This window comes from Python bivittatus, unplaced genomic scaffold, assembly GCF_059951505.1.
Source record: "Python bivittatus isolate LINGU-HERP-01145 unplaced genomic scaffold, Pbiv_v1 ctg000410_np1212, whole genome shotgun sequence".
In the NCBI taxonomy this organism is placed as follows: Eukaryota; Metazoa; Chordata; class Lepidosauria; order Squamata; family Pythonidae; genus Python; species Python bivittatus.
This window is the reverse complement of record NW_028277067.1, coordinates 15,861,983-15,989,211: the sequence shown is the minus strand read 5'-3', so window position 1 is coordinate 15,989,211 and position 127,229 is coordinate 15,861,983. Positions and strand designations below refer to the sequence as shown.

The 127,229-nt window shown below is 40.4% G+C and overlaps 6 protein-coding genes and 1 long non-coding RNA gene across 10 annotated transcripts; 2 read left to right on the top strand and 5 right to left on the bottom strand.

Annotated features, from left to right (window-relative positions):
- Positions 1 to 10,307: 10,307 nt before the first annotated feature.
- Positions 10,308 to 20,762, bottom strand: LOC148215470 (natterin-3-like). The gene is made up of 2 exons (XM_088143600.1): positions 20,581 to 20,762; positions 10,308 to 12,685 (listed from the first exon to the last, which is right to left on the bottom strand). The coding sequence occupies exons 1-2, from the start codon at positions 20,639 to 20,641 to the stop codon at positions 11,691 to 11,693; spliced, it is 1,056 nt and encodes a 351-aa protein (XP_087999726.1). The 5' UTR covers positions 20,642 to 20,762; the 3' UTR covers positions 10,308 to 11,690.
- Positions 20,763 to 33,061: 12,299 nt separating this feature from the next.
- Positions 33,062 to 40,379, bottom strand: LOC103053900 (natterin-3-like). The gene is made up of 2 exons (XM_088143599.1): positions 40,198 to 40,379; positions 33,062 to 35,409 (listed from the first exon to the last, which is right to left on the bottom strand). Exons 1-2 carry the CDS (start codon positions 40,256 to 40,258, stop codon positions 34,415 to 34,417), a joined length of 1,056 nt encoding a protein of 351 aa, XP_087999725.1. The 5' UTR covers positions 40,259 to 40,379; the 3' UTR covers positions 33,062 to 34,414.
- A 17,192-nt stretch (positions 40,380 to 57,571) lies between these two features.
- On the bottom strand, positions 57,572 to 94,279 carry LOC103048240 (uncharacterized). The gene is made up of 18 exons (XM_088143292.1): positions 94,257 to 94,279; positions 88,681 to 88,766; positions 86,807 to 86,965; positions 82,462 to 82,629; positions 81,484 to 81,648; positions 80,549 to 80,713; positions 78,901 to 79,062; positions 77,346 to 77,510; positions 76,141 to 76,305; positions 74,516 to 74,683; positions 73,529 to 73,693; positions 72,192 to 72,356; positions 71,826 to 71,978; positions 69,040 to 69,177; positions 61,210 to 61,356; positions 60,131 to 60,295; positions 59,439 to 59,599; positions 57,572 to 57,622 (listed from the first exon to the last, which is right to left on the bottom strand). The coding sequence occupies exons 1-18, from the start codon at positions 94,277 to 94,279 to the stop codon at positions 57,572 to 57,574; spliced, it is 2,571 nt and encodes an 856-aa protein (XP_087999418.1).
- Positions 94,280 to 98,970: 4,691 nt separating this feature from the next.
- On the top strand, positions 98,971 to 104,948 carry LOC103048930 (natterin-3-like). The gene is made up of 3 exons (XM_007431974.3): positions 98,971 to 99,078; positions 101,544 to 101,670; positions 102,630 to 104,948. The coding sequence occupies exons 1-3, from the start codon at positions 99,067 to 99,069 to the stop codon at positions 103,667 to 103,669; spliced, it is 1,179 nt and encodes a 392-aa protein (XP_007432036.3). The 5' UTR covers positions 98,971 to 99,066; the 3' UTR covers positions 103,670 to 104,948.
- Positions 104,949 to 106,429: 1,481 nt separating this feature from the next.
- Positions 106,430 to 110,852, bottom strand: LOC112541093 (uncharacterized). The gene is made up of 3 exons (XM_025169023.2): positions 110,778 to 110,852; positions 108,217 to 108,335; positions 106,430 to 107,221 (listed from the first exon to the last, which is right to left on the bottom strand). The coding sequence occupies exons 1-3, from the start codon at positions 110,850 to 110,852 to the stop codon at positions 106,645 to 106,647; spliced, it is 771 nt and encodes a 256-aa protein (XP_025024791.2). The 3' UTR covers positions 106,430 to 106,644.
- Positions 110,853 to 117,066: 6,214 nt separating this feature from the next.
- On the bottom strand, positions 117,067 to 126,572 carry LOC112541092 (uncharacterized). Of its 3 annotated transcripts, none has more exons than XR_003085126.2 (4): positions 126,475 to 126,572; positions 120,693 to 120,960; positions 119,363 to 119,416; positions 117,067 to 118,854 (listed from the first exon to the last, which is right to left on the bottom strand). It is a non-coding gene; the product is annotated as an uncharacterized LOC112541092 (long non-coding RNA). The 3 variants fall into 3 exon arrangements; XR_003085127.2 differs by having other exon boundaries at positions 120,693 to 120,965; positions 126,475 to 126,549; XR_015796651.1 differs by lacking the exon at positions 126,475 to 126,572 and adding an exon at positions 126,095 to 126,450 and having other exon boundaries at positions 120,693 to 120,965.
- LOC112541091 (natterin-3-like) lies at positions 117,434 to 123,845 on the top strand. 2 transcript variants are annotated; one of them, XM_025169021.2, is made up of 3 exons: positions 117,434 to 117,522; positions 118,492 to 118,618; positions 121,828 to 123,845. In XM_025169021.2, the coding sequence occupies exons 2-3, from the start codon at positions 118,492 to 118,494 to the stop codon at positions 122,877 to 122,879; spliced, it is 1,179 nt and encodes a 392-aa protein (XP_025024789.2). In that variant the 5' UTR covers positions 117,434 to 117,522; the 3' UTR covers positions 122,880 to 123,845. The 2 variants fall into 2 exon arrangements, with proteins under 2 accessions (XP_025024789.2, XP_025024790.2); XM_025169022.2 differs by lacking the exon at positions 117,434 to 117,522 and adding an exon at positions 118,007 to 118,098.
- Positions 126,573 to 127,229: the final 657 nt, after the last annotated feature.

Here is a 127,229-nt window from a genome sequence, read left to right as displayed (position 1 = left end):
CCCCTCTGATTCCCCTAATCAATGCTTAACTTTAATATATCCTATTTGGTACATCAATGAAATATTGTGTCATTGCATCTTTCTCAATATTTCCTGTTTTGCTTGCCTATTCCCATTGAGCAATAGTATTCCTCCCCCCCCCCCGCCAAATAAATCACACTCACAATTTCACATGTCCAGCATTAACTAATCACACAGTGGAAAACAAACACACACAAGCAGGCATATTCCAGCTGCCCTTGGCCTTCCTTAACCATTACTGGAAAACAGGACTATTGAGGTGGTTTCATAATACTTCAGTACATATAACTGTGCCTGAACTTACTTTTTTTCCTCCTCCTTTTCCATCTCTTTTTTTCTTGTGTGACATGTCTTTTTAGAATGCTGTTCCTGGAGCTGAAATACTTGCCCTACTAGTTTTTCTAAGCCACTCTTGGAGCCTTTTTGCCTGAACAGATAAGGCTAAAATATTTTACATAAATGTATAAAAGAAAATATCTTAATTATCATACTCTGTTCTTAAGAACAGCATTTTTATTTACCATGTGATCTTTGCAATCTGTACTCTGTTTTCTTCAGTCCTAATCCAATTGCTCCATAGCTCCTTTTAATTTTCTCTCCCTTACTTGGAAACATGTTGGCCCAGTTCTTCAAAATATACCTTGACTCTAATAATTTTTTTCCACAGGCTTTCCCTAAATCCAAACAGTAGCATTTCCAAAGCTAAATCAATCGCAGCTCTGCCACTTAGGAGTCATTATTCTAGTTTAAGAATTACAGAATAATAAATAAATAGCTAGAATCCAACTAATATGTTTCTAAATTATGCCAAGAACTGGGAGAGGAAAGACCCAATCCTACCTCTCTTTCTGATTAATTGATCAGCTAAACAGGATGATACATGGCGCATTCAGAGGTGACATTTCGAGGAAAGAATTACCCAATAATGTTTCCCTATGAATCCTACTTTTTGTGCCTTATCCCTATTGCTTAAGGCATACATAAATATGATTGATTCAGTTCCTGTTCTGAGCCCCCAGTTTGGAACTGCAAACCTTGGAAAACTAAAATACATCTTTCATTGGATCAGTGATACTTAAAAATGTGGAGAATTTCACAGGCTGAAAAATTAATACAAAAAAAGAGAGTCTTCATTTGATACAAGATTTGTAGTTATCCAGATAGAGATTTTCAGAATTGTTCTTCTGCGTATATAAATTGGATTGAGTGTGGAGGTTATTTGCTTACATACATACAAAAAGTGAATTGCCCCTGGAAATCTGTTATTTCAATTCTGTCATCTGTTATTTCAATTATATCATCTAATTAAGTTGTTCTAATTGCATTCTAATGCTGTAATGAAATGTTCCCTTGATACCTGGAGGCAGAACTAAATGTGACCATCCCTGCTGCACATGTGGAGTTTCCCCTGCCTTAAGATTCACAGGTCTCTGTTTGCCTGGAGCTCATATGTGTAATTAATAACTGCAGGAAATTAAAGGCATTGTCCACCTAAACAGATTCATTAAACAAACAAAAGAAATTCAAAGAAGATAAATTATACAAGAAGTGCATTAGAAATCCCAGCTACATTGGCTTTCTGTTAAATATGCTAAACTGTATGGAAGTCGATTATTTCTTAAATTTTCCTCATCTTTTGGTCAGCATGATAGACTGTCAACATTCTCACTGACATAAAAAACACTCACCAAAACAAATACTTCAAACCGATTTTTTTAACCCAGTTTACCAAACAAATTCCCCAAAACGTTGTCCTTAATCTATTTTGGTGGATATAAAGGATAAAAGCCTTTACAGTGGTACCTCGGGTTACGAACGCCTCTGCTAACGAACTTTTCGGGTTGCGATCAGCTCCAGCCGCAAAAATTTACCTCGGGTTACGAACCGGATCCGTGGCCATTTTCCGCCCGTTCCACGTGGTCCACGGCCCTTTTTCCGCCCGTGCCGTGTGGTCCGCGCCCGTTTTTCCACCTGTGCCGCGTGGTCCACGGCCGTTTTTCCGCCCTGTCGCATGGTCCGCACCCGTTTTTCCGCCCCTGATGCGTGGTCCGCGGACACCGGAACGGATTAACGGTAATTACATTGAACCTTATGGGAAAATTTGCTTCGGGGTGCGACCAATTCGGGGTGCGACCAGAGTCACGGAACGAATTAAATTCGTAACCCGAGGTACCACTATATATTATAAAATAGACAGAACCTGAATCTTGATTTAAAGGAAGGGAAAGTAAGATGAAAGTATAGGAGAAAAAACTTATGGAATGGAAACAGAAAATGCAGAGAAATCTTTGTTAACAACTCCATTATACTGGTGGACTCAAGTCTGGAAAACACGCTCTCCCACCCTAAATTTGATGTTGGCATTGCCCCTTCTTACAACAGACCAATTAAGAGCCAACTAAAGTCATCTCCGAGATGCACATTCCTCAAAGAATTGTATACAATCCTTAGCTGCAGCTCCCTGAAGAGATAGCTTGAAAAACATCTCCTGTCATTAGTGAGATGGTTTCATTAGGACAAGATAACCAAAGTGGTCCAACCTGGATGACCTCCAAGTTCAATGTCATGACATCTTTTTAAGAAACAGCCATTAAAGAAGACATGCCAATGTTGTTACCTGATCAAGCTGGAGAGAAGAAAAGGGTCAGGATTGAGGAGGGGGAAGGGGAGAGGGAGGAGGAGGAGGAGGAGGAGGAGGAGGAGGAGGAGGAGGAGGAGGAGGAGAGAGCACCCAGAGGAAAAGGAGAAGGAGAGAAACTGGAAGTAGAGTTTCCAACAGCACAGACGGGATCTAACAGCAAATTGCCCAGGCTCCTTCAGCCTCTAAAACCCCTACCTCATTGTTTACCTTTGCCAGCTGAGAGGACTGGTAGAAGATTGCAGGCAAATATAAGGCAAAGCAGGCAGGCAACCATATTTTCTTGTCCAACCAGTAAGGTGAAGTAAAAGATAAAAAGGCTTCCTCCACTATATAACTTCTGCTGTCTTCTCTACATGGAGTCAAAACCATGGTTTTGGGACTTTATGCTCCAAATGAAGATAAAGGAACTTTTTATAAATGACTTATGGAACAATTGACAGACTTTTGCTATGAAAATTGGTGCTTGATGGGAGACTGGAATGGAGTGGTCTGTCCACAACTAGATAGAACATCAAAGAAGAAATTAAAAATACTCAAGGTCAATTACCAAAGCATTTTTTTTTTTATTTGATAGATAATTTAGCTTTAGTGCATGTATGGAGGCAGAAAAATGGCAACTCTAGAGAATATAGTTATTTTTCAGAAAGACATAGATCATTTTCAAGAATAGAAATGACTTGGACCTTAAATTTTTTGGCTATTAAGACTTTTAAAGCTGAGATTTTACCAAAGGCTTTTTCTGACCATAACCCTGTATATTGGACTTTTAAAAGGAATTCTACATCCTTTACATGGAGATTAAATGAATTTGTAATATAAAAAGAGTTGATAGTGAAAGACTGCAAAAATAAATTAATAAAATTCTTTTGAAACAACTTAAATAAAGGTACTGATCTAAAAATGGTTTGGGATACAAACAAAGCTTTTATCAGAGGGTATTTCGTACAGCATAATACTGAATTTAAAAAGAAGACTCGAGAAAATGCAAGCTATTTTGGATGAGATAAAAAGAAAGGAGAAAGAATTAAAGAAATTGCCAAAAAAAAATAAGCATCTCACATCAAATAAACTTTTACAGCAACAGCTATCTATGTTAATAGTAAGAGAAATGGAAACCAATATGAATTGTGCTAAGCAAAAGAATTTTGAATTCGCAAATAAATCTCTATAAAAATTACAATTGCCATTGCTGGGGAGAATTTCTGTGATTAAGATTAATGCTTTATTTGGAATGTTATTTTTGTTTCAGACAATACTTCTTTTGACAACTGATATACCATTTAAGCAATGGCAGAAAAACATATCTAAATTTGTGTGGCAAGGTAAAAAATCACGAGTTAAGCACAAGATATTACAAGATGCTAAAGAAAGAGGAGGTTTAGGTCTACCTGATTTGAAATTGTATTTTGCAGTTTGTTGTTTAATTTGGATGAAAGATTGGGTGACACTGAGAAACAGAAGGTTACTGAAATTAGAAGTGCATAATTTGAGATCTGGATGGCATGGCTGTTTATGGTATGACAAAGCTAAGGTTAATGTAGATTTTAAAAATCTTTTTATTAGATGTGTCATACTGAGAATATGGAATACATATAAATCTAGGTTGTGTCTGAAAATACCTTTACAGCTGTCACCACAAGAAGCATATTCTGAAGAGAAATGATAACTAAGCATAAATGGTTAACTTATGGTGATATATTAGAAATTTTCCAGGGAGATCTTAAAATAAAATCAAGAGAGGATTTGATATCAGAAAGATATATTCGTCAATGGTTTTCCTATGTACAATTACCAGAAGGGTTTAAAGTAGATAAAAGGACTTTGGGTTTTGAACATGGTAAGACTGAATTTGAAACAGAATTATGTACAAATGATGAACATGTTATTGCTAAAATATAGAAATTTTACTGAAATTTGAAACAGAAGATGAACAATTGAAAGAATGTATGATTAAATGGGCTAAAAACTTTGGCTATAATATACAAAGGGAACAATGGGAAAATGTGTGGATGAAATTCACATTGTGTTATAATCTTAAAGAGAATTTTTATAAAATGATGTACCATTGGTATTTGTCACTGGAAAAATTGTTTAAAACGTCTAAAGGTATTTCAACTGTATGTTGGGAATGTGAACCACAAGAGGGGACTTTTTATCATGCTTGGTGGATGTGTAAAAAAGCTCAAACATTTTTGACTTAAATACATACATTAATTGAGAAGATCTTAAAGACTAATATACAATTGAAACCAAAGATATTTCTTTTGGGATTGATGGACAAACAGGTGGAAAAGAACTCAGGGATTTTGTTTCTATACATGATAACAGCAGCAAGACTTTTATATGCACAATGGTGGAAGGTTTGACATTGCCTACAATGGAAGAATGGATGGTGAAGTTGATGGAACTGGCTGAGATGGTGAAATTGACAGCTTTGATTAGAGAAAAGACACTGATTAATTTTAATGCTGACTAGAAACCCCCGCTGGACCTTTTGCGTGAAACAGAAAAAAATGAAATTATGACATATGGATTTGATGATTAGAAACAACAGTGGACGACAGAAAAAATGAAAGTTATGTTGAAAACTTAGAGCAAATTTAGTGCAAATTTATACTTATACTTGTAAAAGAAAGTCAGAAGTCACTCCTTTGTAGTTCTTTTTTCTTCTTTTTTCTGCACCTTTGACTTTGTCATCTTTCTCATTTATTTTTTTTCTCTCCTATATTTTCTATCTTAATTATTAGTTTTTGTTAGTTTTCATCTCTGTACTTTAAAAATCTAATAAAGTTATTTAAAAAGAAAAAATGTTTACTGATTAAATCTTACTTTAAGAGTAAGCGTTTCTTTTAAAGTATATCAGACTATCTCTCCATCTGATAGATAATTAGCCTTCCAAAAAATATTTTTTTAAAAACCTATCAACACCAACAGATGTAACATTTACATCATTTTGTGGGTTTTATTATCATTTTTAGAGCTGGTTTGGGAGGTTTGGGGTATAGGGCATATAATCCTTTGTAGATTGAATCTTCTAAAGCTCTGAAATGAACTCCTTGGCGAAAGTCAGAAATTAACCTTTGGGGATCCTTGTTTATTTTTCCATGTATTATATTATTTTAAATATATTATTTTCATGATCGTATACCTCGTTTGGTGCTTGAAAAGGGAACTTTTTTAAAAAATTAGCAGGTGGTAACAGTTAAAATGAAAGCATACATTAGAAAACAAGAAATTAAAATCAAGACCATTAAAATCAGTTAACAGGTAAAAACTTGGCAAATTAGATCATTTTTTCACTTTACTAAACCATGAAAGAGAAGGGTCCAGATGTACTTCCCTGGAGACAGCAGTCCATGTCTTGAGAGCCATAGAGAAGACGCTCTCCAGGTTACCAGACGGTGGAGCTTCCGGCAATAAGAGCATCTTCAAAAGATCTCTTCTGCTGATTTAAGTAACCAAGGCAGTTTCATGCAGGGGGAGAGAGTCTTTCAGAGCCCTTCTGACACTTAACTGCTGAAAATTATCAATAAAGTTTCCCAACATTTTGAGATAAAATGAAAAAAAGTATAAATCCACATTAGGCATTCACAGTTTAAAAAGGAAAAGAAAATACACCAATTACCCTCACATCACTGCAAACAGGAAGAAAATCCCATTTGCATGCAAATTGTATCATCACCTCACCTACTGAACCCCTCCCTCCAAAAATGTTAAGCATAACACTCAGCCATAAGAGGCTACCCACCTTTTCCCCAGTCCTGTGTTTCAGCTTCTGAACATAGAGACCCGCAACTCTAAACCACATCCCTCATTCCTCCTTTGAATGGAGACATGAACAGTAAATGTACTTTAGTCAGACTAAAGAAGTTTTGTACATGACAATGGCTTGAAAACCAGTGCCCCAGCTGATGGGTATATTTCTAAAGAAGAAATTGCTGAGGAATAACTCCTCCAATGACAACATCAACTGGCTTGCAATTGCTCTGCATTACACATCTTATGCCTTTCAAACATCCTCTAATGGTAATCACCATCGCCCTCATTATAAGGATATTACCAGGGCTATCACTCACTCTAGCCCAAGGCCTGAAAAAAGCCCTCTTTCACAGACCAGTGCCATCTTGTGGTCTGCCCAGGGTCTACAAATTTACTCTATATTTTTTTCTATTGAAGATTCTTTTAAGTCTGTATTCATGATTTGTATATTTCTCCATTTTATCTCCTTGGCTATGGAATTTTGATAGGGTAAAAAGGGATTTTTACATTTTCCTCTTATCCTTCTTATGAATAAACTTTGATCTGGGATATCTCTTGTGAAATTGGTCAGTTTCCCAGGAAGGGGGAGACAGGACTCGATTTATTTATTTTATTCTGCAAATTGATATGGCTGCCCATTTTAATCAAATAACTCTGGGTGGCTGAAAAAGCATAAAAACAAGACCATATATATAAAAACAGTAAAATGACCAATAAAAGATGACACGGAAAATAATCATCTCCTCAATCAATGCAGAGCAAATACACAAGCCTAGATGCATACCTCAATGCTATATGGCAAGAAGGTAGTACTACCCAAATTATTTCATTTTCGCCATGTAATCTCCACAGTTTACATGTAATCACACAGCACAGCTTGGGAAAACCCTCACTCTCTCACACACTGGGGCTGGAAGTACACCAGGTAAGGCACCTCCCAAAAGAAGCAGTAGGTGCTGGCAGCAGAAATTACCCTAATGGAGGAGGCAGGGCCGGAGTATGTAGACCCAGCGGGCTTCTAGAAGAAAACTTTTGAAACTCTCAGATTTCAAAATGGTCTCAACCATTCCACAACAACTGAGTTGGGCCCATGTTTAGACAGTAAGGTCAGGTCTCCACGTGTTTGTGGACAGACGGCTGTGAAGTCCCAAAGGAAAATAAGCTAGCTTTGCTTTATGTATAGATGACAGTTCTTCCCACAATGGCTTCTGGTTATACTGTATGCTCTGAAAAGAAGCTATAGCCAAGCAGCCAAAATCTGATTGTACTGCAGCTAAAAAGTGATGGAATGGAATTATGAAAGCCAAACTCAAGGAGATAAGCATTTTCTTAGCTCACCGGAACCGTATGCGAGGAACAAGAGGATGAGACTGGCACCTCCCTGAGGAATTCACACTGTTGTGGCTGGAGGACTTTGGGAACTGGGGTTTTAGTCTGGGAACATTCTTGCTAGAGGTTGTAGCTAATAAAAATAGCTGGACTGAATTTACATGGTTCCTTGGCTTAGGCCTGACATAAAATTATAAATAGGAATTTGGTGGGCCCTTGATGTTTTTGCTACGTTTTCTTTTGCTTTGCTTTGCTTTGCTTTGCTTTGCTTTGCTTTGCTTTGCTTTGCTTTGCTTTGCTTTGCTTTGCTTTGCTTTGCTTTGCTTTGCTTTGCTTTTGAAGGGCATTATTTTGATACACAATTTTATATTCTATATATATATATGCTTCACATAATGTATAACCATACCTGTAACAGTGCACTCTATTTTATTTCTAAAGGGTTAACTTGCTTTTGCTTTGTAAAGAGCACTGGTTTCTTCCCCCCCCCCCCTTATCTCTTTGCTGAATGCCCGATTGTCTTCGAATAAGCAATTAGCCGATTACAAGCTGTTTGTTGTACCAAGTTTGCAACAGTTGTGGGGCCCTACATTCTAGAGATAAGAAAAATCTTGTATGCCATTCTCTTGGTAACCAGAAGAAAAAGTTACAGTTAAGTTTACCTTCCTAAGAACCACCTTTCACTTGCTCAGACCGTTCCAAAAATCCCTTGTATGGGTATGAGGGGATGTACTATCTGATTACAGATTTAAATGTCTATAAAGCCTCTGATGTTTGTTTTGTGAGGTGTGGTTCCATCAACATCTCTTGTTAATGTGTTGATTGGGGCCACCCAGCTGTGTCTTGATCAAAATACATCTGCTATTCATCAGAAGTCTCATCTCAAGTCTTCTTATTGGCATTTTATTGAAACTTGGGAAATAAAAGTGCCATACACTTTCACCACTGTTGAGTGCATCATTCAGATCCAAAGAACTGAGGTCTAGCTATAATTATACCTGATGTTCCAAAAAGGGTAAAAGAGAAGATCTGGTAAATTAGTGGTAATGGTATTTATTTTTATCTTATTTATTTATTTTATTAATTGTATAAGCCCCCAGTTCCATTACAGTTCTGAGCAGCATATAGTATACAAAATTTAAAATAAAACAAGTCACCCAATACCAAAAAGAATGTCTGAAGAAAAGGACCACCGACACACGTCAGAAACCCACAGGGGAACTAGCACTCACCCTAGCCCAAGGCCTGAAAAAAGTGCCGGGTCTTAAGGGTAGTCTAAATAAGGTCAGGATGGGGGTTATACGAATCTTGGGGGGGGGGGTATCATTGCAGAGGACAGCTGTGACAGCTCTTCTGTCGGTTTTTCACAATGAGGTGACTAAGGACCTCTGTCTCCAGCTCAGAAAGGGCATATGGGTGACACCGTGGGATTGCTATTTCCAGAACTAAGCAATTGCACAATTATAGGGGCAAAACGAGAGAGGGTGATCAGCTTCCTTCTTGTCCAATATGTCTTGTAATGCTGAGTACTTAGCTGGCAACTGGCCCAATTATGGTTTGCACCAGCACGGGATTTGCAGTTGGGCACACAACGATTTTGTCCTGGCTAGCCAAGGCTGCATTTATGAAGTGGCTGGAGCCCCCAGAAAAAGTATGGAATTTATTCAGCAGGAGCTTCATCCCAGAATCTCCATCTCTACAGGAATTTGGAGGTAAGCAGATCCAGCAGAGGATGAGTCAGGCTTCAGCAACTCATCCCCAGCCTCGTTGCCTGAAACCGGGAAGGCTTATGCTATTTCCCACCTGCTGTCCTTTGGTCTGTTTCTCCAGGCTTTTGTGGGCAGAGTGATCTGCTAGTTGCAGAATAAGCAGAGGTCCTGTTGCCATTGCATTCTCCAGAAAATTGGATGCTGGGTGAATACGCCCCCCTGGAAGTGTCTTGCTGCCTGGACGTGCATCTTGCTTTTAAGTTAACAGAAGGAAGTCTCAAAGGAAAATAACGAAGGGAGAGCAGCCACTCATTTTTTACTGATTTATTTTTCACAAGCAGTGGTCCTCTCTCGTAGTCACTGTCTCTATGATGCAATATAACTGATCCCACTTCAAGACAGGCAGAAATCTCAAGCTAAATTAGAAAAAGGCAAACCCACTAAAAAAAAAGCCAACCAGACGTAAAACTGGAAAACTTGGCAGTTGGCTTCCGGGTCGTTGATGGCATTCATTCCAGTGCATGAGTTTCCCAGAGACAACAACTCTGGGCGAGGATGAGTTGATAGTGGCATCGGCAAGTTTCATAAAGTGAATAGGTAAAATCAGCACAGAATACTGGAAAGTTCTCTCAGTTCCTATGGAAACAAATGCTTCTAATGTGATGCCCAGTGCTCTTGCAAGCCTCTGCTTTCCCATTTTCTTTTTTATTGTGTGGCCAGAGCTAAAGCTGTAAAGTAAATCAGTCTGATTTTTACACTTTTCAAACTATCACAACAAACTGCAAGAAAGAATGAGGAAAACTTGGTAGTTTTTTTAAAAAGATACCAAAATAATTGTCAGACAAAAATAACGGAAGAACATCCATTTATTTTTAAAAAGCATGGTTCATTTTTAATATTAATTTCCAAGCCAAAATACAATAGATTCTATCACTTCTATATAAGACTCCTATATTATTATAATTTAAGAACAGGAAAATTTACAGCAGGATTAGGAAGAAAGGATAAATCTAAAAGGAAAAAGCCAACTGTGTATCAAGATAGAAATGGACTTAGGTAATTGAAGTCTGATCCATATTTACTTTTACGGAGTTAAATAACAATAACTCCAATGAAGCTTCTTTCTCATGAGGCCCTGGACAATAATGATTTGATAGTGCTATTTGTTTAATGGCAAAAGTCAGTTTCACAAAACAGCATGAAATATAGTTGGAAGGTGATGAGTATCTTCTGGTCAAGCATCGTTTCCAAGACAATAGTGCTCAAGTAAATATTTCTGATATCCAGGTAGCACCCTTCCTCTTGGTAGCACCACTCTCTTCCATGGAGATTGCTTTGCCTTGAACAAAGAAGCATGTTTTGCGTATATACTGAATTGGCACATGTAGAACTAAAGCCTGAGAACAGTTCCTAAGAACTGCTTCCTAGCAAGCTCAGTTCAAAGGGACTCAAGGCTAATTGGTTTCTCGCTGATATCTGTAAGGCAAAAGGTCAGCTCCCTTAGCCTGGTGCAAGTCCCTATCTTTGGATTTCACATAATATGGCCTGCTTGGCACCTTACAGCCTTGACCAAAAAAAAAAAAGATTAGAGCTTTAAATAAATGCATCTCTTCAGGCAGCGGGCTCATCTTCTGAGGGGATAGGAGATAGGAAAAAGAAGACTTTCCTGTCTAATCCAGAAGTCTAATGCAGAAGACCTTTGGGGTGTAGGTGTAGGGAGTAAGGAAGAAGACACTGATGGAAATATCCAAGAACCACTGCCTAGACCAGTGTTTCTCAACCTTGGTGGCTTTCAGATGGGTGGACTTCAACTCCCAGAATTCCCCAGCCAGCATGGCTGGCTGGGGAATTCTGGGAGTTGAAGTCCACCCATCTGAAAGTCGCCAAGGTTGAGAAACACTGTCCTAGACAAAAGGGGCTGAAGCATTTTTTAAGTCCAGAGCAACACATAACATTCAGAAGCAGCTCAGACAGACGCCTCCCTAATTCACTGGAGTTAAGGAGGAGGAGGAGGTAGAGCACAATCAGGCTTGCAAGATTCCATCATTATAGCCTATCTCAATCAAAGTAGTCTTAGCCTCCCTGTGGGGTTGATTTCCAGGTCTGGTCTATCTAGCAGGGCTGACAAAAACCTCAATGTATCCTTTATTAATTTAATGATCCTTAATTAAGTTCTTTTGTATTCTTGCTGCATTCTAATATAGCTAGAAAATCATTTTAGGGAGCCCAATCTATGTATTACATGGGTGAGCATTTGGGATGGGGACACAGCGCTCAACCTGTGACTCTCTTCTTACCCCAACCATATTGTGGCTGACACCTTGGATGGTGGCACTTCGGCTGCTTCCATTGCGGTAATAACGGGTGGCTGTGGCAGTGAAGGGAACCTGTCCTCTTATTTTCGTGCCAGTCACTACCAACTCACAGATGTGGTTAGCAGGGACTTCAACCTCGAGTGTCTCGGAAAATGTGGTCGATTGGCTGTATTTATAACCCTTATTCCAGGTGAAGGTTTTCCCTAATGAAATGCTCCACGATCCTCCTAAGACCCCAGGTATCCCTGCTGTCATGCTAAAGCTCATGTCCTGAGAGATGGACATGCCAACATCCCAGGTATGTTCAGAAGTCACTGTTCCCGACAAAGTGGTGGTCTTCTTCACTGCCCTACAATCTTTATTGGTGAGTTTGCTGAAGGCTAATCTCATGTCTGACTCACTGTAGGATCCCTGGTTTAGCCTGTACCTGACATTGGATATGCTCTGAGAGTGATAGTCTTTCTTAATGGTCAGGACATCATATCTTTTATACCAGTACTCCTTGCCATTATAACCGAGGAAGAAGGCTTGATTTTTACTGTCTACCTTCCCTAATCCATACCTATTTTTACCCACATATAATTTTACATCTGTGCAGGTGTTGATGGAGTTGGATGGGACTCTACCCCATGAACCTCCCTTCCAGATCAGTGATTCAAAGTCCTGTCCATTCACCAAAATCCAAAACTGAGTGGTGGAGCGTTCTTTGTTTCCATATGGGTAATAGCAGTAAGAACCACGGTTGGGACTGTAGAAACCAGCTGCACAGCCTGAAACCTTGCAGGGATATTCCGTCCTACTAGCATAGCTGTTCCAGTAAGCCACAGCTCCGCTGGGGACATAGCCTGGGAACCAAGTCCAGCTCATGGTTGTTCCATGGAAAACACCAGGGCTGCTGCCTTTTGCTTTCCCTGGGAGAAAAAAATGAAAGAGAAATAAAGGAAATCAGCTTTGAAGAAATATGGTTATTTTCTATATCTGACATAGCTGTTCCAATGACACACAGCTACGTTGGGGACAGATCCCACAAACCAAGTCCAGCTCATAGTAGTTTCATAGAAAACACTAACATTTCTACTAGAATGTTAGATATTGTCGTTTTCACTTTAGCACTATTGCTTTCATCTGAAAAGAGAAAAATATATCAATTACATTTTATGAAGTAGATAGATAGATAGATAGATAGATAGATAGATAGATAGATAGATAGATAGATAGATAGATAGATGATCGATAGAGGTATGGAGTGGCTAGATAGTGTAGTGGTTAGAGCACTGACCTTTGACACGGGAGACTGGGGTTTGAATCCCAGCTGGTACCTACCTTACCAGTAGGGGTCCTTGGGCAAAGACCCCCAAACCTTCACCTGCCTACCTCGAATATGAGAGTGACACAAACTAAGAGAGTCATGCCAGCTTAGATGTTGTCCAGATTAACAAGGTCTGTGCCAGATGTTGGGGAACCAGGATAATCTGACAATAAGTGGTCTACTGGAACAAACCATACATGGACGAGACAAGAGAACCTGGAATTGATGGAATGTTACTACAACAGTAGACCTAATGAGAGGGGATATATGAAACGTATGAGGGAACTGTGGATGGACAGAAGACCTACATCCACACTCACTGAGAAACAGCTAGTTACCCAATCCTTCAATATCGTGAAGAGGAACCTGCTCTCACAACTTGAAATAGACCAACTACACATTACATCTTGGACTCAAGAAGACCCAGAAGAACAACTGGATGTGTAGCCAACACCTGAAGTCACTGCCATCCCCTCCATTACGGACCACAGAGCTGATATGAGTCATAAAGTCATGGATAAACAGGCTATGGTCAACCCTCGAGACCTATTACCAAGGCTCAGTGGAGAAGTACCATCAGATAGTATACTAGAAGATGCTAATAGAGCCCTCACAACAATCCCTACTAGCACCATAAGTCAAACCAATGAACTGGTATATGCTACAGCCACTGTAATCCTGGAAATGCCTGGCTACACGATCAAGAACAGCAGTACATACCCCCCCCTCCCCTGGAAAATGAGGTTGGAGGCTAAGATCAAGGCAACTCAGAGATAAGTTAGTCAGCTGGTGGAACACAGAAGGGTGTGGAAATTAAGGATAGGACTCGGCTACTGAAAAAATACAGGGGCCCGATTCCATCTGAAGCCCTGAAGACTGCTAAACAAAGGCTCATAGCACTGGCTACCAGGCTAAGGAGATACACTAGAGAAGCAGAGGTCAAGAAGATAAATGCCCTGTTCTCCAAAGAACCATCCAAGGTGTACTCCAACTGTAGTGCAACAACACAGTAACAGCAGAACAACTAGCAGCAGAAACTGAACAGTACTGGAAGAACACATGGAAGAAAGTTAAGAACATAGCAGCAGGCTCCCACCCAGACTGACTAATACAAAGAAGGATGGTACTAATTATGAAAGATCCCCTACAACTACGATCCAACTACCAGCCAATAATCTGACTCCCTATAACATGGAAAGTCCTATCAGGCATCCTAGCCACCAAGCTACAGGACCATGTGGGCCAGTACATGAGCACAGCTCAGAAAGGCATTGGGAACAACACCAGAGGCTCAAAACACCAGTTGCTCATAGATCGAGCAGTCGCCTGAGACTCAGGGTCTAGGCAGACCAATCTGAGCACAACCTGAATTGACTCCAGGAAAGCCTACGACCCAATGCCATACACATGGATCTGTGAAGGTCTGGCACTATACAAAGTCACAGGACACTAAGGACCTTCCTCAAGAACTCAGTGGGACTGTGGAAGACAACACTGAGGTCAACTCAAGACAGCTCGCACAACTGGCCATCAAGTGCGGCATGTATCAAGATGATGCACTGTCCCCACTGCTGTTCTGCATAGGCTTGAACCCCCTCAGTGAGATAATCACAAGGACTGAATATGGATACAAGTTCAAGAGTGGAACTACCATCAGCCACCTCCTCTACTTGGATGACATCAAGCTGTGTGCTAAGAGTGAATGAGACATCGACTTGTTGATCCACCTGACATGGAACTACAGTGAGGACATTGGGATGTCATTCAGACTGGAGAAGTATGGCCAGATGGTAGTAAAAAGAGGGAAGGTAGTTAAGACTGATGGGGTGAAACTACCAGTAGGCAACATAGCAGACATACAGCTATGTTCAGCTACAAGTACTTTGGTATCCCACAGTCACATGGGAACCACAATGAGGAGGCAAGGAAGACAGCAACATCCAAGTACCACCAAAGGATAAGACAGGTCCTGAAGATCCAGCTCAATGGGAAGAACAAGATCCATGCCATCAACATGTATGTCCTGCCAGTCATCAGATACCCTGCTGGTATAGTGAGCTGGCCAAAGGAGTACATGGAGGCTGCTGATGTGAAGACCCGGAAGCTTCTTACAAATTACGGAGGTTTCCAACCCAAGTCCAACACCCAGAGACTGTATACCAGCCGGAAAGAAGGTGGGTGGAGTCTGGTGACTGTCAAGACCACTGTCCTAGATGAAACACAGAGCATCCAGGAGTACGTTAGTAAGATGGCACCCAAAGGTGAGCTGCTGAGAGAATGCCTGAGGCAGCAGCAGACATGGGAGGAAGTTCAAACAGAGGAAGTGCCATGGCAAGACAAAACCCTGCATGGGATATACCATCAACAGATAGCTGAGGCGCCTGACACTGGGAAATCCTACCAGTGGTTGGAAAGGGCTGGACTAAAAGACAGCACTGAGGCATTGATGATAGCAGCACAAGAACGGGCACTAAGCACCAGATCCATAGAAACAGGGGCCTACCACACTAGACAGGACCCAAGCTGCAGGTTGTGCTAAGAGGCCTCAGAGACAGTCCAACACATAATGGCAGGGTGTAAGATGCAGACACGAACACCATACACTGAACGGCACAGCCAAGTAGCTGGCATTGTGTACAGGAACATCTGCACAGTATATGGGCTACACCTTCCCAAGTCCAGATGGGAGATTCCACAGAAGGTCATGGAGAATAACAGGACTAGATCCTGTGGGACTCCAGATCCAGATGGACAGGCAGGTACTAGCTAACCAACCAGACATCGTGGTGGTAGACAAGGACCAGAAGACAGCAGTGGTGAGAGATGTGGCAGTGACAAGTGGCAGCAACATCAGGAAGAAGGAGTATGAGAAGATGGAGGGCCTGAAGGAGGAACTAGAGAAGATGTGGAAAGTAAAGACCAAAGTGGTCCCAGTGGTGGTAGGAACACTCAGGGCTGTGACTCCTAAGCTGGGAGAGCGGCTCCAACAGATGCCAGGAACAACATCAGAGTTCTCTGTCCAGAAAAGTGCAGTGCTATGAACACTAAGACACTGTGCAGAACCCTCAAACTCCCAGGCCTCTGGTAGAGGGCCCGAGATTGAGGAAGACACATACCACTCATAGGGGTGAGAAGGGAATTTTTTTATAGGAAATTTATTCAGACATAATAAATCTGTAATGACAAAGTTTTCTGGACAACAGTCCACTTCATCAGATACAACAAATATTATACCCAGAAAAATTATCTACACAATGTATGGATAAAATTTGAGTCAAATAAATAAGAATTCAGAATAAAAGAATTCATTAATGAGATTAAGTACATATAGTAGAAATATCAGAAGAAAATTCAAAAATACATCAAGGAGGTACAAATACTTAGCACAGCAGCAGAAGTATAATAGGATTATATGGTCTTTCGGTCATTCCCTGTAATATAACTTTTCTTAGATAATTATAATAAATATACGTTATATAATTCGTCCTCTGTATTGTGTCTACTTTAGAATCTCTGCCCTGCACGTTTCCCTTCATTTACAATGGGAAATCCTACTCTGCCTGTACAAAGGATGGTGCCTCTGATGGCCAACTATGGTGTGCCACAACTGCTGACTATGAAAGGACAGTAAATGGAAAGCATGTGCTCTTCAAGGTGGGAAATCTGGTGCTGGTCATTTGTAGGAGGAATTTTGTTTAGGGTGGCGCAAGTGTGTGCACTTCCTATCAACCTGGGAGGAAGAAGAAAGATTTCTGCAAGAGGTTTTAGGGCTGGTTGACTAAGTGAGGATCCTACCCCTACAAACCAATCAACAAACAAGCAAACAAACCAATATATCAGCTATCTTTTAAATAACAACATACATTCCACTGAAAAATTGTATGTGAGTATCGAGGGCTGTGTGCAGATCTATATAAAAGTTAAACCCACCTCTTCACTTGCTCTTGTTGCGTCCGCTGAGCAAAAGCGCGCCAAAAGTTGTTTTTCATACTTCACCCCCCATCGCGCCAGTGACTGTGCTATAGAGATTGAGCCTGGGGCTAAATTTCCAAGGAAGAAAATGTATGCTATGACACCCAAAGAGTTGGAAGCCTTGCGGGAGTTCATTGATAAGAATCTAAAGAGTGGCTTTGACTGCACCGAGGAAGATGTCGCCCAAGCAAATGAGATGGGCACAATATTTTCACCAATTTAACTTCTCCCTGAAGTACATTCCTGGAGGAAAAAATTTTCTGGTGGAAGCCCTGTCTCGACTGTCTCAACATAACAGCAAGCGGGAGGAGGTGGTCGCTCCTGTAATTCCATGTGCCCAAGCAGCCCTAAGAGTGGTCACTAGAGCTCAGAGGAAAAGGGGTGAAGAACAACCAGAAGGAGAGTTGTTGAAAAAATTAAATGCCCGGATTGCTCAGGATGATTGGTTTAAAAACAACAGCAAATTGCTAGTGAACAAACAAGGGGCATGGGGGTGGCAAGATAAGATGTATGTCCCTGCAGATGCTAGAAAGTGGGTCTTGCAAAGAAGTCATGACAGCAAAACAGCTGGGCACTTTGGTTTTGTGAAAACATTACATCTACTCAGGCGTCAATTTTGCTGGCCAACAATGAGGAAAGATGTAGGGGAATATGTAGCTACATGCCCCACGTGTGCAATGGCCAAAAGGAGGGGGGGGCAAACCAATGGGGCTTCTACAGACAGTAGCAAACCCAGGCGTTCCTTGGAAGCAAATTTCCATGGACTTTATTGTAGACCTGCCTGAAAGCAACAAAAAGACAGTCATTTGGGTAGTTACAGACCTTTTTTCCAAACAAGCACATTTTGTGGCATGCCAATCCCTTCCATCAGCCCCCAAACCTGGCTAAGTTATTTATACAGCATGTCTACCGAGCTCATGGTGTCCCAGAACGAGTAATTTCGGATCGCGGGGTCCAGTTTACCGCCAAGTTCTGGAGGGCATTCCTAAAACTACTGGGGGCATCGCAAGGCTTGAGTTCGGGGTTCCACCCCCAAACGGCGGGATCCTGTAAACGTCTGAACTCAGTGCTAGAACAATATTTGAGATGTTTCATTAACTACCAACAAGACAATTGGGATGAGCTGTTACCTTTTGCTGAAGTAGCTTTAATAATGCATTGCACCAAACCACTGGCCTCACCCCTTTTAAAATAGCTACAGGACAGGACTTTGTACCTATCCCAGAACTACCTAAACAGTCCACTCAAGTCACTTCCATTGATGAATGGGTCCAACAAATGACACAAGTGTGGCCTCAGATTACTGCATCATTGAAGGAGGCCAGAGCAACGTACAAGAAATTTGCAGATGCTAAGAGAACCTCAGAAAAGACTGGAAAGTAGGCGATAAGGTTCTTTTATCTACCAAGCATCTTAAATCATTACAACCTTCCAGAAAGCTCACTCCAAAGTTCGTAGGTCCATTTGTTATTGATAAAGTAATTAATCCAATTTCACTACGATTACAGATGCCTGCTACATTTAAAAGAATCCATCCAGTGTCCCACTGCGACCTGCTTAAACCCTACAAAGAGTCGTCTCAATGGCATCCCTCCCCTGGGCCTCCTAAGCCAATGATGGTTGAAGGAGAACAACATTTTGAAGTTAAAGAAATACTGGACAGTAGAAAACATAGAGGGGGGGTTCAATTTTTAATTCAGTGGAAACATTTTCCTAAATCAATGGCTGAATGGGTTGACAAGAAACATGTAAAGGCTCCGCATTTAGTTAAAATTTTTTATAAAGTTTATCCTACAAAGCCTTAACAATTAGAATTGTTATTGTGTTATGTTTCTCTTTGTTTTTCATTTTTTAGAGTGAAGAAGAGGAATCATCTGACTGACATCCTCACTTGTGGAGGGGCAGCATGTCAGAATCCTCGCAAGATTTTATAATAGATTGTTATATGGCTAGTTTAGAAATTGCTTAGCTAGTTTAGAAATTGCTTTTTACATGCTGTGGTTCTGCCATTGTAAAAGGGGGAGAGAAAGAATGAGAAACCGTTAAAACCAGATGGCTCCTTATCACAGGCACTGGAATGTGCAAGGTCGTACCAGCGAGGGAATCAGAAGACCAAGAACTAAGGGTGGTGAAGGGTTGGGTAAAGTAAGAAAAACAACTTTTGGCACGCTTTTGCTCAGTCTTAGCAATGCTTTGGAAATGTACACTTATTCTCAATAAATGAACTTTCTTTTGAATCAATATTGGTTGCAAGGAAAGTTACTGGATTTGGGATCAACAGGTGGCTGCTCGTTACACTGGTCTTTTTAGTCACATTGTAGTAGATCTTTTTTTGTATTTTTTATATCTTTTCTTTCTTTATATGTATCTTGGATTTATGTTAATGTACTGTAGTTTCCTGATATTGCTTGAAATAAAAAAGAAAAAGAAAAACGAAAAAAAATATTTAAAATCCTCTTATTCACTGTATGTATTTGAGCCCAAAGTCATGGAGAAAATCTATGTGGCTGCTAGGAGTTGAAAATGACCTGATGATGGCACATAATCAATCAATCAATCAATCAAACATTGACTTTGTATGTTCACTCTCTGGCATTTGTCCAATCTCAGCCTGACATTTCAGAGAGCTTCTTCCGTAACACAGAAGCCATAGGATCAGGTTTGAGTAGGTTGGATAGAGAGTGGTTTCCTATATATACAACTTCTCAAGCGCTGTTTAGCCAATCATTCAAATTAAAAGAAAGAAAAGGGCAGGGATTATCAAGTCCACTGGCCTTACCGCCACACCGTCCCTAGCACTGTGGGCAGCCTTCATGGGTACAGCTGAACACAGACAGGCTCCCACCTGAATTATTTGTACCTGCCATCGTAGACTCACACAGAGAAGGCAAGACAATTATTTTGCCATGGAAAACAAACATCACCGCTTTTGTGAGACATTTACAAAGATGGGGAAGTTGAGTTCATGTGAATCTTTGCAAACAGTCTGAAGGAACAGACCCCTTCTTGCTCTTGATTGCAAAGATGACTCAAATTTCATTTCACATTCCACTCAAATCAACAACCAGGAGAGTCCTCTTCTGCCAGCTCTAACCCTGCACTGCTTATTGCATCTCCGTTCCTGCAGCCTTTGATTTCTGGAGACGGTATGGATTTGGACAGCTCAAAAGTGATAGGCAATTTTTGTCCAATTTCCAACCTTCTCTTTTTAGCTTAGGCTGTTGTGAAGGTGGGCAGATTGCAGATTTAGAGGACTCCAAAAACATATTTGCGGGCAGCACTTTAGCTATGAGCCTGTATATTCTAGTCTTTTTATTTGTAAAAGGGCTGAATCCTTGTGATACAAGCTATCTCCACATTCTTCGTTCTAGAAGCCTTGATTATATCCTTCTTAAGTTGCCTTTTCCCCCTTTTGGCACAAATAAAATTCTATGTTCAGTTGGAAGTCCGTTCAGGATATAAATGAGTGATATCCTACGAGCACAAGTTAAAGAAAGCTGAAATAATACAGGAAATGTTACTTACCCTCATTGGTTATTAGCAAAGGTAGTTGAGCACAGAACAGGAAGATAAGTAGAGAAGCCATCTTTTCCTCCTTAATGCAGACCAACTGGTGGATGAATGCACAGTTCACTTCTTCCTCTCTCCAACCTTTGATTTTTACGCAGAAACCAGGGACTGAGTAGATAGCAAGGTAACTTTGTACCTATCTAGGATGATACAAATTATCACTTGATTGCCAAGAGTTTGTACTACTGAGTAATATAGCCACCACGCCTTCGCCTTTGTGATAATAAAGATAAGAAGAGTTACAGCAATACTTTTTCCAGGGGCAACATAAGGCTATGAAAGCTGAATACTGAGAAACAGCAAAATAAGTACTTAAAAATTATGGATTTGGAGGGGGTTGAAGATTGGGTATTAGAATTGTCAATCAGAACTTGGTAATGAAGGGAACTTGCATGGAGCTTTCGACCTTCAGTTTGCCCTGAAGATAAATATGCTTAAGCTGATGCACCAAGCAAAGTCTGGGAAAGGAGGGCACTCCCCCACTGCACCCTTAACTTGCCCCTGTCCTATGCTGATGCCAGCTGGGCCCTAAGCCAGTTTAAGAAAACTCTCTGCAGATTGGTGAGCTTTGGCACAGCTGCCAGCTGTTTAGTCTAGATTGCCCACTACCACAGACTGCCACTGGACAATTGACCTGCATGCTGGGAATGCAACTGCCAATTTTTTTATCTGGGTGGGTCTTATTCAACATATATACTTTTTGAAAAACATAATACTCCCTGCAAATTTAAAGCATTAGAATGCACACCTATGCACACACAGTAACTGGCTTTAAAGGAAAGGTTTCTTTCTTGCGTGTTCCCAGCTCTGGGTCCCTAATCTCTGTGCAACTATTCCTCCAGAAGCACTGCAGTAACACGATAGCTAGAACATTTGCTTGGCATGCTACAGATTGCTCAATCTCACAAGTGAGCAGAGGCACCTTTTTAACAACTGCTATTCTGATTTCCTTCAGCTGTTTTCTTAAACAGTGGCAATTACTTGGCCATCCTTGCCTGCAAGCTAAGCAGGGTCAGATGTCATTGGTATTGGGTGGGAGACCACCAGGAAATTAGAAGGCTGTAGACTAGACTGTGAAGTAAAACACACGCAGATCCCCAAAGAAGGCAATGACATTCAACTGCATGCAATATATTGTTGCCAAGAAAATTGCATGTCTTTTATCCCACTTTGACTTTGCTCAGTTCCACATGGCAACCTAATTGCAAACCTAATGCTCCCACCTCCTGTTTTCCCCACAACAACCCTGTGATGTGAGTGGGCTGACCGAGAGTGACTGGACCACAGTCACCTACTGGCTTTCATGCCTAAGGGAGGACTGGAACTCACAGCCTCCTGGTTTCTAGCCCAGCTCCTTAGCAACCACACCAGTTGAAATGTGGCCACTGAAAAGCAGTAATCATTGTTCAGGTCATGAGGCTGCATGTCATTAAACATTACGAGCATTTGGAAACATAAAGGAAAAGTCTTCAGAACAAACACTGAAAAGTGAAAGAGGAGAAGATGGCAATCATCCACAGCTTAGGGCTTCTTGGTTTTTTCATGTGGACCCTCACAGCTACATGCTCAGCTTCACACCAAAGATATGCACGTCATGGCCTCATCCAGTGCTCAATAACTTGCACAGTTCCCTTATATGAAAGTTTCCTACAGTGGAGCTACTGAAATGTGCTTGACCTTTTAAAAAATCAGATTCCATTTCATGTGTAATGATAGTCCATATCCTATCCAATGAGAGGGAGGGAGGAAGAATACTGTATAAAATCCATGGAGATTCAGGTCTTGCCAAGATGAACATATGTAGAAAAATGCTTAAAAGCCTTAGTGAGGAGAGACAAGGAAATTCTATTCAAGACTCAGGGGGAAGGGAGGAATAACCGAGATGAATAGGCAATATTCCACGAGCAGCATCTAGTTCATTGCTAGAAATCGAAGATGGATTAGAAATCGAAATTCTACTATTGTGTGATTTTCTAATGGGAACCAATTGCTGTAGAAGTGTTGGGGCAAAAGCTCTGCAGTTAGCTTAACTGGACTCTTTGCTCGTGTTTTGCTTTGTGTTTACAACTAGTAGCTACTACGCTTTGTTCTTTGGAATAGAGATGGGATAGGAGAAACAAGTCTGACTTTGGCAAGTACCAAAATGTTAGTGTTGAACAATTCGTTCTTGGGGGTTGAATACTATTTTAAAAATTGCTACTGCCTGCCTCTGTATCTATATACTCTTTTCAGTTATCCCCAAGGACTGATATATTAAAAGCTGGAACTTAGTGTGGCAGGAAACAGGGAGCATTATGGAAAATATTCATTGCTTTTTTAAAAAAAAAAAATTACAGGTATTTAAAAAGCTGTGTACATTTTAAAAAGGCTGGAAAAGATTTCTGACTACTGTTATGGATGGAAGTTGTTGTTCAGTCGTTAAATCATGTCCGACTCTTCGTGACCCCATGAACCATATCACGCCAGGCCTTCCTGTCCTTCACTGCCTCCTTGAGTTTGCTCAGTTTCATGCTCATTGCTTCAGTGATGCTCTCTAACCATCTCATCCTCTGCCGTCCCCTTCTCCTTTTGCCTTCAATCTTTCCCAGCATCAGGGTCTTTTCCAAAGAGTCCTCTCTTCGCATTAGGTGACCAAAGTATCTGAGCTTGAGCTTCACTATCAATCCTTCCAATAAGCAGTCAGGGTTGATTTCCTTTAAGATTGACTGGTTGGACCTCCTAGCAGTCCAGGGCACTCTTAAGAGTCTTCTCCAGCACCACAGTTCAAAGGCATCAATTCTTCGGCGCTCAGCCTTCTTTATGGTCCAGCTCTCACAGCCATACATTACTACTGGAAAAACCATAGCTTTGATTATGCGGATCTTTGTCAGCAAGGTGATGTCTCTGTTTTTTAATATGCTGTCTAGGTTTGCCATAGCTTTCCTCCCAAGGAGCAAGTAACCAAGGCAGTTTCATACAGGGTGAGAGAGTCCTTCAGAGCCCTTCTGACACTAACTGCTGAAAATTATCAATAAAGTTTCCCAACATTTTGAGATAAAATGAAAAAAAGTATAAATCCACATTAGGCATCCGCAGTTTAAAAAGGAAAAGAAAACACACCAATTACCCCACACACACACACTGCAAACAGGAAGAAAATCCCATTTGCATGCAAGTTGTATCATCACCCCACCTACCGAACCCCTCCCTCCAAAATAGTTAAGCATAACACTCAGCCATAAGAGGCTCCCCACCTCTACCCCAGTCCTGTGTTTCAGCTTCTGAACATAGAGGCCTGCAACTCCAAACCACATCCCTCGTTGCTCTTTTGAATGGAGACGTGAACAGTAAACGTAGTTTAGTCAGACTAAGGAAGTTTTGTATATGACAATGGCTTGAAAACCAGTGCCCCAGCTGATGGGTATATTGCTAAAGAAGAAATTGCTGAGGAATCACTCCTCCAATGATAACATCAACTGGCTTGCAATTGCTCTGCGTTACACATCTTATGCCTTTCAAACGTCCTGTAATGGTAATCACCATCGCCCTCATTATAAGGATATTACCAGGGCTATCACTCACTCTAGCCCAAGGCCTGAAAAAAGCCCTCTTTCACAGACCAGTGCCATCTTGTGGCCTGCCCAGGGTCTACAAATTTACTCTTTATATTTTTCTGTTGAAGATTCTTTTAAGTCTGTATTCATGATTTGTATATTTCTCCATTTTATCTCCTTGGCTATGGAATTTTGATAGGGTAAAAAGGGATTTTTACATTTTCCTCTTATCCTTCTTATGAATAAACTTTGATCTGGGATATCTCTTGTGAAATTGGTCAGTTTCCCAGGAAGGGGGAGACAGGACTCGATTTATTTATTTTATTCTGCAAATTGATATGGCTGCCCATTTTAATCAAATAACTCTGGGTGGCTGAAAAAGCATAAAAACAAGACCATATATATAAAAACAGTAAAATGACCAATAAAAGATGACACGGAAAATAATCATCTCCTCAATCAATGCAGAGCAAATACACAAGCCTAGATGCATACCTCAATGCTATATGGCAAGAAGGTAGTACTACCCAAATTATTTCATTTTCGCCATGTAATCTCCACAGTTTACATGTAATCACACAGCACAGCTTGGGAAAACCCTCACTCTCTCACACACTGGGGCTGGAAGTACACCAGGTAAGGCACCTCCCAAAAGATGCAGTAGGTGCTGGCAGCAGAAATTACCCTAATGGAGGAGGCAGGGCCGGAGTATGTAGACCCAGCGGGCTTCTAGAAGAAAACTTTTGAAACTCTCAGATTTCAAAATGGTCTCAACCATTCCACAACAACTGAGTTGGGCCCATGTTTAGACAGTAAGGTCTGGTCTCCAAGTGTTTGTGGACAGACGGCTGTGAAGTCCCAAAGGAAAATAAGCTAGCTTTGCTTTATGTATAGATGACAGTTCTTCCCACAATGGCTTCTGGTTATACTGTATGCTCTGAAAAGAAGCTATAGCCAAGCAGCCAAAATCTGATTGTACTGCAGCTAAAATGTGATGGGATGGAATTATGAAAGCCAAACTCAAGGAGATAAGCATTTTCTTAGCTCACCAGAACCGTATGCGAGGAACAAGAGGATGAGTAAAGGTCATCTGGTAAATTAGTGGTAATGGTATTTATTTTTATCTTATTTATTTATTTTATTAATTGTATAAGCCCCCAGTTCCATTACAGTGCTGAGTAGCATATAGTATACAAATTTTAAATAAAACAAGTCACCCAATACAAAAAAGAATGTCTGAAGAAAAGGACCACCGACACACGCCAGAAACCCACAGGGGACCTATCACTCACCCTAGCCCAAGGCCTGAGAAAAGTGCCGGGTCTTAAGGGTAGTCTAAATAAGGTCAGGATGGGGATTATACGAATCTTGGGGGAGGGGGGTATCATTGCAGAGGACAGGTGTGACAGCCCTTCTGTAGGTTGTTCACAATCAGGTGACTAAGGGCCTCTGTCTCCAGCCCAGAAAGGACATATGGGTGACCCCTTGGGATTGCTACTTCCAGAACTAAGCGATTGCACAATTGTAGAGGAAAAACGAGAGAGGGTGACCAGCTTCCTTCTTGTCTAATATGTCTTTTTTTTTTTTTTATATATATTTTTTATTTTTTACAACAAACACATACAAACAATAACATAAAAAACATTAAAAAAAACCATCTTCCATTTTAAACCGTGTGTCAGCCAGTTACCAATCATTTGTGCCATCCTTTCATAGTCTTCACTCATCATTTATATAAAATCTCATGTCATCTATCTAACATATATTTATATATTTATCAATTATCAATTATTATTCATTTGTTACTAGTCTATAACATCAGCTTTCATAATAAGATTTATATCATTTTTATCCATTGATTATATATATATATATATATAGTAATTTATATCAGTTTGTCAAGTTTCTATTATATAATTTGCTGATCTATTACATTACTATATCTTTTCATCCAACCATTGATAAAACAGATCCCATATCATATAGAATTGTTTATCTTCTTGCTCTCTAATTTCAAATGTTAATTTACTCATCTCTGCACATTCCATAATTTTCTTAATAACTTCCTCCTGCATAGGTACTTTTTCATTTTTCCAGTTTTTAGCAAATACAATTCTAGCCGCTGTCAAAACATTTACAATCAAATATTTCAGTTCTTTACTATATGTTTCAGGTATAATTCCTAATAGAAATGTCTCTGGTTTAAAGTCTATATGTTGTTTTGTCATTTTTCCAACCATGTGTGGATTTTAATCCAATATCTTTTAGCTTCTGGACATGTCCACCACATATGGTAATATGTACCGGGCTTCTGATGACACTTCCAACATTTATCAGACTTGTTCTTATACATTCTCGCAATCCTTGCTGGAGGTAAATGCCACCTATAAAACATCTTATACAAGTTTTCTTTATATGCAGTTGACATTGTCATTTTATAGTTTTGAGACCATAGTTTTTGCCACTTCTCTAAATCAATTCCATATCCAAAATTTTTCCCCCATGCAATCATTGTATCTTTAACCTGTTCTTCCTCCATCTTAAATTCTAGTAAATGTCCATAAAGTTTTTTAATCACCTTTTCATCAGTGCCCATCAAAATTTTATCTAAAACAGTCAGCTCATCATAGATACCTTCTGTTTTAAAATCTTTATCAAATCTAGATTGTATTTGCAAATATGAAAACCAGTTCATTTTTATACCTTGTTCTTCTAACGCTTGCATAGTTTTAAGTTCACCCTTTTCATTCAATATCTCAGTATATCTAACTGTTTGTTCCTTTTTATATGTTATTGGATAAGAAAAAGCTTCAATAGTGGATATCCATCGTGGAACTTTTAAATAATATTGTCTTCTTATCTTCTCCCAGTTTAAAAACAATGCCTCTCGAATATAGTGCCTTCTAAAGTAGCCCTGTGTTTTCGTTCCCTTATACCATAAGAAAGCATGCCAGCCCAACAACAGGTCATGTCCCTCTAAAGTCAATAGTCTATTATTTCTTAAAGTTATCCAGTCCTTTACCCACATCAGATTTGTCGCCTGATAGTATAATTCCCAGTTAGGCAAGGCAAACCCACCTCTTACTCTTGCATCTTGTAGTAATTTAAGCTTTATTCTTGCTTTTTTGCCCTGCCAGATATATTTCAATACAATTTTATTTAAATCATCAAAAAACTCTTTCCCTAAACGAATTGGAATTGTCTGGAATAAATATAATATCCTAGGCAATATATTCATCTTAATAGTGGATATTCTCCCAGTCATTGATAATTGTAAATTCTCCCATTTTGTCAGATCTATTACAATCTGTCGTTTAAGTTTAAGATAATTATCCTCCTTCAATGTACTACATCTTGGTGTAATGTATATCCCTAGGTATTTAACCCTGTTTGTAACCTGTATTTCCAAGACTTCTTCCAATTCTTTCTTTTGCCTTGCTAGCATATTCTTTGTTAATATCTTTGTTTTGTCTTTATTTATTTTTAGTCCTGCTACTTTTCCATATTCTTCTATCTTTTCAACTAATTTAGGTGCTGTTTCCAGTGGGTCCTCTAGTATAAATACTAGGTCATCTGCAAAAGCTTGCAATTTGTACTCTTCCTTTTTAATCTTCATTCCTTTTATTTCTTTCTCTTCTCTTATATTCCTGTTCAACACTTCTAGTGTTAAGACAAACAACAAGGGCGATAGTGGACAACCTTGTCTCGTCCCTTTTGTTATGTCTATCTGTTCTGTTAAATCTCCATTTATCATGATTTTTGCAGTCTGTTTATGATATATTGTTTCAATGGCTTGGGTAAATTTTCTACCAAAGCCCATTTGTTCCAGTTGCAGTAGCATAAATCGCCAATTCACGTTGTCAAAGGCTTTTTGTGCGTCTAAAAATATCAGGGCCATTTGCTTTTCAGGGTGTGCCTCATAGTATTCCAGTGTGTCCAGAATTACTCTCATGTTGTCTTTAATTTGTCTCTTTGGCAAAAATCCGTTTTGATCGGCATGGATAAAATTATTTAAATATCTTTTTAGTCTTTCTGCCAATATTGAAGCAAAAATTTTATAATCTGAATTTAGTAGAGATATAGGTCTATAATTTTTAACCTGTTGTGGGTCAGTGTCCTCCTTTGGTATAAGTGTAATATATGCTTCAGTCCATGTTTGGGGTATCCTCTTCTTTGTCATAACTTCATTCATAACTTCCAATAGTTGAAGGCTCAATATGTCCTGGAAGGTTTTGTAAAATTCCACTGGCAGCCCATCTGGACCCGGGGCTTTCCCGACATTCTGCTTTTTAGAGCTTCTGTTAGTTCCATCATAGTTATATTCCCCTCTAACATTATTTCAATGTCTTTAGGTATCTGAGGTAATTTCGCTTTCTGTAAATGTTGTCTTACTTCTTCTTCTTGTACATTCTCTTGATAGTACAATTTTCCATAGTAATCTTGTATAATTTTTTTCTTGTCCTCATTACCAAAGCAGATCTGTCCTTCTTCATTTATCAATTGATTAATCCTTTTTGATTCTCTCTCTTTTCTCAGTTTATAAGCTAACCATCTACCTGGTTTATTTGCATCTTCAAAATAATTCTGTTTAGCACTTCTAATTTTTTGTGCCAGCTCCTCCTTTTCCATTAATCCCATTTTATGTTTAATTAAATCCATTTTAGCTTTAATATCTTTTTTGCGGGGATTTCTGTAACTCTTCTTCCAATTTTTTATGGTCATCCTCCAATAGTTTAAAAGTCTTTTTCTGCGTTATGTTTCTTTTCCTTGTATAATCTATTATTAAACCTCTTGTATAAGCCTTCATTGTATCCCAAAGATTCTGTAATGATGTATCCTCTTTTTTATTTACATTAAAAAAGAAGGTAAGTTCTTTCTCTATTTTTTGTTTGAAATCTTTTTCTTTTAGTATCCTGTTATTTAAAGTCCATCTAGATCTCTTCCGTTGTCCTTTCCAAATAACTACCATTGAGTTGTGGTCGGCCCAAATACTTGTTTGTATTTCAATTTCTCGAATGTTAGCAAATAAATCCGCTGACATCCATATCATGTCAATTCTAGACCAAGATGCATGTCTGTCTGAATAAAAAGTATATTGTTTGTTTGCTGGGTTTCTTTCTCTCCAAGCATCTTTCAAGTCTATTTCTTCTGTCATTCGAAGGAAGGATTTTGGCAATGTCTTCCTAGTTCTCTTTGTCAATTTCTGTGTTTTATAGTCTAATTGATCATTCATTATTCCATTAAAATCTCCCATCATACAAATATTAACATAATCCAATTCAGCTATTTTCATATGTAATTTCCTATAAAATTTTTCTTGATTGTCATTAGGCGCATAAATTGCAATTAAAAGAGTTTTAACATTATTATCTATTATTTCAACCATCAAAATCCTTCCATCATCATCCGCATAGATTTGTTCTGCTGGCATTGTATCTCTAATATATAGGACCACACCTCTTTTTTTACATTGTGGCAAGGAAGTGAATAATTTACCCAGGTTTTTTTGCTGCAACAAATATTCGTGTTGTTTTTTGATATGTACTTCTTGCAGACAAATTATATCAAACTTTAACTTCTCTAATTTATGAAATACTTTCCTTCTTTTAATAGCCAAATTAAGTCCATTTATATTGATCGTAATCAATTTTCTTTCCTCCATGTTAGGCTTTATACGAGGGTTTAATTGCTCTAGTAGATCTTACTTCTCGTTGTTCTCTAGGAGCACCATCTCCCCCACTTTCTTCTTTTTCTTTTCCAGTTGCTGCTGCACCTTCTTCTTGAAACTCAATTAACGACTCTTCCTTTTGTGTGTCTTCTTCTTTTCCTTTAAAAAATTCTGAATAGAATAGCTCTGCTTTTTGGACTGTATCAACTCTTTGTCTTTGCTCCTGCCAAGTGAACTGAAGACCTTCTGGAATCAGCCATCTGTAGTTTACTCCTCTTCTAAGTAGCTCTTTAGTCAGGAATGAATATTGCCTTCTTATATCTCTTACTTTTCTTGGCACCTGCTTCAGGACTACAATTTCTTTATCTTTGTACTTTAGTGTTTTCTCTCTTGCCACCTGGAGTATCTGTGCCTTAATAGTTTTTTAGTAAATCTTATGTGTACTTCTCTTGGTAGTTTATTTCTCATTGCATATCTCGTATATACACGAAAGATTTCATCCATCCCATCCGACATCTTCTCTGTGGTTATCTCCAATGCTTCTGCCAGTATTTCTGTCATTATTTCCGCAAGGTTTTCACCTTTTCCTTCCTCTATGTTTTGAAATCTCAAATAGTATTCTGATTTATCAATTTCCCATCCTAGCAAGTCACTCCTGGCTTTTTCGACTTCACTCAGTCGAGTATCAATATCTCCAATTTTCTTATCTCTTTGTGTGTCTTCATCTTCAATTTTCTTAAATCTCTCCTCATATTTTGTCATCATCTGTTGTATACTTTCATCTGTCTTTTCAATTCTATGCTCAATATTCTCCGTCCTCTTTCCAATCTTCTGAATTTCTTGCATAATTGCCTGTAATGTCACTTCCTTCTCTTTTTCATATTGTATCATTGTCTGAATTGAACGTTGTCTCCCAGGAGGTGAAGAGGAAGCTACTGACGTTGATGGGATTGGGGCTGTTATTTTCTTGCTCATCTTGATGCTTAAAGCTGCAGAAAAACGAAAAAAGGGAGAGAACAAGGCAAGAACCACAGATACTATTCCACAAAGTGGAAATGAAAAACAATAAAAAGGAGATAAAAATAAACCTGGAAATAAAAGGGAATGGAAAAGGAAAAACCTTCAGGCACTTGTCCGCCTTAATCCAATAGTATACAGTTAAAAAAAATTAAAGGAAGGGGAAAAGAAAGCTAAATTTCTTTTCCTTTAAAAATAAAAAAAAAAAAGAAAAAGAAAAAAAAAAAACCAAGGCTCTAGCAAGAAGTACGCTACTGCCACTAAATGTCCAAGGCTCTTGTGACTAAATCAGGCTTTCCACCTTAAACATTTTCAGAATCCACTCTCCGCTATCTTGTTTATAAATATTCAGGTGGCACCTATATAAACAGTTTATGATGCACTTCGCTATCTTTTTAAGAGTCCTTGAGTATGAGTAAAACAAGTCACAGTAGAAAAAACAATATATATATATATATCCAAGCCTCTAGGTGGCAGTGCTACTTTCTTTCATTAGCTTTCACTTCGCTTTTCCTCTTTCCCAGCCAGAGAGAAAGGAGAGAAAAAAAAAAGGGAAAAGAAGAGAAAAAGAAATATGCTTCTTAAAACACTAAAAAAAAATCTTAGTCCTAATGCTTGAAATCAGAAATTATTGAGTATCAAACAGAAAAGCCAGTCCAGTTGAGTTTAAAAATGGAATAAACCACACTGTGCCAGATTCAAGTCCATAAAAAGGGAAAGTTAAATAACTAAAAAGAATTTTCCCAAAGGCTTAATCTCGCCGCTTAGTCCCACTTTTCTTCACTTTTAAAAATTCACTTTGAATTACTTAGGGTGTTCTCTAAGCAAAATTGAATAACAAAGGTCCATCTCACCCGGTTGGCACACTTTCTTCTTCCGTTTGGAGCTGTCCCGGCTTTTGCAGTCTCAATGGCTGCCACTCCGTCGCTGGTTTCAGGGCTTCTCCCGGATCAACCAGAGATTTTGCGATATCCCTGGGATCAACAGGACGTGCCCTATCTAGTCGCCGTCTCTACGGGACGGCTTAGGTCCTTCGGGACCGTCCAGCATCGGAGATATCAGCTGCGATCTTGGGATCTCCAGATCGCACACCGTACCGCCGCGACGCCAGCTCCGCCTCTCCTTGTCCAATATGTCTTGTAATGCTGAGTACTTAGCTGGCAACTGGCCCAATTATGGTTTGCACCAGCACGGGATTTGCAGTTGGGCACACAAGGATTTTGTCCTGGCTAGCCAAGGCTGCATTTATGAAGTGGCTGGAGCCCCCAGAAAAAGTATGGAATTTATTCAGCAGGAGCTTCATCCCAGAATCTCCATCTCTACAGGAATTTGGAGGTAAGCAGATCCAGCAGGGGATGAGTCAGGCTTCAGCAACTCATCCCCAGCCTCGTTGCCTGAAACAGGGAAGGGTTATGCTACTTCCCATCTGCTGTCCTTTGGTCTGTTTCTCCAGGCTTTTGTGGGCAGAGTGATGAGAAACTATCCTTTCCTTCAGAAACAGAGGCAGACAGATGGATGGAGTACAGGCCACCCGGGAAAACTATTATAAGATAAGTGGTAACTTGCCATAAAACCCAAGCCAGTGACACGCCCACACCATAGCAACAGGTATCGCTGAATTGTCTTTTCCTATTGCAGCCAGAAAGCATGGACAACTAATCATTGGTTTTATTTATTTATTTATTTGTCAGATTTATATGGCCGCCCATGTCACCCAAAGTGACTCTGGGTGGCATATAATAAAACCAAGAATTAAAGCATTTTGCAAACCCATTAAACAATAAGCATGGATAAAACCAGACCATGAGTGAGAAGTTGTTTACATACTCTATAACCAGGGTACAGGCTGAAATCAGTAACAACCCCAGAGATGTAAAATGGATTGAAGCACTTGCTGGAAATGGTCACCTCTCTTCCCTGTGGCTACAAGTTTCATAAAGTGAATAGGCAAAATCAGCACAGAATACTGGAAAGTTCTATCAGTTCCTATTGAAACAAATGTGTCTAATGTGATGCCCAGTGCTCTTGCAAGCCTCTGCTTTCCCATTTTCTTTTTTATTGTGTGGGCAGAGCTAAAGCTGTAAAGTAAATCAGTCTGATTTTTACACTTTTCAAACTATTATAACAAACTGCAAGAAAGAATGAGGAAAACTTGGTAGTTTTTTAAAAAAGATACCAAAATAATTATCAGATAAAAATAACGGAAGAACAGCATCCATTTATTTTTTAAAAGCATGGTTCATTTTTAATATTAATTTCCAAGCTACAATACAATAGTTTACATCACTTCTATATAAGAGTCCTATATTATTATAATTTAAGAACAGGAAAATTTACAGCAGGATTAGGAAGAAAGGATAAATCTAAAAGGAAAAACCAACTGTGTATCAAGATAGAAATGGACTTAGGTAATTGAAGTCTGATCCATATTTACTTTTACGGAGTTAAATAACAATAACTCCAATGAAGCTTCTTTCTCATGAGGCCCTGGACAATAATGATTTGATAGTGCTATTTGTTTAATGGCAAAAGCCAGTTTCACAAAACAGCATGAAATATAGTGGGAAGGTGATAGTATCTTCCGGTCAAGCATCATTTCCAAGACAATAGTGCTCAAGTAAATATTTCTGATATCCAGGTAGCACCCTTCCTCTTGGTAGCACCACTCTCTTCCATGGAGATTGCTTTGCCTTGAACAAAGAAGCATGTTTTGCGTATATACTGAATTGGCACATGTAGAACTAAAGTCTGAGAACAGTTCCTAAGAACTGCTTCCTAGCAAGCTCAGTTCAAAGGAACTCAAGGCTAATTGGTTTCTCGCTGATATCTGTAAGGCAAAAGGTCAGCTCCCTTAGCCTGGTGCAAATCCCTATCTTTGGATTTCACATAATATGGCCTGCTTGGCACCTTACAGCCTTGACCAAAAAAAGATTAAAGCTTTAAATTAATGCATCTCTTCAGGCAGCGGGCTCATCTTCTGAAGGGATAGGAGATAGGAAAAAGAAGACTTTCCCGTCTAATCCAGAAGTCTAATGCAGAAGACCTTTGGGGTGTAGGTGTAGGGAAGAAGACACTGATGGAAATATCCAAGAACCACTGCCTAGACCAGTGTTTCTCAACCTTGGTGGCTTTCAGATGGGTGGACTTCAACTCCCAGAATTCCCCAGCCAGCATGGCTGGCTGGGGAATTCTGGGAGTTGAAGTCCACCCATCTGAAAGTCGCCAAGGTTGAGAAACACTGTCCTAGACAAAAGGGGCTGAAGCATTTTTTAAGTCCAGAGCAACACATAACATTCAGAAGCCAGCTCAGACAGACGCCTCCCTAATTTACTGGAGTTAAGGAGGAGGAGGAGGTAGAGCACAATCAGGCTTGCAAGATTCCATCATTATAGCCTATCTCAATCAAAGTAGTCTTAGCCTTCCTGTGGGGTTGATTTCCAGGTCTGGCCTATCTAGCAGGGCTGACAAAAACCTCAATGTATCCTTTATTAATTTAATGATCCTTAATTAAGTTCTTTTGTATTCTTGCTGCATTCTAATATAGCTAGAAAATCATTTTAGGGAGCCCAATCTATGTATTACATGGGTGAGCATTTGGGATGGGGACACAGCGCTCAACCTGTGACTCTCTTCTTACCCCAACCATATTGTGGCTGACACCTTGGATGGTGGCACTTCGGCTGCTTCCATTGCGGTAATAACGGGTGGCTGTGGCAGTGAAGGGAACCTGTCCTCTTATTTTCGTGCCAGTCACTACCAACTCACAGATGTGGTTAGCAGGGACTTCAACCTCGAGTGTCTCGGAAAATGTGGTCGATTGGCTGTATTTATAACCCTTATTCCAGGTGAAGGTTTTCCCTAATGAAATGCTCCACGATCCTCCTAAGACCCCAGGTATCCCTGCTGTCATGCTAAAGCTCATGTCCTGAGAGATGGACATGCCAACATCCCAGGTATGTTCAGAAGTCACTGTTCCCGACAAAGTGGTGGTCTTCTTCACTGCCCTACAATCTTTATTGGTGAGTTTGCTGAAGGCTAATCTCATGTCTGACTCACTGTAGGATCCCTGGTTTAGCCTGTACCTGACATTGGATATGCTCTGAGAGTGATAGTCTTTCTTAATGGTCAGGACATCATATCTTTTATACCAGTACTCCTTGCCATTATAACCGAGGAAGAAGGCTTGATTTTTACTGTCTACCTTCCCTAATCCATACCTATTTTTACCCACATATAATTTTACATCTGTGCAGGTGTTGATGGAGTTGGATGGGACTCTACCCCATGAACCTCCCTTCCAGATCAGTGATTCAAAGTCCTGTCCATTCACCAAAATCCAAAACTGAGTGGTGGAGCGTTCTTTGTTTCCATATGGGTAATAGCAGTAAGAACCACGGTTGGGACTGTAGAAACCAGCTGCACAGCCTGAAACCTTGCAGGGATATTCCGTCCTACTAGCATAGCTGTTCCAGTAAGCCACAGCTCCGCTGGGGACATAGCCTGGGAACCAAGTCCAGCTCATGGTTGTTCCATGGAAAACACCAGGGCTGCTGCCTTTTGCTTTCCCTGGGAGAAAAAAATGAAAGAGAAATAAAGGAAATCAGCTTTGAAGAAATATGGTTATTTTCTATATCTGACATAGCTGTTCCAATGACACACAGCTATGTTGGGGACAGATCCCACAAACCAAGTCCAGCTCATAGTAGTTTCATAGAAAACACTAACATTTCTACTAGAATGTTAGATATTGTCATTTTCACTTTAGCACTGTTGCTTTCATCTGCATAGAGAAAAATATATCAATCAATTACATTTTATGAAGTAGATAGATAGATAGATAGATAGATAGATAGATAGATAGATAGATAGATAGATAGATGATCGATAGAGGTATGGAGTGGCTAGATAGTGTAGTGGTTAGAGCACTGACCTTTGACACGGGAGACTGGGGTTTGAATCCCAGCTGGTACCTACCTTACCAGTAGGGGTCCTTGGGCAAAGACCCCCAAACCTTCACCTGCCTACCTCGAATATGAGAGTGACACAAACTAAGAGAGTCATGCCAGCTTAGATGTTGTCCAGATTAACAAGGTCTGTGCCAGATGTTGGGGAACCAGGATAATCTGACAATAAGTGGTCTACTGGAACAAACCATACATGGACGAGACAAGAGAACCTGGAATTGATGGAATGTTACTACAACAGTAGACCTAATGAGAGGGGATATATGAAACGTATGAGGGAACTGTGGATGGACAGAAGACCTACATCCACACTCACTGAGAAACAGCTAGTTACCCAATCCTTCAATATCGTGAAGAGGAACCTGCTCTCACAACTTGAAATAGACCAACTACACATTACATCTTGGACTCAAGAAGACCCAGAAGAACAACTGGATGTGTAGCCAACACCTGAAGTCACTGCCATCCCCTCCATTACAGACCACAGAGCTGATATGAGTCATAAAGTCATGGATAAACAACCCTCGAGACCTATTACCAAGGCTCAGTGGAGAAGTACCATCAGATAGTATACTAGAAGATGCTAATAGAGCCCTCACAACAATCCCTACTAGCACCATAAGTCAAACCAATGAACTGGTATATGCTACAGCCACTGTAATCCTGGAAATGCCTGGCTACACGATCAAGAACAGCAGTACATACCCCCCCCCCTCCCCTGGAAAATGAGGTTGGAGGCTAAGATCAAGGCAACTCAGAGATAAGTTAGTCAGCTGGTGGAACACAGAAGGGTGTGGAAATTAAGGATAGGACTCGGCTACTGAAAAAATACAGGGGCCCGATTCCATCTGAAGCCCTGAAGACTGCTAAACAAAGGCTCATAGCACTGGCTACCAGGCTAAGGAGATACACTAGAGAAGCAGAGGTCAAGAAGATAAATGCCCTGTTCTCCAAAGAACCATCCAAGGTGTACTCCAACTGTAGTGCAACAACACAGTAACAGCAGAACAACTAGCAGCAGAAACTGAACAGTACTGGAAGAACACATGGAAGAAAGTTAAGAACATAGCAGCAGGCTCCCACCCAGACTGACTAATACAAAGAAGGATGGTACTAATTATGAAAGATCCCCTACAACTACGATCCAACTACCAGCCAATAATCTGACTCCCTATAACATGGAAAGTCCTATCAGGCATCCTAGCCACCAAGCTACAGGACCATGTGGGCCAGTACATGAGCACAGCTCAGAAAGGCATTGGGAACAACACCAGAGGCTCAAAACACCAGTTGCTCATAGATCGAGCAGTCGCCTGAGACTCAGGGTCTAGGCAGACCAATCTGAGCACAACCTGAATTGACTACAGGAAAGCCTACAACCCAATGCCATACACATGGATCTGTGAAGGTCTGGCACTATACAAAGTCACAGGACACTTTGGTTTTGTGAAAACATTACATCTACTCAGGCGTCAATTTTGCTGGCCAACAATGAGGAAAGATGTAGGGGAATATGTAGCTACATGCCCCACGTGTGCAATGGCCAAAAGGAGGGGGGGGCAAACCAATGGGGCTTCTACAGACAGTAGCAAACCCAGGCGTTCCTTGGAAGCAAATTTCCATGGACTTTATTGTAGACCTGCCTGAAAGCAACAAAAAGACAGTCATTTGGGTAGTTACAGACCTTTTTTCCAAACAAGCACATTTTGTGGCATGCCAATCCCTTCCATCAGCCCCCAAACCTGGCTAAGTTATTTATACAGCATGTCTACCGAGCTCATGGTGTCCCAGAACGAGTAATTTCGGATCGCGGGGTCCAGTTTACCGCCAAGTTCTGGAGGGCATTCCTAAAACTACTGGGGGCATCGCAAGGCTTGAGTTCGGGGTTCCACCCCCAAACGGCGGGATCCTGTAAACGTCTGAACTCAGTGCTAGAACAATATTTGAGATGTTTCATTAACTACCAACAAGACAATTGGGATGAGCTGTTACCTTTTGCTGAAGTAGCTTTAATAATGCATTGCACCAAACCACTGGCCTCACCCCTTTTAAAATAGCTACAGGACAGGACTTTGTACCTATCCCAGAACTACCTAAACAGTCCACTCAAGTCACTTCCATTGATGAATGGGTCCAACAAATGACACAAGTGTGGCCTCAGATTACTGCATCATTGAAGGAGGCCAGAGCAACGTACAAGAAATTTGCAGATGCTAAGAGAACCTCAGAAAAAGACTGGAAAGTAGGCGATAAGGTTCTTTTATCTACCAAGCATCTTAAATCATTACAACCTTCCAGAAAGCTCACTCCAAAGTTCGTAGGTCCATTTGTTATTGATAAAGTAATTAATCCAATTTCACTACGATTACAGATGCCTGCTACATTTAAAAGAATCCATCCAGTGTCCCACTGCGACCTGCTTAAACCCTACAAAGAGTCGTCTCAATGGCATCCCTCCCCTGGGCCTCCTAAGCCAATGATGGTTGAAGGAGAACAACATTTTGAAGTTAAAGAAATACTGGACAGTAGAAAACATAGAGGGGGGGTTCAATTTTTAATTCAGTGGAAACATTTTCCTAAATCAATGGCTGAATGGGTTGACAAGAAACATGTAAAGGCTCCGCATTTAGTTAAAATTTTTTATAAAGTTTATCCTACAAAGCCTTAACAATTAGAATTGTTATTGTGTTATGTTTCTCTTTGTTTTTCATTTTTTAGAGTGAAGAAGAGGAATCATCTGACTGACATCCTCACTTGTGGAGGGGCAGCATGTCAGAATCCTCGCAAGATTTTATAATAGATTGTTATATGGCTAGTTTAGAAATTGCTTAGCTAGTTTAGAAATTGCTTTTTACATGCTGTGGTTCTGCCATTGTAAAAGGGGGGGGGAGAGAAAGAATGAGAAACCGTTAAAACCAGATGGCTCCTTATCACAGGCACTGGAATGTGCAAGGTCGTACCAGCGAGGGAATCAGAAGACCAAGAACTAAGGGTGGTGAAGGGTTGGGTAAAGTAAGAAAAACAACTTTTGGCACGCTTTTGCTCAGTCTTAGCAATGCTTTGGAAATGTACACTTATTCTCAATAAATGAACTTTCTTTTGAATCAATATTGGTTGCAAGGAAAGTTACTGGATTTGGGATCAACAGGTGGCTGCTCGTTACACTGGTCTTTTTAGTCACATTGTAGTAGATCTTTTTTGTATTTTTTATATCTTTTCTTTCTTTATATGTATCTTGGATTTATGTTAATGTACTGTAGTTTCCTGATATTGCTTGAAATAAAAAAGAAAAAGAAAAACGAAAAAAAATATTTAAAATCCTCTTATTCACTGTATGTATTTGAGCCCAAAGTCATGGAGAAAATCTATGTGGCTGCTAGGAGTTGAAAATGACCTGATGATGGCACATAATCAATCAATCAATCAATCAAACATTGACTTTGTATGTTCACTCTCTGGCATTTGTCCAATCTCAGCCTGACATTTCAGAGAGCTTCTTCCGTAACACAGAAGCCATAGGATCAGGTTTGAGTAGGTTGGATAGAGAGTGGTTTCCTATATATACAACTTCTCAAGCGCTGTTTAGCCAATCATTCAAATTAAAAGAAAGAAAAGGGCAGGGATTATCAAGTCCACTGGCCTTACCGCCACACCGTCCCTAGCACTGTGGGCAGCCTTCATGGGTACAGCTGAACACAGACAGGCTCCCACCTGAATTATTTGTACCTGCCATCGTAGACTCACACAGAGAAGGCAAGACAATTATTTTGCCATGGAAAACAAACATCACCGCTTTTGTGAGACATTTACAAAGATGGGGAAGTTGAGTTCATGTGAATCTTTGCAAACAGTCTGAAGGAACAGACCCCTTCTTGCTCTTGATTGCAAAGATGACTCAAATTTCATTTCACATTCCACTCAAATCAACAACCAGGAGAGTCCTCTTCTGCCAGCTCTAACCCTGCACTGCTTATTGCATCTCCGTTCCTGCAGCCTTTGATTTCTGGAGACGGTATGGATTTGGACAGCTCAAAAGTGATAGGCAATTTTTGTCCAATTTCCAACCTTCTCTTTTAGCTTAGGCTGTTGTGAAGGTGGGCAGATTGCAGATTTAGAGGACTCCAAAAACATATTTGCGGGCAGCACTTTAGCTATGAGCCTGTATATTCTAGTCTTTTTATTTGTAAAAGGGCTGAATCCTTGTGATACAAGCTATCTCCACATTCTTCGTTCTAGAAGCCTTGATTATATCCTTCTTAAGTTGCCTTTTCCCCCTTTTGGCACAAATAAAATTCTATGTTCAGTTGGAAGTCCGTTCAGGATATAAATGAGTGATATCCTACGAGCACAAGTTAAAGAAAGCTGAAATAATACAGGAAATGTTACTTACCCTCATTGGTTATTAGCAAAGGTAGTTGAGCACAGAACAGGAAGATAAGTAGAGAAGCCATCTTTTCCTCCTTAATGCAGACCAACTGGTGGATGAATGCACAGTTCACTTCTTCCTCTCTCCAACCTTTGATTTTTACGCAGAAACCAGGGACTGAGTAGATAGCAAGGTAACTTTGTACCTATCTAGGATGATACAAATTATCACTTGATTGCCAAGAGTTTGTACTACTGAGTAATATAGCCACCACGCCTTCGCCTTTGTGATAATAAAGATAAGAAGAGTTACAGCAATACTTTTTCCAGGGGCAACATAAGGCTATGAAAGCTGAATACTGAGAAACAGCAAAATAAGTACTTAAAAATTATGGATTTGGAGGGGGTTGAAGATTGGGTATTAGAATTGTCAATCAGAACTTGGTAATGAAGGGAACTTGCATGGAGCTTTCGACCTTCAGTTTGCCCTGAAGATAAATATGCTTAAGCTGATGCACCAAGCAAAGTCTGGGAAAGGAGGGCACTCCCCCACTGCACCCTTAACTTGCCCCTGTCCTATGCTGATGCCAGCTGGGCCCTAAGCCAGTTTAAGAAAACTCTCTGCAGATTGGTGAGCTTTGGCACAGCTGCCAGCTGTTTAGTCTAGATTGCCCACTACCACAGACTGCCACTGGACAATTGACCTGCATGCTGGGAATGCAACTGCCAATTTTTTTATCTGGGTGGGTCTTATTCAACATATATACTTTTTGAAAAACATAATACTCCCTGCAAATTTAAAGCATTAGAATGCACACCTATGCACACACAGTAACTGGCTTTAAAGGAAAGGTTTCTTTCTTGCGTGTTCCCAGCTCTGGGTCCCTAATCTCTGTGCAACTATTCCTCCAGAAGCACTGCAGTAACACGATAGCTAGAACATTTGCTTGGCATGCTACAGATTGCTCAATCTCACAAGTGAGCAGAGGCACCTTTTTAACAACTGCTATTCTGATTTCCTTCAGCTGTTTTCTTAAACAGTGGCAATTACTTGGCCATCCTTGCCTGCAAGCTAAGCAGGGTCAGATGTCATTGGTATTGGGTGGGAGACCACCAGGAAATTAGAAGGCTGTAGACTAGACTGTGAAGTAAAACACACGCAGATCCCCAAAGAAGGCAATGACATTCAACTGCATGCAATATATTGTTGCCAAGAAAATTGCATGTCTTTTATCCCACTTTGACTTTGCTCAGTTCCACATGGCAACCTAATTGCAAACCTAATGCTCCCACCTCCTGTTTTCCCCACAACAACCCTGTGATGTGAGTGGGCTGACCGAGAGTGACTGGACCACAGTCACCTACTGGCTTTCATGCCTAAGGGAGGACTGGAACTCACAGCCTCCTGGTTTCTAGCCCAGCTCCTTAGCAACCACACCAGTTGAAATGTGGCCACTGAAAAGCAGTAATCATTGTTCAGGTCATGAGGCTGCATGTCATTAAACATTACGAGCATTTGGAAACATAAAGGAAAAGTCTTCAGAACAAACACTGAAAAGTGAAAGAGGAGAAGATGGCAATCATCCACAGCTTAGGGCTTCTTGGTTTTTTCATGTGGACCCTCACAGCTACATGCTCAGCTTCACACCAAAGATATGCACGTCATGGCCTCATCCAGTGCTCAATAACTTGCACAGTTCCCTTATATGAAAGTTTCCTACAGTGGAGCTACTGAAATGTGCTTGACCTTTTAAAAAATCAGATTCCATTTCATGTGTAATGATAGTCCATATCCTATCCAATGAGAGGGAGGGAGGAAGAATACTGTATAAAATCCATGGAGATTCAGGTCTTGCCAAGATGAACATATGTAGAAAAATGCTTAAAAGCCTTAGTGAGGAGAGACAAGGAAATTCTATTCAAGACTCAGGGGGAAGGGAGGAATAACCGAGATGAATAGGCAATATTCCACGAGCAGCATCTAGTTCATTGCTAGAAATCGAAGATGGATTAGAAATCGAAATTCTACTATTGTGTGATTTTCTAATGGGAACCAATTGCTGTAGAAGTGTTGGGGCAAAAGCTCTGCAGTTAGCTTAACTGGACTCTTTCCTCGTGTTTTGCTTTGTGTTTACAACTAGTAGCTACTACGCTTTGTTCTTTGGAATAGAGATGGGATAGGAGAAACAAGTCTGACTTTGGCAAGTACCAAAATGTTAGTGTTGTACAATTCGTTTTTGGGGGTTGAATACTATTTTAAAAATTGCTACTGCCTGCCTCTGTATCTATATACTCTTTTCAGTTATCCCCAAGGACTGATATATTAAAAGCTGGAACTTAGTGTGGCAGGAAACAGGAAGCATTATGGAAAATGTTCATTGCTTTTTTTTTTTAAGAAATTACAGATATTTAAAAAGCTGTGTACATTTTACAAAGGCTTGAAAAGATTTCTGTTATGGAGGGAAGTTGTTCAGTCGTTAAGTCGTGTCCGACTCTTCGTGACCCCATGAACCATATCACGCCAGGCCTTCCTGTCCTTCACTGCCTCCTTGAGTTTGCTCAGTTTCATGCTCATTGCTTCAGTGATGCTCTCTAACCATCTCATCCTCTGCCGTCCCCTTCTCCTTTTGCCTTCAATCTTTCCCAGCATCAGGGTCTTTTCCAAAGAGTCCTCTCTTCGCATTAGGTGACCAAAGTATCTGAGCTTGAGCTTCACTATCAATCCTTCCAATAAGCAGTCAGGGTTGATTTCCTTTAAGATTGATTGGTTGGACCTCCTAGCAGTCCAGGGGACTCTCAAGAGTCTTCTCCAGCACCACAGTTCAAAGGCATCAATTCTTCGGCGCTCGGCCTTCTTTATGGTCCAGCTCTCACAGCCATACATTACTACTGGAAAAACCATAGCTTTGATTATGCGGATCTTTGTCAGCAAGGTGATGTCTCTGTTTTTTAATATGCTGTCTAGGTTTGCCATAGCTTTCCTCCCAAGGAGCAAGTAACCAAGGCAGTTTCATACAGGGTGAGAGAGTCCTTCAGAGCCCTTCTGACACTAACTGCTGAAAATTATCAATAAAGTTTCCCAACATTTTGAGATAAAATGAAAAAAAGTATAAATCCACATTAGGCATCCGCAGTTTAAAAAGGAAAAGAAAACACACCAATTACCCCCCACACACACACTGCAAACAGGAAGAAAATCCCATTTGCATGCAAGTTGTATCATCACCCCACCTACTGAACCCCTCCCTCCAAAATAGTTAAGCATAACACTCAGCCATAAGAGGCTCCCCACCTCTACCCCAGTCCTGTGTTTCAGCTTCTGAACATAGAGGCCTGCAACTCCAAACCACATCCCTCGTTGCTCTTTTGAATGGAGACGTGAACAGTAAACGTAGTTTAGTCAGACTAAGGAAGTTTTGTATATGACAATGGCTTGAAAACCAGTGCCCCAGCTGATGGGTATATTGCTAAAGAAGAAATTGCTGAGGAATCACTCCTCCAATGATAACATCAACTGGCTTGCAATTGCTCTGCATTACACATCTTATGCCTTTCAAACGTCCTGTAATGGTAATCACCATCGCCCTCATTATAAGGATATTACCAGGGCTATCACTCACTCTAGCCCAAGGCCTGAAAAAAGCCCTCTTTCACAGACCAGTGCCATCTTGTGGCCTGCCCAGGGTCTACAAATTTACTCTTTATATTTTTCTATTGAAGATTCTTTTAAGTCTGTATTCATGATTTGTATATTTCTCCATTTTATCTCCTTGGCTATGGAATTTTGATAGGGTTAAAAAGGGATTTTTACATTTTCCTCTTATCCTTCTTATGAATAAACTTTGATCTGGGATATCTCTTGTGAAATTGGTCAGTTTCCCAGGAAGGGGGAGACAGGACTCGATTTATTTATTTTATTCTGCAAATTGATATGGCTGCCCATTTTAATCAAATAACTCTGGGTGGCTGAAAAAGCATAAAAACAAGACCATATATATAAAAACAGTAAAATGACCAATAAAAGATGACACGGAAAATAATCATCTCCTCAATCAATGCAGAGCAAATACACAAGCCTAGATGCATACCTCAATGCTATATGGCAAGAAGGTAGTACTACCCAAATTATTTCATTTTCGCCATGTAATCTCCACAGTTTACATGTAATCACACAGCACAGCTTGGGAAAACCCTCACTCTCTCACACACTGGGGCTGGAAGTACACCAGGTAAGGCACCTCCCAAAAGAAGCAGTAGGTGCTGGCAGCAGAAATTACCCTAATGGAGGAGGCAGGGCCGGAGTATGTAGACCCAGCGGGCTTCTAGAAGAAAACTTTTGAAACTCTCAGATTTCAAAATGGTCTCAACCATTCCACAACAACTGAGTTGGGCCCATGTTTAGACAGTAAGGTCAGGTCTCCACGTGTTTGTGGACAGACGGCTGTGAAGTCCCAAAGGAAAATAAGCTAGCTTTGCTTTATGTATAGATGACAGTTCTTCCCACAATGGCTTCTGGTTATACTGTATGCTCTGAAAAGAAGCTATAGCCAAGCAGCCAAAATCTGATTGTACTGCAGCTAAAAAGTGATGGAATGGAATTATGAAAGCCAAACTCAAGGAGATAAGCATTTTCTTAGCTCACCGGAACCACGTGGGAGGAACAAGAGGATGAGACTGTCACCTCCCTGAGGAATTCACACTCTTGTGGCTGGAAGACTTTGGGAACTGGGGTTTTAGTCTGGGAACATTCTTGCTAGAGGTTGTAGCTAATAAAAATAGCTGGACTGAATTTACATGGTTCCTTGGCTTAGGCCTGACATAAAATTATAAATAGGAATTTGGTGGGCCCTTGATGTTTTTGCGACGTTTTCTTTTGCTTTGCTTTGCTTTGCTTTGCTTTGCTTTTGCTTTTGCTTTTGCTTTTGCTTTTGCTTTTTTGCTTTTGCTTTTGCTTTTGCTTTTGCTTTTGCTTTTGCTTTCTTTTCACCACTATTGAGTCCATCATTCAGATCCAAAGAACTGAGGTCTAGCTATAATTATACCTGATGTTCCAAAAAGGGTAAAAGAGAAGATCTGGTAAATCTTACCCCATGAACCTCCCTTCCAGCTCAGTGATTCAAAGTCCTGTCCATTCACCAAAATTCAAAACTGAGTGGTGGAGCATTCTTTGTTTCCATATGGGTAATAGCAGTAAGAACCACAGTTGGGAGCATAGAAACCAGCTTCACAGCCTGAAACCTTGCAAGGATATTCCGTCCTACTAGCATAGCTGTTCCAGTAAGCCACAGCTCCACTGGGGACATAGCCTGGGAACCAAGTCCAGCTCATGGTCGTTCCATGGAAAACACCAGGGCTTCTTCTGGAAGATTGTTCATCTTCTCCCTCCCACAATGCTGCACTGCTGCCTTTTGCTTTCCCTGGGAGAAAAAAATGAAAGAGAAATAAAGGAAATCAGCTTTGAAGAAATATGGTTATTTTCTATATCTGACATAGCTGTTCCAATGACACACAGCTATGTTGGGGACAGATCAAACCAAGTCCAGCTCATAGTAGTTTCATAGAAAACACTAACATTTCTACTGGAATGTTGGATATTGTCGTTTTCACTTTAGCACTATTGCTTTCATCTGAAAAGAGAAAAATATATCAATTACATTTTATGAGATAGATAGATAGATAGATAGATAGATAGATAGATAGATAGATAGATAGATAGATAGATAGAGATATGGAGTGGCTAGATAGTGTAGTGGTTATAGCACCGACCTTTGAGACAGGAGGTTGGGGTTTGAATCCCAGCTGGTACCTACTTTACCAGTAGGGGTCCTTGGGCAAAGACCCCCTAACCCAGGGGTTCTCAAACTACGGCCCGCGGGCCGGATACAACCCGCTAGGGTCATTTATCCAGCCTGCCCGCCTGATTGGCCACCACTGCTTTCTCTCAGAAGTCGAAGTGTCGAGGCTGTATCGGGAGCTGCAGGCGAGGCACGAGGAGGGAAATCACAGAGCTGGACTCTTCTATATTACAGGTATACCAGGCCATCTGGCGGCTCTCTTCCTACTCTGCAGGAGGGATCCTCCATGCAGGGTGATCGGTGTGTTGTTCTCCAAGCTGCTTGTGTCATTCTTTCTCCCAATTGCCCACCCTGTTCTTGCAATCCCTCAGAAACCATCTGGGCTTCCCCAGCTCTCAGGAGTACAGGCGCCCTATTTGGAGAACGGCAGGAGCCCCGTTCTCATGGGGCTTCACGTTTGCATTTTATGTTCCTTCCTCTTTCACCCACACAATGGATTTCATTGGGAATGTCATTAAAATATTACCAATAACCTGCTGCCGTGACTAGGGTTTAGTCAACAGAAGGCACTATCAGTGTGTTAGGCACTAGCCTTTATTTATTTGTTTACCCAAGTTCAGAGAACCAAATAAACTTGAGATGAGGCTTATAGCTAACAGAAGTTTTATTGGCTAAGAAACATTCTGGATGGGTCATTCAACACCGTGGCAAAGTGTTGAAAAGAACCACACCTTGCAAAGCAAGCAACAAAGATTTTATAGGCATTTACAAATGTAATCAGATGGTACATCCCCTCATCCCCATATAAGGAAATGCAGGGATGGTCTGGGGGAAGGTGGATCTCAGAAGGAGAAAGTGAGCTCAACTCTCTTCTCCTGTTCCCAAGGGAATAGCCCATGTCGGTCCTTATCTCTTCTGGCTTTCTTTGTAACTTCTTTGGAATTCAGTGTCTCTGCCTGCCCGGTACAAATCTAATTTATAGCTTACTTGTTCAGTCAGGCATCTGGCTAATTGCTTCTAAAGGAAATGGGGTGGGGGAATGCTGTGCTCTTTTGGAAGGCAAAAGCAAGTTAACCCTTTATAAGTAAGATAGACTGCACTGTCACATGCATGCCCACACACTACGTGAAATATATATATATAGAATATTAAATCATATATTAAAACAATGCCCTTCATTTCCTCCCTTTGCTTTTGAACATAAGATGCTTCTTATGTATGTGATTTTACTTATACATTTTCAGAAGAAAGCGAAGGATCATAAGTTTGGCAGATGCTTGGGCTTGACTTCTGGGGGCTGCAATTATAGTTAAACCATCAATCGTGGAAACAACAACATTTTGTATAAGGGGAATTAAGCAAGGTAAAAACAGGAATCCAACAAAAGCCAATAAAATCATTAACCATATATGTTTCCAGTCAGAAAAGCAATCACCAAACCATCCAAGATTTAGCCCTCCTGTCCAGTTCTGAACTGGAACATGGGCAATTTTACACACCTGGTCTGTAATTTTCTCATCTATTTGGAGACAACAATAAATAAAATTAAATTTATCACGTACATCTTTTCCTTTCCTTTCCTTTCCTTTCCTTTCCTTTCCTTTCCTTTCCTTTCCTTTCCTTTCCTTTCCTTTCCTTTCCTTTCCTTTCCTTTCCTTTCCTTTCCTTTCCTTTCCTTTTTCTACACACACATATATACACTCTATGGCAATTAGCAGTCCACAGCCATTGCTCATCACACATCGTGTTGCCCGTACCTGCTCGCTCACTCGCTCTCTTTACCTTTATATTCATAAACCTTTTCCTGTGAGCTTTCACTAAACCTCCCAGTGAAAGTCTCAGTCAAATACCTTGACTGCCTCCTGGCAGTGAAGGGTTCACAGAATATGAGGAGTCTTTCTATTGTCTCTCTTGGGACCTTTGGGGAATAGGGAAAACAATTTTTTTTCTTGCTTTTTAAGAGCCAAGGGGGGAGATCAAACTGGGCATAGACATGTTTATCCAGACACCAGTTCTCTCTCACTTTTCTTTGCACAATAGTTACTCTGGATCCTCTAGTTAAATATACATCTTTGATCTGTTTTGTAGGTGCATACATAGCTTTCATCATCGTGAGGATATGATTACAAACCATCAAAACCACTATAGAACAAACATTCACATCAATTCTTCTCAATTCTACTCGTTTCTTAGGTTCATGAGGATCATGTCACTGAACACATATTGGTGTTTTTATCCAGCATTTTTACTCCAAGAGCAACAGGCCCATTCCCAGTATCATCCTCTTAAGTGTATGAAAATAAGCTTGAGCAATTCCACTCTGGGGTCTTTCTACAGTGAAAACCAACTTTGGTCTTGATTTTGTACCACCGTTCTGCTGGGACAGGAAGGGCTTAGTGAATCCCTGGGGCTATAGGTAAACATCCTTTGCTATTTTGGGGCTGCCTTCCTGCAGCAGAGTTTGGGACAAAATCACAGTATGTATTATACATATATGTCTTATTAGGCTATAAACGGGACACAAACTTTTCTGAATCCTTTTTACATATTACCTTGTAAGTTGGTGCAAAAGGAGGTGGTTTCCAACCTCCATACCTTTGGATATGAGCATCAATATTGTCAACCAAAAGAAACACTTCAATTATCAATAGGCTTATGATCAAATTCTTCAGACAAACACTCTTTGATCTGTCTCTGGGCATCCAGGGCATGAAGACATCTCCCTCTAATAAATAATAATTAACCCCATCATTATCTCTTCCCCAAAAGGTGCAGAGAAACCTACAACAAATGAAAAGTATTCCAAAACAAACAATCAACATAATGAAAACAATATCAGTTTCACAACTTGTTTCATAACCAAGCCAGCACATCTAAGGATTGTGTGGCTGGTAAAGTTTATGGTTTCAAATCTTCTGGTTGTTCTTGAATTAGGTCACTACCGGTGGACCTAATTAGTCCTTGAAAAGATCTGCTAGTGAAGCTAGAGAATGCCGCAATTTTAATTTGAGTCCATCGACCGAGGAAACTTGCCAAATGTCTGGGGGTTCCTTCACCTGCTTGATCCTGGATCCGTGCACCCAAGCTTTGATGTCCTCACAGCAGTTAGGACTTGCTTCGGCTCGGACCACTTCAGATCAGTGCAGGATGGGAACAGCTCCTTCACTCTGACCCACTGGCCTGGCTGGGCGATGGGTGGTACGTCAGGAGTGACTGGCAAGGCATCTCGGACCTGCAGGGGAATAGAGGATAGAACGTGCGCCAGCTTCTGCAAGTATTGAAGAATGTTCTTTTCACCAGTCCATGAAGTTTGTACTTCATGAGATACAAATGGTCTCCCATAAAGCATTTCAAAGGGGGACAGCAATCTGGACAAAGTTTTGCAAGCTGAGCTTTTAAAGTACAATCCATGTGATCCATGCCTTCAGCCCCCATCCATGTCTTCAGCCCTGGCTGAAGCCTGAGGCCTGTAATTAGAATGTGAATACCGAGGAATGTCCAGGAATTTACTGACTTGCTGAGTGACTTCAGAGGTGAAGTTATCTGTTATCTGATTTAACCCTTTAGGGACTGAGAATCTTGGAATGATGTACTCCACTAGGGCCCTAATCATTTTTCCTGCACATTGAGATGAAGCAAGGAAGGCTTCAGGCCATCCGGAGAACAAATCCACAAAGACCAAAAGATGATTTTGGGTCCCTTTTTTTGAGAAGTTCAGTAAAGTCCACTTGCCAGGCTTCCCCTGGGTATTGAGCAATACAGAGGTGGCCTGGAGGTGTAGGTTTACCACTCTTTGGGTTATTTCTGTGGCAAATAGTGCATTGAGCCACAGCTGATTGGCAAGGGTGCCTCAGCTTCTTGTTGCTGTATCTTTGAAAAAGCCACTTAAAGAGGTTTGGGGCCACAGTGGGCCATGGCTTTTGACAACCATCCACAGGATTTGAAGAGGCAGTTAAATACGGTTGTCAACAATCCACCACCCATCCTTCCACTTTCCTTGTGGATCAAGATAGAGAGGGGAAGTGGGTGATCAGGCTCTACAGGAATGAGGGGCAAAAGTTGTTGAGTTTCTGCAGGCATGACATCACCCCCACAAGCAGCTTGTTTTGCCCAGTAATCAGCAGCACGATTGCCTCTGGAGATTCCACCTCGATCAGTCTGGTGGCCTCTGCAATAAACTATTGCTAATTGGTAGGTAAACAGACAGCAATAGCTAGTTCTTCAAGGAGAGGTTTCATTTTTAGGGTTTTTCCATTCCACATTTCCTCGGGCCTTCCAAAGAGCAGCATGTGTATGAGTGGCTAAAAAAGCCTAGGGCTGTCAGTAAAAATGTTGGCTGTTTGCTCTTTGGCAAGGTAGCAAGCTTCTATAAGGGCTAACAGTTCAGCTGCTTGGGCTGACCAGTGGGAAGGCAATTTACATAGTAAAATAGGTCCATCAGTGGTGACCACAGCCAAACCTGTCTGCCGGACCCCATTTTCAACCAAAAAGGAACCATCAGTCCAAAACTGACATTCTGCCAAGTTAAAAGGTTCAACTTGGAAGTCAGGGCGAATTCCAACAATAGTCTCTAAAACCTGATGGCAGTCATGGGGGCCTTCTGATGGGCCAGCCCCCTCTGATGGTCAAGGCAGAAGGGTGGCTGGGTTGAGCCGTTCACAACAAAACAGTTTAACTGAATCATAAGCTGGCATATTTAGTCAATAAGGCTGAAGTAGCCCACGCAGGAAGTTTTTGTTCCAGCAATGTTTGAACAGAGTGGGGGGTGTAGACATCTTTTCTGTCTCTTGAATTAAAAGTGCTGTAGCTGCAATTAAACAAAGACAGGAAGGCCAGCCTTTTACCACAGCATCTATGATTTTGGATAGATAAGCAACAGGAATCCTTTTCAGGTCTTAATTTCTGGGTAAAGACTCCTAGTGTGCATCCTTGTTTTTCAGTAACAACCAAATCAAAGCCTTTAAACTGATCAGGAAGGGCAAGGTCCACAGCTCTAGCAAGAGAGTCTTTTAGGTCCTGCCAAACAGATTGATGTTCTCTAGTCCATTTCCAAGCCATATCCTTCTGAGTGAGTTGGTAAAGAGGCTTGGCAAAGAGGGAATACCCAGGAATATCCCTTAACAGCAAGGTGATTGAGGAAAAATACAGAGGTGGTTTCTGTGGCTTCTTTAGTCTTTCCAGCCAAAAGGAAATCATCAACATAAAGAAGCAGAGAATTCCCATTGGGGGAAAAGTCCTTTAAATCTTGGGACAAAGCAGCAGCAAATGCTGTAAGGCTGTTTCTATACCCCTGGGGGAGCCTTGTCCAGGAAAGCTGACATTTCTGTCCTGTAGTGGGATCCTCCCACTCAAAAGCAAAATATTGCTGGCACTCCTTAGCCAAAGGAATGCAGAAAAAGGCATCCTTGAAATCAATAACTGTGTACCATACTTGGTCACTAAACAAGGTGGTCAATTAATAATTTAATTCCCCAGTGTGCTTCCCATCTGATAGGATATTGCTTGATCGAGATGGGTTGTGCCTCAGGGAACAACTAGGCCATGTGAGGCTTGACAAACTGAGCAAACCCTGGTTTCCCTTGATACCACACCCGTGGGTCAATCTGGGTGTTATCAAGTGGGCTGGCTTCAGTTGGCTTGGATAAAAACAAAAATAAGCCTGTTCTGGGGGAATGTGAAGACTCAAGCCTTGATCATTGAATTGAATGGTAGCTCTTAATTTTCCTAATAGGTCCCGACCAAAGAGGTCGATGGGACAATGTGCCATGAGCAAAAAGAATGATCCAGTTGAGGTCCCTGGGAGCAACAACTGAAAAAGGTTGGCTGATTGGTGCCATTTCCATAACTCCTGTTACACCAATTACAGGAGCAGAGGAAGTGGTCAGGCAAGGGATATTTTTGTCATTTAAAACACTATAAGTTGCACCTGTATCAATGAAAAAATGATAGGCTGGCAGAGGATCGAGGGGAAAACAAAAGTCCTCTGGAGTCCCTTCAATATGAATTGTTCTCAGGGTAAAATTTAGAGGCTTGAGCACTTAAAAAAGAAAAAACGGGGGTCCAGACCTCTGCTGGGAGTTTTGAGGTCTGCTTCTCTGTGGTTCTTGGCCTTGCAGTTTTGGTCTTTTTCAGCCTCTGTTGGCCCTTGAAGGTTGGGCATCAGGCTTGGCATTCCACAAACATTCATTTCTCCAGTGGCCAATTTGCTCACATTTTGCACATTGATCTTTCTATATGAGTCTCTGAGAGGGAGGATTCCTGCCTCCCTTTGCTTTGTGGGCAAATGGCCAGTGCAAGAAGAGATGCTTGTTTATGCATTCTCTTATCTTCATTCTTTTCATCTTCGGGCTCTGAGAACAAACAGTGAAAGCCATCTGGATAAGAGTTTCAAAATTTTGGGTTGATGGGGCAGGTAACTTCTGGAGTTTTTTCCTAATATCTGGAGCACTTTGGCCAACAAAAGCAGCTTTCATCATAACTTCATTGGCAGGGGCCTCAGGGTCAAGATCAGTGAAGCAGCAGTGGCCATCTTTAAGGTGTGTCAGGAATTCCATAGCGGATTCTTTAGGTTCCTGAACAATTTGATGGACACAATGAAAATTCACTGTCTTTGGCACACCCAATCGCAGTCCCTGAAGGAAAGCAGTTCTAACCCTTTCCAAAACAAGTGCTCCATCTGGGGTATTGGGGTTAGCCTCATAACTGGGCACCAGGACATCCTAGGCAGCTGGCCAGGCACTCAGTGGGCGGCCAGCCTGTGCATCCAAATTTCTTTTGCAGCTGTGTAAGCGTCAGTAGCTGCTTTAAGCACTTGGCATTTTTCTTCTGGTGATAAGAAGTCTCACATCAAAATAAAAGAGTACAAAATCTTGCCACTTTTTTTTTCTTTTCTTTTCTTTTTCTATTTTTTTCTTTTCTTTTTCTCCTAAGCCTTTCTGTCGGCTTGGGTTTTTGGCGTGACCTAGAGGATTTCTCGGGTTTTTCCTTCAACTCAGGATCTCTGTGAACTGCACCTGGAGAATTTCTCGGGCTCTTTACTTTCCTCCCTGTCAGTCTTTCCCTCGACGCAGGGTTCAGCTCAGGATTTCTGGGGATTTCTCGGGCCAGTTTCTCTTTTATCGGCTCGGGGTCTGGCCAATCACCCTCCCCAATCTGAAATCCTTCTCCATGAAACGGTGGGTTCACCTAATGTGAAATCCTCCTTTAGAACAATATATTCCAACAAGCACACATACCACACTCACTTCGTGGGCAAGCCCCTAGTGGAATTTCCCACGTCTCACTCACGCACTCACAAGGCGGCTCTCCCCACCTAATGAAAACATACTCACCCTTTCTGGTTTTCCCAAATCCACTTTATACAACAGATATAAGAAAAGCCTCGATTTTGAGCGTTCAGGCTCAGCTGGAGCGGAGTCTGTCGACGGTGGCCAGCACAAGGTCACTGGAAAACGTTCCAGGCGCGCGTTTGACGTTGATAAATGGTCCCCGTCGATTTTCTCCATCCGTTGTAGTGAAGGCAATGCAGAGGGGGTCTAAAAGCAGCCTCCCCAAGGAATCCCTGCCTTCGGGACTCCTGGCTGGCTTGCCAAAAATGTTAGGCACTAGCCTTTATTTATTTGTTTACCCAGGTTCAGAGAACCAAATAAACTTGAGACGAGGCTTATAGCTAACAGAAGTTTTATTGGCCAAGAAACATTCTGGATCAGTCATTCAACACCGTGGCAAAGTGTTGAAAAGAACCACACTTTGCAAAGCAAGCAACAAAGATTTTATAGGCATTTACAAATGTAATCAGATCGTACATCCCCTCATCCCCATATAAGGAAATGCAGGGATGGTCTAAGGGGGGGAGAAAGGTGGATCCCAGATGGAGAAAGTGAGCTCAACTCTCTTCTCCTGTTACCAAGGGAATAGCCCATGTGGGTCCTTATCTTTTCTGGCTTTCTTTGTAACTTCTTCGGAATTTGGTGTCTCTGCCTGCCTGGTACAAATCTAATTTATAGCTTACTTGTTCAGTCAGGCATCTAGCTAATTGCTTCTAAAGGAAATGGGGTGGGGGAATGCTGTGCTCTTTTGGAAGGCAAAAGCAAGTTAACCCTTTATAAGTAAGATAGACTGCACTGTCACATGCATGCCCACACACGTGAAATATATATATATATAGAATAAAAAATCATATATTAAAACAATGCCCTTCAAGTCCCTGAAATGTATTTCCAAGATTAAATTCCAGTTTTACAGGGACACTCCTGATTCTGGGGAAGGCATCCTCCAACTAATGGGAGGGCTCAAGGTAGAGCAGGCAGAACAGTATGGCAACAAGTAGCCAAAGAAATGATGTCTTTCATTTCAAGTCTTCGGGTACCTTATGGTGGAAGGAAACATGGGAATGAAGCTATTCCATTATCCATTTTACTGCCTGATTGATTAGCACTAGTCTGCAGAAATCCAGAAGAAGAAGCAAAGTTAGCGTTTCCTGGATCTCTTTGCTGACAACTAATGGATTTTTGCAGATCAGGTCTGATAGCCTTATGATGGAGAGAGTGGTCAATTGATTGTTAGTCATTTATTAAATTAATTTGGCCTAGAAATGATTTTTCACAGAGTGTAATAGTACAACAGGGAACAGGAATATTTGGAACTACTTAAAGTTGCTTCATTCCAGATAAGCTCTTCTAAACATCTTTGTGTCCTTTTTTTTCTGGTAATTTTTGCCTGTGACTTTGGGGAAATTGACTTGTAGATTTGTATACATGTATGCATTTTTTAATATTCGTATATCCAAGTTTTTATTTTTGGAAATCAGGACAGCCTACTTCTTTGCAAATTATCAGGACTGCAGAAAACATTGTACTCAGTTTCTGTTTCACTTTCTCTTCTCTTCTGTTCCTTGCATTTATATCCATACTCCTCTTCCTTGCCCAGACCTGTTTCATCATCTCAAATTCTTTGTACAGGCAGTCATCGCTTAACAACCATTCATTTAGTAGTTATGCTCAGTCCCCAAAGTTACAGCTATTGCAGCAGCCCTGCGGTCACATGATCAAAATTCAGGCACTTGGCAGCCCGTCCACACTTACAACCACAGGGGCACTTCAACTCATACTTCCTCATACTCCGCGGGAGGGATCCTCTGTGCAGGGTGATTGGTGGGGTCCAGGGCACCCTATTACTTTCTCCACTTGGGCTGTGTGGTTACCCCTCAAGTAGGAGAATGGCCACTCCTACTTGACAAGGAATGACCACGAATATTAAAAAATGCATACATGTATACAAATCTACAAGTCAATTTCCCCAAAGTCACAGGCAAAAATTACCAGAAAAAAAAGGACACAAAGATGTTTAGAAGAGCTTCTCTGGAATGAAGCAACTTTAAGTAGTTCCAAACATTCCTGTTCCCTCTTGTGGTTTTACACTCTGTGAAAAATCATTTCCAGGCAAAATTAATTTAATAAATGACTAACAATCACTTGACCACTCTCTCCATCATAAGGCTATCAGACCTGATCTGCAAAAATCCATTAGTTGTCAGCAAAGAGATACAGGAAACACTAACTTTGCTTCTTCTTCTGGATTTCTGCAGACTAGTGCTAATCAATCAGGCAGTAAAATGGATAATGGAATAGCTTCATTCCCATGTTCCCTTCCACCATAAGGTACCCCGAGACTTGATGAGTAATGGAAAGACATCATTTCTTTGGCTACTTGCTGCCATACTGTTCTGCCTGCTCTAGCTTGAGCCCTCCCATTAGTTGGAGGATGCCTTCCCCAAAATCAGGAGTGTCCCTGTAAAACTGGAATTGAATCTTGGGAATACGTTTCAGGCACTGCTAGTGCCTTCTGTTGACTAAACACTAGTCGTGGCAGCAGGTTATTGGTAATATTTTAATGACATTCCCAATGAAATCCATTGATGGGGTAAAAGAGGAAGGGACATAAAATGCAAACATGAAGCCCCATGAGAAACGTGGGGCTCCTGCCGTTTTCCAAATAGGGTGCCTGTACTCCTGAGAGCTGGGGAAGCCCAGACGGTTTCGGAGGGGTTGCAAGAATGGGGTGGGCAATTGGGAGAAAGAATGACACAAATCGCTTGGAGAATGACACACCGATCATCCTGCAGGGAGGCTCCCTCCCACGGATGACCTGGTATACCTGTAATGTAGAAGAGTCCAGCTCTGCGATCTCCCTCCTCGTGCCTCTCCTGCAACTCCCGATACAGCCCCGACGCTTCAACTTCTGAGAGACAGCAACGGTGGCTAATCAGGTGGGCGGGCTGGATAAATGACCCTAGCGGGCCATATCCAGCCCACGGGCCGTAGTTTGAGAACCCCTGGGCTAGACCTTCCCAAGTCCAGATGGGAGATTCCACAGAAGGTCATGGAGAATAACAGGACTAGATCCTGTGGGACTCCAGATCCAGATGGACAGGCAGGTACTGGTTAACCAACCAGACATCGTGGTAGTAGACAAGGACCAGAAGACAGCAGTGGTGATAGATGTGGCAGTGCAAAGTGACAGCAACGTCAGGAAAAAGGAGTCTGAGAAGCTGGAGAAGTACCAGGGCCTGAAGGAGGAACTAGAGAGGATGTGGAAAGTAAAGACCAAAGTGGTCCCAGTGGTGGTAGAAGCCCTCAGGGCTGTGACTCCAAAGCTGGGAGAGTGGCTCCAACAGATGCCAGGAACATCAGAGTTCTCTGTCCAGAAAAGTACAGTGCTATGAACACTAAGACACTGTGCAGAACCCTCAAACTCCCAGGCCTCTGGTAGAGGACCCGAGATTGAGGAAGACACATACCACTCATAGGGGTGAGAAGGGAATTTTTTATAGGAAATTTATTCAAACATAATAAATCTGTAATGACAAAGTTTTCTGGACAACAGTCCACTTCATCAGATACAACAAATATTATACCCAGAAAAATTATCTACAATGTGTATATAAAATTTGAGTCAAATAAATAATAATTCAAAATAAAATAATTCATTAATGAGATTAATTACATATAGTAGAAATATCAGAAGAAAATCCAAAAATATATCAAGGAGGTACAAATACTTAGCACAGCAGCTGAAGCATAATAGGATTACATGGTCTTTCAGTCATTCCCTGTAATATAAATTTTCTTAGATAATTATAATAAATATACATTATATAATTCGTCCTCTGTATTGGGTCTACTTTAGAATCTCTGCCCTGCATGTTTCCCTTCATTTACAATGGGAAATCCTACTCTGCTTGTACAGAAGATGGTGCCTCTGATGGCCACCGGTGGTGTGCCACAACTGCTGACTATGACAAGGACAGTAAATGGAAAGCATGTGCTCTTCAAGGTGGGAAATCTGGTGCTGGTCATTTGTAGGAGGAATTTTGTTTAGGGTGGCACAAGTGTGTGCACTTCCTATCAACCTGGGAGGAAGAAGAAAGATTTCTGCAAGAGATTTTATGGCTAGTTGACTAAGTGAGGATCCTACCCCTACAAACCAATCAACAAACAAGCAAACAAATAAACCAATATATCAGCTATCTTTTGAATAACAACATACATTCCACTGAAAGTTAATATGTGAGTATCGAGGGCTGTGTGCAGATCTATATAAAAGTTAAACCCGCCTCTTCACTTGCTCTTGTTGTGTCCGTTGGGACCAACAGTCCTGTAAGGGAATTCGAAAAGAGCAAAAAGTAGAAACTGCCATCTCCCCTTACTTTTGTGGCCAATAACTTGGCTGTGGACCACTCATAGCGGCCTTAAAAAATGAAAGTATACGAGGCCTCAGAACACTCACACCAAGTATACTGGAAGTGATCCAACCCCAAGATTGGAACTGCCTGTTTTGAGGTCAGATCACTTCTTTTTTTAAATAATAGCTTTATTAATTCTTAAAAGAACAATAAAAATGAACCAAAACTAATACGAAGAATAAAAAATAAGAAAGAAAAAAATTGAAAAAAGAAAAAATAGTAAAAAGCAAACGTGCAGAAAAAACAAAACAAAAAAGGATTGACTTCTAAGCCACCCCACCACAGGTAGAAGTAAAAATATACATCAAACTCTTGCTCTAAATTTACTACATAGCTTCCATTATTTCTATTAACCCATATTACTGAGGTCAGACCACTTCTGTACAAATGCCCTCTTAGGAAGCCAGGCTACTTTCAGCATCTGCTGAATGAGATTGGACTACTCCTAACAGATTTGGAATGGCCTGTTCCAAGGTTCATATATTTACATCTTGAAACATTTTGCACATCTTTAATCTAAAGCAGCCACCTGAGAAGAACAATAGGCCTCTCGGGCTAACTCGTTTCTATCTCAGCTAGTCAGTGTATGAATAATGGCACCTCATTTGCAACTTTGCAAATACAGAGGATGAATTATATAACGCATATTTATTATAATTATCTAAGAAAAGTTATATTACAGGGAATGACCGAAAGACCATGTAATCCTATTATACTTCTGCTGCTGTGCTAAGTATTTGTACCTCCTTGATGTATTTTTGGATTTCTTCTGATATTTCTATTACATGTAATTAATCTCATTAATGAATTATTTTATTCTGAATTCTTATTTGACTCAAATTTTATCTACAAATTGTATTTTGGGCCAGTCTGAGAAAACTATTAGTTTGCCTTCCACAATCTGCTGCCTTTTAAGTATATCTGCAAAATTCTGAAAGTTGTAACCCCAACAGAACTAGAAAGCCCTAGGTTGGAAGAGTCCATATTAGCTATATGGTAAGTAGCTTAGAAATTAATTCATATAGTTAAAAAGCCTTTTGAATTATTGAGCCATATTTAAAGACAGATGATCACACTCTACGGGCCTCTATTTAAATCCTACATCGCTCTAGCCATTCTTTGCATCTGATGAAGTAAGTGGTAGCTCACAAAGGTTTACGCCTTTTAATAAAATGTTGTAGTCAGAAAAGGTGCCACCAGACTCCTGATTTTTTGCCACCATAGACTAACATGGTTCTCCTCCTATAATGTCTACAGACCTCCCAGTGCATTATGTACATTCTTCCCATACGTCCTCACAAATGTAGCATACCACAAGGAGATTCTTAGATCAAAGCAAGCCGATTGCCATTCCTCCACACCATATGGATATGTATTATGGGGGGAAAAAAACAGATTTCATTTTGTCTGGGAAGAATAGCATGGAAAATTATGCTGGAAATACGGATACTGAATATTACAGCCTAGTTGTTCTGTTTTGTTTTTATTTAATTATTTATTTGATCATGCTTGGGATTGGGGGAGGACAAATTCTAGTAGGCTTGAGGCATGTATATGGAGTTCTTCTGTAAATCTGTAATTCTGAATAGACCCCAAAGAAAAACCTTTCTAGTGCATCATGCTAAAAAAATTATATCCCATAGTCCAGCACTTTCTTCTCATATGTTACTATTTCTAAGCACATCCTAGAAAAAGGATGTTTCCTGGTCCTCTGTTTTTATTTCGTACCTGAAGGATCACAATATGCCTCTTGGGCTCTACATCATAGTTGCTGGTGAGAGAGCACCAGAGCCTCCCTCTAGCTTCCCCATCTGTTGTACATGATGAGTATGTTTCACCATTGTAGATTAAAGGAAAGATACAGGGACCCTGAGCATTTGCAGCTAATCCTGCATAGAGAGAAGAGAGAGACAAAAGGGGGGAAAAAATAGCCATTTCTCCTGGCAGATGCATCCCTGATCCAATATGCGAGATGCATGCTGAGGTCTCCACACATCTTTTTACAAGTAGCTGAATGTAGTCTGCATCAGGGGAAGTTTAAAACTGTGGTACTTGGAGAGAGGTGGTGGCAGCTGAGTGTTTTAATATAGTCCCCTTGCCATTTTATCTATAATCCTCTCCTCCAAGCCTATTAATAGCCTAAATGAAAATAAACAATGCCCATAATATAATGTGTTAATATAGATTCAAGAATAGACTCTTGGATCTGGGATAGGTAAAGTAGGCATTCCATCAGTAAACTCTGCCCTCTCCATGTCCTCCTGCCTACAAGACTTCCACTATACATTTCGTACATTTGCACAATTGTCCATTCCATACTTTAATCCATACTGTAACTTCTCCCTCTGTTTCAGTACTAGTGTTCCAAGGAATTGCCATATCAACATAACCACATTTCTTAAATCCAAGGATTAACCTACTGATGTCAGCACAGTAGCTCCACTTCATGTCCTTATCATAGCTTCCTGTTGTGGCACACCAGAACCTCCCAAAGAGAGCATCTTCATTGGTGCAGGTATAGAACGTTCGACTCTTATAGGTGAAGGGGAAGACACAGACATGCTCACCAGAATTGCCTCCATACTCTATACAGGCAGAGAGCATTGGAAGTCACATTCTGATCCATGTTAGTAGAAACATGCTTTGTTTGCTTGTTTAGCAAATTTATATAGCCACCCATGGGCCACCCAACCAATGGGCAGTGAACAAAAGTAAAAACAAACCAACTACACAGATCCATTAAAAAGAAACAGGATACAGTATCAAACAAATCATATCCACGCAAGAGCTCTATCAACATCCTAGTCCCAACGCCTGGGAGAAAAGCCAGGTCTTCACAGCCTTCTGGAAGGCCAGGAGGTCAAGACTCTCCATATCGTAGGGGAGGCTGTTCCACAAGATAGGTACCATGACAGAGAAGGCATGCTTCCTGGTAATTATTTTTAACAGCAATAAATTACCATAAATAATACAGTAATAAATTACAGTAATAATTACCTACAAATGTTAGGTCAATATATTCCCCTTGAACCTTCTCTGTTGTAGGGCTTATCCCCTAGAACACCATCTCCCCAGAGATCCATATGTCTCCCACCCTGATGACATTCTGAGAATCTTTGAAGACCTGGCTATTCTCCCAGTCTTCAGGGCAGGGTGGGTGGTGAGCCCCTGTTGGTTGTTTCTGTTACACTGTAAGTTTCCTATATGTGTGTGGTTCCTTTTTCAATAGTAATAATAATCCAAAACATCTGGAGTACCACTTGAACACCATCAGCATTGAGAAAATCACCATCAGTCAATTGCAAAAGGCAGCTTTACTTGGAAAAGCTTACATCCTGCGATGATACTTTTAACACCATCAAACAACAACATCTGCCTATCCCAGGTCCTTGGGAAGGACTTGATAGGTGGACAAAAATGCCAAATCCAGTCTAAATCTCTGGCTGATTGTGCAACCAACCATAAGAATAAGAATAATTTATTTTCCTGCAGATCTCACCATAGAGAGCACATGGTTTCCATTTGCGGTCCTTGTCGTAGTTAGAGGTTGTGGCATACCATAGTTGCAAATCAGCAGCACCATCTTTTGTGCATGAGGTGTAGGACTTCTGCTTGTAAACAAATGGGAATACACAGGGAGAAGGAACTGGAGAGAAAGCAGTAAACCATGCTCTAAGAACATGAGGTACACTATCTACTCTTACGTAATTGCTGTAAAATTATTGGATCATTAATTACACTGTGACCAGTACTGAAGGTCATCTTCACAAAGGATCATATGAGCAGAGCTGCCGTTTTTTCCCTCCAAGCTATCTTTGTTGAAGTTGAATATTGTATATTTCTAATGTTTCAGCAGCCAAACTGGGGGACAAATCCAACTCAGCAAACCATACTGAGTTTCAGGAGAGCACAAGACTGGGCTGTTCCATCCAGCACAGGAGGAGAGCAGGTGGTGAGGGACAATTTGATTATGGCAAACACATGTTTTTGTAGATTTTTTTTCCTTTTTGTATGATGTTTGATACCAATAATTGTATGATGTTTGATAATGTGTAAAGGAATTGGGGGGATTTGATACTTTATTTGTGTAAAGGAATAAGTTTGATACTTTATTTGTATAAAGGAATTGGAGAAGGTATGAGAGAAGGGAGGGAGGGAAGGAGGGGCTCTTAAGGGGGGATTACAGAAGATACTACACTGTCCTGAGAAAGAGGAAAACATGAGAAAGAAACTCACAAACCCTACCTTGATTTTGTTCAGTATAAGATAGGATGGAGAAAAACCTGGGCAGGCTTTCCAGATTCTGTTATTTTACCTTATTACAATAAAGAGCATTTCTGGAATTCCTACCATGCCTGTTTCTTGACCTGGCCTGTCTCAAAGAGCTGACAATTTATTATATGGGAGTTATTAATTATTTTTTAGGGAGAGAGGGCCTTGGGATTTATTTTAATTGTTAGCCACCCAGAGCTTCAGAAATGAGTGGCATACACGCATAAATGGCTGGCATGCAAATGTAAATAAACAATAACATCATTTCAGCCTGTCTATAATTGAAAGATCAAGCACTGCCACCATGCTCCCCACCCTCCATCTCCAATCCTCAGACAGTGGCCTTAAAAAATATTGTCCCATCTGTTAAGAAATCTCTTGGAAGCAGAGATAGATAGATGATAGATAGATAGATAGATAGATAGATAGATAGATAGATAGATAGATAGATAGATAGATAGTATAAAAGAACGAGAACTGTCCAACAACTGTGGATTGTTTCTTACCTTGACAAACTGCAAGCCAAGATAGAAGAGCCCAGCTGTACAGAATCAATGCACTGACAGGGCCCATCTCCTCCGTGAGATAACTGAGAAGGTTTGAGAATGGATCTTTTTTAAATCCCGCTTGACCACACCTTCCTCCCACAAGTACACAAGTTTTGAAATCTGTACTGTCATCTGCAACTCAGTCAACACGACCATCCCTGGTTAATAATAGTTACGCGATGCTTCCTCATTAGGGGCTAATGGTTATGATGTGTTAGTGTTTTTGAATGAGAAATCCATTCAGGTTTAAAGAATGTGACCCTGTCTAGCTGAGAAGAGATGGTAGATATATAAAGCAGAAAATACAGGAATTGGCAGTTTTGCAAGAACTGGGAAGGATCGTTTTTAAAAAAACTGACACAAGCTTAAGCAGGGAAGCAAGGACAGTCTAAATTACCCTTTGGTGGAGCTACTGTTTTATACAAATGCTTCTTGCATTCCATTCATATTTGGATTGTCTATTTCTAATTACATCAAAGGTTACGTAGATACCTGGATACTTAGAGCACTGTTTTCCCAAGGAAGATAAAGTACTGCAGGCAGACGTCCAGTGGAAGAATTGGGGAACCTAGTCTACTCTTTTTCATCACACAGCACCAATATTCTAGGGCCGTCCAGCATGCATGATTGCCCTCCCCCTTACAGTGGACTTTTTATTTTGTTTGCATTTGTTTGTGGTCTATGGGTTGTTTTTCACTGTTATTTGCTTGTTACTTTGGAAACCTGAGTGTTTTACTCATAAGACTGCTGGTCTTAGTTATGCCATTTCAGCTACTGAAGAATCAGCATTCAGAGAATGAGTTTGCTGTTGGAGCATGGGATAATCCCTCAAATATGATTACTTTTCTCTTTTATTCTAAAGTACTTGTTTTTTGAAAGTGTGAAAGGATGCTAAAAATACCCACAGTTTCCTCCCTCAGGATCACTTGGCCCAAACAGTAGACATTTTCCCTTCAGACTGCAGGTAGCAGATACTGTTTCCAAGGTTCCCTCTCTTTAAAATTCCCCATCGACATAAAAGCACTAAAGCAAAACCTGAACTAGAAACCCCTTCTCTCTAATAGGGGTATTTGCAGGATTCAGTGATGGGTTTTTGTGGGTTTGTTTCTGGCCCTTTAACATAAGTCAGAATTCCCATGAGGCTTTTGCAGTCCAATTTGCAGTCCTTTTGCAGTCCAAATCAACCAGTTCAGTCCATTCCATTCCATTCCATTCCATCTCATTTCATATGTATATCCTGCCTTTCTTTCTAGAATTAAAATGGCATATGTAGCATTCCCTCCTCTCATTTTTCTCCAGGTTGGACAAGAGAGAGTGACTAGCCCAAAGGTACTCGGTGAGCTTTTATGGTTTAGGCAGCCATGTCAGGGTTTAGCTACAAAGTTGCGCATATGGCAAATGTGTATGCTTTTTTTCATGCCAAGGACCCTGCTTGGTTTTGAGTGGCATGCAAAGAGTTGTTTTCCAAAAAGTGGGCAGGGCCGGGACAAAGTATAATTATGACTGGATTTAATCTCACTATATACCATTAATATGAATTCTCCCTATCTTATTTATATTTGTAAATGTAAAAACTACAACTTGGGGAGGTCCTTTGGGGACCCACAGTCAACATTTTGGAAATGCTTACACAGTCCTGTGGCTGCAAGTTGTGCATCCTTTTGTGCAACTGACCTTCAGCGATTTCTTTTCATAGCTGGGGGTTGTGATTAATATCACTACACGCTATAGAGAAAGAAGGAGCTAACTTTGAAAAAGGAATGCAAGATTAGTTAGGTAAACATCGACTTAGCCCTGAGAAGGAAGAGGAAATGAGAAAGAAACTCGATATAACCCACCTTGATTCTCTTTAGTATAAGAAGAGACAGCAGGAAACTGTCAGGCTTTCAAGATTCTGCTATTGTACCCTATAACAACAGAGTTCCCAAGTAGTCCTTGTGGTGTCTGTTTTCTGATCTGGTCTATCTGGAAGGGCTGATGCACATTAATCAGGGAATTCATAAGTTTCCCTGCTACCACCATGTGGGAGTTACAAACAAAAAATAATAATAATTGCTACAGAGAGTTAGAGAATTCTTTTATTCCCAGATCTAGAATTCATCAAAATAAGGAAAAGTCAGCTGTCCTTGGTCTATTTCTTTAGTTTATTCATTTGATGCCATCTGGCTGTTGAGCAGTTTCAGCAAGGCCTGATGATTGACTGGTCTACCTGTGAGGTCATGAGCTAGAAAGAGAACCAAAAAATACAAAGGGATGTACAATCAGTCTGTGTGTCTATGTAATGTGTCAAATCTATACAAAGTTCACTCTGGAAGACAGCTGATTGGCTAATTCAGGAGAGACCAGGAGGGATAAGATACGATTCTTTGACATTTTATATATAAGACAAAATACAGCCTTTTCATGTGAAATGCAGTGTAGGGTTGTATTACCAAGCCTCAGGAGCATAAGGTATGGTTCCACCTGGAAGTTGTCAGATGTAATTCTTAGCATTTTCAACGAAAGAATCCAAAACAGTTCAACTCAGCCAGGATACTTTTTGACTGGGGGGTTTCTGCTCATAACTTTGGATTATTATGGTCAGACTACTCATGGACTAACAATATGACTAAAGCAATTGCATACACTCATGGAGTTTTTCATATAGTTCCTTTGCTGCATTAAATTTGATTAATGTCTTAATTAAGTCTCTCTTTACCTACTTTTCAGAAGGAAGGTCTATAAAAGGAAGGGAGAAGATAAAGACCAAAAGCCACAATCAGTGTGTCACAAGCATAGTGGAATGGAACACTTCCAGCCTGGTCAGTCCTCACAGGTGGGCTGGAGGAAGGATGGAAGGAGTCAAGGTTGTTCAGACATGAGAATTAGCCAATCAGCCAATGAAGGCTGAGGGCAGAGGAAGCATAAAATAGACTCGAAGTTTTTCTGCTACTCTAGCATGTCAAGGGAAATGCTCTTGTTGCATGTTCAAACAGGTTCAAAAGGCATGCCAAGAAATCTTTCTGTACTCTTTAACCAAAGCAATCCATTAAAAAAAAAGTTGTCACCCTAAAAGCGTACAATTGTGACAATGATATAATTGCGTTTTCTTTGAAATTTTCTGACTTTTGGAAATCTATGTGATGTCCTTAGCAAGGATGTATTTTCACATAACCTTTTATCTTAATATGAAGCAATCTTCTTTTAAATGGGCCCTTATTTGTAAATGATCCAGTTTCTTGGTGAGATAAGACCATATCTGGCCTTACATGCATGTTGGGAAAACTGCTTGTGGACTGTTACTCTCCCTACTTTCTCAGGATTCACATATCTGCTTAAGTCTGCTACCTAATTGCTATTGTGTGGTTCAGGTAAAATGATTGTTCTCTCCTGTGTCTCATAGAGCTCAGCTCCTTTCTCCTGTGGCCTTCCAGACTGATCATAATACTACTTAATACCCAGACTAATTTCATAAATGCCAGACAGCTCGTTCTCTATCTGTGCAAATTTATGACAAGGAAGCAGCTGGATGGTACAAATGTTAAAAATTCATTATGACAAATGATTTTTCGTCAAGATTCTGAGTTAAAAAGGGTATTTGAACATTCATGGAGCATAAAGTTAGCAATGGCTACTAGTCATGATGGGTCTACGCAGCATCCTGGGCCAGAGGAGCATTATGCCATACAGAGAGAGAGTAAAGGTAGCCTACATGTCTCGTTGGAGATCTTACAGCTAGTCTACATATCTTGCTGGAGATAGGAATCAAAGAGGAATGAGGACTCTGTTCTCCTCCAAATTTCTTTCTTCTTTTGACATCTGTACTTCCCTTTTCTTTCCATTGAAGGAAAAGAATATTGCTGGGTTCCTGCTGCCCATGACAGCAGAAATTAAGTCATCTTAACCCAGAAAATGCCAACTTTGTACTGCATTAGGAACAGTGCTAAAATTTGATGACAAGAGGGCTGTAGGCTCAGGAAGTGCTCCATGTTTTCCACGGGAACTACGTGCAGCCTCGGGAGCATTGTTTCTGCAATCTACTCTAATCTTAAAAACAAGAACAAAAAAAATTGCATGAGAAAGCTGATTTCAAAACCATAAGTGCTATCCAGATGAATGGTGCCTTTATTTCCCACTACAGAGCTATATCAAACCCACTAGCATAGCAGGATGTTCACAGATAAAAAGTGCAACATCTCCAGCAGGTAGAAGGTCAGTTGACAACAGAAGAGCAATGAATGGGTAATATTAGAAACTGTCCACCTAAGGGAACTTTGCTTCCAAACGTGTCCATCCCCACCTGAAATTCTTCAGTCCAAGTCAGCATAGAAGCCAACTATGATTGACATCAGCATTGTTGGTGAGGGAACACCACTGTTTGTTATCAGCACGCCCATCACTGGTGCAGTTGTCATATGACTGGCCACGAAAAATAAAGGGAAAGACACAGTCTGTTTCTAAATGGGAAGAAGAATAAAAGATGGAAGACTTTTTTTTAATTTTCTTGATCAATATACCATCTTCCTGTGCAAAATGAACATTCAAATAGCTTACCGTTTAAAACTACCCCCAAAATGTAGAATGTACAAACTCGAAAATAAAAGTCAGTATAATTCAGTTTTCCTTCAGACTTCTTACTTCTACCCACCTGTACTGGCAGTCAATGCAAATCACAAAAGATTCACTATAAGATCATATTTAAAAACAGAACGTTCACTTCAACTCCAAAAAATGAATTTAAGGAAGTTAAGGAGAAATGTCTTACATTTAATGCATGCGAGCAATACAAATTCTGTATTTTTAAATATATATATATATATTGCATGTGAAATTAAAGGAAAAGGGAAGAATGTAATAAATCTGGATGAAAATGGTCTGATCGTGTGGAAAGGAGATGAAGAATACATGCAGGAAAGTAAAGATATAGATTTAATTGTGATTGAAAGCGCTAAAATGTATGAATTAGTGTCACTTATTTTGTGAGTGTACATGAAAATAGGAATACATAAATTGGTGATACTTATGTTTATGTTATAGTGAATGGTGTTAATGGAAGAACCAGGAATGAGTTTGGGGGAAGATTGTCCAACATTCTAAATGAATGCAATGATGGAAGGGTAGCAAGACATTCTGAACAGACAATTATTTGATAGTGTCCAAAGGGGATCTTGGGAAAAAGTTAAGATGGAAGGAGGAAGAGGAGGGGGAGGAGAAGGAGATAGTGGAAGTTAATGAAAGTAGAAGGGAAGTGGAGAAATATGCAAGAAAAATAAGTATGAGACCTATATGTAGTAATATTAGAACAGAGATTAATGCCCCAGCAGAATGAATAGATGTAAAAAAGAGCATATAGAAGTTGCTTATAACAGTTTTATGTTGCAGTATCCCACAAAAGTATGTGGAGGTAGAATAATGAAAGAGGCTGTGGATGAGAAAAAATGCATATAGACAACTGATTGGTATAAAATGAGAAAAATACATGTTATAAACTGTATATAGAGAAAATGACAGTTGCAAAGACTGTAGTCAAAGCAGGAAAGAACAGATAAAACGGAGAAAAAAATAAAGTGATTTTGATTAAAATAAAAAATGCATATGATAAAGTGAATAAGCTTGAATAATAGAATGTTTTGCACCAAAATGGAGTTGAAGATTGTTTGCTGAATGCAATACAAGCACTGTACGATAGAAGTAAACTCTGCATGAAAATAAATGAATTACTTACAAATGGTTCAACCCTGATAAGGGAGTAAAGCAATGATGTGATGATAATGATATCCCCTGATTATCTAATGTATTTATGGATAAATACATAAGGAATGTCTGTGGTGATTTTAGAGGTGCTGTGGACAAGAATGTCCATGTACGCAGACAATGTCATGTTACCAGATGAGCATTCAAATGAATTTCAGTGATTATTAGATAAATTGTATGATGCAGGAAGGAGTATCAGTGTGAAAATTAATGTCAGCTAATTTTAATATGTTTGGCAGAGAAAATGTACTTAATAATTGTAAATTACACAAAAATGGCAAAACACTAGAACAAGTTGCTGAATTTGTATCCTGAGGGGAATATGTATTAAAGATGGAAAAATGGAAGAAAATTTTTTAAGATATGAAATACTGGTGGAATGGGTAATTGGGTAATATGTAGTCTGTTCAGAAAAATATACATTTTTATTAAAAATAAAAGCAAAAGGTAGTCCCCAGGTTAAGAACGCCTGGTTTAAGGATGACCCATAATTAAGAACGGAGCCTATTGTAGCAAAATTTGAGTTAAATACACAATGGTTTGAGTTCATTACACAATACTATTGATATAGCATTATACAATAATACTGTTCTGGCCTACATATAAATTCAGCTTAAGGATAGATCTTGGAAACGGAACTAGTTCGTAAACTGGGGACTACCTGAATATAAAAGTGTGCTTTTACCACTTTATTACTGTATATGGAAGTAACAGTTGGATATGACAAGAGAAACATAAAAATAAGTTTCCACCATAACCGCTGCCCTTTGGCTCACCATTGCATAATCTCCACTTCAGACCACTTTTGTAGTCCGGAGTGGTGGCACACCAAGCTTTTCCTTCATTGTTAGCCACGGTGGTACAGCTTTCATGTGATTTTCCTTTATATGTGAAAGGAAAGACACAGCCTGTTTCTGAATGTTTTGAAAAAGGACAAGAGAAGAGAAGGGGCAATCAGTATTTATTTGAATTCAATCTTCACTTAAATAAATCTGGTAAATTCTGCCTAAATGCAGTTTGGGGAATGAATTCTGATTAATTTTCTGAACTCTTTACAGAAAGTCCTGTTTTAGTCCAGGGTTGAGGATCCGCAAAATGATGCCAGGTGAATAGGCTTCACACCAGTGTAAGTGTAGAGATGGAGGGATTTTAATGTCTCTTTTATTCCATAACTTTCAAATGCTTATTTTGAGATGAAATATATATATTGTGCTTCTATTTTTAGCCAGTTGCTCTGGAACTTCCAAGAAGTATGAAGACTGCAAATCACTTAAGTTTCCATCTAAATATTAATTTGTGACATGTGTAGATTACATCATTTCATACATTGATTTACAGAGTTGGGGAGGTTACTTGTGGGAAGTGAGAAACTGAAAAGCCACTGTTGAAAGTTTTCCATCATGCCTCAAGATCATGCACAACTGAGTGTTTAGGGCATTGTGGTAAATGTAAATCCACAGCTTCCCATAACAAGTCTCCTGGTGCTGATGAATCTTATTGAGGTGCTGGGACTCCTAATGAAGCTGATGATCCTAGCACTGGACTTATTTTCTCTGTCACTGAATTTCAGTTTCTTGAAGAAGCCATTCAATTAGATCAAGATTTAAAAAAAAAAAAAATCATTTACCACAAGGTGGCATCAGAGAACACAAATTAGTAAAGAAGATAGAAACAAAGAAACACCCACGTGTGTCTATATTAAAGAAATTGTTCATCCATTCATTTTATTCATTCATTTGGCAAATATTAGAGGATGAGTAATTATCTCCTCCTAAAGGAGTATCTGCAGACTTCATATTCAGCAAGCCCATTCCTGAAGAATCTCTGTTCCATTATAGATAAGAGACTTGCCTGGAATCAAGAAATCTCTCTTCCAACCTCATGGAGGTGATGAATATATTAGGTAAGATGAGACAAGGTTTTTCAACCTGGTCCCCTTTAGTTCTGTCAGGTTACAATACCTAGAATTCCAAGTCAGCACAGCCCAAGCGGGCAGCAGTTCTGGCAACTGTAGATCGCTATATATGGATGCCAATAGAGGCGAATATGTGTAGCTCAGGGTTGAACTTGGAACCCCAAGGGGGGTTCTCTGAGCTTGGTTCTTTTCTTACAAATGTTTCGTTACCCGGCTAGGTAGCATCTTCAGTGCTAGAATGGGATGGGGTTTGCTCTCTATTTACGTGCTGTGGCCTGCCTTGCCAGTGCTGGTGGGGGTGGGGGTTTTGTTTTGCTCCTCTGATAGTTCTTTGATTGGCATATGTTTCCTGCTTGATTGTGTGCCTGGTGGTAACCTTTGCTTATTTGGGTGATGATTGCCGGGGAGGCGATCTTCTGGTCTTTTGTCTCTTTTGAATAGTATGTAGATGCTGTTTATCTCTATGTGTCTGTTAATTGCTGCCTTGTCTGAATACCAGGCTTCCAAGAATTCTCTTGCATATTTGGATTTAGCTTGGTCTAAAATGCTGAGCAAAACAAAACTCCCACCCCCACCAGCACTGGCAAGGCAGGCCACAGCACATAAATAGAGAGCAAACCCCATCCCATTTTAGCACTTGTTACCTAGCCGTGTAATGAAACGTTTGCAAGAAAAGAACCAAGCTCAGAGAACCCCAAGGACTCCACTATATATGGATGGCTTGAGGTTGGGAAAGTTATCTTACAACTACCACTTTTTCTCGGCTTCAGTCTCCCTTCCCTGCCCATCATCTGCTGTATGGTGGGAATAGTCCTAGACTTCATTACAGGATAATTAGAAAGGTCATAGAAGCTCTTGAGTAACCTAAAATATTAATCAATGTATTAACGAACTTACTAGACCTAGTTCTTCCTGCCAATGTGAAATGATTGATGCAGTCAAAGTACAGGTTGCTCTTCTTTCTCTTCATTCATGCCATACTAGGAAATTGCTGAGTGAAATGTGCTTTTCTCATCCCCATTGCCACTGACAGTTTACTTTTCTCAGCCAAAGCCACCACACTGCAGGTGTCAGAATTTCATAAATAAAAGAGGTTTTGCATTAGGTTTGTTACAGATTTGTGGTAAGATATTGAGTGAGCCAACTGGAGCAACCCTCTCCCTCTCCTGAGCACAGCAGAGACAGTACAGGTCCTTATGAGGAATGATCACAAATGGAGAGAAAAAGAAAAGCAAGAGACTCCATTTCCATAATAATGGGAGGAATCATGATGAACAGTTCATCAAATGCATTGCTTTACTAAACACACTTCACAAATTATAGCTGGAGTATTTGGTAAAGTTGAGATAATGTGATTTTATCCCATGTATTTTCATTGTGAATAGGTAGCAGTGGAGCATGCAAGCATTGGCCATCCCCATCACAGAAAGGAAAATTGGATTTCTTTTAGCATGGAGAGAAAAAAAATTACATATCACTTCACAAATGACACAAGCAAGAAGGGTAATCACTGTATGAAAACAAAATTACACAATCCTAAACCAATTCTCAATGTTTATGACTGAATATGAATTTAGAATTTTCATGGGTGAAAATCAATCAATGGAAAATGTTGCTTTTCTCCACTGTTCTCTTCCATTCTCTTACTTGTGGTGGTACAAAAAGTCAGTTTCTTATCTACGTCGTAGTTGTTGGTGATTGCACACCAGAGCTTCCCATCTCTCCGTCCATCTCTTGTACAGCTGTTGTACTTCTTACCATTATAGGTGAATGGAAAGACACATTTGGGAAAGTCTGGCCCTGCATTGAGGAAAAACAAAATGGAAAGAGTAGGAAGAAAAAGAAAGGTGAAGAAGCAAAATTCAAGAGAGAGATGTGCAAAGTGTAGAACTAATGAAAATAAAAGTGTGTTTGTTGTGTAGAAGTGCCTTCCATCTGTTAGCTCTAGAACCTTTACTACTCAGATTTTTCAAAGATGGGCCAACCAAAACATAATCATTGCTCTTTTCATACCTGTGTCATTGCAGCACACCCATTTTTTATCCTCGTCATAGTTGCTAGTAGTGGCACACCACTTCTTCCCATCCCTCATGCCATCACTGATGCATGTGTTGTAGGAATTGCCATTGTAAATGAATGGGAAAACACAAGTTGGACCCTCTATCTTTGGATCTGGTGCTAGATTTTAAAATAAAAAGACAACAGCTGAAAAAAATACTCACTAGATTTGAAGGAGTAACATAAAATTGTGAATGTCATGTAGGGAAAATATCAAGCAATCAAAAACCCAAACAAATTCTGAAGGAGAGATGACACCTAATGTTGCTGCAATTTCAACTGTCTGATAGTTGGGCCAGAAATACATTGATTTCAGCTTTCCAACACTGTTAGTATCTTTGGAACAGAGATGTTTCCTAAGGGATCAGAATCCTTGAATGGCAGTGCTTCTAGTCTCCCCTTACATTTCCCAAACAAAATGCATGCATTTTGGAGAAGAAGTAAAAGGTAAGAGTCAACAAAGAAAGTTCTCATCAGGAGAAACCCTGTAGGCCTCTCTTGCAAAGAGGTTCAGAAAGTTATTTCTCACTTAGAATCATGAAGTGTATATTTTGCTAATTAGAGAATCAGCCCTTCATCCTAAATTAGCTGTCCCATCCTGTACCTTCTAATATGTTGGGGTTCCACTCAAATAATTCACTTTGACTTTCTTGAAGATTTTGTGAGTTAAAAACAAGAACATTAGAAATGCACTATATTTGTTAGTTTTGCCTCTTTATCCCAACCTTTTTGTTCCTCCCCACTCATCCACAAGGGCTGTTACTACCAATTATCCTGTGAGAAGGTTCTCTGAAGAGAGAGAAATCAGGTAAAGACTACCCCAAAACCTGCTTTAATTGGATTCTTAAGTATTTAATAAAGGTATATCCTGCTTTCACTTAGCAGCTCAAAGCATGTATGTAGCACTCCCGCCACTTATTTTTCTCCACAACAATCCTATAAGACTTTGGGTGAGTCATTCTCTTTCAGTCCAGCCTAAGTCACCCAGGGAAGTTCCATGGCTGATGATGATCTAGAACATAGTCTCCCTACTCCTAGCCCAACATTTTAACCACTACACTCACTGGCTCTTAAAACACAAACCCAGGGTCATTGCCACCAACTGTCCTAAGGGATAGATTCAAGAAGTTATTTTTTAATTATTTTAAAAGTATGATTGCATTTCTATTTATGATAGTTGATGTTGCCCACAAGTTGGTGTTATACAGTTTGTATCCAGATAACTGGTTGTTGTTGTTGTTGTTAGTAGTAGTAGTATTTTACTGATGATGATGATGATGCTGTTGTCCTACCTGTGATATTACAGTATTTCCATTTCTTATCTACATCATAGTTGCTAGTGGTTGCACACCAGCATCTTCCATCACTCATGCCATCTGCAGTACATGTTGTATATAATTTCTCTTTGTAGATGAATGGGAAGATACATGTTGGATCTTCAACATTTGGATCTGGCCCTGATGAAAAAAGTTCATAAAAATATTTGAAACACAAACAAAGGATACCCTTGTTTTATTATATTCCTCATACAAAGGACATGGCCGCAGACTATACGCATGCCTTTCTTGAAGGGAAATAGACATAACCCCCAACTGGAATGTACCCCATCACTCGCAAAAATGGCTTGCTTTGATGGCCATCTAGGCCTGCCCTATTGTTCTCCTATCTGGTCTTCAAAAACACCACAGTATGTTCCAGAATACCATTATCTAGGAAGGAAGTAGGTTTCAAAGGAACCCTAGCCCAGGAAACTTATCCATTTTCCTTGGAAAAACAAAACAAAACATGTCTTCCTTTCTCAAACTCAGCTAATGGGTGAATAGGAAGGGGAAAACTGCATCATATTTGTTAACAGAATAATACATAGACACAAACAGCATTTATACAGACATCCTTCTAAACCAGGGGTAAGCTAGCTGACATCCTCCAGACATTCTGGGTTCCAGTTCGCACAATCTCTTACTATTAGTCATTAATCAAGGTGTGAGAATGATGGTAGGTGAAATCCAAAATATTTGGAGGACATCAGGTTGCCTACTCCTACCTTAAGCCCTATCATGTGAAACAGATATGGTTATAGTTCCTGTATACTGCCCTAACATTTCTTTCTCCATTTCCTATACCCCAAAAATACCAGAATCTTTCCAAGAGGAATCTACGGAATCAGAGACTAGAATTTCTTTGGCAAAATCTCACCTAGTGAGGGAGAAGCTTGACCTATACACACCCTGCCACTTTTGCCAGTGGAATGAAATTTAATCCATTTCGCTTGAGATTACCTGATTCCTCTGGACAGAACCTCCATATTTTGTCAATATCATAGTTACTGCTGGTGGCGCACCAGAACCTTCCATCACTCCGGCCATTTGTGGTGCAGCTGATGTAAACCTGATTCTTGAAGATAAATGGAAAGACACAAGGTAGACTTTCCACATTCTCATCAGGCCCTGATAGTAGGAAAGAAGAATTCTTAATTATTACAAAACTCCCTCCAACTTAATATTTGCTTTTTCTCAGAGGTTACTTAACTCTTCTTCTTTTAGAGTTTTAATTACAGTTGCTTTACCCAACATGGTACCCTACAGAAACTGGACTAGATCAAGGTCATGCAACTTCCCTCAGCTCAAGGCCCACACTTGTACAGCGTATTAAGAACTGCACTCCAAAGAAGGACAAAGCCAGAGCCTATTATGTGAGGGGACTTCAGATACATAAGTATTTGTAATACTGTAAATATCTGCAAAGTTTAAGACACCCAGTTTATCCATTAGAACCTCCTATATGCAAAACACAACCATAAAATAGGTGCTGCTGAGTGCATTTTTTGCATTCCTGCCCAGACAGTAATTTAGCTAATCACATGAGGAAATTATGTGTTCTCCTAGAAAGAAGGATTGCAAAGGATTACGATGTTGCACTTCTGAATGCTAATATCCCTGTTACACAGGAAGCCTGAGCAATTTAGTATAGTATATAGTATTCAGACATCCTAGATTAACATACAAGTTAGTGCTGATTTTTGTACTTTTTGAATATTCCAACGCATTTTTACTTTAAAAAAATCAAAATGTTCTTTCAAAATGCATATTCGAAAGAAAAATTGTATCAACTGCATTTTGAAGTAAAAACTTCTGTTCTAAAATGCACTTTTAAATATTTATTTATTTATTTATTTATTTATTTATTTATTTATTTATTTATTTATTTAAAGCATGTATATAGCCACCCATTGTATATCAAACTCTGGGCAGCTCCCAACCAACACTTAAAACAACATCAGTAATAAAACAGCATAATACATATATCTATTAAAAATCATAACAATTAAAAACCTGGCACCAAAGTTAAGCTTCCACATGCAGTCCATCATAAAAATCCTCTCATCCACCTCACCCAATCCCAGCACCTGGGGAAAAGCCAGGTCTTAAGTGCTCTTCAGAAAGCTGGGAGGGCGGGGGCCTGCCAAACTTCAAGGGGAAGGGTACATCTGGCATGTGAGTGAACACACACAAAAGTGTCCTTGACAAGAATAGATTTATTTGTCCTTTCCTACCCCATAGAAGCATAGCACAAAACTCTGGGAAGTCTACATGAGAAGAAAACCACAAGATCTATCTTTCTTTCTTGACCGTGCACAGGGGAGAATTAAAAAAGAAGACAAGATGATGGATGCATCCATACCCTCAAAGTCCTGCGGGTTTTTTTTTTTACTCATGAATGCATTGCACACACTCTTGACTTTTTTGATGCTCCCGACATATGCTCCACTCTCTATATCTGATCCTTTTCAGAGCTCCTTTTATTCTCCTTAACAACTGTAAGAATTAATCTTGTTTAATCACTCTCCAACCTTTAGATCATATTTGAACTTGTCTTGTAAAGTAATTTGATGTTCTTTTCCTACCTGTGTCATTGCAATATACCCATTTTTTATCTACATCATAGTTGGTGGTGGTGGCACACCAGAATTCCCCATCACGCATGCCTTCGCTAGTGCATGTACTGTAGAACTTTTCCTTGAAGATGAATGGGAAGACACATGATGGACTTTCTATCATTGGGTCTGGCCCTGGATTTTAAACAAAAAAGCAAGTGAGTACAAGGATACATGATCCATTCTTATCAGTAGTGAATGTCAACTTAGATTTTATAAAGAATCATAAAGAAAACCACAACTGAAATGGTCTGCTCACATGCTTTCAAACTTTAAAACAGATATTATCAGAATGCTACGTACCTTCCCTTAAGCTCTCAGAGCAGATATATATATATATATATATATATATGTGTGTGTGTGTGTGTGTGTGTGTGTGTGCATATGCATATGCATATATGTATGTATGTTACATTATGTCATGCCCCCATGTACAGAGTTTTAAATGATTTCCACACATCCCTCCTGGGGAGGGGGGGAAATTTCTCTATTTTTATCCAGTGCATATCCTGTGTGATATTTTCAGCTACATTGACCATCAGGAGGCACCATGTTACCTGTTTCATCCTTATTGGGAATCATCAGAAGTGGGTAGCCAGATGTTATTCTATAACTCCCTCTTGGGGTTGAAACTGGCTCCCCATCCTTAGCCCAAAGTGACATTCTGATGGAGCCATTGGGACATTTCCTATTGCCCTATTTGCCATCTAGCTACCTTTGGGGCTCAGTGACATTCAAATTCCTTCCATTCTGTTTGGTTGACAAAGTATTCTATGTACAGTATGTAGGTGTCTTTCCACATGTAAAATTCAACAGAGACCCATGCCCTCAAAGTTACATCTCTGTCTCTCTCTCCCACCACATTCCTATGGACATCCACAAAGGGATAATTGAATATGAGCAAGCCCTTATCAGAACGTGCTTCAGATACTTAAGAACTCTCACCTGCAGAAAGACCCTGATCATGGTGAGCATCAACCCAAAAGCAGTTGCTCATATTCAGTTATCTCTTGGCAGACAGGTACAGCATCAAGGACATGACTCCATTTCCTGGTTTACATGTAGAATGTGCAAAACCATGCTTCAAAGATCCCCTTATCATTCAGTTCAAACAGATTCCCTCATATTCTATTGTGGCTCCTCTATTTTCTTCTTGTAACATTTAACATCTTTACCTAAATCTTGGCAGAGTTTCAGTTTCTTATCAACATCATAATTCTGGGTCGTCGCACACCAGAACTTCCCATCTCTCCGCCCATCTGCAGTACAATTTCTGTAAAGCTTTTCCTGATAGATGAATGGGAAAATGCATGGTGGACTTTCCATGATCTCACCAGGCCCTTATATTTAATTGTACAAAAGAAATATATGTCAAAGAGGAAGGAAATTACACAGAATTATCCTTGCAGCAAAGTAACAGCTGACCCAAGCATTCAACCATCTGAAGGAAGAAGAATGTATACTGAAGCACACAGTTATTACTTCCATCCAGTGTATTTATTCAGTGCCTGGAAGAGAGATCACACACAGTTATCCTGCTTGGACTTATTTCCGTTTATTGAAAGGTTCGGATAGTTGTTTGAATGCTTAGTTCACATGTTAGAGATCCTATACTGTACATATAGAGAGGAATAACTATTTGTTAGACCTTTGCTGAGCAATAGGCAGAATCTCTATCCCACACACTCAATAAATACATCACGCATGTGTGAACAGGGGTTCAGTTAGTCCTACTGTGTGCTTCTCTCTCTCCAATCCCTATAATGTCTCGTTTAATATAAGATTTGTTCAGTATCTTTTTGCCTGATATTTCCTCAGTTCTATCTAACATAATTCACTTTTTGGTTATTGTGAAATTCACAGCAAGCAGGTGATAGCCCAATCATTATTACACAACACAATATTCTGGAACAACAGTATCCATAACATACCAGGAAGTTGTAAAAATGACTACACATGAGAAATAAAAATTATATAAGTCACAATATCTGATGTAAGGATGCAACTCATGACACTGACATGATGGTAATATTACACATGTGTTGTCATCCCCCCTCCACTATACAAATGTTGATGTCCTGAAATAATGGAAGAAGGATCATGAAGTGCCACCAAGTTTATATTTCATGTACTAATTCCTTTTTGAGCAACACAAAAATGATTGGAGTTATTTCCCATGAGTATTTCTGAATATTTCATTGTGCACATTCTCCATTGCTTGCAGAACATGCTTTGTGCTGTGAAGAAAAGGAAGATACACACCTACAAGTTTTTTTTTAAATGTCTCTTTTCCCTAGAGAATATTCAGTAAAATGGCCATTTTCATTCTGCACTACAAATTCTCCAGTGATGGTCAGAAAATAGCTCGTCAGTTCGTAAAATCTGAGTTATCTCAGAACATTCTAGAAGTTTAAACAATCCCTCAGAAATAGTATTATGAAGGTAATATCTGATTTTAATAGAAAAATGGTGTGTGTGTGTATGCAGACTATTCTGTAATTTATGTCCAATATCACACATGCACTCAGTTGGGGAAAAAGTGTTTACCTCTGAGGATATATTGGGGTGTTCAGTATTGTTGCATTGGACATTAAAATTGGACATGACCTTGCTATAAAACTGGGGCATCTTCATATTTCAGCACAGGGAAATGCTAACATCAGTGTTTAATTTGACCCTCCTGAAATTCATCTGCAGAAAAGGTCCTACATCTGCAGCCATTCCTCCTACCTGAAAGCTCACAGTATGTCCATTGCAGGTCTGAATTATAGTTTTGGGTGAGGGAGCACCAGGGTGACTTGCCAAACATCCCATCTGTTGTGCACATGAAGTAGAACTTTTGGTTGTACAAAAAAGGAAAGACACACATTTCTTTGGGATCTGCATCTAGTCCTGAGCAGAATATATGAGATAAAGTTCATAAGACCCAGGTCATTAGGTTCAACTGATGTCTTTTTTCCCAAAATGATTTACATTGTGTACATGGTTAATTTTATGTTTATGGATTCAAACCTCACATTTGAACTGCATTAGAAATGTTTTGATAGCTGAGTTGTACATTGTGAAGATAAACTTTAAATAAGAAAGCAAAGCAGCCATTCATGTACAAGGGGAGGAGTCAGCAACTGTATATGTTCCTAGCTGCTATGATGTTAACTGAGCTAAATGTGTTGAGTATATGTAGAAATAACTACAGGTATGGCATCTGAATCTACTGCAAGTTACCAGATACCAGTTATGTTCTTTTTCTCCAAGGATAACCTCACAGGGCAATGGTAAAGGCTCAAAGTATACACTGGGACCTAGTAGTCTTAAAGCAAGCATGTGGTTGCCAAGCATTACGGTGGATTCCCCAGATCTTGGTAGATCTGTTTCAGCCAAAAGCATCAATTTGAAGGCAGGGCCAGCCCTATCGTTAAGCAGTATGAAATAGTTGTCTTGGGGGCAAATGTTCAGTAGTATGTAAGGAACAACAGCAATGAACTTTAGCCATACCCCTTCTTTGGAAGACAGAGCTGTTTATCCCAGGTTATCTGCCCTGTAAGTCCTACATGAGGGATGGACATATGAAATCCCATAGCCAAAGGTGGGCCTCAAGTCCCTTGTTTGTGACTATTCAGACCCAACTCTGATTATAGGTGCTAAAAATTGATGGCATCATTTCCTACCATTTGTAGGTAGTATGATTCAAAACCTTTAGTACAACCCCTAAAATAGACTTAAAATCACTATTAAAAAGCTAAGACATTCATAAATTCCCCATCATAAAAGGAAGAAGACTAGAAAAACCTGGCCTTACCTAGTTTGCACCCTTATCATATCCATTGCTGTTCATGGCCACCTAATAAGTTTGTGGTCAGCCCTAGGACATCAAAAGGATATCCATACTTGCCCTAAGCTGTTCTACTGTCCTCAGCTAAGAAACAGATGATTTCTCTTCACCACTGGTAAAATGTGAACTAGTGCTGCTGCTGCCAGGACTCAAAGAGCCTTCAGCAATATATTTTCTTGGGGGCCATAATGCATACAGACATACATAATTGGGGTACTCTTCCCTGGTTTCTCTGTCCTACTCCCATTCACCCTAGAGAAAAAAAAGCATGGTTTAACTCAAGAAATACTGCAATATAATTTTGCAATTCAAAGCAAAATGATGTCATTTCATTCATTATTATATAAGAAATCCTAGGAAAAGTTCCTATAAAAGTATCATGTTCATTGACATATACTAGATTAAAGAGAGGCTTCTGCCGGGGGTGGACCACATACAGAATGCCACAAACTATTTCTGTTTAAGAGGGTGAAAATGTAGCCCTGGACCTGCAGGCTGGGCACTTCTGTCCCTGCAATGCAAATATTTTATCTGTTTTAATCCTACCTGTGATATTACAGGACACCCATGAATTATCCAAATCAAAGTTGCTTGTGGTAGCACACCACAGCTTCCCATCACTCATGCCCTCTGCTGTACATATGCTATAGGAGATGCCTCTGTAGATGAATGGGAATACACAAAGTGGATTCTCTACCACTAGATCAGGTTCTGGATCTTAAAAGAAAAATGTGAGAGGAAGTGGGTACCTTTCACAGGTAAGTTATGTTCAGAGTGGTAAATACATGTGAAAATAAAACAGAATAGAAAGTATTGATTTGCTTACATCCTCACAATGATGTTGAGCATATAACAAAACAGTCAGGATCTATCTTCTGCAGTTTCCCTCCTAAATGAATTTGTGACAAAAGGTCAATTTGCCTTTACAGAACCTACAGGATCTATACACTTCTTATAGATCTATAGATTTCCTAGGACCTATAGATTTCCAGACATGCTAGCACAGCTAAGGCTCCATCAAACTTCGATAAGTCCTCTGTTTCAGCTAATACCACCTTTTCCCACAGTCCATGGAACAGTCTTCACATAATACTGCTCGATTATTCTGCACAATTCTGTATTAGTTAAACCATCTTCAGTTATAAAAACAAGTTTTTGTTAAATACTGCATTGTTTGTCCATATTACAACTTTTATGGCCCTATATTTCAAAGTGAAGGACTAGTTTATATAAAAATTAACATGCACTCATTTCTTATCTCTGCATATTTGTCATGAGGGTTGTATACTACAAATAAGAAACAAATGCACATTGACAATGCCATACTGTCCGCATACACACACACCAAGTTCCTGTCAAGCAGTTTCTATTTCATTTAATACTTGGTAGGATACTTTTTTAAAGACCAGCCTTCATTCCCTGATCTACCTGGGCCCGCACCTTGAAAATCAACAAAACAAAGTATTCATTTTTCTTCCTACCTGTGACATCACAATATTGCCATTTCTTATCTTTGTCATAGTTGCTACTTGTGGCACACCAGAGTTTCCCATTATCCATGCCCTCATCAATACATGCACTGTAAGACTTGCCCTCGAAGATGAATGGGAAGACACAAGTTGGACCATCTAGCTGTAGATCTGCTCCTGAATGTTAAAATAAAAAGCAAATGGAGAAAGATATATGGACTTCCCAGAAGAGAAGCAGATGTTATTGTACTTGGCCATCAAATGCCAAAGTATGGTATATTTTGATGGCAAAATATGGCATTTGCAGACATCCAGCCATACACAACATCTTGGGAAGGTGATTTGGGGGATGGGACAGTGGTGTCCAAACTTTTCTTTGTCAGGAGCAGTTCAACAGAACCTATCACCCAGGATTCACTACTGCTTCTATTCTGGGAACTTCAAATATACGTCTGAATTCAAGAACCATTAAGGAGGCAGTGACAGGGGCAAATGAGACCTTCTCACTCTGTCAATGCCTCTTTAAATCAAATGTATATTGTTCTGGAACCACACAGCTATTGGAACACATGACTATCATATGAGACCAGGAAAAGGTGCAGCTTCTTTTAAGAACTGCTAACAGATGTGGCAAGCATGCCCACATCCTCTCTGAAGCACCTTTTCCATTTCAGATCTGAATACAAGAGCCCCCATCAATTTCCTTCTGGCAGGCCTGAGCCCCTGCATCAGAGTACCATCAACAGGTCTTCATGTTATCACCACCTCTTTCCTTACTGAGCAGGTAGCAGTAAGCATGTCTCTGTCATTGGAGCCAAGCAAGCTGGCAGCATATTCCTGCATTAAATCTAATAAGTTAAAATATCTCCCTGAGCAAGCAGATGTCACCCATATTGTTTTATTATTTACCGGTTCAAGACAACTTCTTTCCTCAAAGGCTATTTGAGGAAAGGGTTCTATTTATTTCCCCTCTCCCTTTTACTCTTTTACCCGATTCCTCTGGACAGAACTTCCATTTCTTGTCAAGATCATAGTTGACAGCGGTGGCCCACCAGTGTTTCCCATCACTCCGCCCCTCTGCAGTGCAGCGGAAATAAAGCTTGCCATCATGGACAAATGGGAAGACACAAGGTAGATCCTCCACCTTCTCTTTAGGCTCTGATGTTTAATAGTTAAAAGAGGGGAAAATATGGAGAAGAGCAGTTGCCCAAGGATAACTTTGCAACAGAAAATCTACCACCTAAATTGATGCACACTGAAGCCAGAACTTCAAGAAGTTGCTTTCAGTTCTTGTCATTTTCTTTCCTTTGAGTGCAGTATAACTGAATGTGTAAAGTAATATCTTGATACTGAATCTTCACACATGGTTCCATCTGACTGGTAGAGAAAAATGCTCTGAGCAAGGAGATAATTGTCAGAAGAAAGGATGAAAGGAATATGGAATAACCACTATAGTACATTGTATATAAAGGCTTTGCAGAAATTCTCACCACCCTTCTTTTGCCAGATGCTAGCTAGGTGGTAATAGATTGGATGGATGGATGGATGGATGGATGGATGGATGGATGGATGGATGGATGGATGATAGATCATAGATAGATAGATAGATAGATAGATAGATAGATAGATAGATAGATAGATAGATAGATAGACAGACAGACAGACAGACAGACAGATAGATAGATAGATAGATAGATAGATAGATAGATAGATAGATAGATAGATAGATAGATGTAGAGATAGGTTGAGACAGGTTGAGATAGAGAGATGATAGAGAGATAGAAATAGAAATAGATAGATTTATGTTCTGTATAGCAGGGAGAATCTTATTTATTTCAGTTCACACCCAATCTCTCCTAGGTTTTGTGATTAATCTAGCCCCAGGGTATAAGCGGACCCTAGACCCCAGTGGCTAATTTCTCTCCAGTTGTGAGAGTGTTCAGGCACTGAGCTCTCTGCCCAGAGTGCAGCAACTGAGGGTGGGCTGCAGAAAGGAAAGAAGAGGGTCACATAGCCACTTCTGTCCCACCATTACCACAGCAGCAACAGGGCTTAGCCCTGCATAAGTCTCCCCTCCCTTAGCTAACAGTCAAACTATTTCTTCTCCCCTTCTGCTCAACCAGAATGATTGAATGGGCATAACAGTATCTGTAATACATTGTTAGACTCAGCGGAAACTTCCTTTCTCTCTCCCATTCAAAATACAGCCACAAACGGCACCCAGCGCTCATGGCCCCTCCCTTTGGACAACCTCCAACTCAGCTTCCTGAAAGTTTTTCTCTTATACCATTAGCTAGGCTGAAACATTGAAACTACCATAAGGTGCTAGAGTTTTCTGATCCTCTGTGCTGCCAGCTAGTTGCCACTCAAATGTTTGCAGCTCAAAGATGGCATGCCTATCCTCTCTCCCTTTATCCCTTTCACAAAGAGGAGGGAGGAGAAAAGTGTCCAGCAGTGATTGTCAGCAAAGCTGCCAGACTTCAAAGAGCTCTATTTCCAGTGCATGCAGATGCAACAACGGCCCTGGAACAGCAGCAGAGGAAACAGAGGATAGCAGTGGTGGCAACTCTTCCCTAACTTGATCTCTCCATCCTTCCCATTGGAACCTCATGCTTGGATGACCATATTTGGGCTGCAAAAATCAGGACAATATAGTAGCAAGAGATACCAACAACTCTAATTGGTTGCTGCCATCTAGTAGTTACCAGGTTTTTCCAGCTCCGATACGGTAACTTACTCCACACAGTCAAGTTTGGTGAAGGCTGGGGACAAACTGTGGGCCTCAAGGAGGAGGCTAGGAGGTCCCCTTTGCCTACAGTGGTTACCTCCCCTATCTTCACTATGTTTATATCACTAACTAGTTCTTTTTTCTAGTTGAGTATCTTTCTCCCTGTCCTTAGGCTTTGAGCTAAACAAGGCATTCTCTCTTTCCCACTGTACTCCCATCCTTACTTATAACTAGAGGAAACAAATGCTCATATAGGCAGTCCTTGCTTAACAACCACTATTGAGACTGCCAACTCCACCACTAAGTGACATGGTCATTAAGGAAAACATCATCTGGACTTACGATGTCACTTCCACTGCAGTTGTTAAGCAAATCACTTGCGGTCATTAAGCAAGACATCATGTGACCATGACTTGTGATTTTACTGCCAGCTTCTCCATTGATTCTGCTTGTCAGAAGCCAACTGTGAGGTGCGCAAATGGCAATCACATGACCACTGGGATGCTGTGATGGTCATAAATGTGATGACCAGTAGTAAAGTTATTTTTTCAGCACCATCATAACTTTGAACGGTCACTAAACAGGGCAGTTGTTAAGTGAGGTCTACCTGTATAGCACCTGTAGCTGAAGAATTCACAGGACTTGCTCTATAGGGGCATGGAAGAGTTAGTTTTATTCACATAAAACCTGATACTCACTTCAAATAGTTACTGGCCATCCAACTATGGGAAATATTTAAGACAAAAGTCAACATAAGAATCAATGTTGCAAACACCACATAAATAGCAAGCCTGTTTTCTCATGGTCCTTTGTCCAAAGTAACCATTCATAATTATTTCCCGATATCAAATTTAAAAAATCTGTCTGGTACAGAAAGGTATGACTGCTTCAGACTACTTATTTTTTTTTAGATCCTGTCTTAATACCCTCCTCGTGCTCCAGCCCCCACCATCTGCCATTCTATATTCTTTTAAATAACCTTTCCCTCTCACTCTACACAAGGAAAAGGACCATAAATCCTTTGCATGCCACCATCCTACCTGAAGGTTCACAATAGGTCCATTGCAAGTCAACATCATAGTTCTTAGTAAGGGAACACCATGGCTTCTTGTTAGAAATTCCATCTGTTGTGCATGATGAATAAGATGTACGGTTGAAGATGAAAGGAAAAACACAGGGCCCTTTAGGATTGGCATCTAATCCTGTGCAGAAATGAAGATTAGTTTCCTCTTACAAGCATAGATGGACAAAGACAAGAAAATGTCCTCTTTCTTTTAAAGGGGAGTGCAAATTTCATCTAGCCGGTGTTCCTTAATTTATTTTTAAAATATATGTTTTAAAAGAAAAAAATATTTTAAAACATTTTAAAGCATACACATTGTTTTCCCCTTCCACCACAAAAAAAGGAATTCAAGGCAGTTAAAATATTCTTTCCAAAAAGAAATATATATTGCATCTACCCTTTCTAAAAGAGATCAAATAATGCCCAATATTAACATTGAAAACAGCAGCAACAAAGAGTTTCTGGAGAAAGGACTGGAAACTGGAAGAGAATTAACCCAGTTAATTAATTAATTAACAAATGAGCATTCAATCAAAACCTTTTGCGAATAGTCACGCTTTCCCACAGTGTTATGGCTTGACAAATTTCATTGGGCAAAGTATTCCACGAGGTAGGCATCACCATAAAAAATAAAATCCCCCCCCCCCCAAGTTTACAACAGTGTTTCTCAGCCTTGGCAGCTTGAAGATGTGTGGACTTCAACTCCCACAATTCCCCAGCCAGCATGGAATTCTGGGAGTTGAAGTCCACATATCTTCAAGTTGCCATGGTTGAGAAACACTGGTCTTCACAGAAGGAAGGAGAGAAAGCTCAGGGCTGCATATGAACTTGAAACATGAGTTGCCCTCCTTTGCTTTAAAGGTTTACATCAGCACTGGAATTAAAGCTACAGTTAAATCTGGTAACCAGTGCAGATTATGCAAAAAAAAATACCATAGGGCACCATTTCCCAAACTGCAATTTACTATGCTATCAGAAAATTTCTTATATGAGTTAGAAATATGACTGTGAAAATTGGGCCACAACCATTCATTTGTTTTCACCTTCAAAACTCGATGGCTAAGCAAGCCCCCTTCCCCCTGCCATTGTCTTGTACCCTTCCCTGCAACTTTCACACATCGAAACTGTTCTGCCTTCAAACACCTGAAAAGTTTCTAGTCCCTTAATAATTTCTTTGTTATTCTCTGTGTCCTTCAAATCTAAACCTAAAACCAGCCTCTTTCTTCCTTCAGATCCCTTCCCCAACTAAACTAAGCCTTGCAACTGAAATACTCTCTTAAATCTTTCGCTTTCCAGGTTATACTGTACTCATTTTTAGTCACACTCCTTTAGCTCGACAGCAGATGAATTTTCACGCATTGCTAGATGTTTCCTAGCATGTTGTTTGTCCCTCTTGGTACTCTCTTACTCTTGAAGAAACACTGTGTCTCCCAGGCCTGAATTAATAATAAAAAGAAGGTTTTGAAACTGTTGGCTTGGAGATCTTGACCTCTTCTATGCTTCTGTAAGACAAATAATTACAGCAGTCAATATCTTGCTCTTACTGGTGTCAGCACAGTAGCTCCACTCAAGATCCTTGTCATAATTTCTTGTGGTAGCACACCAGAATCTCCCCCTATCCTCTTCAGTACATGTGTAGAATGTCTGGTTTTTGTAAACAAAGGGAAACACGCAGGATCTGCCTCCAGAATTGCCTCCGTGCTCTGAAAATATGGAGTATGTGGATTTGGATGGAAAGAGAGGTGAAAAAGAAATAGCTAAGAACTGCACTCGCTTATATACATCCTGTAACACTCTTTCAGTTCTTTCTCCTGTCTTTTCTATTCATCATTGTCAACTGAGTGACCTAAAAGCAAGCAAATGGTTTTAGATTTATGTAAGGGATGCTCTTTTTTTGCCTTTGAATTTTTAAAACTTTTCTGCAATGATCAGGCTCAATGATGCAATACATATGAATGGCTATGTTTTTAGTAGGATTTGTTGTTGGTCATTTGGAATGAGTAATAATAACAACAACAATAACTGGTGGAAATATATAATTGAAAAAGTAGTCAAAAATGAGTAGGTTAAAATATTGAGGGATTTCCGAATACATACTGATAAAGTCTTTGTGCATAGCACACTAGATTTAACTGTGGTTGACAAGAAGAAAGTGTGAATAATTGATATGAAAATACCAGGGCTTAGGAGAATAGAAGACAAAGCATTGGACAAGATCACAAACTATCAAGATCTGAAAACTGAAGTTGAAAGATTATGGCACAAACTGGCTGTGGTGGTCCCAGTAGTTATCGGCATAGTGGTTGTCGTACAAAAACCCTTGGACAGCACTTAGAAAATCTGCACATTGACAACATTTCCATCTGCCAGTTACAAAAGGCTTGGATCCACACATACTGTATACTACGCGATGCATTGCAACATCCTATGTTCTTGGGAAGAACTTGATGCGAATGAAGGCCAACACCAGCTAAAGAACTGGCAACTGTGATTTCACATTGTTGTGTATATATAATAATAATGTTATTAATGTTAAGTCTGTCTGGAAGCTTCTATACTTTGGGATTTTTGTACTTTTTTTTTATATTACTTCTCCTGTACCAAACAATGAGAAATTATGCTTCTGTGATTTGGCAGTTTACTGAATGTTGCCAGTGAAATCTCTGGGGTTCAAGAGGCTGTTAAAAATGGTTATACTATAAGTGGCCCACACCTGTTTCAGACAGATCATTCCACAATAAGGAAAAGAACCAAGCTTCTCAGGCTGAGAATCAGGACAGGATCAGAAGCTTTTTAAGGCCAAATCATCCTTTGTGCCTCCTGATCTCTGCTGGGTTTGGGAATTACGTGAGCCGACCATCTTTTGAGGGATGGTCTGACACATTTTACTACCTGAGATAAAACAATGGTGCTGCCTCTCCATTTATTTATAGAAGTATTACATTCCAGCAGATAATTTCTCACTTGAGTGCTGCCAGTTGAGCAACATTTTCTACCACCTCTGAGAACAGCAGACTAGCTTAGGGAACAGAGAACAGACCCCCGGCACATACTATCCCATTTTCCAACAATTTACGATGCCGCTGCTCCCTAAACCCAGCATCCACTGTCAGAGGAAGCTACTTCTATCAAACGACAGTGTTACTGCTGTTCTCTCCAGGCACGTATCACAATGGCATTTCAGCATAGCAGGGATTAGGCCAACCTGATAGAGCCAGGGGATGAGAGGCTTATAACTGTGACAAACAGTAGCCCTATCTTGGTTCTGATGTTAATTCTATTAACATGGTTAACACGTCCTGCTTAGAACCCATGAGCCAATTGTTAAAAGGTTACATATCAAGCCATTGCCCAGAAAAGAAGACATTTCTAACCGAGTTCTGGATTACTCATTTCTGATGGGTTCTGGGTTACCTACCTTGAATAATGCAGTGCTTCCACTGGCCATCGGTGTCATAGTTTGCTGTGGTGCTGCACCACAGCTGCTCATCAATAGACCCATCTCTAGTGCAAGAGGAATACAACGTCCCATTAAAAACGAAAGGGAAGACACATGAGGAAAACCCTGGGAAGAAGAAAAAAATGATGATTGAAATGGGGGGACAATGTATTCTAGCCTAAGAATCACAGAACTAATATGTTTCTAAATTACGTCAAGAACTGGGAGAGGAAAGACCCAATCCTACCTCTCTTTCTGATTAATCCATTGTTGTCCAAACTTGGCCACTTTAAGATGAGTGGAGTTCAACTCCAAGAACTCCCCAGCCAGCCATGCTGACTGGGGAATTCTGGGAGTTGAAGTCCACTCATCTTAAAGTGGCCAAGTTTGGACAACACTGGATTAATCGATCAGCTAAACAGGATTATACATGTGCATTCAGAGGTGACATTTCAAGGAAAGAATTACCCAATAATGTTTTCCTATGAATCCTACTGTTTGTGCCTTATCCTTCTTTCTTAAGGCATACATATATATGCACCCTAAGGGATTGATTCAGTTCCTGTTGTGAGTCCCCAGTTTGGAACTGCAAACTCTGGAAAACTAAAGTACATCTTTCATTAGATCAGTGATACTTAAAAATGTGGGGAATTTCACTTGCTGAAAAATTAATACAATAAAAGAGAGTCTCCATTTGATACAAGATTTGTAGTTATCCAAGTAGGGATTTTCAGAATTGTTCTTCTGCGTATATGAATTGAATTGAGTGTGGAGGTTATTTGCTTACATACATACAAAAAGTGAATCGCCCCTGGAAATCTGTTATTTCAATTCTGTCATCTGTTATTTCAATTATATCATCTAATTAAGTTGTTCTAACTGCATCCTAATGCTATAATGAAATGTTCCCTTGATACCTGGAGGCAGAACTAAATGTGGCCATCCCTGCTGCACATGTGGAGTTTCCCCTGCCTTAAGATTCACAGGTCTCTGTTTGCCTGGAGATCATAACTGCAAGAAATTAAGGGCATTGCCCACCTAAACAGGTTCATTAAACAAACAAAAGAAATTCAAAGAAGAGAAATTATATAAGAAATGTGCATTAGAAATCCCAGCTACATTGGCTTTCTGTTAAATATGCTAAACTGTATGGAAGTAGATTATTTCTTAAATTTTCCTCATCTTTTAGTCAGCATGATAGACTGTCAACATTCTCACTGACATAAAAAACACTCACCCAAACAAATACTTCAACCCCATTTTTTTAATCCAATTTACCAAACAAATTTCCGAAAACATTTTCCTCAATCTATTTTGGCGCATATAAAGGATAAGCCTTTATATTATAAAGTAGAAGCTGAATCTTGATTTAAAGGAAAGGAAAGTAAGATGAAAGTATAGGAGAAAAACCTTATGGAATGGAAAAAGAAAATGCAGAGAGATCTTTGTTAACAACTCCATCTATACTGGTGGACTCAAGTCTGGAAAACACCCTCTCCCATCCTAAATTTGATGTTGGCATTGCCCCTTCTTACAACAGACCAATTAAGAGCCAACTAAAGTCATCTCCGAGATGCACATTCCTCAAAGAATTGTATACAATCCTTAGCTGCAGCTCCCTGAAGAGATAGCTTGAAAAACATCTCCTGTCATTAGTGAGATGGTTTCATTAGGACAAGATGACTAGAGTGGTCCAACCTGGATGACCTCTAAGTTCAATGTCATAGCATCTTTTTTAAAAAAAAACAGCCATTAAAGAAGACATGCCAATGTTGTTACCTGATCAATCTGGAGAGAAGAAAAGGGTCAGAGATGACCAGGACTGAGAGGGGAGAAGAGGAAGAGAAAGAGAAAAGAAGGAGGAGGAGAGAAACTGGAAGTAGAGTTTCCAACAGCACATAGGGATCTAACAGCAAATTGCCCTGGCTCCTTCAACCTCTAAAACCCCTTTCTCAGTGTTACCTTTGCCAGCCAAGAGTACTGGCAGAAGATTGTAGGCAAATATAAGGCAAAGCAGGCAGGCAACCATCTCTTCTTGTCCACCCAGTAAGCTGAAGTGAAAGATAAAAAGGCTTCCTCCACTATATAACTTCTGCTGGCTTCTCTCCCACACTGTCCTAACCAAAGTAAAACATTTCTTCCCTTTTTTCCCTCTCTTCCTCCCCTGCAAAGCAGCTGTGGCTGTTTGCCATTATCTCCTGGACCTTTCAGATCACCATGCACTGATGATTACAGGTGAAATAATGACATGGATTGTGATTCCAGAATTTCCCACTAGCTATAATGTGCCATTTTCTCTAGCCAGTTATTCCCAGGGCAGGGCTTCTAAAGATTGGGATATAGGAGGTGATGGGATATTTAATCCGGCAACATCCAAAGTCCCCAAATTGCTGTGGACAGGTTTTGATTCTAGGGTTGTATTAAGATCCATTTAAGGAGTGTTGAAAAAGCCATGTGAGAATGCCTCAGGCTCCTGTAAGGCTCAAGATACTGTGTTTCCAAAAACTAATCAATAGATCATCCATTCAAAAGGGGAGCTGTACAGAGAACAAAACAAAAGGTCATCTCAGCTTCAGGTACCAAGTCAACCGGATCTCCATTCAGCAGGCCAAAGTGATAAATGATCTTCTGGAATTCTACTTTCTTCCCTCCACTCCTAAGGGCTCCTATTGTTTCTTAGATTCACAGCTGGCTCTGGGGCTTAATGCTCCATGGAATACTTGGAAGCCTCAGAACTGTGGTCTCTACATAATGCTGGCTAACATATTAGATACTAGTGATCAGATGTCTTCCCAGACCCCTGCTTTTCCATAATAGACCTTTAGAGAAGGAGAGATAAAATTTAAAACTATACAACAGATTAGGCGGCCAGGACAATACTTCTGAAGCAAATGTTGGTCAATCTTTGCCCTATTGCAGATCTTCCTTGTCTCTACTTTTTCATTGTGCTTCTATGGATCTGTATGGAGAAAGCTATATCCTGTAACACTGACTACCTCATTTCTACATTGCAGGTAGCTTGGTAGGTGCTTGATAGGTGAATGTTTAATAAATGGTGAAATGAAAACAGCCCTCCAATGACCAGAGTACTGACCATGACTTTGTTCCAGATTAGATTGTATATCACACATATACACATACATGCACACACACATGTTTCTATTACATGGGTAATAGGCACACTCTAGAAAATGTTTGCTGATTAAATCTTACTTTAATTAAGAGTAAGGCTTTTTTATGTGTATCAGATTATCTATCCATCTGATGGATAATTGGCCTCCCACAAAATATTTTTTTTAAAGAATCTATCAACACCAAGAGATGTAACACTTACAGCATTTTTTTGGTTTTATTATCATCATTTTCATAGCTGTTTGGGAAGTTTCAGGTATAGGGCATATATCCCTTTGTAGACTGAATGCTCATATCAGCTGTGCATCCAAGGCTCTGGCATGAACTCCTTGTCTTATGTTATTTTAAATATATTATTTTCACGATCGTATACCTGGTTTGACGCTTGATGGAAAATATCAATAAAAACATGCTGATATCAATCTGGTAATTGTGATTGCTCTTTCCATATCTTTCCTAAGTATTAGATATTGTTACATATACACCCTCTATCAAACTACTGATACATTTCACAGGGGCAAGATTTCACGGGACCCAGTTTTCTTTTAAGAAGGTACCCGAAAGTCTTGGTATTTGTATCATGTTTGTTTAGTCATAGGATGAGGTATTCACAGAATGAAGGTCCAAATAGATCCTTGCTCCCCATTTAGTTTTCAGGGAAACCCCCAGCTTGCCCAGGGATGGCCATCAGAATAAAGTCATGTCAATTGGTTGCCCTTTGCTGGTTGTAAAATGCCCACCACAGGGCACCCACACTGATAGCTCAGCTTAGAGATATCATAGAGGTTCTGATTAAGAAGAAGGATCCTTTAATATTATCTTATCCCACTCCCTATATTCTAAAATGAGCCAAATTGGTGTAGTGATTAAGAAATCAGGCTAGAAACCGGAAGATCGTGAGTTCTAGTCCTGCCTTATGCACAAAGCCAGCTGGGTGACTTTGGGCAGTCTCTTTCTCAGTCCTAGAAAGCAAGCAGTGGTAACCCACTCCTGAAATCTTGCCAAGAAAACAGCAGGGACTAGTCCAGGCAGTAACCAGGAGTCAAAAACGGACTCAAAGACACACACACACACACACACAATCTAAAATGCATCAGTTGTCTGCAATATACTGTATATATATATATATATGTACACACACACATATTGGCTTTTAAAATTTGATTCAAGTGATTCCATCAAATCTCTAATTAAATTGAATTTTCATCTCCTTTTTTAATAGTAATTTTATTAAAGATTATAACTACAACAGTAAAAACTAATACAAACTAAAAACAATAGAAGAATAAAAAGGGTAGAAGGTACAGAAAAGAAAAAAAAGGAAGAAAGAGAAAAGAAAGAAAAGTAAGAATATAGTAAATATATATATATACTTTGTGTGTGTGTGTGTGTGTATATATATACACACACACACACACACACAAAGTGACTTCCCACCTTCATCATAACAAGTATAAACAATTTTAGTAACTTCTCACCTCACTTCTCACAAAATATAACAAATGATCTCTTCTTCCCATATCCTATCTCTGATCTATAAACAAATCCATAAAGCATTGTCATTTCAGTCCTGGTGTCAGCAAAAGTCCATTAAGGGTTATCAAAAATAACCCTTTTTTAACCTTGATCAAATAAACCAACTTTATATTCCTTCTTTTTACTTCCAACAATGTTAATCTTTAGTCGATTCAAATAATGTTGTAGAACTTGATTTTCTTTTCATTTTTTCTTTGTCCCCTCCCACAAGATTCTTCAAAACTTTAATGAGCCTCTTTTGCAAATCCAATATAAGAAAATTACCCAAGTCATTATCTTGGTTTATTGTTTGTATGTCCCTTTCAGTTATTAAGACATTAACTGGTTTCTTTTGTATGTCCAATGTAACATCTTTTTCCATACCATTCTTGTAGCCTGTCATTTGTAAATCCAGTTTCAACTCAGTCTCAATATTGTCAAGTACAACTTGTTCCTCTTCCATAACATCTTTTAGACATAGTCTCTCCATAGAGGCAGATATCTCTATTGACACTATTAAAATTAATTTCTGAGTCCATTTTTCAAAAATATCCTTCCATATATTCAATGTTAGAATATTTTGCTTCATTCTGTAATTGTAAGTTGAGTTTATGTGTTCTTCTCCTTTAATTGTAACCTTTAGTTCCATCTAGTGTCCAATTTTTAAAATCTTATCTTATTATATTGGTTTTAAAAAATTCAAAGCAAGAGCAGTTTCCCACAGGAAGGATTGTTTATAATGAATTCCAAAATCTTATTTCAAATTTATCTGGACCCTTAGTCCATTTTTAACTTCTAAAATCAACATTTTAATCACTATTTTGCTGTTTATTCCCCCCCCCAAAAAAATTTAAGTTCCTCAACTTGTAGTTAAAACTTCCTTTTTCTAAGGATTGAAGGAAACTCACCTGGTGCTATCAAACTTGTTCATCCAAAGTTTTCTAAGAGCTGAAAAGCAGTTAATAAGCAATTTCCAAAAGTGATTAGAAAAGGAAGCATGTGTGAGAGCGCTTCCAGTGAGGCTGGCAAACTGACACCCCATGCTCCACAGGAGGCATCGTGGCCAAAAGGCAGCTGGATGCAGGATCCAGACTGCCCATAATTCTCTCTGGCTAAAAGAGAGATCTTGAGATGACCCTCATCCATTCCAGACATGTCTGGAAATTTATTTTTGCAGCCACTTGCGATCAGCTGGGAATGGTGGGTATCATCATGCTCTGAGCTATTAATATAGACTTTTAAGGACTTAGGGTTCATCAAAACCTCATCTTTTTAATCACTTTGAAGTTGTTTTTTTTTCTTACTGTTTCTTTAAGATTGAAAAGCTTCGGAACCCCAAGTTGGCCATTCTCTGGCTGAGCCTCTCTTCAATCTGTTTAAAAAGAAAGAAAATTACCTGTTTCCAGCTTTGTAAGATCCTTATTTTTTGCAGTATTTACAAAAAGGGGACTATAGTGTTGTTTTTTGGAAAGTTTTTAAACACTAAGAATTTGGATAAAATTAATTTAAAGAAAGACTTTGAAGTTAATTAAAAGAAACCTCTCCTGTGGGGAAAAAATCATGTTTCTATTTCAATGAGATAACAAAGCTTTGAAGATTAATCACTAGAGAGCACCAGATGGCTACTTTAAAGAAAATGTTTTATAAACTGGCTCAAGAAATTCTTGGACTATTTAACCCTATACTGGAACCAAAAGTTGTTACTGAAGAGAACCAGACTTCTTGAAAGATAAATGAAATGGATTTTAAGGTGGATTTAAAAATTATAACCTATAAGAAAGTGACGGAAATATTAGATTTACAAATGGAATTGGATGATCATTTAAAAATTTAAAAAGATATACAAATAATGTAACAAAAGAAGGATGTGGATTACCCATTTAAATTGGAATATAAGAGACTTACTGGAATGGCTACATTGAAATTAATATGGACTTTGATAAAGAATTATATCTATGGGATTCAGAGATTAATGGGAGGAAGAAAAGAAATACAAAACTGATTTATTTGATTATGGTTAAGTAAAGGATTGTTATTTTTGATGATGTTTAATGGTTACTTTGACTGGATAGCTCTTTTTTGGAATGTTTAATTGGGTGTAATGGATTAGTTTGTAATATCTATGTTACTATTTTTGGTATACAAATAAGGGATTATTATTTTTGGTAATGTTTAACAGGGTTTTTTTTTGTAATGTTTAATTCTTAATTGGGATTAATAATGGGTTGCTATCTCTGGTGATCATTATTGGTTATTTTTTTATCTTTTTGTAACGTTTAATTGTTAATTGGGATTAGATTTTGATTATTAAGAAAGGGATTGGGGGATTATGTTTAAATAGAAAGGGGGACCAAATGCTTATGTTGTTAGTTATGTCTGTTAATTTTTACATCTTTTGTTGATTAATAAGGATTGCTGAGGACTTAGAGATGAGTCTATACAAAATAGGATGAAATATGGAATGAAGATGCATTTGGTAGTATTTTAAGAGACAGTGATAAGTTATTAATGTTGAACATACTTGCTAGGGATCAAGAGGGAAGTTTCGTCTTATCTTTTTTGGGGGGGGAGGGAAATTTATATTCCTTTCCTCTGCACTTTCTTAATATTATTTTTTTTCCTTTTTAATGTATTTTTGTATTCAGTTTTTGTATTAGTTTTATCTGTTTTATATAATCTTTAATAAAATTATTGGAAAAAAAGAAGAAAAAGTATGTGAACTTAGTGTGTCCTTTCAAAGGTGCTGACCGTGGTTTGAGCAAGATGGTTATTCCCTTGTCTCTCAATGCTCTAAACCTGCCAGAGACCGCTATTTTGCGGTCTCCTCATGAGAAGCAGCTGTCTGGAACACTTGTGGGCAATCTCCTTATCCAGAGAATTTTGAAGAGCTGGTCTTCTTGCTAGCTCTTCATTCCACCACGGTTGTCAGCTCTGCGTCTTCAGTCCGCCATTCTTCCTCTGGAGGACCTAACTTGAATTTTCATCTCTAAGGGCTTATCCATGTGCATAAGCCAACTGTTACAGCTGGGGATGCAAAAATTATCTTTTTTGCCACACCACAATCCAAGGACAACAGACCTAAAGGTTTTCACAGATGTAAAGATTCCTGGTTTGGGTGATATAATTTAGCAAAATATTGACATTTCTAAGCCTCAACTCCCTTTGAACCTGGCTCATCATAGCAATTATATCTAACCAATATGGAATTACAAATGGACGATCCCATATTTATGTACCTTAATTCCTTCACATTTATTATATGTCCAGCATAAAAACAATTGAGAGTCAACCTTTTAGAAATGTTTCTGAAGGATCCAATAGACTAAACAGATTTTTTCTGAGCTAGCTGAGTTTTTAAGTCTTAAGAAACATATCTACTATTCCTTAAAATCTAGAGCTAGAGATTGGGCTTTTAAAAAATATTTCATCATTTTTCCGGTTACTTGAGGTAAAAAGGTTTTACATCAGCTTCCAAAGAGCCCAAAGGTTACTCCAGGTCTCCTTTCCCTGTAACATCTTATTTGCGTAAGCAAATTCTACATATTGATCTCATTCATATAATCAGCACTACAGTATATCAAGTTCAGCCTTCAGAGGATACAGAGATAAAATTCATAGTGTTATTTCTGTTCAACTCTTCTGATCTTTCCTGTTCCCAAGGGTATTAGTATCCTTGGAAAGCCAAGGATACTTCTATCTAAAACTTTTTGCATGACTCTCTTTTTTTTTAATATATAAAAAATTAACTAAAGGTCATTCTTATATAAAAGTTATATAACAGTGATGAGTACAGGGCAGCAAAGGTCATAAATCTTAAACGGTGAGAACAGAAAGTCTCTCTGAGAAAGGGTAGCAATGAAACTAAGGGACATAGCAAGTGCTCATTACCATTAACAGTTCTTCTGCTGCAGATTCTTTGCTGACTTCAGTATATGCATACGTATATATGCACTCCACAGAATCTATAGAAGCCCTGGTTAGGCAGTCAATTTACACAATAAAAGCTAACCACACTTGAAGAGCCCTTTGGCATTTTCTGGGCTATCCAGCTGGTCATATCTCCTGTCCCTCCCATAGTTTTGAGGAGATCTGAAAACAAGTTCTGCTATAAAGAGATATCCCACCGTAAGTTCTACAAGATGAGGAATCCAAACCATGAGGGAACTTGGTATGGAAAGAGGTCCCTTCTTGAGACCTTCTCCATGTTGAGGATGCACAGGAGGGCACAACTAGGAAAGATGAAAAAAAAATGTTCATTTTCTAGTTAACATGCAACCTCAGTTACAGTTGACAAATTGAAACACAGACAACACTGCATTGTAGGGGAAAGCCTGTGGAAAATGTATTTACAGAAGAAATTGCTTCTCTCATTGTGTCGATAAATACTGTAAACATATTAGACCTCTACGATCATTCTTGAACCATGTAAATAATCACTTTAATGCCAGTTATCAAGCTGATTCAATTTGGGTGCCTGAATAGTTTCACACTGAAGCACTGAAACAAATCTGATTAAATTCAAAATGATTTTGAATGCATTTGTGTAACTGTGAAAATGGTCCCAATCTGTCTCAATCAATTTGCATACACCTACTTTAATCGAACTCTAATTCAATTTGTAAAGTCATTTTAAGTCAGAGATTTGATCAAATCACTTTTTAAATCATACTTTGGAAACCAACATTTACATACAGCTAATACGGGAAAATTCAGAAAACACATGAATGTCAAGGTTTAGGGAGTTGGAAAGCTGATCTTACAGAGTCCATCTTGATGATCCCAAGTTCTAAAATATCCCTAAACTGAGCAATCTGGGTGGGTGCTTTGTGGCAGGCATCTTGTACTCAGCAGAGGGCAGTCAAATGCCAGAATTGTATTATGATGGCCATCTCTGATTATTTGCACTGGAAACTGGGTTTGCAAGTGGTGGGAACCAATAAATAATATATTACAGAACTTTTCCCCAGAAAATTGGATACTGGATCAATGCCCCCCCACACACACACTCAAAATTTCTCACTGCCTGGATAAACATGCATGTATGTAACATTATCAAAAGATCTGTAAAGAGCCATCATTATTATCAGGTTGCCCAGGGCACCTTCTCTCTAATTATGAGCTAAAGCATCACTCATTTTTTAGAGCAAAGTTACCAACTTGGCCAAATCTTAAAAACTTTGAAAAGGATGAAGAAACTAGAGGGCCAAAATTCACCCAACCCACTCTTATAAAAGGAAAACCAGATGTGTTTGAAGATTAAACAAGTAACTTAACGAACATATTTGGGTTAATAGTGTTTAGTCATGTGGGGTCTTGCAAGCCAACCAATTTGGATTCTGTAACCCCTCAATATTATTTGTCAGAGGAGAATAGCACAAGTAGCCCACAGTCTTCACAGTGCAGTGGTGGCCATCTAAGAAGCATCCATTCAGCTATCGAGGGAAGTCAGATTAACACCTGCAAAATCTCCGCAAATATTTGCTTTAGAAACTGGAACATTTAAATGATAATGTCATCATCGATCATTCTAGGGGAGTCCTCTAACCTGAAGAAGGATATTTTAAGCAGCCATGCAACTTCCCACCACTCCCCCCAAAAGCAAATAAGACACCTACTCCTTCAGTACAGAAGCCTTCCTTCCTTCCAATGCCGATGGTATAAATAGAGCAACAGGTGAAGCAGTAGCCCTAATCCAGGACTGCATTACATGAAGCTTCGATGGATTCCAAGGTAACTTAGAAATCAGTAGACTGAGGGCTTATTAAACTCTTTTAGATCAGGATTATAAACAGCCATAATCTATTTTATTTTTATCAAAGAGATACCAAATGCACCAAAATTCTACAGCATTAGGAGGGAATGAAGACTGGACAATGTGATAGACATTGAGCTTTTGAACTATGCTATTTTGAAATCTGATTTTAAACAATGTGTTAAAAGTTGCCATGGAAGGGGTTCCTTTTTCAGATGGAGGGAATAGTTAGACTACACCTTAAGAACAGAAAAAAATGGATGAAAATAATGTTCTGCTTCAATTCCTCTTCTACCAGTTTATTCCCAGAACGGTTTTGCTGATGTCATAAATGCTACCAGATGGGAGGCTAAGATTGCCCAGAGACTTTCTATTTTCTATTTGTTAGGCTGGAATGTAAATCTCCCTGTTGTATTTGATACTATTCAAAACATCCAATGTGGGCAGAAGAGGCTTGGTATATATTGTGACAATCAAAACAGTTCCACCAGTATACAAAAAATGATGAAATTAAACAAAACTTAATTTCATCACTCCAAACTGTGGAATTTAACATTTTTGTAGAATTCAAAAGGTCATTCAGAACTACCATTCCAGATTAATGATATTGACAAAGACACAAGAAGATATTTATTTATTTATTTATTTATTTATTTATTTATGTATTTATGTATGTATGTATGTATGTACTAAATCAATTTATATAGCCCCCCATCTCACTACAGGCGACTCTGGGCAGAGTACAACAAAGCTAAAAACAGTAAAATATAGTAAAATATATAAAATAGAATAAAACAGAGAATAAAAGAAAGTTAAAAATAAGGGAGCCATCTCACTAATTCCCCCATCCCCTGGAGTCCCCAGGCCTGCTGGCATAACCAAATCTTAAGGGACCTCCGGAAGCTCAACAATGACGAGGCCAGTCTCACCTCAGGGGGGAGAAGATTCCACAGAGCAGGTGCCACAGCAGAAAAGACCCACCACCTGGGGCCTGCCAAATGTATCTCCCTAGGCGATAGAACCCATAACATGCCCTGTCTGCTGGATCTGGTAGGATGGGCAGATGAAACTGGGGAGAGGCGGTCCCTCAGATAGCCTGACCCCATGCCATGAAGCTTTAAAAGTCAATACCAGCATCTTGAATTGGACCCAGAAACAAACTGGGAACCAATGCAGCTCACAAAGCAGAGGTGTAATGTGTGTTCTACTAGAAACACATATAACTGCTCGCACCACTGCGTTTTGCAGCAGCTGAAATTTCCGGATACTCTTCAAGGGCAGCCCCATGTAGAGCGCATTGCAGTAGTCTAACCGGGAGGTGACTAGGACATGAGTGACCATGAGTAGGTCCCTCTGATCTAGGAATGGGCACAACTGGGGCACAATGCAAAGTTGTCCAAAGATCCTCCTAGCCACAACTGCCACCTGGTCTTCGAGCAGGAGCCATGAGTCCAGGAGGATCCCCAGATTGTGCACATCCCATCCAGTACCAAAGATGGAAAAATCCTAGAACCAGAGGGGTTCAAAACCCAGAGCCACTCAGTCTTGCCAGGGTTCAGTTGAAGCCTGTTGTTCCCCATCCAGATCCTCACAGCCTCCAGGCACCAAGATAGGACACCCACAGCATTGCCTAAGTCACCAGGGGTGGAGATGTACAATTGAGTATCATCAGCATACTGATGATACCTCACCCCATGGTGATGGATGAGCTCACCCAGCGGTCTCATGTAGATGTTAAATAGGAGAGGTGAGAGCACCGACCCCTGTGGCACCCCACATAGCAGGGGGCAGGGGCAGGATCTCTCCTCCCCAGTCATCACCGACTAGAGCCAATCCTGGAGAAAGGAGGCAAACCAGCACAATACCGTGCCACCCACCCCCAATTCTCTGAGTCGGTCCAGAAGGATACCATGGTCAATGGTATCAAAAGCCGCTGAGAGGTCAAGTAAGGCAAGGATGGACACACAACCACCATCTTGCCCACACCAGAGATCATGCAAAAGTGTGACCAATGCTGTTTCTGTACCATACCCAGGTCTGAACATTGACTGAAAAGGATCCAGATAATCTGCTTCATCCAAGGTCCTCTGAAGCTGCTGCGCAACCACCTTCTCAATCACCTTCCCCAAAAAGAGGAGGTTGGATACTGGATGAAAATTGTCCAGTATCATGGGGTCCAGTGATGGCTTCTTGAGGAAGGGGCAAACCAAAGCCTCCTTTAGAGGTGCAGGAACAACTCCCTCCCTCAAAGAATTCACCATCACCAGAACCCACCCCAGGGCTGCTTTCACAAGCCAGGAGGGGCATGGATCTAGAGAGCAGGTGACTGAGCTCACAGTCCTAAGGACCTGTCCACTTTATCAGGCCTATATATGTTATCACAACAAAAATGGTTCTCAAATAAGAGATAGCTCCTATGTAAAGTGGTCTTCTGTTTTATCAGATGCATCTTTTGCTCGGCACTTTCCTCCTGTTCCTCGTCGTAGATGGGTTGCTGGCCAATAATGTGAACATTAACTTTAAAGTCCTAAAGAGAACTATGAAGAAAAGCCCTTCACAAGTGATACAAGGTACGTAATGTGGAGAATATCCATGGAAAACTCCTCCTTCTGTTTATGTCATCTTTCACTTAAGTCAGACATTGTAGGTACAGACCACAACCAGCTTACAGAGACTTTGATCACAAGCCAGATAAGCCAATGCTGCACTTAATTGGAAGCAACAGGTCCAGGCATGCCTGTACAATCTGCATTCAGGAAGACTGTTCTCTTAAATCTCTGGGCTAATACTCACATCACCAAAGGGAATCCAGGAAGCTCCCTTAATTCCTTTCACATGGAAATAAATAAATATCAATATATCATTTTGCTGAACATGTACGCTTTTATCTGTGCTCAGGATCATCATCTGGATGAAGTTCCCCAGTTGAACTAGGATAATTTTAGGGTGTGCACAGAACATATGGAAAGCTGCTGTGTTACCCAAAGCTTTTCAAAGGACTTACAGATAGTCCTCTTAACTATCCTAATTGGGACTGGCAACTCTTCCACTAAGAGAAGTGGTCATTAAGCGAAACATCACATGACTGACCCACTTAGCAACGACAGTCCCAGAAGTCCCAGTGGTTGTTCTTAAGTGAATCACCCATAGTCATTAAGCAAGATGTCATGAGACCGTGACTTATGAACTCCTGCCAGCTTCCCCAATGACTTTGCCGGTCAGATGCTAGCTGGGAAGGTTGCAAATGGTGATCACATGACCGTGGGACTCTGCAACCATCGTAAAAGCACGACAGTTGTCAAGCACCTGAATCATGATCAAGTGACCACAGGAATGCTGTGACCATCCTAAGTGTGAGGACTGGTAATAAGGAACTTTTTTCAGCACCATCGTAACTTCAAACAGTCACTAAAATAATGGTCGTTAAGCAAGGACTACCTGTATATTGAGAAGGAAAATATAGAAAATAAGAAATAAATATTTCTTCAAAGCTGATTTTCTTTATTTCTCTTTCATTTTCTTCTCCCAGGCAATGCAAAAGGCAGCAGTGCAGCAGTGAAGGAGAGAGAAGATGAACAGCCGTCCAGGAGAAGCCTTGATGTTTTCCATGGAACGACCATGAGCTGGACTTGGTTCCCAGGCTATGTCCCCAGCGGAGCTGTGGCTTACTGGAACAGCTATGCTAGTAGGACAGAATATCCTTGCATGGTTTCAGGCTGCGCAGCTGGCTTCTACAGTCCCAACCGTGGTTCTTACTGCTATTACCCATATGGAAACAAAGAACTCTCCGCCTCTCAGTTTTGGATTTTGGTGAATGGACATGACTTTGAATCACTGAGCTGGAAGGGAGATTCATGGGGTGGAGTCCCATCCAACTCCATCAACACCTGTGCAGGTGTAAGATTATATGTTGGTAAAAATAAGTATGGATTAGGGAAGGTAGACAGTAAAAATCAAGCCTTCTTCCTCGGTTATAATGGCAAGGAGTACTGGTATAAAAGCTATGATGTCCTGACCATTAATAAAGACTATCGCTCTCAGAGCATATCCAATGTCAGGTACAGGCTAAACCAGGGATCCTACAGTGAGTCAGGCATGACATTAGCCTCCAGCAAACTCACCAATAAAGACTGTAGGGCAGTGAAGAAGACCACCACTTTGTCGGGAACGGTGACTTCTGAACATACCTGGGATGTTGGCATGTCCATCTCTCAGGACATGAGCTTTAGCATGACAGCAGGGAGACCTGAGGTCTTAGGAGGATCATGGAGCATTTCATCAGAGAAAACCTTCAACTGGAATAAGGGTTATACATACAGCAAATCGGTCACATATTCCGAGACACTCGAGGTTGAAGTCCCAGCCAACCACATCTGTGAGTTGGTAATGATTGGCATGAAAATGAGAGGACAGGTTCCCTTCACTGCCACAGCCACCCGTTATTACCGCAACGGAAGCAGCCGAAGTGCCACCATCCAAGGAGTCAGCCACAATGTAGTTGGGGTAAAAGGAGAGTCACAGGTTGAGCGCTGTGTCCCCATCCCAAATGCTCCCCCATGTAATATATAGATTGGGCACCCTAAAATGATTTTCTAGCTATATTAGAATGCAGCAAGAATCCAAAAGAACTTAATTTTATTTATTTATTTTATATTTCAAATTTAGATACCTCCCATCTCACGAAAAAGTGACTCTGGATCATTAAGTTAATAAAGGATACACAGAGGTTTTTGTCAGCCCTACTAGATAGACCAGACCTGGAAATCAACCCCACAGGAAGGCTAAAACTACTTTGATTGAGATAGGCTATAATGATGGAATCTTGCAAGCCTGTTTGTGCTCTTCCTCCTCCTCCTCCTCCTCCTTAACTCCAGTGAATTAGGGAGGCATCTGCCTGAGCTGCTTCTGAATGTTGTGTTGTTGCTCTGGACTTAAAAAATGCTTCAGCCCCTGTTGCCTAGGCAGTGGTGCCTGCATATTTCCATCAGCATCTTCTTCCTTACTCCCTACACCTACACCCCAAAGGTCTTCTGCATTAGACTTCTGGATTAGATGGGAAAGTCTTCTTTTTCCTATCTCCTATCCCTTCAGAAGATGAGCCCGCTGCCTGAAGAGATGCATTTAGTTATAGCTTTAATCTTTTTTTGGTCAAGGCTGTAAGGTGCCAAGCAGGCCATATTATGTGAAATCCAAAGATAGGGATTTGCACCAGGCTAAGGGAGCTGACCTTTTGCCTTACAGATATCAGCGATAAACCAATTAGCCTTGAGTTCCTTTGAACTGAGCTTGCTAGGAAGCAGTTCTTAGGAACTGTTCTCAGACTTTAGTTCTACATGTACCAATTCAGTATATACGCAAAACATGCTTATTTGTTCATGGCAAAGCAATCTCCATCCAAGAGAGTGGTGTTACCAAGAGGAAGGGTGCTACCTGGATATCTGAAATATTTACTTGAGCACTATTGTCTTGGAAATGATGCTTGACCGGAAGATAATCACCTTCTCAGTATATTTCATGCTGTTTTCTGAAACTGACTTTTGCCATTAAACTAATAGCACTATCAAATCATTATTGTCCAGCGCCTCATTAGAAAGAAGCTTCATTGCAGTTATTGTTATTTAATTCCGTAAAAGTAAATATGGATCAGACTTCAATTACCTAAGTCCATTTCTATCTTGATACACAGTTGGTTTTTCCTTTTAGATTTATCCTTTCTTCCTAATCCTGCTGTAAATTTTCCTGTTCTTAAATTATAATAATATAGGACTCTTAAATAGAAATGATAGAAACTATTGTATTTTGGCTTGGAAATTAATATTAAAGATGAACCATGCTTTAAAAAAATAAATCGATGCTGTTCTATTATTTTTATCTTACACTTATTTTGGTATCTTTAAAAATACTATCCAGGTTTCTGCATTAATTCTTCCAGTTCTTTATCATAGTGTGAAAAAATGTTCCTTTGTTTAACACCCACCTTGAAGAACCTGCTGTTTTTGTTTAATTTTTTTAAAAAATGAATCAATTCAGTTGGAAAAATCTAAACATTAGACTGATTTACTTTACAGCTTTACTTTACAGCTTCAGCCTCATGATAAAAAGGAAAATGGGAAAGCAGAGGCTTATTGCAAGAGCATTAGGCATCACACTGGAAGCATTTGTTTCAATAGGAACAGGTAGAAAAGGCTCCAAGCAAGAACATTCCAGTATTCTGTGTGGACCATTTTCATGGATCTTTCCTATTAACTTTATAAGACTTGTAGCCCCAGGGAAGAGAGATTACCATTTCCACCAAGTGCTTTGATCCATTTTACATCCCAGGTGGTGTTAATGATTTCAACCAGTGATATGTTGTCCATGCTTTCTGGCTGCAATAGGAAAAGACAATTCTGCAATACCTGTTGCTATGTGATGGGCGTGTCACTGGCTTGGGTCTTGTGGCAAGTTACCACTTAAGTTCAGCATTACAGGCAGTGTTACACTCTAGTACTGCTGTTCATATCAAGTCATGCCCCCCCCACCCCCATGCAAGGAATTCATATTATGGCTTAAGCTGGGTGCTCATTTACCAGAACTTTCTAAGGCAATAACTGAATTATCTGACATCAATTCATGTGTAACTCTTGAATAGTTCTATTGGGTGGAATCCTTCCTAAAAACAGAAAGTTTTGGCTTTCATGAAAGCATTTGTGTGTGTATCCATGAAGGTCCTCTGCTGCAGACACCATGTCCCAGCACAACTCACAGAGGAGAAGGCTACTTGTGGCTCTTCACATATTGAGGAGAAGATATTGAAGTAATATCTGAATAGGATTCACTGCTGCATCACAAACTACTTAATCTCATTTTAATCTGGCTTTTCATAAAACCAGTGGTATAACCCAATGCATTATTTCTGAGGCCAAGTTATCCTGAAGTTAGCTCTGCAAAATCCCAAGTTCAGCTGCTTTTTCAGATCAAGAGATTGCTCCCTACTCCTAGGAGTTTTAGTCCCTTCCCTGGATTGCCAGTTTTGCATCCTCTGTGCCCCCTGAATTAGATTGTACTTTTAGTCAAGCATGGGCACAGGAAAATTTAAGTGCTGATTGTATTGTTCTAATGTGAGTGATAGCAGGCACTACAGTGCTTTACAAGTCTCTAGTCAAGATCTCTCAACTTTAGGAACCAGTGAGCATAGCATGAATAAACCCAGGAAGCTGCCAAAGGACAGGACGTTCTAAATATTTATTGATTTAACAGTAGAGTAAATAATGCCAAAACCATTTCTAATGCACTTATGGAAGGCAGATATTATATACCCTTGACCCCCCCCCCAAAAAAAGGATACACTCTTAGCTGTGATTACCGTTTTCTTCTGCAATTTTTGGAGAGATGCGCTTGGAGTAGCAAGGATCCATCAACCACAAAGGCTAAATCAGCTGGATTTTCCCCAAAGAAGCACTAGGGAGTTGGGAAACTGCCTTATTTCCAAAAAATATATGATTGGGATATCAGTTGACAACCATCCTATATCATAGCAACATCCCTCCATGCTCATTCTCTCACTAATCGTCCCAGCAAGGGCTCTTGTTCGAAGGCTGATTGTTGTTATCAAAACATAGAGCAGCATTTCGAGGGTACCGGAATAAAGGGGCATCCTTTATGAGTTTCCAGGCCTCAAGCACAATTTCAGTCCCTTTCTGCGCATCAGGCTCATAAATGGTTTCAAAAACAAATGCCCGGGAATCACGGTTGTACCTGTTAAAAAGAGGATTCACCAAATTGACAATATTATTCATCTCTGTCTGGTTGAGACACAATTGTAGACAGGGAGATAATTTGCTGAAGAAGATCAAGCAACTGTTCTTATCCTTGTGGGCTAGCATCTTTTCTACTGGACTGTTTTGGCCTCCTGTCAACAAGCGGAACTCAGCATGTTCTCTGGGTTTAAATTTGGGCCTGGCTGCAACAATATTTACTGGGGGACTCGGGTTATAGATGCCTTCTTTCTGGTTAAGTCTGAGGCTCATGGCAGACATCACAGAACTTGGCAAATTGTTCATCATATTTTTCCAGGTTGGATTTTTGCAGTATGTTGGATCCAGTCTGATCACCACAGCATAATGAGTTTCAATGCCATAGCTAGTTAGAAGGTAGAGGAGAAAAAATGGGAATTAGTTATGTTGCTGTATAAAAAACATGCACATGGTTGCAAATCTATTTTTCTTTCTTTCTTTTTCTCTTCCTTTTCCATTGTTCTTTGATTGCCTAAAAGTTTTGCTAATTCCTTTGAGCACCAGTATGTTTGAGATAAGAGTATTAGTTACAGAGCAGGGATGACAAACTGGATCCAAGCTCAGGCGCTCTCCACCGACTCTACCAGAACAGATGGTCTTAATAAATCTGAAGGGAAGGAAAGGCCTCTTCCCAGTGACATCCATTTCTTGCTCCCACATCCTTCTGCCTGGAAAAAAGCAGATAGGAGCTTGGTGGCAGAGGGAACCTAAGACATCCTTTAATGTGTTTTGTCCTGCAACTCACTGTCTTTTCAGAAGATACATGCTGGACAAACCATAGGGAGGGGGGTCTATGAGCTGGATAGGCTGACATCCTGCATCAGAGGCTCTCCATCCCTGCTACAGAGTCATATATGGGATGCTTTAAACACACATATATTCATTTCGGTATGCAAACTTTCTGAACTCTAGCTCCACCTCTGCTGCCTAGAGCTCTTCCCAATTTGTGCCTCAGCTGTTAAAAGCAGATAGTTTATTCATGCAGCAAATGGAAGGAGCAGAGAGGATTTGGGTTTTTATTGTCCTCATCCTTTCTTCTGATGCTGTAGCCGGGGAATTAATAAGTGTGGGCACTGGCTCAGTGGCCCAGAGGGAATAGCGTTTTTTTTTTAGTCTGGAAGTCAAGGAAGCCTTCTAGGGATGGGATGGGATAGGCAATTTTACCAAACTCTGGGAAAATCTAAGGAGAATTATTCTATTATTCTCAACTTCAAAAAGGAAGGCTCGGGGGGGAGGGGCGGGATCAGTAGAAGCAAGGAGTTTCCATGCCCTTAAGTAGAACTGTGTGTTGATTAAGTTTCTCAGATACATAGAAAAACCCAAGGATAGCTTCCAGATTACCATCTGATGTAGTCAATGATTGCTGACACGTTTTTTTTGTCCATGAAGAAATTCCCACTCTTCATACAGAGCAAGAAGGCCAGACAGAAAAGGCTGAAGCCTCGCCATTGTATGGAAATCTGACAAAACAGATACCAAGATATTATGAAAATAAATATATCTGGATAAAAATAGCTGAATGAGTTACTAAGGGAATAATTAGTTGCTTAGAGCTTGTGTCTCCTTCCCTCACTGATCCAACCAAGTCACTTTCTCTCTGACATTCAGTTCTTCTTTTGCTGTGCTGTAATTGAACTATAATTTTGCTTGAAGTCTTCCTTTTGCAATAAAGCACAAAGAGGCCACAACTTTATCAAATTGCAGGCTGGGTGTCTACTAACAAAAGATTCTGGGAGTTGTAGTCTACAATTGGTAAATGTCAAGTTCTACATTTGTGCAGTGAAGGATTTACAAAATTACTTTGCTCTGTGTGGGAGAAAAGGGCTAATTTTCTTAGTAAATTCTATAAATGTGTTGGAAGAAAAAAGCATGTGAAATGGAGAAGGTTGCATTGAATAGAACCTGATGCAAAAATGTCATTGGGATAATACATGTTAACCTGAATGTATGTTGTAATACAGTCCATTCACATGCTTTCAAAATAAGCCAGAACCATTTGGAAAGTACATGAAATTCCTTTGAAGGAAATATAGGATATAAATATACAAAAAATGAATGGATCTCCTGTATTACTGGGCAGTGTGCAAGCCCAGTGCTTGATCAGCAGAGTTGGGGTAAGCTGTCCAGCAAATCAGGAAAGCATTTCTGGCTTTATTGATAGGCAGACCAACCCCATGCCACAGATCTGCAGTCTATATATCAGATTTTGACAGGTGGCTAAACCCACAGATCTAGATATCAGTAAAAACTCCTTTTCTCCCCTAACTCCAACCCATGTCAGGGAGAACAATTGGTGCTGGTGCTTCAATCAACAGCACATACTCAGAGGGAGAAAAAACAAAGCCAGGGGAATCCATCAACGTTTTCTTTAAACTGTGCCCCATTAAAGCTTTATTTGCCAGCCATTACGGAGGCAGAATCAGGGCAATTTTACGTCATCAGAGTACTTATGACTCAAGGGCTGTCAGGCCTAGCCCAAGGAACTCCAAGAGACCATGTAAATTCAGTCCAGCTATGTTTATTAGCTAAAACCTCTAGCAAGAATCTTCCCAGACTAAAACCCCAGTTCCCAAAGTCCTCCAGCCACAACAGTGTGAATTCCTCAGGGAGGTTCCAGTCTCATCCTTTTGTTCCTCCCACGCAGTTCCGGTGAGCTAAGAAAATGCTTATCTCCCTGAGCTTGGCCTTCATAATTCCATTCCATCACAAGGGCTGGTGGATGGCCCATTAACCTGGCCACCTGCTTACACATGATTAGAAGATGTACAACCATTTTGAGAGAGGGGAGAGCATGCAAAACAAAGAGAGCTAAAGCTGCCTTCAGAAGAATCGTGTGACCTTGTCACAGAGCATCTTCACAAATGTGAGAGAGAAAATACATGTTCACCCCAAAGTACTGATGTAATGTATTCCAATGCTTTTAAAGTAAGATGGAGCCCTTTTAAAACCAATTGTGAAGTTTAGGAGTTCTAAATTTTGAAGAAAGTATAGGATGTAATTATAGGGCAAACAGAAAGCTTTAATGTAAACGTTAGGGTTAGACTCTACATTGTTTATAGGTTCTCAGAATTAATGAGAATTTTAATTGGATCATCCTTTTCCACAAATACCTCCACTTTCTCTTGATAAAGGCAAGAAAGAAGGAGCCCCACCTAACTTTCAGCCTTTTCTCAGTCACTTTCCAGGATAGAGAGGTGCTCAGGAAAGAGGAAGGAAGGAAGGAAGGAAGGAAGGAAGGAAGGAAGGAAGGAAGGAAGGAAGGAAGGAAGGAAGGAAGGAAGGAAGGAAGGAAGGAAGGAAGGATCATACAGTTGGTCATTATGGGGTAGTGGTTAAATATTAAGACTTAGGAGACTCCATCACATTTTTGTCATGGAAGTCCTTGGGCCGGCAAGAAGAAATTGAAGAGGGAGAATTGTGAATATCTCCTTGAGCTCCTGGAAGAAAGGCAAGATAAAAATCTACTGAATAAATAAAATACTCACTGCACACTCCATGTAAGAAAGAAAGCCAGTCTATTTCCATGGGTTTGTGAAAAGGTGCTACTTTACCCACTGGAAGCAGATGCAGCAGTCCCTTCTTTTATCCTGCTCTCTCAAGCATTCTTGAGAAACATGGACACCCCTCCTTGACGTGCACTTCTTCCCTCCTTTGGATTACTTAGATTGCCCCATAAAACCAAATAGAGGAATAAAAGGAAAACATCAAAATACTGTGATGAAATATAACTGCCAGTTTCGTTAGAATTTGAAGATGTAGCAATGTAGCAACTCCTGCCGTGCAAACCATAGCACTGTGCTAATGAAAAATATCCCACCAACATTTCTTTGATTGTCCTTTATGAAGCTTGTATTGTAAGTGTTAGGCCAGCCCCTGTGGGGTAAGAGCAGAGGCCTCTGTACTTGGAAGGGTTCCACGTGGAATGGAATAGCTGCAAGGCCCTGTTGGTAGGCAGCCCCACATTCCATTCCTGGCATCTCCTGGAAGAGCTGAGAAAATCTCCAATTTCAAATTCTGGATATCTGAAGCAAGATACTACAGCCAACCTTTTAATGCAGTTAGACAAAAGTGCAAACTTTTTTTTCCTCAGGAGAGAACCCTACCCTGAGAGGTGGGGAGCAAAGGCAGAAAAGTGTACAAGTGTCACCTGGCCCATTTGGTTAGGAAGCACATAAAAATGGTACTGGGTTTTGATGCACACCCATGGCCAATCTTGATTTTTTGACACCCTGAAGAAGACCCTGGACCTTAACATGTACTGTATGTACAACATGTGGCCCTTCAGATGTTTATTAATGGCAGGGCCCAGGATCATTCTCCTTATTGTCCATTCTGTATTGTGCTGTTGGCAATTATATGTAAGCCTAGTTATAACACTGGAGTCAGTCCTGAGTTGAAGAGCTGAATTCCACCACCACCACCCCACCTTGCCAGGCAGAATCTCTTCCAGCTCCTATAGAATTTATTCTTATGAAGCTTCCTATTAAACCTTCCAGCCACCTTCTCCTCCACCCAAGAGCCATTAAGTCCCAAGACATTCCCAGTTATGAGCTGACAACACAGCTTTACCTTCTTAGCTGAACTTATTTCTACTTATTGCTTGTAGCAATAGCCATCCAGATCTAAATTAGATTTACAGAGATACAAGAACATTTGACTTTTTAACCTACAAAAGAATAGGCAAGTGGGACATAATAGAAAAGTACAGTAATAATCAGCATGGTATGGATAAAGTCATTAGAGAGTGAACTGTCTCTCAGAATGATAGAACCTGGGGTCATTCAATAAAGCTAAATTGATAGATTTATTAGATTTATATTCCACCTTTCATTCAGGAGCTCAAGGCAGCCTATACAATTTTTTTCTCCACAACAACCCCTGTGAGCAGGTTGGGTTAAAAGAGTGACTGACTGAAAGTCACCCAGTAAGCATCTCTAGCTAAGAGAGTACTAGAGTCTTTCCAGATAGAATTTTTTTTTATATAACGAGTATTATATTTCTCCTTAAGAATATATATGTATTTCTCTGAATTGTTGTTTATCTTTGCTATTTCTTTCTTATCTGCACCTTAACATTTCAAATGGTATAGGTCAGTGTTTTTCAAACTTGGCAACTTTAATATGTGTGGACTTCACCTCTCAAAATTCCCCAGCCCCCATTCTTCAGCCATAAACCCTGATGTCAGTTATTGTGATGATAGGCAGGTTGGGACTGCCAGTCAAGGGCTAGCAATCCAGTTGCAGATTCAGTCAGTCAAGGAGATGTGTTTTTCCCTCTATTGTCTCAGTATCTCCCTAAAGACCCCAGCCAACCTCCCTGCCTGAGTTGCTGGAGGCAGTCTCGGGGCTAGCGATGGAGTTCCCCAGACTTATGGTTCTGGGGGACTTTAATCTGCCGTCCCTGGGATGTGCCTCGGAGGCAGCCCAGGAGTTCATGGCTACCATGGCAGCCATGGGCCTGTCCCAAATTATTCGCAACCTGACTCAGGACAGTGGCCTCACACCAGACTTGGTTTTCTTGTCTGAGCAGTGGCAATGTGATCTGAAGGGGGAATTACATCTGTCCCCCCTGTCATGATATGATCACACCCTGGTGGCCTTGAGATTCTCCTATGCCACCCTCCTCTGCAGGGAGGCAGGACCCATTTGATTGGCCTGCCCCCAGTGATTGATGGACCCAATGGGGTTCCAGAAGGAGCTGGGGATTATACCCAAGGATCTGCTACATGGTCCAGCGGAGGCCCTGGCCACCACCTGGAATAGGAAGGTGGCCGAGGCCTTGGACAAGATCGTGCCCATGTGACCTCTCTTGACCCATCGAGCCCAATGCTCCCTGTGCTTTACAGAGTTGAGGGTTCTGAAAAGGATTAAGAAACATCTAGAGCACAACTGGAGGAAAACAAGGACTGAATCCGACCAAACACAGGCTAGAGCCACTATTAAGGCCTACCTTGTGGCGGTAAGAGTGGCGAAACATCAACATTTCTCCACTCATTGCATCCACAGAATGCCACCCAGTGGCCCTGTTTAAGATCAATCGATCTCTTTTGGGAAAGGTGGGCCCAGTGACCCACCTACAGGGCTGCGCAGAGGAGTTTTCTGGGCATCTGGCAGATAAAATCATTCAGATACGTTCCCAGTTGGATGCCAAGCGTGGGGCAAGGCCTGTGCAGATGCCGGGGGTACGTATTTACCCTGTTATCTGGGAACAGTTTGACCCTGTTGGACCTGAGGAAGTGGACAGGGTCTTCCAGGCTGTAAATGCCACCACCTGTCAATTAGATCTATGCCCCTCCTGGCTGGTTAAGGGAGCTCAGGAGGTGATATGTGGGTGGGTCCAGGTGATGGTGAATTCATCCTTGAGAGAGGGAGTGTTTCCAGTGGCCTTTAAAGAGGCACTGATGCACCCCCTCCTCAAGAAACCATCACTGGATCCCACCGTACTGGACAATTTTGGTAGCATTGCAGCTTCAAAGGATCCTGGATGAAACGGATTATCTGGACCCTTTCCAGTCAGGTTTCAGGCCCGGATTTGGGACTGAAGCAGCATTGGTAGCACTCTTGGATGATCTCTGGCAGGAGTGGGATGGGAGTAGTGCATCCATCCTTGCTCTTCTTGACTTCTCAGCGGCTTTTGATACCATCAACTATGGTATCCTTTTGGGTCGGCTTGGGGAGTTGGGGGTGGGTGGCACAGTTTTGTGCTGGTTCACCTCCTTCCTCCAAGGCTAGTCCCAATCAATGTTGATAGGAAGCGAGCGGTCCAGCCCGTGGCCCCTCCTTTGTGGGGTGCCGCAGGACTCGGTACTTTCCCAACTCCTTTTTAACATCTACATGAAACCGCTGGGTGAGATCATCCACCATCATGGGATGAGGTATCATCAATATGCAAATGATACCCAGTTATATATCTCCATCCCAGGTGATTTGAGTGATGCTGTGGCTACCCTTTCACAGTGCGTGGAGGCTGTGGGGGTCTGGATTGGGAACAACAGGCTTCAGCTGAACCCTGGTAAGATGGAGTGGCTGTGGGTTGGGAGCTCTTCTGTATCTGGAAGTTTACCATCTTTGGTTCTGGATGGGGTCACACTACCCCAGACAGACTCGGTGTGTAACCTGGGGTCCTCCTGGACTCATGACTCCTGCTCAAAGAGCAGGTGGCAGTCGTGGCCAGGAGGGCCTTTGCTCAACTACATGTTGTGCATCAGTTATGCCCTTTTCTGGATCAGGAGTCCCTTTGGTCAGTCACTCAGGCCCTAGTCATCTCCCGTATAGACTATTGCAATGCATTCTACATGGGGCTACCCTTGAAAAGTATCCGGAAGCTTCATCTGGTTCAAAATGCAGCTGCATGGGCAGTTTTAGATGCCCCAAGGATGGCACATGTTACACCGTTGCTACATGAGCTGCATTGAGTCCCAGTTTGCTTCCGGGTCCAATTCAAGGTGTTGGTTATCACCTTTAAAGCCCTACATGGCATGGGACCGGGTTACCTGAGGGACCATCTCACCCCCATTATATCCACCCATTCCACCCGGACAGGCAGAGAGGGTATGCTGCGGACCCTGTCGATGAAAGAATGTCGACTGGCAGGGTCCAGAAAGAGAGCCTTCTCTGTTGTGGCCCCCGCCCTATGGAATACTCTCCCCCCTAGAGGTGAGGCAGGCTCCAACTCTCTTGTCCTTCCAGAACGCAGTCAAGACCTGGCACTGCCAACTGGCATGGGGCACAAAAAGGGGCAACCAACCCTGGGGGTGGCTAGCACCTTGAAGATGCTCCCATATGTTAACATCTTACTGACCATCAACTTCTTGGAAGATGTTACTTGTGTATGTGTTTGGCTTTATTCTATTTTTACTGTATTTTATATTGTTTTATTGTATTTTTAATATTTATTGCTGTTTTATTGTGAACTGCCCAGAGTCACTTTTTGTGAGATGGGCAGTATCTAAATTTGAAATACAAATAAATAAATAAGTAAGAAACTAAAAATTACAATTAAAGGAGAACACTTAAACTGTCTTACAAATACAGTATGAAGCAAAATATTCTAACATTGGACATACTGAAGGATGTTTTTAAACAATGGACTCAGAAGTTAATTTTAATAGTGTCAACAGAGACATTTGCCTCTATGGAGAGACTATGTCTAAAAATTATGGAAGAGGAACAAGTTTTACCCAACAAGATTGAGACTGATTTGAAAGTGGATTTAAAAATCTACCAAAAAAAAAAAAAAAGCGACAAGAATGACATGGAAAAAGACGTTACACTGGGCATAAAAAAGAAATCGGCTGATGTCTTAATAATTAAAAGGGATATACAAATAAACCAAAAGAATGACCTGGATAATCTTCCTATATTGGATTTACAAAAGAGGCTTGTTAAAGCTTTGAAGTATTTAGTGAGAAGGGACAAATTAAAAATGAAAAGAAATCAAATTCTAGGACATTATTTGAAGGGAATAAAGATCAAGATTGTTAGAAGTAAAAGGAAGGAATATAAAGTTGGTTATTTGATCAAGGTTAAAATACCTGTAGATATGTTGTTATATCTGGTAATCCTTAATGGATCTTTACCAATCAGGACTGAAACAACGAGGCTTTAAGGATTTGTTTATAACTAAGAAATGGGATATAGGAAGAAGAGTTTATTTGTTCTATTTTAAGGGAAGGTGATAAGTTACTAAAATTGTTTATACTTGTGGTTATGAAGGGGGAAGTCATTCCTTTATATATTTCTTTTCTTTTTCTTTACTATATTTTTTATTTTTTCTTTCTTTTTCCTTTCTCTTTCTAGATTTTTTTCTTTTCTGCACCTTCTATTTTTTCTTTTTATTCTTTTTTTAGCTTGCACTATTTTTTATTGTTGTAATTGTAATTTTTAATAAAATTACTATTTAAAAAAAAATTTTAGACAACCCAGATTTTCGAGCAGAATGTAATATTCCCATAATCTTGCATATGGATGATGTAGCTGTCATTTCACATACCCCAAGAGCAGTAAGATTTATAATTCAGTATTGCAGGCTGGCCATCAATTTCTCAAAATCAAAAATGCAAATTCCAAAGATGGATTGTTGAAGAGAACAGAACAGAACAGATCCACAATCATAACTTGAAATATTTGGGAGTAGTATTCCATTCTGTAGAGATCTGGAAAGCCCCAAATGTGCCTCCCAAATAACATTAAAATCCATTTTCATTTTCCCCAATAGAGGAGTTTTAAAAACATTAGCTTTAAGACTTTGGCCCAAATTATACATAATGTCCAAGTGGAAACTTATGCAAAGAAGAATACAACAGAGATCATACAAACACAATTCCTGGGGTATAGCCTTGCTGCCCCTTGGTGTGTATATCTTTTATCACTCAGATTAGAGACCAGGATGCCTAAAATGGGCATGGGGGAGTAGAGGCATATGACTGGTTACTGGCCAGATGACTACCCACTGAGTTGGAAATCAACAGTTGGTCATAAATTAATGTTATATGAGCTCTCCATAGTATTTCTTACATCTACTGGGTATGAACAAGCTAAAAGGTTTTTTTCTCTAAAGTCTAAATGATATAAAATATCAGAATGCAAGATTCTGTTAACCTCATTCTGATAATTCTGCATCATTTAGGAGAGTGTGGGCTGCAAAATGTACCTGCAAACAGTCATCTTTCCCAGACTGAGAAAATAATTTTTGCAAGGGAGGTAAGCTCTTTTAGCTGATTTTATATACCCATGCGAATTTGGGGAAACTAAAACAAGACAGCATGTTCTACTACTGTATACTGTACTTTCTGTAAGGATCTCCATCATTGTTAGATTTTGCCCCTTCTGTTATGATATCCAGGCAGAATGAGTGAGTTCTATGTTAAGCTGCTTTCTTCTAAGATGAAAAATCTTATTACCACATAGTCAAAGAAGCAGAACAGAGCAAAAGATCAGGGTGTTGGGGCAGTGTCATTTTCAGAGCAATAATGGCAACAATAAGACCGTCAGTTACACACAAGATGAAGAAACAAGGGAAGCAGAATTTTCCTAATTCTTTCTGGTAATAGCAGAAGCACGCAATGAAATTGATTCAGGGCAGACAAAAAAGAGTGTTCTTTCATGCAATATATATCTATGGAATTCACTGCCAGAAGGTGTAATAATGATCACTACCAACATGCCTTTCCAAGGGAATAAAATAAATGAATGCCATCTTTTCTATCTGTACTTTAATTATGGTGCTTCTATGAAGCCAGTACATTCAGAACCTGTGTGCCACTGAATGCCATTGGCTGGAAAAGTGTAGGAGGGAGGGCTGAAGTCTTCAGGCTCCAGTTGCAGGCTTCTGAAAAACATCTGAATGGCTACAGTGCACGACAGAGTGCCAAAGGAACACCTGCGAATTCTAGTCAAATATTTGCTTTAGAAACTGGAGGGTTTATGAGATAGACTCTCCATAAATCATCTTCAAGGTGCCACTTTGTGATAACCAGAAAGGGGATATTCTCAAGCCCTTATGAAACTCCCACCACTACCCAATTAAGGCTTATCTCTTGGCAAAACAAGTCCCACCCTATACCCTTCTTACTCTTCTCTGGAAATCACATAAATAGGGCAGGAGGTGCCACACCAAAAGCTGTGGACTTCTGAAGTAGATCCCAAGGTAAGCTGCCTTCATTATATACATACTCAGTGATAGGTCAGTATTTTGTGCAAGATACCGCTTAACTAACATTACCTGTGGATAAATTTTGCCTCTTAGGAGAATGGCAGGTGATATCCTTGCAGCACTTTATTAGCAATTTCCAACTTCAAATCAGTATCTCTGTTTTTGCTCAGTAGCCCTGTCACTTATAGTAGACTGAGACTGAGACTGATTTTTCTAAAAGCCAGCCACTTGGGTTAAAAACTGAGCTAAGCTTTGGACATGACAGCCCCAAAAGCCATCTGAAATGCTTAATCTTCCCATGCCCAGGAGGGCAAACTTCCACCCATCTCTTTCTGCTACAGATCAAAAGTGGCATTTTTTAAAGTTGTGCTGGCTCTAGCAACGCTGTCTAGTTCACCTGCTGTGCTTCATTTCATTGTAGGCAAACCCCTCCACTCTAATGGGCTACAAGGCTTATGATGGGAATGCCCCCTTCCCTCCAGGCACTGGAGAAGGAAAAAGATTAAACAAATATAAATGCGTCTCTTCCACGCTATAGAATTCAATCACGCAACCAGTTAGTTATTCATAGTAAGTTACTACTTTAGTCTAAACATTCAACTGTGCATATAATTTTATGCACAGTTACTTAAGAGTGGTTTTGGTGGTTTATTTAGTGGGGAGTTGTTTTTTTCAAAAATAGGCATTGAATCATTTCTGTTTGATGTTCAAAAGCCGGGCACTTTTTTCTTCATTTCTTACTGTTCAGATTGATACCTTTTTCTAGCCCTGTCCATATTTAACTATAGCTGCACATTTAAAAAGTGCCTATATAAAAGTTTCCTCTTTGTTCTTTGGTATGTAAGACAAGGGTTTAAAACACAAGTGCAACTAGCAAGGATAGGGGGAGAGGGGAATGAATAAAATGCCAGCTTATAGATGATGTTTCCAAAATGTGAAATGCCCTTCTGACGTATGTTTCAGATGCACCTGCTGCTCTGCACTCTCTTCCTTTCCCTGATCATTGATGGGCCTCTGGCCAATGAAGTCAACATTAGTCTTCAAGTCCAGAAGAGAACCGTGAAGAAAAGTCCTCCTCAGCTGATACCAGGTATGTAAAGTGGGCTGCATCCATGAATAAGCCCCTTTTGTCTACAGTGTCCTTTATCTTGAGCTGGTGGTTGTAGACATAGGCCCCTTGTTTGCAGAAGTGTACCGACTGGATCTCACTGAAATCCATTCTTCAAAGTCTGGTCTACACAGTCAACCAAATGAACTTGCACTGTGGACAGCAGCAAGGCACACTCTGGCGCACAGAGGTTACAACAGCCCAAGATGTCCTAAAAGCTGCAAGTGAATGTTTAAAAATTAAATTGGTCAAAATATCTTATAAGATCAGCAAATCACCAAATTCTAGCATAAGTATATTATGATATACTGATTGATTATGTGTCATCATGCTGGCTGGGGAATTCTGGGAGTTGAAGTCTGCATATCTTAAAGTTGCCAAGTTCAGAAAACACTGACATAGATAGATCTTCTCCATGATAAAGAATCCTTCTGGTCCTTCTGGTCTTCCAGTGGTGTACCCATCACCAGTGTAACTGACTCCAGCCTTGCTGCTGGCTAGCTAGATGATAGATAGATAGATAGATAGATAGATAGATAGATAGATAGATAGATAGATAGATAGATAGATTCAGTTGATATCTCTATATATTAGCACCCAAAACCTGAAAAGATAAGTAGATCCCAAGGAGAAGAAAGTAGACAGTACTACTGTTAACTATCAATCAGGTAACATTTTTAATATTTCCCACATTAAAAAATGTTATTAAGAACTTAGCTCCATTACCTGTATTTATTTTTAGCTGTGGAAAAGTCTTTCTTCAACCATTCAAAGAAAAGACTGCAAAAATGCAAATGGAAACTGAGCTTAATTTCAAAGTTTACTCTGCAGAAATGAAAAAGGGCTAAAACATCCATTTCTAAGCCGGTGCCCTTAAGGTGTCTTTTAACCCCACGCTAGAACAGCAACCACATTCTAGCAGTTGATGCATTTCGTCATATCAAAGCACTTTTGCTAATGACTAGAAATGTCTCAATTTAGGTAACTGAAGCTAAAACTCTCACATCCAATAATGAGAGTTTTCAAGCAAGATCTCTGCATTGCCCTGAGGTTTCATGACCAGGGCAGGTTGGACTTAATTTCTTGGTCTGTCAATCCAGCAGAGAGTTTGATCCAAACTGGCACAAAAACATCTGCCAGGATCCTATACAATCTTGCTCTCTAAAAGTTCTTCCTTATAGCCAAGTGCTTTTACCCATCTTTGAGCCAGCAGAAAATCATGCAGACATAAACATTGCTGTCTCCACTCATGATTCCCATCCTGCTGTAGTACAATGCCAGAAAATAATCCTATCCTTCTTTAAGGGAGGGCAGAGACTGGTAGGTTCTCCCAGCTTTCTTTCCCTCCCCTCCACCAAAGAGCACCAGCTGGCAGGAAAACATCCATTTATCACTTTTCCTTAACTTGGGGGAGGAAGTAAGTTTGGACAGGTGGCTAAACTGGCAGATTTGGCCATGTATCAAAACTGCTTTGGTTTTGCACAAGTGTTTGCACAGCTATGTTCAAAAGAGACCTGACTCTCAGCTTTTGGAAATGGGTTTAGTGTGATTCCAGACTAGTGCGGCAGCAGAATGGAACTCTAAAGCTTTGTTCAAAAGCAAGCTGACTTAATGTCTGACGGGCATGGGGAAAATGGTGCCATAAAGCATCCAAAAGAGTTGCTCTCACTCTCTCTCTCCTGCTTCACTGTGCAGGAACCCCACTGCTGGTCAGCTGCTGGTCAGGCTAGTCAAAATCTCTGAGTGGGGATTGGCTCAGAGATCCAAGGTTGCAAGGGGAGAGCCGTGTTTGAAAGAACTGAACTCTTCCACTGCCCCAAACAGAATGTCCTTGGAAGACAATGTCCGGTGGCCAGACAAAGGGGAATACCCATGCCAAACAGAAGTGGCCAATTGGTGCTGGGTTGACCCCACCCCCTAGGAGTCACATGACTGCACCACCACCAACAAAATGCTCACCAACAAGGGAAGTGTATCAAGTTTTATTCTCAGCAAAACCCATGTTGGAAAAGGGGAGAACACTACTTGAACACCAGTAGAGTAATGGATGACTCACCGTTGTTGAGATGCTTTAAGTCTAGGGATCAGAGGAAAGTAAAATCATGAGGATACAGCAGAAAAAAGAGGTGTTGGAGCATGTTGGTGCCACAATTAGATGCCATGAGAAAAGGCTCCAAGAGCAATAGAATTATCTTTTGTGGCACTCTATACAAGGAATAGGGTTTCATCTGTTTGGAGAAAGCAGGTCCCATAGAGTGTTTCCTATGAAGAATCTCATATGCTGAAGCCCTCAAGACTGATTGGTAAATTATATCTTGGCAAGTCTGTACTAAGAAAGAAAGAGAAATTGCAAGGTTAAGTGAAGACACTGCTTGCCATCCCCTCATCCAGGGGTCGGATTATCTATTTAAGTTCTCTAATGCGTACCACTGAATCCAAAAGACTTGCAGTCCAAATGTGGGGCAGCCAGAACAACAAACACAATCCAGAACATGACACCAGCAATAGGATTCCCCAAATGTAAGTGTGTAACGACTATACATATCACTGTAATTACTAGCTTTCATCCATTAAAATGAACAGAAACTGAAAAAAATAATCTTCCCCAAAATTGCCCTAGATCAGTGTTTCTAAAACTTTTTGCTTTCAGGACCCCTTCTAAAAAAAGGGAGGAACCAAAAATTATGGAGGAACCAAAAAGAGCTTTTGTCTATATGGGTTATATTTATTAATATTTACCATATTAAAAATTAAAATGGATGCATTTGTAGAATATTTATTTATTGAATCATGTAAAAATAACAATATCAAACCCATTAGATATTAACATAAATAAAATATTTTTTATGAAAATAACCTATACTTTTTAACAAGAGAATGGCATTGTTTAAAATCTTTGCAACTATCTTTAATATCTGGGAAATAATTTTGATTTCATGGACCCCTGAGAAGGTCTTGGAGGGCCCCCAGAGGGCCTCGAATGACGCTTTAAGAAACATTACACTAGATAACAGTGCAGGAATGCATTAATACCTATATCTTATTATGATATATGATTTAGCAGATGTATTGGAATGATGTTAGAACCCTACAGTAACTGGCATTCCTTATATGGCTGAGAAAGCTCTCCAGAAACTATGCTTATATTTCTTCATAAAATTTAACTGATTGACATATTTTTCTCTTTTCAGATGAAACCAACAGTGCTAAAGTGAAGAATGACAGTATCCAACATTCCAGTAGAAATGTTAGTGTTTTCTATGAAACTACTATGAGTTGGACTTGGTTCCCAGGATCTCTCCCCAACGGAGCTGTGTCTCACTGGAACAGCTATGCTGGCCGATGGGAATATCCTTGCATTGAACCAGATTGTGCTGCTGGTTTCTACAGCCCCAGCCATGGTCCTTACTGCTATTACCCATATGGAAACAAAGAATACTCTACCTCTCAGTTCTGGATTTTGGTAAATGAACATGACTTTGAATCACTGAGCTGGAAGGGGGATTCATGGGGTAGGGTCCCACCCAACTCCATCAACACCTGCGCAGGTATAAGGTTATATGTTGGTAAAAATAAGTACGGATTAGGGAAGGTGGACAGTAAAAATCAAGCTTTCTTCCTCGGTTACAACGGCAAGGAGTACTGGTATAAACACTATGATGTCCTGACCATTAATAAAGATTATCGCTCTCAGAGCATTTCCCATGTCAGGTATTTCCTAAACCAAGGATCATACACTGAATTAGGCATGTCCATAGTCTCTAGCCAAGTTACCAACTACGATTGTAGGACAGTGAAGAAGTCAACCACCTTATCAGGAACAGTGACTTCTGAACATACCTGGGATGTGGGTATTTCCGTCTCTCAGGGCATCAGCTTTAGCATGACAGCAGGGATACCTGAAGTCTTTGGAGTGTCATGGGGCATTTCATCAGAGAAAACTTTCAACTGGACTAAGGGTTACACACGCAGTGAATCAATCACTTACTCTGATACAGTCGAAGTTGAAGTCCCACCCAACCACAGCTGTGAGCTGGTAATGAATGGAATGAAAATGAGAGCAAGTATTCCCTTCAATGCGACTGCTATTCGTTACTATCACAGCGGAGCAAGCCGAAGTGCGTCCATCCAAGGTGTGAGTCACAGTGCCGTTGTGGCTCAAGTACGAACAGTGATCAAGAGGTGTGAACCCATCCCAGATGCACCTCCATGTACTATACAAACCCCAGAAGTGGTCTTCTAGCCAGGTTAATTATTGTGTTTTCACAGCATGCTCAACCTAGCTCCTGAATTAATCTACAGTAATACCTCGGTTCACGAACGCTTCTGTTCACGAACAATTCGGGTCACAAACAGCACCGTTCGCAAAATTTTGTTTCCGTTCGCGAACGCCGGATCGGGTGACGAACAGGATCCGCGGCCATTTTCCCTGCCGTGACACGTGGTCGTGGCTTCCTGTAGGGAGGGGGACTCTCCCTCCAAACAATAACCGCCTCCCCACCCGCCTTCCTGTCCTCCACGCCAGAAGTCGCCTCGAGCAAGATTAGTGTTCTCTCTCTTCATACTGTACTGTACTGTACATTGTTTCATATTTTTGTAGCTTAAAAAAAAATACATATGGTTCAGAACGGATTAACTTTATTTACATTGAACCTTATGGGGAAATTTGACTCGGTTGGCGGCCAAAATCGATTGGCGACCATATTCGTAGGGGTCAGAATGGATTAACCTTATTTACATTGAACCATATGGGGAAATTTGATTCGGTTCGCGATCAATTCGGTTCGCAACCAGAATCGTGGAATGAATTAAGTTCGTGAACCGAGGTACCACTGTATTTCATGGATTCTCTCACTACATTGAATTTATCAAATGAGTGGGTTTGTTCAACACATTAGCCTTAATTAAAATTCAGTTCAGCATGCTATATGAATGCAGCCGCTAAGTCTTCGTCCTTGAGGCTGACATCCTGAATATACTTCACTGGAAGAAGATAGTAATGGAATTAATAATACCTAATGCCTATGACCAATGTTTGGGATCAAAATCCCTACAAAAAGTAGCTGTTCTCTTTTTTGTGTACAACTTGCATTTTCTAGTCTTTATCTTCTCCTCCTGTTCCAATGGTTGATCTTACTTTTGAAGTCTCTTTCATTTCCAGTGAAATACTGTTCTGTAGAAAGTAACATTAAAGATGTTCAGAAAATGGTTTACAGTTTGGAGGGTGGCTTCTTAATGGCTTCTTTCAACTCTACGGTTGGATGCACACAAAATGGTAGACTGAGCTACGGAGAGGTCAGTTAGTTTACGATTCAGCTTTAGGGGGATCCTATTCATTGCCTCAGCATGTTGTACAAACCAAGCCATCAGCTTAAGCCATAATATGGTTTATAGTCCCTGAGCATAACTTTGGCCACTTATTCTCTCTCAGCCCAGCCAATCTCATAAATCTAATAAATAAATAAATTTAGTAGACTTATATGGCCACCCACCTCAAGTATATGACTCTAGGTGGCTAACAATATTAAAAATGTGTGTGTGTGTGTGTGTGTGTGTGTGTGTGTGTATAAAAACATACAGCAGCCAGAAAAACATTACAAACCATCAGTCACCTTCAACACAGCCAGGAGAAAGGCTTCATCACGCCCTCGTCTGTGTTTTGTTAACCTGAGTTTAAGGTGCATTGTGTGAATCCAGCCCCTGATTCCACAATTGCTACCACAACTGGAATTAATATCCCTAGTCTGATATTTTGACAACTGCAGCACCCCTCAAAGTATTTGTATTCTTTGTATTTTGAACATATTCATATCCCCCTCCACCCCGAATCTTTGTTTTAAGAAGGCAATCATTTTCCTCCCAATTTGACCAGAAGTCAGACTTAAGCTTGACTGAATACTCAACTAAATATTTTTTAGGATGGCTAAAATATTACATTTTAGTTCTCTGACCACCAGAGGTCAGCATAGACCCATATTTAAAAGCTCACCGGTTCTCTTTATGAAACAGGAATTTCACCCTGAGGGCCAGGAGTCAAAAGGGCAATGAAAACATGGCGCTTTTATGTAACACATGAGCTTGTAGTGAATTACAGTTGTCTGCTGATGTTGATCTTACAGATCTGCACTTTCCTGTTTCTGCTTGTCTTTTCTCTTTCATTCTTTAAACCTTTTTATTTATTTATTTTTACAGTGACCAAAAGTAAGCTAGCATTCTTCTAAACCATGGATAATGTCAGATCAAACACAGTTCAAAAAATACGTTTCCTAAGTCTTTGCTTTGCTTTTCATGTTGATGCTCTTTGGATGCCATTGAATGTTTATATTTTGCTCAGCTTTAGGGCAAAGTTGTGCAGAACTTTGGTTCTAATTTAAATATATTTGAATTAAATTGAATATTTACATTAGCAGTATTTGCTCTGTGGCTGCATGTGCACCATTTAACCCTGGACCATTTCCTGAAAGCACCGTTTTCTGCACATGTACCAGGGAGTCAGTTTATTGAATTCAGTCGTCTTAATACTGAGTAGCCACACAGAGAACTGTGCTGTGCTGCCAGTTAGCTGGCATAAATTGTTGGTCAAGCCTCTTATTTAAACAATTTTAAAAATCCATTACATACCCAAAGGCACCATGGTTAAGCTATGAACACAAACCTGCTTATCTCTACCGAGAGGCACCGTCCCACCCCTACATGTCCAAAAGATTGCTCTGGCCACAAGCCATATGTGGGAAAGCAACGGGACTGAAGGTCACTGGGTGACCTTGGGCTCATCGCTGACTCTCTGCCCAACCTCCCTTACAGGGTTGTTGTGGAGGGAAAAGGAGAAGAGAGTGCTATGCATGCTACCTCGAGCTCCTGAGTGAAAGGTGAGCTATACAACTAACAAACCCACAAAACAAACTTATGCACTTTTTTTCTCATTGACCTTAGTAACCATGATGACAATCGTTCTTGGCTGTTTTGGTCAACTCCACTAGCCAAAGGACTATTTCTTATGCACAGTAGGCAAGCACGATGCCACCTCTCCATGTCAAAGTTAAAAATGTATCACCACCATGCACCAACATGCCTCATCCTTCCACATTCTCCTCTCTTTTTTCCATTATCTTAGCAACACTCACACAAAAGCAATCTAACTTTCAGGATTCAATTGGAAATCTGAGGCACATGAAAAGTTTATGGAAAATCACACTAGCATACTCTCCCTGAGGCAGCCCGTGGTCCTGGTGCCTAATCTAAGCTCCCTGCTTTCTGTGCTGCGTATTGAAGCTGGAAGTCTGTTTCTCAAACCGTCTGAGCGTGTGCAGAGTGGCACTACTTCACTATGGAATAATCTCGGCCTGCCAATCTCTGTATACAGCTGGAATAAGACAGCAGGGCAGGATGGCACTCCAACCCCCTCTTCCTCTCTAGGTAAATGTATGGTTCCAACTGCTCCCAAATTCTCCACCTTACCTCACCAGATGGAAGAAGAAACAACATGGGCCGCAGGCATCGTGTTATTGCACACTGCCCCACACGTATTCCCCAGGGTACTGTGTGCACATATCCCAAGAGCCATAAACTCAGTCACTAACTGAACCCAACCCGCTGACTAATATCAGTTCCCTTTGGGGTCACGGCTGGTGAGCCTGGCATTCCTCCATCATTCTCATGCAGCTTCACCCTTTCTGATTATTCTGAACTTGCACAGAGCACGAGAACTCCAAGGAGGCATCTGCTGGTCACTTTCTCGCCCTCCAAGCCCTTGTTCCTGCTTGCAGGGGCTGATCTCCTTGGATCTGACCTGAGGCCACTTCCAGGCCAGGGCCCCCATCCACCGCTCCCTCGCTTACCGCAGATCCATCCTCAAGCGGGAGAGATGGTGCCTCTCCCAACTGAGCTCTGCAAATTAAACCAGGCAGTGCAGGCTGTTGAGGCATATCTCAAATACCCAAGATCCACCCACCCAGCCTATCTGTCTACCCCTCCCGCATGACCGGTGGGCAGGGCTGTCTCCAGCCAGAATGCTCCTCGCTCCCCTTGATCAGGGCAGATACAAGCACACACAGCCAGGAGCTGCAGCATGTCACAGAGTCCCAGCCAAAGAGAAGTCCCTGCAAAAGGACAAGGCGCTTCTGATGCTCCCGCAGAGGAGCCCCCCTGCGCTGAACTGAAAGCCAACTCTGAAAAATGGTGAGTGGGGCATGGAAGCATCAGAAGCGAGATCAGTGTAGATTAAAAAAAGGAAAAGTTCTTCTTGGACCTGGGGAGGTGCTGGTGAAGGAAAGCGAGATGATTTGGAGAAAGTGACACACAGGTGCCACAAGAGACGTGGTTGTGGGCAACTGAAGCCAATTATGGGATGCCCTGTTTCCCCCTCCCCTCCCCTTGTTTTGACCACTTTGCCACATTTCTGAGGCAAGCTGCAGTGTTATTCAAGGGTAAACATGACAGGCAGCCATTTAGTATGCAGGCTTTTATGAAGCACATAGGAGGTGGCTTGGATACCCAGAGCAGAGTTGGGGTGGGGAGAGGGAGAGGGAGAGTATGAAGGAATCCAAGCAATTTCTTGAATGTAAGGCAGGGGTTAATCTGGGTGCCCAACGGC

Bases quoted from the DNA above. Each gene is read 5' to 3' on its own strand.
- LOC148215470 (XM_088143600.1), bottom strand. From the start codon at position 20,641: ATGGCTTCTCTACTTATCTTCCTGTTCTGTGCTCAACTACCTTTGCTA. The intron at 12,686-20,580 runs GTAAGTAACATT...TTTTTCTCCCAG, and splicing joins TTTGCTAATAACCAATGAGG to GGAAAGCAAAAGGCAGCAGC.
- LOC103053900 (XM_088143599.1), bottom strand. From the start codon at position 40,258: ATGGCTTCTCTACTTATCTTCCTGTTCTGTGCTCAACTACCTTTGCTA. The intron at 35,410-40,197 runs GTAAGTAACATT...TTTTTCTCCCAG, and splicing joins TTTGCTAATAACCAATGAGG to GGAAAGCAAAAGGCAGCAGC.
- LOC103048240 (XM_088143292.1), bottom strand. From the start codon at position 94,279: ATGAACAAGTTTGATAGCACCAG. The intron at 72,357-73,528 runs GTAGGACAACAG...TTTAAAATCTAG, and splicing joins GAAATACTGTAATATCACAG to CACCAGATCCAAAGATAGAG. The intron at 60,296-61,209 runs GTGAGATCTGCA...CTGCCTGTATAG, and splicing joins GAAACCATGTGCTCTCTATG to AGTATGGAGGCAATTCTGGT.
- LOC103048930 (XM_007431974.3), top strand. The intron at 101,671-102,629 runs GTACGTAATGTG...TTCTTCTCCCAG, and splicing joins CCCTTCACAAGTGATACAAG to GCAATGCAAAAGGCAGCAGT.
- LOC112541093 (XM_025169023.2), bottom strand. From the start codon at position 110,852: ATGCCAGGAATGGAATGTGGGGCTGCCTACCAACAGGGCCTTGCAGCT. The intron at 108,336-110,777 runs GTACAGAGGCCT...CTGTTTTGTCAG, and splicing joins TCCACGTGGAACCCTTCCAA to ATTTCCATACAATGGCGAGG. The intron at 107,222-108,216 runs GTAATCTGGAAG...CCTTCTAACTAG, and splicing joins ATCATTGACTACATCAGATG to CTATGGCATTGAAACTCATT.
- LOC112541091 (XM_025169021.2), top strand. From the start codon at position 118,492: ATGCACCTGCTGCTCTGCACTCTCTTCCTTTCCCTGATCATTGATGGG. The intron at 118,619-121,827 runs GTATGTAAAGTG...TTCTCTTTTCAG, and splicing joins TCCTCCTCAGCTGATACCAG to ATGAAACCAACAGTGCTAAA.